Here is a 124,510-nt window from a genome sequence, read left to right as displayed (position 1 = left end):
CCATTGACTTTGTGTTGACTTCAGTTGGCTTTAGAGCAGGCCCATAGTGCATAAATAAGAGGGAAATGGATTAACCATCAGTATATGAAACTTACCCCTGGCTGATCTAGACAGGTGCTCTGCTTGTGGCACACAAATGCTGCCAACCACAAGACCAGGCCAAAAGTATCAAATTTTTCAGAATCAGCTTTTAAATTAAAGGGAAAGGCCCCATCCTAAGTGGTGAAGCCACTTGTTTCTTCACTTCTGGAAGATTTTAAATCAAGAAATCTTTCCCAAGTGAAAGAGTTTGGCAAAGCTGTACACATCACAAAATCACACACCCCTTAGGCATGGGAGACATGTAGGACAAGAATAGCAGAGATGTCCCAGATTAGGACTGATGCATTGACAGAGCAGTGGGCGGATGCTTGAATAGTATCTGCATACTCTATGCTATTTTAACCTTTACAGCAGCTATACTTGGCCATGCAGTCGGTCCCCACAGGCACCCCATTCCCATCTCCTGTCCAGCTGAATAATCCTCCTGCTCTTCACCAAGGGCTCTGAGCCCCTCTTTTCAATGGCTAAACCTGCCTACAAAAAGGTCTCTCTCTCACCAAATGTTGAGATAAGTTCCCAGTTCTGATCTCCGACCTGTCAAAGCCTAAAAGTTCAGTATTGAGTACCTGTTTTAAATAGTGAAATCACACTAACTGTCAAGGAGGGAGAGTAGCTTAACAGAGCTTTATTTCAAAGGGTCACATTCTGCCATCCTTTTGATATGAAGCAACTGTACCCCTCATGGAGGGGTGCTACTCACTGTGGGCAATTGGGATCAGATTCTGGCTCTGGTTACAATAAAAACACCTGAAGAAGAACTCTGTGCAAGCTTGAAAGCTTGTCTCTTTCACCAACAGAAGTTGGCCCAATAAAAGAGATTACCTCACCCACCTTGTGTCTACAGTAAAAGAAGTCCACTAGTACTTACACTTGACCCACTCGTGAAGGCTCTTCTCAGGCAAAACTGCCCTTGACTTTGGGAGTTTTGCCCATGTAAGGGCTTTAAAACTAGACTGCTCAGTTCTCTTACAAATACCTTTATACAACTGAGTAAGCGACTAAAACAAATTTCAGCAGGGAATCACTTGAGACTATGTGAAAACCCCTTAAAAATGGGGTAGATTTCATAATGGCCTTTAGAACAAATCTTTTTTTTACTTCTTGTGGGACAACTCCTAAGCATAAATACATCTGCTCATGATTATTTGAGACAGCAAAGATTTTTTACCCCGTTTAAGGGGGCCTGGTTCTGCTTTAATTGAAATCAGTGGGAAGTTTTGCTCCTTATTCTGATACTGTTATTATGTCCTTATGGTACTGAGGAATATACAAAATAATGGGCCTAACCATTCAAATACTGTTACCTGAGTCAATTTACTTGTATGAATAAAGTTACTCACATGCTTAAGCATCGGCTGGTTAACAGGAAGGAAGTAATAAAATTAGGAGGGGAATCAATAAAATAAAATATCGTTAAATGGATAAAAATACATAGATTGTACCCCTGTATGCAGGGGAAATGTTGGCAACACTTTATTTTTCCCCCAAAATCACCAATGAGATTTCCTTACAAAAGATAGGGCTTTGAGTTGCTTGGTTGCAATGGAGTAATTGTGGTATCTTGCCCATTTTGTCATTCTGCAGTAGAAAGGAGTGGGGGAGCCAGCCTTTAATTTTTGAAAGCACAAACAAACTGCTATTTGAATTCCTCATTTCTGGCATTTGTTATAAACTTCTTTAAGGCAAAGTTTTAAGAATTAATCGAGCATCAGACCTGTCCAGCTTTAAAGATGTAGATAAAATGGCACCAAATTCATCCAAACAAACTATCATCTACACTTTGCCACATCCAGTTTTACGTTGTGCCTCTTCATGCTTAATTCATTGTCACCATGATTCAAACAGTGCCCCGCACCAATACACATGATAAATGAAAAGGTATTGTGTGATTACAGGGAACAATATACTAATGCTGACAGGACGGGTACAGCCACTCAACAAACCTCCAAAAGTAGGATAAATGTTGAGATCTTGTAAACTTGGGCTCCAGTCTTGAGACTCTGAGAAAATACACACAGCCACAAAATACTTTGTTGATTATGACAGAACTGGATATAAACTGTAGCTTACAAGATAGGATTTTAACTTGAAATCTATACCCCAGTGTTTGCTGGACAGCCACATCATGAATGTATATGCTATATCTTTGTATCTGAAACACAATTCAAAAATCACACTGCCCGCTACTTTTTTGGTTTTGTTGAACATTGTATTCACCGTATTTTAAGTTGAGCAGTATATGTAGCATGCTGTGAACATGTTTGATCTTTATAGTTATTCTTTAATTCAACAGTATTAACACCTTTTCTTCTTTGTGTTCTTTGGTACTTTTTATCCGACGTAATCAGAAGCTGTGATATGCCTTTGCGGGCCTGTGCTTTATTACTGTAACATTTCTATTTTTGTGAAGCACATGACTGTGGGCTAATGTGAGGCAGGCAGTGTGATCATACAGGACTGCTACTTATCAATCTCTTGTATTATGTAAGGTTTTAAGTAGAATAAGCTTTTAACAGTTAATTGATGCAGTTTAGGATTCACACAAGTTACAATGTTCAGTATGTGAGAGGCTTTGTATTTATAGGTTTTAATTTGTCAACTAGCAAATTTGATAAACATAGCCACTTTAAACTGCTCTTGCGAAACAGACCCTGCTGTAGATAAAATATCGCTGTAAATGTGGGTAGTACAGGAGTGAACTAATGGCAATGTCATGAGGACTCTCTATAGATTGTGGATGGGTCAAAGTTCCTTTCTATGAATGAAAGTTCAGGCAGAGACTACTATCCATTTGGTCATAAATCTTTCCAATTAGCATGAAGAGCTGTGGTTTATAGCACATTGTAACCCCTCCATATCAGTGAAAATACTATTCATAAAGGTGAAATTTGTCCCTATGCAGAAGATCAATGGAAGCATCATTTATTAGGGCTGTCAAGCGACTTAAAAAAATGAATCGCAATTTATCATGTAATTAAAAAAATTAATTGCGCTGTTAATAGAATACCATTAATTTAAATATTTTTGGATGTTTTCTACATTTTCAAATATATTGATTTCAGTTACAACACAGAATACAAACTGTACTTTAGATTTTTTTTATTACAAATAATTGCACAGTAAAAAAAAAGATAGTATTTTTCAATTCCCCTATTACGAGTACTGTAGTGCAATCTCTATATCATGAAAGTTGAACTTACAAATACAGAATTATGCACAAAAAACTTACATTGCTTTCAAAAATAAAACTTTAGAGCCTACAAGTCTACTCAGTTCTGCTTCATGTTCAGCCAATTGCTCAAACAAACAAGTTTGTTTACATTTGCAGGAGATAATGCTAACAAACTTGTTTGTCTGAGCAATTGGTTGAACATGAAGTAGGACTGAGTGGACTTGTAGTCTCAAGTTTTACATTTATTTTTGAATGCAGGTTTTTGTGCATAATTCTACATTTGTAAGTTCAGCTTTCGTGATAGAGATTGCACTACAGTACTTGTAATGGGGGAATTGAAAAATATTTCTGAATTTTTACAGTGCAAATATTTGTAATAAATATAAAGTGAACACTGTATACTTTGTATTCTGTGTTGTAATTGAAGTCAATATATTAAATGCAGAAAAACATCTAAATTAATAAATTTCAATTGAGATTCTATTGTTTTAAGTGCAATTAATCACGATTAATATTGAGTTAATCACTTGAGTTAACAGTGATTAATCGACAGCCTTCTCATTTATATATTTCACATGTAACCCATGCACTCCTGGGTGTGGTGTTCTGTCCCCACTAGTAGCACTAAGTGGTCTTAGTGATTAATGAATCTGCTCTACAGCCTCAGCTAAGGGTCATATGGGTTTTAATTCATGCAGTAGAGGCTCTTGCATTTAGCTCCAGAGGTCCCAGGTTCAATCCCAGCTGCCGACCAGGGTCTGTCGGTGTTACGCACACACAACCACTCAAAACAGGGTTATGGGGGGATTTAAGTGTTGCCCTAGGCCTTGTGCTGACCTGCAAGTCAAGATTATCTTCTATTATCTTCTATAGTTAGTCCATTGAGATTCCTTTTTATGTTTTAGTAAACTGAAAATAATAATGTTACTTTTAATTTGAGGTACAAGAAGCCCTGCTCAACAGGAGAAAATAATGTTTCTTTCCAGTTGACATTAGGTCTCCAAAGGTTATGGGTCTAATTTAATTGGGACTAGATTGTGACTTAATCATCTGCCTGGAGTAAGGAGCAATAAGTAGTTGTGCTGCCCAGGAGGGTGATTGTGAGTTGGAGAGAAACAAATCCGCTTCCTGGGGCCTCATACTCCAGGGAGGAAGTAAACTCTGCAGGTTTATGCCACCTACTCTCCCCAGTGTACCAGTGCAGCTAGGCAGGCAAGCTGAAGGGATGGAGTCAAGGACCCAGCTCTGCCCATCCATCTGTAGAGTATGAGGGAAACAGCAGTCCTGCAGGGCCTTCTTGCTGTCCTGTGCTGCAACTTATACTATGGGTAGCCAGCAGGCTAGGGCTGCACTTGAAACTTCAAAGTGCTGCCGCAGCAGCGCCTTGAAGTGTGAGTGTGGTCACAGCGCCAGCGCTGAGAGAGAGCTCTCCCAGCGCTGCGCGTACTCCACATCCTCTACGGGTGTAGCTGGCAGCGCTGGGAGCCGCACTCCCAGTACTGCTGCACTGATTGCACTGAGGCTTTACAGCGCTGTATCTTGCAGTGCTCAGGGGGGATGGGGGGTGTTTTTCACACCCCTGAGCGCGAAAGTTGCAGTGCTGTAAAGCCCCAGTGTAGCCATGGCCTAAGTGTGCATCTTACCAGGGGCAGCGGGATGGTAATCACGCAAGCTGGGCCTCACTTTGATCCTGAATGCTCATGCACTTGTGCAAATGGCCTGCCTGTTAGATGAGTGAGTACTTAGGAGTTCATTGCAGGATTCAACAAGAGCTTTTAGCAAACTTTTTTCCTTCTGTGTTGCCGATTTTTGGATAAACTGACCTAGCTGGATCCATCTTCGTGTGACTTTTTTTTCTTTAGCTTTTAGTTATCTGACTTGAATTCATCTGAATAGATGCAGAAGGAACTTTTTAGTGAATTAAGAGACAAAACACCTTTTTAAATAAAGGAATCGTGTGTGTTAACGTGTTAACAGCAATTCATAAATCTGCACTTTTTATGAGGTTTTGAAAATTCTATTTATAGGTACGGAACAATGGGGTTTGTTAAACTATTGCATTTATACTTGCTGAAATTTCTTTCATTGTTATCAGTAGGAATTTTATTGGTTCAATAAAACTGGCAAAACTGTACTGTGCTCTGTTCTGTCTTTTATTTAATGTCTGTTGGGAAAACACTTTGTTGCATAGGTATGTTTCTGCCTGCCTTCAAAAATCTGCCTTCTGAAAGGCTGTGTCAGTTGTGTAGGTTTTCTTCTGCTGCCGTGCTGTTGGCATGGTTTATCACATTGATACGTGTACTAGTCCTTTGAACATAGGTCATAGAAAACGTGGTCGTTCCTTAAGTCACTATCATTAAATACTCATAATGAAACCACCATGATTGCCACTTCTGAGATGGCTGTCACTGTTCAGAGCAACCGCACCTGTATTCCACTCCGATCCAGCAAAGGCACCCACTGTAGGCATCCCACTCCCCCACCATTGCATCTCTTGGATGGAGAGGTGCATTGGTCCCTTCTGACCAGGATATTTCCAGGCTGCACAGTCCCCTGCCTATACTGGGAACTCTCTAGGAAAAGACAGCCTGCCTAAGCAGGCTGCTTTTGCATTCTCTTCAGATAGTACACAGTGTAACTGCCACAGGTATAACTTACACGCAGCTCTTTCTAAGCAAACACATTTTATTCTTAAGGTAAAAGCATTAGAGAAAACAGATGAAAAACAATCAAAGAGCGTACACGCATGCTATCGAGCTTACTAGAGGGGGGCTCACAAAAGGATTACAAATTTGTCTAATCACTTCCTGCTGTTCTTAATTCCTGGAGGGCTGGGTCCTCGTCCCCCATGGAATTACACAAATCCCTAGCCCACAAGGATAGATACACAATTCATTTAGTACCAAAGATATTCCACTTAATTCAATAAGATTTAACTTAATTCAATAAGGTTTGCAGGAAATTGCCATAATTGTCACAATGGCATTATCGTGTTCATGTCTGGTAAGCTATATAGACTTTATTTTAAAGGAATATAGTGGTTCCTAATTTAAAAAAAAAAAAAAAAGTTTGCCTATCTATGTTGCTGTTAACAAGCAACCTAGTATTCTTACATTCTGCATCAAAGATTCAAAGGTGCAAACAGTTAAAGATCAATGACTGTACAAAAGTAATGCTCTCTGAAGCAGGATTCCCCATCCCTAAGGATTAGGTTCCATAATTGCACTAATTGTTTGATTAAAAGCTGAAGTGTTACAGGCCCCTTAACAAAAATTTCCCCAGCTCAAATTCTGACAAATGACTTGGGTCAACAGTCTTCCACCATGAGATAGATTGATTTGATTTTTGTCAGTTGGCCTGCAGTCACCTCCCTGTGTGATTTAGCCTCTCTCAACCTATTGACACCATGTTAATTCTGCTGATGATCATGCCTAGCTAGTGAGCACACACTCCTGCAGCAGAATTCAGTGGAACTTTGTCTAGAGCTCGATTCTGCTACCCTTACACTGACCAGTTTGTGCTGCTGCTGTCAGTGGGCCTGACTTGAGTAAGAGACTACTCACTGTTAGGAAGGGTGACCGAGTAACCCTTTAAAAAGGACCTATTCCACCCTACTTTGGGGCCTGATGCAATGCCACTTGATGTCTGAGATTTAGATTGAGCCCTCAAGCAGCATGGAGGCATTACTTGTGCAGGGAGGCTGACGCTGCTGTCCTGCCCCACCGCCTACAGGCAGTCATGCACCTCCTTATTCTGTCGGGTGCTTGTTGCAATAATGGACCACAATGAAGCCAACATTATTAATTATCGCTACTAGTAACTTCAAGGAAAGAGCAGATATTACATTTCAATGTCCACTGGTAGTGTAACCCACACACCTGGGTGTGTTGTTCTTTCCCATCTAGAGAGCGGGAGAGAGATTAATGAGTTTGCTCTACTGCCTTAGCTAACAGCCAGCTGACGATCTGGGTCTGTTGGCATTACAAGTGGGGGCTCATCTGGGATTTCAACTGGGAAGTCTCTGAAGCTCAGGACATGCTTCCTCAGCTAGGGGAAGTCTGTAACCCACACACCTCCTGGGTGTAGTGTTCTGTCCCCTCTAGTGGCACAGAGAAGGCGGGGGGAGAGATGCTTAAGGGATGGTCACCTGGCAATGGAGAAGCAATGCTTCTGGGATGCAATCTCTGGCCCTGGTTGGGCCCCAGGTAAGTTTCATAATCCATTTCCCTTCCACTTCATTCCTGATAAAGCGATTGGGGGGTTACATATACATTTACACTGAGCCATGTTAAAATTCAGAATGTTTGCTTGGGCTTATCTTACCAAGTGGTCTAGCTGACAGTATCAATGATCTGCCCTCTTCATCATTTACCACACCCTCAACTTTTGTCATCTGCAAACTTCATCAGGGATGTCATGTTTTCTTTCAGGTCATTGATAAAAATTTAAATAGCATCAGGCCAAGAACCAGTCCCTCCAGGATTCCACCCACTCTGATGGTTCACCATTTACAATTACATTTTAAGACCTATCAGCCAGTTTTTAATCCATTTAATGTGTACCGTTCTAGTTTTGTAATAATAAAAATTTCATGCAGTATCAAGTCAAGCACCTTAAAGATGTCTAAGTATATTGTATGAACACTGCTTTTATCAACCAGTAATTGTAACGTCATCAAAAACAAATCATGATAGACTAACTTGAAATTATTTGCCATAAATCCATGTTGATTGATATTAATTATATAACCCTTTAATCCTTTATTAATCAGTCCTGTATCAGTCACTCCATTATCTTGCTCAAAATCATGTCAGACTGACAGGCTTATAATTAACCAGGTCCTCCTATTTACTCCTCTTAAATATTAGCACAACATTATCTTACTTCCAGTCTTCTTGAACTTCTCCAGTGTTCCAAGACTTACTGAAAATCAAGAAGAATGGTGAAGTGAGCTCCTCAGCCAGCTCTTTTAAAACTCTTAGAATCAAGTTATCTGGACCTGCTGATTTAAAAATGTCTAATTTTACTAACTGCTGTTTAACATCCTCCTGAGATACTAGTGGAATGGAAAGTGTGTTATATGTGCCTACATCATCACATTCTTTTCCTCAAATACAAAACAGAAATATTTATTGAGGAATGTATGAGGACATTGAGTACTATTGGAAATCTATTGAAATCTAGGTTCAAATCTACTGTGACAAATTAATTTCTCTGGTTAAATGATGAATAAGAGACTCACTACTATGCTTGCAAATACACATGCTGGCTAGATAGCTAGAACCATACAGATTATTGTGACTATGCAAACGGCTCAGTCTCCATAACAATGTGAAATATAGTGCCCATCACCATAATATTAAAATGCTTAGAACATTTTACTGATTTCAGCACAAATATTACATCTCCAAATTTCATCCTACAAGTGCTGTTGTTTGCCTGTCTCATTAGTCTTTTGTTCAAAAAATTTGTCATCCAACTGGGGAACAAGCTCAATACCATGTGACTTAAGTGACCAATCACATACCCAAATAGCTTGCAATAGGCTACAAAGTGTTTGAGATGGATCAAGAACAGGAGGACTGAGTTTGCCACACATATCAGCAATGAAAATTTTGATCTACTTCTTAGGTTGCCAGCATCACCAACCACCTCACAAATTTCAGTATCTTTCAGCATGGGGTTTGTAGACTTGGCCATCTTCTCCTGTGTTTGTACAGTGCCTAGCACAGACGAGACCTAACCCATGACCGGGACTGCTAGCTGTTATGGTAATATAAATAACTTCAAGGACTGGCATTAAATGGGGGCACTGGTGCACAATATTGAGATGCCTTAGCTAAATTATTTAGTGCCTGCCTGTTGTCTGATTACTGATGGTGGTGCTAGTCCCTTGTGTTTGTAGACACCAAATTCAAAGATGGGAAAACAAAAATCTGCTTTACATTGAGCATTGACTTTAAACTTACATAAACCTAACATTCAGAGTGAGAGCATTTCCCCTTACCTACGTGCCACTGTGCCAAATTTGCAGGGCTCTGGAGGACATTATTGTATCACATTTGGTACAACTATTGAGAAACAGATGAAGGGAATAGCTGTAGCCCTTGAGTTTCTTTAGCAGAGGAACTAGTTTTCTCCCTAGTTTGTCATTTTTCAGAGTTTCATTATCTTAACAAAACAGCAACATTTTACTTAATGCTCTTTCACCATGTGGAGATTGTTTTAGAATTCGCAGCCAGATGGGTTTCAAAGGAGGTTTAATGTGGTGTTTAAATGTCAGTAGAAAGTTCCTGGTAATGAACCTGCTGGCTCCGTACTGGCTGTATCTCTTGGACAAAAAAACTTCAAAGGGTTGGGCCACCAGACATCCTGGAAGGGGAAAGGCCCATATATCGTCATCTAGTCAGGAGAGGGCACTCTGTGATCCTGAACAATCAGGAAAAGGAAACGCCGACTTGACAGTGCTGAGCTGAAGAGCTAGAAATGTCAGGCAGAAGCCTGGTCTGAGCTGCCTATGTTGTGCCTTCCAAAAGTCTGAGGTCCAGTTTGCATAAATCTTAATGCTAATTTGCATACATGTGCAAAGCTCACAGCCTGCCTAAGAACAGCTGGTTTTATTTTCATGTCTTTAAGGGTATATGGCAGCCAACCCCCATGCAGAGCAGGGCTGTGTGTGTTGGATTACACCTATCTCCTCTCACAGCTGCTAGCACGGTGCTCTGTGCAGCATGAGGCTTCGCAGGTGCTAGCCCTGGGTGGATCCCCATTACCTCTCATGCATTTGAGTAATAGGATTGCTGGAGTAGGGTGGTCAGAAATAAAAGGCACAGTTGCTTTAAATTACAACCCAACAAGCCAGCAGTTCCTACCCTAGCCTCTAGGGACAGTTCAGTTGGATGGTATAAAGGTAAAAGTCTCTGTGTAACCTGTTCATGCTGTCTTTCTGCCTGCTGGCTGCTGTCTGTAGTTCTCTGCCGCAAGCGACTACTGGCCTCTGCTGGTGAATCTCTTCCCAGCTCTCAGAATTCAAGTGCCAGCTCCCATGTTGCTTGCTCCTCAGCCTTCCCTCCCAGCTGCTCCTGCCCTCATGCAGCCTCTGGCTCCTTCCTGAGCCACCTCCTCTCTGACCTCAGGCTATTACTTCCCGTTCTGTAGAGGAGGGACTATAGAGCCTTCTACTGGGTTACACAATGATGAGCCAGTAGGTGCATTCAGTATTCACCTCCCTGGGCATTTTAAGGAGCTGCTTCCCCTGGTCAGGGCAAGCTGGGCCACTCTCTTCCTCAAGTTCCCCATCTCTGTCCTCCTAAATTCCCCCGTATTTGTCTCTCCCCTTGTTTATCTCTTTCTCTGACCATGAGGCCTCATTTCTATATCCCCTCATGACAGCCCTCTGCTCCTCCAGTAGCTTTCGGTCCCCTCTGGCCTCTCACCCCTTCAGGGACAGCTTACAGATCTCCAACTATCCTTTTCTAGCTCGCTTCCTCCTCCCTGGGACCCACCTCCGGCTCACTGGCCCTCCTCCAGGTTTCTGCCTCCTTCTTAAAACCCAACCAGGCCCCAGTCTAGCTCACCACTCATCTTGTTGCTGGCACCTCCAGGCTTGGCATAGTTTGACTTCTGTATGTGGGAGGGCAGCTCCAGTCAGGCCAATGGGGCTGGGCATGGTGGGGAGAGAGCAAATTCCACAGCTGCCTGAGGCTTGCCATTTGGGAGCAGGGGGAAGGGGGGGTGAAACCATCCCCATCTACTCCCCCAAATTACATCCCGGGAGAGGTAGAATGGTCTAGTGCTATCTTGGAACTTGGGAGATCTGAGTTTGGTTCCCTGCTCTCCACAAACTTTCTTTTGCCTTGTACAAGTCCCACAAGCCAAGTTTTTTAAAGGTGTTTAGGTGCCTAGTGGTATTTTCAAAGCACCTAGTTGCCTAGCTCCCCCTGATTTCAACTAGCTCTGCTAGGAATAAGGGAGGAGACCAAGCAACTTATTTTCATTCATCTCAGTGGCTTTGAAGCCAGATTTCCAAGGACCTCCCTGACTCTAATTTCAATAGGAGCTAGGCATTTCTGAAAATCCTATGATGGATCTGCTAAGCCAGGGACTACAGTGCCCTTGGTTTTCCCCCGACCAGTTAAGGGGAAGGGTCCATACCAGGAAGTGTGTGGGCTCTGTTGGGAAGCAGCAGCTGCTTGGCTAGCCAGGAGCTGCAGATAATCTGGATGCGGCAGAGAACAACCCCCAGGAACTGTATACAGAGCCAGGTGTCTGTGATTACCAGATAGTACAACTGGGTGGTGGGTTGCCAACCCTCCAGGACTGTCCTGGAGTCTTCAAGAATTAAAGATTGTCATATGATGAAACCTCCATGCATATGTCCAACCAAAACTGGCAACCGTTCTGGGTGGGATTTACTGAGCAGCAACCACTGCTTGGCAGGGAGCCAGTGCAGAGGGGCCCAAATGAGATGCTGAGTCTGACCTGGAAAAACAAAAATTTCCTGTTTGTTTGATTAGAGACTGGACTGGAGACGGCACCACAGGGTGACAGAGGCCTACAGAGCCCTGACTTTTGACTGGACAGCCCCCTATGAGGGGATAGGGCTGACCTAGGAGAGAAGGCCCTAAAAGACAGAGGCTAAGTGACCAAGGGGAGCTAGTGAACAAGGGTTTGCAAACGGGAGTTTGAGAGGGAGTTTGAGGGAGAGAGATGTAATATAATTGCTATGGTTAGGAAGCACGTCATTGCCAGTGCCAAAGCTGCTCCTGGCTTCTCCACCTGCACCAGACAGACAACCTAACCCTGGATGCCTCTACCAAGATCCTGGTATGGACTTGCAGAGACAGTGGCCTGCATTTCCCACTCTCAGAAAGCCAGGCTGGGGGGGGACCATCCAGTGCGAAAGGTGCCTGCTGGTGCAATCTCTCAGGAAGCAGGTAGGAGAGCCACAGGAGGAGATGGCTAGGCTGATGAGCATCCGTGCCCATGAGGAATTCCTCGAGAGTATTCACATGGAAACGTCCAAGGCTGAGGAAGCTATCCAACTACAAAGGACTGTTGTCACACCACCAGGGGAGGAGGATACAGCTCTGTCACAGGGAGGATACTGGCTGCTGGTTACTTCTGGCAGCAGGCAGTGTTCCACCCCTACTCCCAGCCTACCCTCCATGGTGATGGAAAACAGTTATGTTGCCCTGGCAAAGAGCAATGAGGAATCACCCACAAAGGTGGAGAAGGAGAAGCCATGTACCCGCAAGGCTGGGAGGATTGCAGCCACCACTCCCAGGAGGAAATGTAGTGTAGTAGTGGTTGGTGACTCTCTTCTGAGGGGGACAGAGGCACCCATCTGTACTCTGACATGGCATCCCAGGAGCTATACTGCCTGCCAGGGGCCTGTATCCAAGACGTTACAGAGGGATTGGCAAGGATCATTTGGCCCTCTGACTATTACCCCATGCTACTCATCCATGTGGGCACTAATGATACTGCAAGGTATGACCCTCAGCAGATCAGAAGTGACTATAGGGCTCTGGGAGTAAGGATGAAGGAGTTTGGAGCACACGTGGTGTTCTCTTCAATCTTTCTGGTCAAGGGTAGGGGCCCAGGCAGAGACAGATGCATCCTGGAGATGAATGCCTGGCTGTGAGGATTGTGTCGCCAGAAGAGCTTCGGCTTCCTTGACCACAGAATGCTGTTCAAGGAAGAAGGACTGCTAAGCAGAAATTGGATCCACCTATCAAGGAAAGGGAAGAACATATTTGGATACAGACTGGCTAACCTGGTGAGAAGGGCTTTAAACTAGGTTTGAGGAGGGCAGGTGACCAAAGCCCATTAGTAAGTCAAAACCATGGAGACCTGGAAGAAGGGTCAGAATTTGGGGGGAGCATGGGCTGTGATAGCAGGGAAAAGGGAGAGACAAGACAGAATGGGGCGGGGGAGAGGAAAATCAAACCAGTATCTTAAATATCTGTATACTAATGTGAGAAGTATGGGAAACAAGCAGGAAGAACTCGAAATGCTAGTAAATAAACTCAGTTATGATATAGATGGCATCAGAGAGACTTGGTGGGATAATACGCATGACTGGAACATTGGTATAGAAGTGTACAGCTTGCTGAGGATGGACAGGCAGGGGAAAAAAGGAGAAGGTGTTGCCTTATATATTAAAAATGTATACATTTGGACTGAGGCTGAAATGGAAGTAGGAGACAAACTTGTTAAAAGTCTCTGGGTAAGGAGAAAAGAAGTAAAAAACAAAGGTGATATCATGGTAGAGGTCTACTACAGACCACTTAACCAGGAGGAAGAGGTGAATGAGGTTTTTTTTAACACAGCAGGGCACAGATTATCCAACAAGTTATTGGAATGTATTGGAGACAATATTTTATTTCAGAAGGTGAAGAAAGCTACTAGGGGAGAGGCTGTTTTGACAAATAGGGAGGAACTGGTTGAGAATTTGAAAGTGGAAGGCAGCTTGAGTGAAAGTGATCATGATTCTAAGGAATGGTAGGAGGAAGAACAGCAAAATGAATACAATGGATTTCAAGGAGGCAGACTTTAGCAAACTAAGGGAGCTGGTAGGTAAGATCCCATGGGAAGCAAGTATAAGGGGAAAAGCAATTGAAGACATTTGGCAGTTTTTTCAAAGAGCAGAGGTGAAAGTAAGCCGTACAAGCCGGTACAGCATGCTGGACTGCACCGGCTTTCGCTGCGGGGATTTAAAGGGCTCTGGGCTCCCCACCACAGCTGGCAGCCCAGAGCCCTTTAAACCCCCAACCCACAGCTCCAGTGGCTGGGCTGGGACTGGGTTTAAAGGGCTCTCGGCTGCCACTGCTGCAATCAGCCCAGAGCCCTTTAAACCCCTTGCCTGCAGCTCTGGCAGCCGGGCTGGGGCCGGATTTAAAGGGTTCTGGGCTGCCACGCCGGTAGTCAGCCCAGAGCCCTTTATACCCCCCGTCTGCGGCTCCGGCAACCGGGTGGGGGCTGGATTGAAAGGGCTCTGGGCTGCCGCCGCGGCAGTCAGCCCAGAGCCCTTTAAACCCCCCATCCGCGGCTGAGATTTAAAGGGCTCAGATCTCCCCACCGCTATGGGCAGCCCAGAGCCCTTTGAATCCCGGCCGCGGCTCCAGTGGCCAGGCTGGGGCCAGGATTTAAAGGGCTTGGAGCTCCCCTCAGCGGCAGGAGCTCTTGGCCCTTTAAATACCTGCCCCAGCCCCGCAAAGCTCAGGGTTCCCTGTGGCAGCCAGAGCCCCAGGCTCTTTAATTTGCCCCTGAGTTCTGAGGACCTCCCAGCTACCTCTGCAGCTGGGAGGCCCTGGTTGATTTAAAGGCCCTGGGTCTCCCAGCCACAGCTGGTGCCCCAGGGCCTTTAAATCTTGAGAGGCCACGCCCCTTCTGGATGAGGCCACACCTCTTCCAGATGAGGCCATGCCCTCCTCAGGACTCCGGCAGTATCATTAAATCCTGTAAGTTACTTTCACTCCTGTCAAAGAGACATACTTAAAGGCACAAGAGCAAACTATCCCACGCTTAGGAAAGATAGGAAGCATGGCAAGAGACCACGCTAGCTTAACCAGGAGATCTTCAATGGTCTAAAAATCAAAAAACAGTCCTACAAAAAGTGGAAACTAGGTCAAATTACAAAGAATGACTATAACCAAATAACCCAAATATGTAGGGACAAAATTAGAAAGGCCAAAGCACAAAATGAGATTAAACTAGTTAGAGACTAGTTGGATGGACCTTCAGTCTGACCCAATGGCTGTTCTTCTGAGACATAAAAGGTAACAAGAAAACATCCTGTAAATACATTAGAAGTAAGAGGAAGACCAAGGACAGTGTAGGCCTATTATTCAATGAGGGAGGAAAAACAATAACAGAAAATGTGGAAATGGCAGAGGTGCTTAATGACTTTATTTCAGTTTTCACCAAGAAGGTTGATGGTGAATGAACATCTAACATAGTGAATGCCAGTGAAAATGAGGTAAGATCAGAGGCTAAAATAGGGAAAGAACACATTAAAAATTACTTATACAAGTTAGACGTTTTCAAGACACCAGGGCCTGATGAAATGCCTCCTAGAATACTCAAAGAGGGGGCTGAGGAGATATCTGTGCCATTAGTGATTATCTTTAAAAAGTCATGGAAAATGGGAGAGATTCCAGAAGACTGGAAAAGGGCAAATGTAATGCCAATCTATAAAAAGGAAATAAGGACAACCTGGGGAATTACAGACAGGTCATCTTAACTTCTGCACCTGGAAAGATAATGGAGAAAATAATTAAGCAATCAAGTTGCAAACATATAGAAGATAATAAGGTGATAAGTAACAGTCACCATGGATTTGTCAAGAAAAATTGTGTCAAACCAACTTGTTAGCTTTCTTTGATAGGGTAACAAACCTTGTGCATAGGAGACAAGTGGTAGAGGTGATATATCTTGACTTTAGTAAGGCTTTTGATACTGTCTCACATGACCTTCTCATAAACAAGCTAGGGAAATACCTTTTAGTAGCTCCATCTAGGTGTAAGTGCATAACTGGTTGGAAAACCATTCCCAGAAAGTAGTTATCAGTGGTTCACAGTCATGCTGGAAGGGCATAATGAGTGGGGTCCTGAAAGGATCAATTCTGGGTCCAGTTCCATTCAATATCTTCATCAATGATTTAGATAAGGCATAGAAAGTACACTTATAAAGTCTGAGGACAATAGCAATCTGGGAGGGGTTTCCAGTGCCTTGGAGGATAGGATTAAAATTCAAAATGATCTGGACAAACTGGAGAAATTGTCTGAAGTAAATAGGATGAAATTTAATAAGGACAAATGCAAAGTGTTCCACTTAGGAAGGAACAATCAGTTGTACACATACAAAATGGGAAATGACTGCCTAGGAAGGATTACTACAGAAAGGGATCTGGGAGTCAATCACAAGTTAAATATGAGTCATCAGTGTAACACTGTTGCAAAAAAAAAGTGAATATCATTCTGGGATGTATTAGCAGGAGTGTTGTAAGCAAGACACAAGAAGTAATTCTTCCACTCTACTTTGCGCTGATTAGGCCTCAGCTGCAGTATTGTGTCCATTTCTGGGTGCCACATTTCAGGAAATATGTGGATAGATTGGAGAAAGTCCAGGGAATAAAAACAGAAATGATTAAAGGTCTAGAAAACATGACCTATGAGAGAAGATTGAAAAAAATTGGATTTGTTTAGTCTGAAGAAGAGAAGACAGAGAGGGGAAATGATAATAGTTTTCAAGTACATAAAAGATTGTTACAAGGAGGAAGGAGAAAAATTGTTCTTCTTAACCTCTGAGGCTAGGACAGGAAGCAATGGGCTTAAATTGCAGCAAGCGAGTGTGATGGGTTCCCCCTGGGGTACCACCTGGAACTGGGATACCACTGAGCCCACCTGAGTCACCAGCCTGGGCTCCCTCTTACACTGTATTGCTGTGATAGGCCCTCAAGCCCCCACCAGCACACATACAGGTAGGGACACACCCAGCTTCAGCTACACATGGATGCTGAGACCAGCTCTGTGGGAGAAGGCTCAGCTAAGGCACCTCACATTTGCTAAGGCACGCACACCCCTCTGAAGCATAAACCTCAAATTATACTGTCTTGCACTGCACAGGGAACTGTACAGCGTAAGCACATGAAATTCACTCCCTCCCTCAATGTGGAGAGAAAGAGACGCAACAGCTCTGAGAGGGACTGAGGGACCTGTCGCTGAATTGCTGCCGAAGACCCGGATGTGCTGTCCCCTTCCAAGGACCACCCCAAGCATCAGCTTGCTGCACTGGTGCCTGGAGCTGGCCCTGGTGGGAACCCTTTGTCTCCAACTTTAGTTCCATGCTTTTCAGTGGAAAAACACTGGTATTCTATGTATACCAGTATGCATGTATAACACTGGAGTCCAGTACAATACCTGTACAGAGCCACAGCAGCCATGAGTCAGAGGCTGTTTGTAGCATCCTCAGGAAGGCTTCTGGTGGGAGATAAGCATCTTCTAAGACCTTTTGTTCTCCCTAATGGCCTTTCCTAGCCAGCCATTTAGACTGAGTGCATTCTGCCTAGTGGGCGTTCCCCAGAGGTAAATGTATTTGTAATACAGATATATAGTCAATATTCCTAACTTCAGATACAAAAATGATACATGCATACAAACAGGATAATCATATGTAATAAATCATAATGTTTTCAATAATATCTTGATGGCCTATCTTGTATAAAGTACATCATAGTTATGCTGTAATCATATCACAATAATATCTCTATGAAGAATATGGGACGTAGTGTCACAGGGAGGTTTAGGTTGGACATTAGGAAAAACTTTCTAACTGTCAGGGTGGTTAAGCACTGGAATAAATTGCCTAGGGAGATTGTGGAATCTCCATCATTTGAGGTTTTTAAGAGCAGGTTGGACAAACACCTGTCAGGGGTGGTCTCAATAATACTTAGTCCTGCCTTGCATGCAGGGAACTGGAATAAATGACTATCAAGGTTCTGTCCAGTCCTATGATTCTATGACTGATTCTGCATTGAACTGTAACTGTTTAAGACTCTATACCCAAGGTATTTGCAACCTGTCCCTTCCCTGCCAGCCCTAGTAAAACACCCTTTCACTTAGCCATTGGTCTGAATGTTTATTGGGACCCTCCAGGGCTCGCATCTACAAGGCCTAGCTACTAAAGTGCCTATGCTAGTTTGCTTGCCTCTGAGTCACGGTACACCTGGCACCCTAGGGGTTTGGTGTATTCCAGCACCGAGCAGTCCCAATAATTATAATCCCACTAGGTGCCCAGCTGCACCTTTAGATGCCTAAATACTTTTAAAAATCTGGCATTCAGTCTCTCTCAGTTCCCCATCTGTAAAATGGGGATAATAGCACTGCCCTGCCTCACAGAGGTGGTGTGCAGGTAAATACATTAAAGAGTGTGAGGTGCTCTGATACTAATGTAATGGGGTCCTGAATGAGGCAGAAATTATGGTATGTGATCAGGTAACTAAAGACTGTATCATAATGCATACCCACAACGGGGGGCAAATTAAGGTGATAGAGGTTGCCTAGTTGTTGGCATTTCTTGGCTTGAGCTTTATTCTGTTCAGGCTTAACATTTGTTTTTTGGCATTGCTTCAATTCTACATCTCTCTGTATCACACAGTATCTTATACACATATTTCTGCTTTTTTCACTGCAAACAGCATCTACTCTGACTTAGGACAGCAGCCTAACGTTCAACCTCTATCAGTTGGGGATAGACATTTACAGTATGAGGTGGAGCTGAATGACAACTGTGTCAAAAACACCACTGTGGCAAAGCAGCTCTGCGTTATTCCTTGATGCTGAAGGTTCATGCCAGGTTCACGCTTCGCTCCCTGCTGCTCCGGGGGGTTGTTTGAAATTACATATAGTATAGTGGGGCCTGCAGGTTGCAGTGAGGGATCAGAGGCCCATGGAGCTATGTGCTGTACAAAAGGTCCTGAAATGTGAATGTAAAATGAAATCACGAATGGTCATGTGCAGGTGAAGGAATTGATAGGAACTTTCCACTCTGTGAGGAAATGAATACTGAAAGGGGTGAGTTGGAAAGGTGATAAACTTTCATCCCTCTGGGCATAAGAGAGCCTCTAATACAGGGGACTGGACAAAAACCTCCTCCACATAATTTATATCAGGCTATCTATTTTAGGGTTTTGTACTGTGACTCATTGCTACAGTGTCTGGGGCCTTCCATGTAAAATTTATAGCAGTAGCAAAGTCTCCAGTGGACTTCAGGGCATGTGTGGTTCTTCTCCCTTTTCAGGGTGACATGTAGAAAGATAATTGTCCACTTCTGGATTTTTTGCACCTTTCTCTGAAGCATCTGGTACTGGCCACTGTCAGAGCCAGCAGAGTAGGCTGGACAGCCCGCTGGGCTGATCTGTTACAGTGGGTTCCAATGTTCCCTGATCATTCATATGTCTTAGACTGAATCTGTGTATTCATGTGTCCAGTATTTAGCCAAGAGCAGATTACACCATAAAACTTGGCATAGTAATGTACACACTGGAAATGGGACCAGGCTTCAGGGTCATCTTACCCTCCCCTACAATTTGTGAGTATTTGGATAGCGAGGTCCAAATTCGTTCATAGAGCGAGTCCTATTCATGAACCTTGCATCTAAAATCAGAGCAAGACATTCTCATGTCGTCTCCTCCTTTCTCCTGTTTCCTTTCTTCTGGGTGTTGTAGGAAAGCCATTTGAAGGAAGCTGGGCTCGATGTTTGGCTTTTGAGAATGCTGAGATCTGTGGCCATTCCAGCTGCCTTCACAAGTCAGGTCCTTTGTCTTGGGCTAGCTGCTGGGGGAGAACTGAGTCCAGTGTCTCCTTGCATGCTTGTTTGCATTTATTTTAGATTGCCTGGACCCTGGCCATACTGGCTGCTGTGACTGTGCTAGCGACAAGTTCTGGCTTGGAAAATGACCTTCTGTACAGTTCTGTGAGACGCGTGCCTGACAGCTATTTCATTGCACAGCTGTAGTTAAGGCGGTTCTGCTCTGGGGTGGCCCCAGAAATTCTTCACACAGAACGCACAGCTGAACCACCCTCACTTAGTTTAGCAGGGCGGCTCCAGAGACACTCTTTTCTCTTACACTAGGCAGAACGCCCTTGTGTCCACCCCACCCCCACCTCTGGGCTCCCCGTTGCCCCTCTCCCAGTTGCGGGCCCTCACCTCAGCTTCCCATCCTTGTAGCAGGTCTTGGGGCTGTTGCTGAGTGAGTCCTGCAGGCAGAGCAGAGGGGGCTGCTGGAAGTGGTGCAAGGCAGAACACATCCCAGGGGAATCCCTGGTGCAGGAGGCCACCCTACAATAGCGGGGAGGAGGAACAGCGCTATCCGTCCCACTGCCCACTCAGGTTTGGCCTTGCAGCCTCTCCATCCTGATGGGGCATGGGGAGGCTGCAGCCTCACAAGTGACAGAGTGGCGTTGTGATATAGTGCATGGGGGTTGCAGTGTCAGGCGGGTTTGGCCCCTCCTCTTCCCCATGGCAGTGGCCCATGGAGCCAAACCCGAGTGTCACTGTGAACCCCATGCACCAGGATGCAGCACCTCTCACTAATTTTGGCCATGCTGCCCCACCCCATCATGACAGAGAGGACATTGGACCAAAATTGAGTGGGCAGTGGGCCAGCCAGCGCTGCTCCTCCCCACTGCTGCTACTGGGCCAGCTCCTGCAGCGGTACCTGAACCAGACCAGCTGGAGCTCAGGTTAAGCAACTGCTTAGGTCGTCCCTGCCTTTATCCAACCCTGCCAATGGCACATAACATGCGTGTAGCTGCAGGTGCCACTGGTTCTCTTCCTAATGCCGAGAGGAAGTTAAGCAGCAAGCATCTCCCTCTGCCACTGCTTTATTTTTCAATAATATTTCATCTTTCTCCTGCAACTGAAGCAGCTGACTAGCTTGTCTCTGCTGCCACCTAGCAGCATTACAGAACGAATGGTCTCTCTTTAAAACAAAGTATATTAAAAGGCCCTGTACCTTCAGCAAAATTAGAGCAGTGCTTGAAGCAGGCCTTTGGCAAGCAGTGAGAGAAGAGTTGCTGCTGGGTTAATGGAAGACTGCCAGATCTGTTAGTTTCCTCTTACAGTGAACAGATGTATCCAAGGTATTTGGTGTCTGCATTGCTGCTCCTTAACCCAGCGTCATGCCACAGATAGCGATAGCTGGCACGACTCTTAAAGAGACCTTTGTCAGGACCTTCGTCGGCAGGACAAAACACTGACAATTGTTCTGCACTGAATGAGCGCCTTTCAATTACCATAATGTATGTGAACCGCTGCCCTCTGCTTGGTAGAATCAGAGCTGTTCTGCCATGTCATAAATTGTACCGGGCTAAAAGAGATTCTCCTTTAGCTTAAGTGCAAAGGTCTCTGATTTTCAAGCAAGAGGTTCTGAAGTCCCCAGGTTTGCATGAAGTTTAGAGTGACCATTGTAGGCAGTAGAGAATGAACATTGAAGTCCTAGATGGGCATAGATTTCTTAATGTTCCCCCCTCCCTAACTAATTGTTCCTACTGTGGTGAAATTAAGTGAAGAAAACTTGAGTATGATACTCACAAAAGGGTTAACCAGCTCTCAGAAGTTGTCAGGTAAGTGCCCTGCCCTCGGAATGTGTCCAGCCAATGAATTTGCTCTGATGCTAGAAGCGTTGCATGAGGTAATTCTTCCACTCTGCTCCGCACGAATAAGGCCTCCACTGGAGTATTGTGTCCAGTTCCAGGCACCGCATTTCAGGACAGATGCGGACAAGCTGGAGAAAATCCAGAGAAAAGCAACAAAAATGATTAAAGGTCTGGAAAACATGACCTCTGGGGGGAGATTGAAAAAAGTGAGTTTGTTTAATCTGGAGAAGAGAAGACAGGGGTGGGAGGAGGGGCCATGATAATAGTTTCAAGTACATAAAACGTACAAGGAGGAGGGTGAAGAATTGTTCTCTTTAACCTCTGAGAATAGGACAAGGAGGAATGGTCTTAAATTGCAGCCAGGGAGGTTTGGGTTTGGACATTAGGAAAAAATTCTAAGGGTCAAGGTAGTTAAGCACTGGAACAAATTGCTTAGCGAAGTTGTGGACGCTCGGTCATTGGAGGTTTTTAGGAACAGGTTAGACCCTGTTGAGTTCTGGATGAGGCCAGCATTGTCAGCTCTCCTGCTTGAGCAGTTTGAATAGGTTACTCTCAATAAAGCCATTTTTTCTGAATCACTTCTGTGTTCTTAGCACTTGATGCAAAAGAGGAACTTCAACTTCAATGTCAGCAAACTCCCTACCTCAGCTTCCCCAAAGTTCTGGAAGATCAGTGATTTGGTTTGGGCCCCTCTCTGTCTCTCTCTCTCTCTCTCTCTCTGGCCAATCAACAGAATCCACAGACACAGGATTTCCTGTTAAACTGACAGTCAACAGTCATCTGGGGGGAGGCATAGCTCAGCAGTTTGAGTATTGGCTTGCTAAACCTAGGGTTGTAAGCTCAATCCTTAAGGGAGCTACTTAGGGATCTGGGGCAAAAGATCAGTACTTGGTCCTGCTAGTGAAGGCAGGGGGCTAGACTCAATGGTCTTTCAAGGTCACTTCCAGTTCTATGAAATATCTCCATTAAAAAAAAATCTGGGGAGGGGGATGTTTTATTATTCTAGGTGTGACAGATTGCCCCCAACTCCCAGGGTGCCACCTGATGTACTGGGGTACCACTGAGTCCACCTGTTCCACCAGCCTGGGCTCCCTTACACTGTTCTGCTGAGCCAGGCCGTCAAGCCTCCTCCACCACGCACACACACAGGTGGGGACAGACGCAGCTGTAGAAAGACACAGATACTGAGATCAGCTCTGCATGGGAAGACTCAGCTAGGGAATTGCCCAGCACTGAAGTGCACACCCCCTCTGGAGTGTAAATCCAAAATTGTATGGTCTTGCACTGCACAGAGCACTGTACAGCACAAGCTCATTGAAACTGGCCCCCTCCCTCAGCGGGGAGGAAGATCTGCATGGCTTTTTGCCTCCCCAGTTACGAATTCCACAAACTGGTTTTAGAGAAAACAAAAGGAAGTTTATTAACTACAAAAGAACAGATTTTAAGTGATTATAAGGGTTAGCAAATGGATCAAAGCAGATTGCCCAACAAATAAAAACACAATGTAAGCTTAAGATACTACAGAAACTGGTTACAAGTGATAATTTCTCACCCTAAATGTTGTTTTAGGCAAATTACTCTTGCTTAAAATTCTAGGTTTTTCTTTCACAGGCCAGACACCTTTTCCAGCCTGGGCTCAGACCTTCTCCCCAACTTTGTCTTTGTTTCTTAGATGTTCACAGCAGTCATCCTGTGCGGGGATTCAGTGAAGAACGAACACTGATTATGTCTCTCCCCTGCCTTAAATAGGTTTTACATATGACAGGAATCCTTTGTTTTCCACTGTAGTTCCCCTCCCCCACCAGTGGAAAAATACTGGTATTCTATCATGGAGTCCAGAACCAGGTTACTTAATCACATGACCACAGTGTCAAAGCAGCCATGAGTCAGAGGTTGGTTGTAGCATCCCAGGAAAGCTTCTCAGGAAGGTGGGGGATTAGCATCTTCAAAGACCTATTGTTCTCCCTAATGGTCCATTGACTGGTCCCCCACTAGCCAGGCAGACTTGATTGCATTCTGTCTGGTAGGCATTCCCCAGGTGCAAACACTTTTGCAGTACAGATGTAGAGTCAATATTCCTAACTTTAGATACAAAAATGAAACATTCATACAAATAGGATAATCATATTCAGCAAAGCATGATAATGATACCTCACATGCCTTATCTTGCACAAAACATATCATAGTTATTCTATAACCATATTCTAACAATATTTCTATGAAGAATATGGGGTGCAGTATCACACTAGGAACATAGTCATATTAGATCAGACCAACAATCCATATATTTTCCTGTCTCTGACACCTGTCAGGACTAACTGTTTCAGAGGACAATGCAAAAAACCCTGCAGAAAGAGCAACCTACCAACAGGGAACATTTCTTCCTAGTGCCCAGTAGGTAGTGCTAGGTTTATACCCTGGACTTCACAGGTTTATGCCCCTTTTAAATCTCTAGGGACCTGGTTATCATTTGCACTATGCCCTTGTGTATTGAATTGTTACTCTTATAATTCTGGATGGTCTTGCCAGCTAGGTAAAGGCCCGATCCTTTTTTGAATCCTAGAAATACTGAAGGACTAGAGGAAGATGCAAATCTGCCTGCTTTAAGGTGAGTCCTTCAGGTAAGTTAATTTCAGGCCGACCTAACCTTGATAGTATTCTTCCAAAAAAAAAGTCACATACAGAATCCACTTCAAAGCCGCAGCGCGCTATCATGGCAACCCAACTCTGCACTGAGCTGGCCGAGGATGACCTCTGAAAATAAACAGCCAGAACAGACACAGCAACAGTACATAGGCTAGCTGAACATTTGTCTGGGAGATAATGGATACTGTTTAATATGAATTGCCTCTATACTTGGATTAGTGCTGTAATCACTGTGTAAATCAAAGGACTATGGTCCTGTCAGATGTCTGCTCTTGTTTATACACCCATTTAAATACAAGACTGCGTGACCTCAAAATGTGTGTCATCCCCTCACCACTATTAGTTTTTCATTGCAGAGAAAGAATGGAATGTGTTGATTGCTCACTGAGTTAAGGATCTGAATTTAGAAGGTTCCCAGGCGAAGATGACCTGTGCCTGCTGACAGTGGGGTGAGGGGAAGCCAGCTTCAGCAGAGTTACTGAGCATGCTCAATAGAATAATAGGACTGGAAGGAACCTTGAGAGGTCATCTAATCCAGTCCCCTGCACTCACAGCAGGGCTAAGTATTATCTAGACCAGTATTTCTCAAACTGGGGTCCATGGACCTCACTTCCTCCCCCCCCCCCAGCACCTTCTGCATGCTGGGGAACAGCTGATACTTGGCGTGCAGGAGGCGCTGGGAGGGAGGGGAAGTAGCAGGGAGAGGGCACACTCGGGAGAGGGGTCAGAAAGAGGCAGAGAGGAGAAGGGGCAGAAAGAGGTAGGCTGGGGGAGGGGCCTGGGGGAAAGAGATGGAGGGGAGGGCAGGGCCTATGGCTAAGTGGGGGCCTTGGGGGGCCACAGAAAAAAATAAATCAAAATGGGAGTCCTTGGGTTCCTAAAGTTTGAGAGCCACTGATCTAAACTATCTAGTACAGGGGTCTCAAACTCAATTTAGCTTAGGGCCAATGCCAGTCCTCAAATCCTCCCAGTAGGCCAATAATGTCACCTATGCCGCTCAGAATCTGCCCCCAAAACCTCTGGGGAGAGGGTCTAGGGTGCAGGCTCTGGGATGGAGTTTCGGTGCTGGGTGCAGGCTCTGGGCTGGGGCAGGGGATGGGGGTACAGGAGGAGGGGGGGTTGTAGGCTCTGGGAGAGAGTTTGGGGGCGGGAGGGAGGGTGTGGAAGAGAGGGTGGGAGGAGGTGCTGGCTCTGGGAGGGAGTTTGGGGGAGGAAGGGGGTATGTGGGGAGGGGTTGGGGGTGCAAGCTCTGGGAGAGGGTCGGGGGTGCAGTGCTTACCTGAGGCTCCAAGATGGGCTGGTCCGGGGGGCCTCCAAGCACTGCTTCCCCCAGGCACCACCCCCGCAGCTTCCCATTGGCCACAGGGTCACTCAGGGTGGGGGCAGCGGGTGGACGCACAGCCCCGTCCTGCCCTGGGGCTGCAGGGATGGGCCGGCAGACGTGTGGAGCTAGTGCGCAGGAAGCCACTCAACTCCGCTGCACTGCTGGTGGTGGGCGGGGCCCTGCGCCATTTAAAATCACCTGGGGGATGTGGGGGCGTGTGTGTGGGGGGGGTGCCCAGGGGCGGCAGGCAGGGCCAAGGGAGATACACAGCCTCAAAATTGCTGGAGTCCTCGGTCCGCATTGGGGAGGTTCTCAGGCCGTAGATGGCCCGCGGGCCTGGACTTTGAGACCCCTGTTCTAGATAGATACAATGTTCTGAGCTTCTGTGTCCACCACCTGCCTGAAGTTATCTTTTCCAGTACTTTTGTCCATCTCTGTTGAGTTAACTCTCTGAGCTGTCCCCCATTTCTCCATCAGACAACACAGGAGCCAAGCAGGAGGAGAAATTAAAGCCTGCTGAAAGGTGAGTAGTTTAGAAGCTGCTGCATGGTTTCACCCATGCTGATCCAGCCAGTGAAACTGAGTGGAGACACCTCTGACTCTGTCTGATATGGCTGGTGATCACTCTTGTCTTTGCTGCTGTCCTCAGTTGAAATGGATCACCCTCTTATTGCCTCCCATTCTAATCTTTTAAGGCTGGAAGGTGGGAGTGGGTCCAGGATGTCTAGTGGAGGAACAAAGAAATAGAGGAGGAGAAAGAAGGTTGGAAGGCAAAAAAACCCATTCAGGCGGCATTTTCATGCGGCATAAAGACAGGCTTAGCAGCAGCTATGTGATCACTGTACTGCAGAATTAATCACATCGTACATGGGCCAAATCCTGTGGCTCTCACTGAAGTCAAGGGGAGCTGTACCATTGATGTCAATGGGGGTGGGATTTGGGCCCTAGCTATTCTTGGAACTGCTCTCCAGCTCTCTTCGTCTGCTGGACAGTAGATCTGTAGAGCATTAGCAGCTGATAAGAAACTGGTAACATTCTGCTTGCTTCATAATGCTGGAATGTGGGGGTCCAAGTTGGTAGTGTGGGAAAACCTGGAGGTTGTGTGAGTTCACTGAAGAGCTTGCATAGTTCCTTATTGTTTGGAAGAGAAGGAGCCATTTTAGCTAGGTACTGTATGGAGCTCTAGTTCTATGCACACTGCTTTTGAAACCATGCAGAAAGATTAGTGGTACCTGGGAGCACAAATGGTGCAGAGCATGACATGCTGGTAGCAACACTTAGATCCTAGCTAGACTAGTGCTAACACTGTTTCTGGAGACAAATATTTCTAGTATACAGGCACCCCATGAAGCATGAGATATGATTGCACCAATTTTGGCATTTAGTAAGGACTGCTTGGTGTCTAAACCATAGGACTGAGAGTGAGACGATCTGAGCTCTATTTCCACCTCTTCCTAATATTTCCCATGTGAGCTTGGATGATGATGATGATGGTATGGTTATAAGGAATAGCCAGTATGGGTTTGTCAAGAAAAAATCATGCCAAACCAGCCTAATTTCCTTCTTTGACAAGGTTACTGGTCTAGTGGATGGGGGGGAAGCAGTAGATATGATATATCTTAATTTCACTAAGATTTTTGACACAGATCCACTTGACATTCTCATAAGCAAACTAGGGAAATGTGGTCTAGATGAAATTACTACAAGGTGGGTGCACAACTGGTTGAAAGACTGCACTCAAAGAGTAGTTATCAATGGTTCATTGTTAAACTGGGAGAATGTATCTAATGGGGTCCTGCAGGAGTCAGTCCTGGGCCCAATACTATTTAATATTTTCATTATTGACTTGGATAATGGAGTGGAGAGTATGCTTATAAAATTTGCAGATGACACCAAGCTGGGAGGGGTTGCGAGCACTTTGGAGGACAGGAGTAGAATCCCAAATGACCTTGACAAATTGGAGAATTGGTCTGAAATCAATAAGATGAAATTAATTAAAGACAAGTGCAAAGTACTTCACTTAAGAAAAATCAAATGGACAATTACAAAATGAGGAATAACTGGTTAGGTGATAGTACTTCAAGGAGGTTACACGGATCACAAATTGAATAGGTGTAAACAGAGTGATGTAGTTGTGAAAAAAGCAATATTCTGGGATGTATGAACAGGAGTGGTATATGTAAAACACAGGAAATAATTGTTCCACTCTACTCAGTGCTAGTGAGGACTCAACTGGAGTACTGAGTCCACTTCTAAGCCCTCGTCCAGACTAACCCGCGGCATCGGCGGGTTAAAATCGATAGCTCGGGGATCGATATATCGCATCTAGTCTGGACGCGATGTATCGATCCCCGAGTGCGCTTACATCGATTCCGGAACTCCATCAATCCGAACGGAGTTCCGGAATCGACACGGAGAGCCGCGGACATCGATGCAGCGCCGTCCAGACTGGTGAGTACCTCGATTTTAGAAATTCGACTTCAGCTACGTTATTCTCGTAGCTGAAGTTGCGTATCTAAAATCGATTTTAATACCTAGTCTGGACGTGGCCTAAGTGTCACACTTTCAGAAATATGTGAATAAACTGGAGATAGTCCAGAGGAAAGCAACAAAAAAGATAAAAGGTTTAGAAAACCAAACCTGTGATGAGAAAAGAAGACTGAGGGGGGACTTGATAAGTCTTCAGATATATTAAGGGAAGTTGTAAAGAGGACTGTGATCCATAGTTCTCCATGTCCACTGAAGGTATGATAAGAAGTAATGGGCTTAATCTCCAACAAGGGACATTTAGGTTAGATATTAGGAAAAACTGTCCAACTGTAAATGTAATCAGCTCTGGAATGAGCTTCCAAGGGAGGTTGTAGAATGTCCATCATTGGAGGTTTTTAAGAACAGGTTGGACAAACACCTGCCAGGGATGATCTAGGTTTACTTGGTCCTGCCTCAGTGTAGAGGGCAGGACCTGAGGACTTCTTGAGGACCCTTCCAGCCCTATATTTAAATGATTCTCCATGCCTCAGTTTAATAGGGTTAGAAGACATGAACTCTGAGGAAAGAATGGGCATGCTTACTTGAGAGAGGAGAAGACAGAAAGGGAACATAACTGTTCACATATGTTAAAGGTTATTATAAAGAGGTTGGTGATCAATAACTCACAACGTCCACCAAGGATAGGACAAGAAATTATAAATTATTGGCTTTATCTGCAGCATGGGAGAGTGAGGTTAGATATTAGGAGAATCCTGATGACTATTAGAATAGATAAGTACTAGAACAGGTTACCTAGGAAAATTGTGGAATTCCCATCCTTTGAAGTTTTTAAAAACAAGTTAGACAAACACCTACCAGGGATGATCTAGATGTACTTGGTCAGGGGCGGCTCCAGGCCCCAGCATGCCAAGCGCGTGCTTGGGGCGGCAAGCCGCGAGAGGTACTCTGCCAGTGCTGCGAGGGCGGCAGGCAGGCTGCCCTCGGCGGCTTGCCTGCGGAGGGTCTGCTGGTCCCGCAGCTTCAGCGGACGCCTGCGGGAGGTCCGCTGAAGCCACAGGACGAGCGAACCCTCCACAAGCAAGCCACCAATGCCTGCCGTGCTTGGGGCAGCAAAATGCCTAGAGCCGCCCCTGTACTTGGTCCTTCCTCAGCACAGGGGGATGAATTAGATGACTTCTTGAGGTTTCTTCCATCACTACATTTCTATGATTCTGTAATAATACCCTCTGCCACACAGGAGGATATATTCATTAATATTGGTAAATACAGTGAGATCCTTGGTATTAAAATGCAAGATGATGTTATAACAACAAATGAGGTAGGTTATAAAATTAACCAGCCCTTTTTAATGCTGTGGTCTTTTTTTAGTTTTTGATATCCTACAGCTGCATATAAAAAAGAAAGGTTTCAGAGTGAGTCACCGTATTTGGATCAGATTATATTGCAGAAAAAGGTCCTATTCCACCTTGAAGGGGGGAAAAAAACCAAGAACCAAATATTAGTCTCCATGTTCTTTTTTTATTTGGCCTTTCATGAGGCTTTTTCTGTTCTATGTGTTTGTGAATGTGAGTCTGGAATTACTGCCAGCATTCTTCCCTCCAGGCCAACGCCTACATCTGAGTCCACAGCTTGCGTTAGTCTGCAAATACTATGGGAAATGTTCATAAAATGCTTCCCACCTCAGAGGAGAAAACAACTCATTGTAATTGCAAAGTTATGCCAACGCATAATTGCAACTGCAAAGTTACAGCTCTAGGGGCACGGAATGCAGGTCAGACCTACCGAAGGGGGACAGTACCCTAGAAAAGTTTCAGAGCAGTTCAATAATCTGAAATATTTTGAGTCAGGTCAAATCAACCTGAAATGAAATAATTTATTTCAATTTGCATGAGAGAAAAATCAATTTTTTTAAACAAAATCAAAATTTTCCCAGTTTAGTCAATCAGCAAGTCATTTTGATGGAAAATTGCCAAGCAGCGTTAATTACAATACCCAAAACACACCTTTCCCAATCCCAGAAGAGTTCCCGAAACTATAATCTCCCTGGAAGGCTCAGACTGTCCTGGAAAATCAATTCCAATGCACTTCACTTGGGCCCAGCTCCTCCGAGCTATTTAGGTGCCTAACTTCCATTGATATCCATGGAAACCAGCCAGGTGCCTAAATATGTTTAAGGACCTGGCCTTAGCACTCAGTGAGACTAGAGGTGGGCACATGCGGCAAAATTCAGATCTCCTCAGTGTTTGGGGTGATTGGATCTGAGGGTTTGGTTCAGCTAGTTATAGAAATAGAAGCCAGCTACAAAATTCAGATTCCCAAATACACTTTCCCTCCCCAAAGTTTTGGAGGGTTGGATCTGGGGGGTTGGTTTCCTGCATTATGGAGGTGGTTGACCAACTGAATTAAGATCCTGATCAGAATTCCAAGTCTCTTCTCAGCACTGAGCTTTGGAGGTGTTCAGGTCAATCTCAGTATAAGACCTGTTTTGTTTTTAACCTCATTCCCACTATTACTAAAATAGTCACCTATACCACTACCCTTCCTGCCCTCTCCCAATCCACTTCTGGAGATGCTGATGAGAAGAGACCATTAATATCTCACTGATGCCCTGCCACAATTTACCAGCAGATTTACTTCCTCTCCTACAAATAGCGAGAAACTATGACACCGTCTGTCAAATTCAAGGTGGGGCAGATAGCCCTGCCCTATGCATGGAGTATAGCTGGAGAGTAGAACATAATTAGGCATATTTGTTATATAAGAAATGTTTCATTGATCTTACTTAATGTCATTTTTTCTTTGAAGTGAAAGCCATTATGTAGCAATAATGCAAGGCGAGGCAACTAGTTATACCAGAGACCCACACGCTTCTGATGCCTTGGGAGGGAAGAGTGCCCTTAGCCACATGAGAAGTGTGGGGGCGGGGGTTGTCTATCAATGTGTAAAATGGTTGTAATGAAACCAAACCAGTTCGCTCAAAATATGGGCCAGGCTCTCTAAGGTTTATGCACACTTTGAGCAAGCCTGAGCTGGTTCATCATTAGGGAGCACTTAGTGGTTTCGGCATAAGACCAAAGTCAGCTCTATCTAACAAGTTGGATTCCTTCAAAGCAAAATTCTGGAGGCAAAAGTCCCTATGAATCAAACCTATTGATTGGCATTTCTATATAACGTGGCACCAGGTGGAAGCAAGAGCTTTCCAAGAGGCGTAGGGAAAGACAGTGTAGTTTGTATAAAATCTATGGTGATTCCCCTGAAAACTCTTGCTGGATAGGGGAAGGCATCCAGGGCCCGCTGGTGGGAATAAGTTTCAGAAGAAAACCTGAGCAACATGAACTAGGTGTACCCTGATATAGTGATGTTTTCTGAGTCTATACACAGCCTGAAACAATAGCTCTGTGATCTGCTCCATTCATCTCCATGGCTTGATAACTCTGAAACCAAAAGGTGAGCACTGAAATGTCAGTATTGTTAACTATTTCACTGCAGATCATTTTATCAGGAATATCCAGCTCATGTGTTCATCCCACTAGCTGCATCTACTCTTTGCTAGGCACTACACATCCCATTTGCGTGCTGTGACACTGACAGACCAGTGGGTCAGAGCCATAGATTAATTCACTGCTGTGCTAAATAGTATTGTCTTCACTTATCTGTAATCTGTTGACTGCTATCATATTGCATTATGTATATCCCTGTAATTAGATAACCTTAGATTAAAGTGTGTGCTAGTGTTAAAATGAGAATAAGTTTGACATGTAAACTTCATGAAAACTAATGAAAAACTGTTGTTTGCTGGTACATTACATTTATTCCTCAAAGAAACATTGTGAAGTGTTAGTGGAGGACTTAATGGCTGTAACCGCAAATGCTAACTTCAAAGCAAGGGCCATTGTGTTCAACAATGGAAATTCACAGATTCAACCTGCATTTCCTATGCATCAAAACCCATGTGGGTGAAGACACTGTTCAGCTTGGTTTCTGGAGAAGCTATCAAATGGATTTCAAGGAATGATCCTGTATCTCTGGACGGTTTGGATGCCAACAGGGTGGAAATACTGAGTGAGTGGACAGAGATCCCTAGAGTTATTCTAGGTGCCCTAACAGATTTTTGGAACTGGCAGATTACTACATCTCGGCTATAGTTTTGGATTTATAAACTTTGATTCACCTGTTCATTATTTTACCTGCTTTAACCTCTCAATAATTCTCATTTCTTTTTCTTAGCTAATCTTCAGTTTGTTTACAAGAGAATTAGCTACTAGCATTGCTTTTGGTGTAAGATCCAGAGTACCAGTTGACCTAGGGGTAAGTGACTGACCCTTTGGGGTTGGGAGTAACCTGAAGTGGTGTGTGATTTTTGGTTTATGTGACCATTATCACTAAATCCAGTTTGTCGAGTGACAAGATAGGCTGGACAGACCAATGGGACTGCTTGTAACTCCATGGTCAGACTAATATAGTGATCCAGGAGTTCACATTTGTTACTAGCTTGGTGAAATCTTTTTATAGAACATACCACAAGTTTGACGTCTGCCCTGTTTTCTGACAGTCTGACCTGAGACTGACACTCAGTTGTTAGCCATTCCAGACTGTGTGACACCTCCCTTGACATCTGTCAAAACTTCCAGGTTTGCCCTTTGACACCACCTATGATGCAGTTACGTGCAGTCAATATCAAACCCCTTGGCAAATAGGAAAATGAAAATGTGGGGACCACATAACACCATTAGAATTGACTATCAAAGTAAACAACACTGAGGCCACTGATGGTTCTTCTATCATTTCCATATTTAATTAGTTTAAACACGTACAGGTATTAATTAGAAGGAAGCTACTGCAGAATCCAGGAACCTTGCTGAAGAATTTAGAGCCAGCTTACCACGCTGTATAGAGGCCCTTGACTGCAGTATCAGCACAAATGTGGAAACTCCATAGGTCTGTCTGCTTAGAGATATTTGCTCAGCTGAAAATGACTGTTTCATTGAAATGAATGACAGATGGTATCCAGTGCTGGATAAAACCAAGACTATGCAGCTACAATATATCCTGTCATGTTGAACATACAGTACCAGTAACTGACATACCAGGCATACTACAGACACACCTTGGATGTTGTGCTGTCTGCTAACACTTTCTGGCCAAACTAGTTACACTTGTATTTATTTTTCAGTAAGTGATTTTTTTTTGTGGCTAGGCCCAGGTGATAACTTGTGAATAAAACTAGCCTGAATCTGAGCAGCTGGTCCTCCACGGAGGGCTTAGGTAATAGTTTGTAGCCTCATGGAGAGGTGTTTATATGTAAAAGGGGCTCTGTTAGGGGTAGCTTCAAGAGAGGTGTGACCTGGGGAGCTGAACACAGGACTAGGGGTTCATGGGGTCCAAAACAGACTCTGCAACTGACTGCCTCTGTGATTTAGGGCAGATGAATTATCTCTATGGGCCAAAATCAAAGGGAATGTAAATGTATCTGACAGTGGTTAAAGCTGGTCCTCCCCTACAGAAGCCCGGGAAGAACAAGCAGCTTCACTGCCCAGGCTGGCATAAGAGGGTATAATTCACCTTCCCCGGCACCAGAGCAAGTGAATCTGGCCAATATTCATATCGCCCTTGGAAGACATAAACCAGCACGTAAACACTGATGATTCATTCTTTTCTGGAGCTTTGTCCAGTCTTGGTGTAGGGCTGACAAACCAGCACCTTGCACAGGCACTAAAACTAAAAAGAACTGGATACTTTTATGGACCTGTAATGGGGCACACTCACCCCGCACTGGATGGGGAAGGGTTAACTCCTCATTGTGGGCTGAAGAAATCACGCCCCCACTTCCCTACTGGGCATGCTCCAAATGCAGTACTAGTATAAAAGGGAACAGCCTAGCTCAGTCTGGGCTGACCACCGAGGAGGAAGGCCGCACCTTGCAGGATGCAGCCCGGGAGCAGCGAGAACCCCTGACTGCGGAAGCCAGAGGTGCCGAGACTCAGTCAGACACCCAGATATACCTATGGATGCCCAAGAGAGATCAGGGTCACTGGGAACCACACGCACTAAGAAGCCTGGAGACCACAACAACACCTCGACTACTGCTTCAAGAGACCTTGTTAGTTAGGAACTAGCTATAGTCCTGAAGGAAGTTGGCATGTTTTGGCTGGAGTTTCACTGACTCAGTGGTGGAAAACTTCACCACTGTTAGGGCCCTGGGCCAGGACCCAGTGGAGCAGGGTGGGTCCAGGTCCCCCATCTCTGGTCACCACCTACCCATTGGCTCTGGCCACGAGGCCCATTGGTTCTGGCTGCTAGGCCTTACCGCCCTGCAGATAAGGGCAACACCATTGGCTCTGGTCACTGAGAGGCAGGGCCATCCTATTGACTCTGGCCATTGGGCCATTCAGCCTTAAGATGGGGCATCTGTATTACCCTTGCCATTAGGTCTTCTAGCCTGGAGGACAAGGACAGCCAAATTGGCTTTGACCACTAGGCCATACCCTCCCAGTGGCAAATTATATTGACTCTAACCATTATACCTCACCATCCTGAGGTAGAGGGCAGCTTAGAGCAGGGGGTGCACTCACCCTGTACTGGACTGGGTTCCGCCACCCCATCACAGGGCCATTAACTCCATCCAGATCAGGCATAATGGCACAAGTGGCAGGTAAGTGCCCAGCTCCCATGGAAGTGTGGGTGCTGGGTGCCCAACTGTCATTTGTGCCTGGGAAAAATCTCCCTCCCATCTCATGCTGTGAATGCTCTCAGATCTCACGAGCTAAGCAAAGTGGGTCAGGGTTTGGATAGCGCACTTTCCAAGAAAACATCAGTGCCACAGGAAGTGGAACAGATGCTGCAGGAAGCGGCACTCTTCCTTCTGTGTCAGAACTGGAGTCAGTGCCCCCGCATGTTTTTTTTTTCTTTAGTTGAGACACAAAACTAAAGTCCTGATCTCCATGGTCACTAAAGATAACATGGTTTGTTTGTTTGGTTTGGTTTGGTTTGGTTTGGTTTGGTTGGTGGAATGGAGGTACTAACTACATTGTTCTGGCCACTATCCAATTTAGGTATTTGGCTCCTGCCTCCCTACATTCTTTTACTGTATTTTTCATCCTGTCCTAAATTACTGTGCAATGTTATGGTGCTAAAAAAATAGTTGCCATGATTCACCCCAGAGATAGCTGCATTTCATGATGAATAAAATGATCTCTCTCTCTCGATCTCCCTCTCTAGATAATATATGGGGAAAGGGGAGCATATATACATCTATATAATCTTCATCCTTCACCTATTTCACAAGTGTGTGGCAAGGCTTAATTAAATTAACTAAACCGTATAAAGTGCTTTGAGATTTTCAGATGAAAGGTGCTACAGAAGCACAAAATATTGTTAACACCACCACCAAATCCTGGGTAGTGCAGCAACAAATTGAAACAACAACACTGTTCTTTTCCCCAGTTAGGTATGGCCCTTTGAGTTGTCTCAGCAGTCTTAATCGTAACGATTCCCAGCAATGTAATATGAAGTCTTTCTTTTTTCAAAGTCACTTTAATTTTGTTAATACCACATAGCTCGGAGGATAAGGTCAAGCTCCCACACCATAAGTCATGCCCAGATAAGGCTAATCTCAAACGACAGCTAGTTCACAGCTGTGCATAGCTGTTCTGCAATATGTGTTCTGTGTTTTAGGCAGTTTGTCTATAGACTGCTTGGACGTGTAGTATAGTAAAAAATGATCAACGAGATTAGGGACCAATATTGTGCATGTTGGATTGACAACCCTAGAGTCCTCTGTTTCTCAAGGGATCAGGTGCAGCATGGGGAGTAAAGTGTAAACTTCCCCATATGACTCTACCCATAAGCCTCTACCCTGACCTGGAGTGATCACCTCTAGGAATGACAGGTGGCATTGATCTCCAAGTCTGTTCACTCCATGGCCTCTCTGCTGCTAAGATATGTTGGGCTGTTTGCTGGGAACTGTTCTGGGACACATACATTTGTTCCACACAGATCCCAAAGCCAGGGTAATAACTTTTAGTCACAGTTAAGCTGGGCTGGATTTGAGCCAGCCGGAGTTTCTTTATTCCACTGCTAGAATCTGAGCCATCCACTCTCCCCAAGTCAGCCTGTCATTAAATAGAAGTGGTGGGAATGCTGGCACATATTGTAATAAAGTTTTCACAAACCCAGAACTGTTCCCAAGTAGCATGTAATAGAGCAGCCAGATTCCCCCAGCAGAGACTTTGCATAGTGTTATGCCCACCAATGTAAAAGCATAGATGAGCTACATGAAAATACAGCAGAATAGTCATGCATAAAAAATGCACGGTGCAGGGTGTGATGGAACTATGAGGAGGGTCAGTGCGTGTCTCTTCTACAACTTCTTACCGCATTTGTGTGCTTGCAGAGTGAATCAACAGCTGATGCAGTCAGCAAGGATCACTGTTAAGGGACAAAGCTTATAGAGTAAAAAGAAACCAAAACTCCTTTCCCTGATTCTCTTTCCAAGGGGAGGTATAAGCTGAGCTGAGGTTAGGCCCTTGTTTACTGGGGAGCAGACAGATCATGCCGCTGCACCATGTCCCCTTAGTATGCAGGACCACTGAGTTTGGAGGGGGGCTCGGTTGATCTAAACTGTGACCTCCTTTGTAAAGCCCTTTGCTTAGGATCTCATCTGCCTGCTGCTGTATTCCAGATTCAGTGAGTCACCACTCCCCCAGACTCCAATGGCGTGCCTGCTTGGGGCTGGGGGAACTCCACGGGGACAGAGGACAATAGGGGAGGTGTCCAGCACTGGGATGTGCACTTGTAGAGGGTCTGGGAGCTAGGGGCGAACGTGGATGGGTATGTCCTGTCAGCAGGAGGAGGGGGCACAAGTGCTGTTATGATAAAGTGACAGGAGACCAGGTTCCCCTCAAGCTCTATTAGCATCAAGCAGCTTGTGCTTCACACCGTATGTCACTGGGGCAATTACCATCATGCCAGCCCTTCAACCCGTCACTGATGGGCCGGGGCCTCCTCCACCCGGAGGCCTCCTGCCCCTGCCAGCTTTGCCTGTACCAGCCCTGATGAGCGAACTTAGTGTAAGTGGCTGACCCTCCTGCCCCAAACCTACTGCAGGATGCTGCAGATCACCCTTTCCCCAGCTCGATGGGCTTCTGCCTCATCCTGCTTTCCTAGTTCACCCTCACGGGCTTCCATAACCTTCCAGTCTGACTTCACTGGGAGTTTGGGGTGCATGAGGACCACAGGCTGGTTCCTCAGATCTGCTTCCCCTCTCACTGGATGTAGGTAGGCGAGAGACAGAAAACTGACAGGTATCAGCCTGCCGTCCTAAGGCCAAATTCTGCCACCCTTGCTCATGCCGATTCATCCCTCACCCTGCAGATAGCCTCCCTGTAAGTCAATGGGTATTTGTGTGGAGTGAGAGATTACTCAGCGTTAGAGTGGCAGAACCTTGCCCCTCATCATTAGCGTTCCTCCTCTGCCTTTTTTCATTGCATGCAAGGCCTTGCACTGACTGTGTTTGTTCAGACCAACCAGGATGATAAAGTAACGTTGCCTCAGCCTGAAACACGGGTGGAGGGTTCCTTCCAGCTGAGTCAGGCTCCCAGTGCACATAAAAGGAAAAAAAGGGCGAACGCAATTTGGTCCCAAATCTTGTTGAGCTCTTCAGATGAGCTGGCATGGAAGCATGTATTTGGGAGACTGTGGTCTCTAATCGGAGGCAATGGGGGAGGGCTTGTTTGGGGTATTAGGGTGTGATCCAAAGCCAGTAGAAAGACTATTTTGGACTTCACTGAGCTCTGCATCGGGCCCACATTGAATGAAGACCTTAGGTCTTGGATAATTGTTTGGTACCAATGGTCAGTTTAAAAAGTTATGGGGAGTTAAGGAAAACAGTAAATATCCCACAAACCCTACCAAGCAACTGGTAACTGATTTACTCTCACCAAGAGCCATTCCATCCATTTCAGCTGCTTTGAAAGGCCAAGGGATGAGAATTATCAGCTAAAACACACCAGCCCAAGTTCTGCCCTCAGTTCCTTCCACAAAACCCCACTGAAGTCAATAGTGCAACTAAAGGCAGAATTAAGCTCTATGTGGTTTCTTCCCATGCAATAATCCTAGCAGAGAGGAGGTCAGCATAAGCCCCTTATCTGCCCGCACCAATGGACACATGCTTCTGCTGTGCCTTTGTAGCACAGCCCATGAATAGGCATCAGCATTTTCCTATTTAGTAGTGAAGGAATAACTTTGTGCTACACTCAGTGTGTCTCAGAGCAGAAGCAGCTTGACATTGACCTTGAAATCCACAGACAGCTTGTCACTCCAGTTGAAACCCCGAACACTTTACAATAAGTGGAAGTCGATTTGTAATGGAATTCCCTCTTGAAGTGCCATAGGCCCTCCATGTGACCACCAGATTGATTTGGTGTTATTAATGTCACTGCAATGAATACCAACAAGAACTGTCAGCATTGGTCACATATCAGAACATATTGCCCCACTTTTCTTTCACCATGTGTCTGTGCAGTTCTGTTTGCCATCCCTATCAGTCATCGGAAGAGAGCTTAGGGACAAACTTTTTGCCTAGGTGAGTAGCTATGTAATAAAAGCCAGACATCATGGCAGCTGTGGCATCGACAATGAGTGAGCAAGTGCCAGCAACTCCAGCGGCCATGTCTTTGAGGACGATGGGAATGGCACAGAAAGTGTCCAAGGGGAAAACCATGATATGAAGGAAGAGTCCAATGGGGACGCTGAGAATCCTATAGATGAGGCTCAGGGTGTTCTGGAAGATTCGGACAAAGCCCATGACGATGTTTGCTGCAACCTTGGCCACATCTCTGGGGATGTTCACCAGCACTATGCTGATTTCTTTGCCATAGGACATCACTCCATTCCATAAGCTATAGAGTCCGCCCATTGCAGTGTTGCTGAGCTGCTTGATGACATACCACAGGAAATAACACGTGTATCTTACCACCTCCACCAACACATAGCCAACGAGTCTCAGCAGCTTGGTGAAAGGGGCTGCAACAATGCCAGCTACTCTTTTCAGCAGGCTGCCCTCTCCATGCTTCTCCTGGTAATTCATGTGCCGGTCGACTCTCCCGGCCGTGGTTTGTACTACGTGCTCTTCAGACTGGATCTGATTTATGGTTTGCAATATGGCTTCCATTTTCTCCTGGCTTTGGCTGCCTCCCCCACAATTGCTCTTAAACAAGTGAGCTCCTGAAGGAAGCTGCTTCTCCAGCTCTTCCACAGACAGGTCTTCTATACTGTTTTCACCATTCAGACGTTTCAGAAAGCCCACAGACCATACCTTCGGAGCATCACAGCAAGCTGCCAGCCAGAGAAACTCTGGTATGGACACCTTGTCTTTAACTTTGAGGCTGGATGGAACAGCACCTGCAACAAGATACAGGTGAGCCCCATTTTCACAATGTGGGGCCAAAGCTTGCTCTACTATATCCTCGACATCCTTGTGCCAGCTTTTACTAAGAGAGGGAGTCATAGGGACAGCATTAGTAAGGGTGTATGTGGCTAGCTGGAAATCATTTTCATTGAGGGAGCTGGGGTTTAGTTGCCCTCTCTCATAACCAGAGTCCACATAGTCTGTGGTCAGGGCTTGGTTTGCTCCAAGGTTGTTCACTGAGCCAACAGCAACAGCTTCATGCACCATTTCCTCCAAGTCATTTCCAGGATCATCTATCTGAGACACAAAAGAGAACAATTACTGGATGTGGCTTACCTAGCTGCACACTATGAAGCTGCATTCAAAATGTGCATGGAAATGCACTTGTAGCTCACCCATTGCAACATCCCAGTTAACAGATGATATGAATGCATCCATCATTTCTATTTTTCCTGTAGCTCTTCAGATTAATAGTGTGACAGACCCAAGCCAGTGGGGTACAGGAGTCTGGTAGAGGGCAAATATACTGGTCACTGGGTGAGTAGTTTTCTGTTCCCTGAGTGACCAGAGCAGGGGCTGCACTAGAGTAATCAGGAACCTGCTAGAACCAATTAAGGCAGACAGCCTGATTAGGTCACCAGCAGCCAATCAAGGCAGGCTAATCAGAGCATCTGGGTTTAAAAAGGAGCTCACTCCAGTCAGGGAGTGGGGAGCCAGAGGAGAAGAAGTGTGTGTGAGGAGCTGGGAGCAAGAGGTGTAAGGAACTGAGAGTGAGAGGGTGTGCTGCTGGAGGACTAAGGAGTACAAGCGTTATCAGATACCAGGAGGAAGGTCCTGTGGTGAGGATAAAGGAGGTGTTTGGAGGAGGCCATGGGGAAGTAGCCCAGGAAGTTGTAGTTGTCATGCAGCTGTTACAGGAGGCACTATAGACAGCTGTGATCCACAGGGCCCTGGACTGGAACCTGGAGTAGAGGGTGGGCCTGGGTTCCCCCTAAACTTCCCAACTCCTGATCAGACACAGGAGAAGTTGACCCAGACTGTGGGGAAGATCACTGAGGTGAGCAAATCTGCCAAATAAGCACAGGACCCACCAAGGTAGAGGAGGAACTTTGTCACAGTAGATATATGGCCAGAAGGGATTCTGATGATCTAGTCTGACCTCCTGCATAACACAGGCCATACCATTTCACCCAGTAATTCCTGTATCAAGCCTATTATTTGTGGTTTAGCTGGACTGCAGTATATATTTTAGAAAGCATCCTGTCTTAATTTAAAGACTTCAGATGATGGAGAATGGAGCACATCACTTGGGGGCAGCAGACAGCATACAGAGCCTGTATGTCCCCAGCTATTCTATGGGATCAGTGCTATAGGTGTGGTAAACTCATTTTTGTAATTCCTGTACTAGGAAATCTTAGCTAGTAATTCCTGAGTCAGACATTCTTGCATGGAGTCTTACTTGGAGTGACAATGGAGTCATGCAAGCAAATTAATAAGCCACTGAGCATAGTCAAAGCAATGTCTGCCCTGTTCTTTCCCAGGATACTACAGCTCTATCTGTTTGCCAGTCATTCTTGCTTGACAGGTCCGGTGCTACCATTAAGGCGAACTAGGCGGTTGCCTAGGGTGCCAAGATTTGGGGGTGCCAAAAAGTGGTGCCCCTAATTTTTTTTTTACAGTGGTTCCTCCCCGAGCCCGCAGTGGCTGCTCCACTTCTCTTGCCTCCCAGGCTTGCAGCACCAATCAGCTGTTTGGTGCCACAAGCCTAGGAGGAGAATTAGAGCAAGGCTGTGTACTCTGGGAGGACGCGGAGCAGAGGTGAACTGGGGTGGGGAGGTGCTGCACGGCTTGAGGGGGGGAGCCTCAGGGCAGGGGGGGAGCTGCCGCAGGGGGTGGGGGTGGAAGAGGGCATGGAGAGCTGCCACAGGGCTGGAGGAGGGAGGGCACAAGGTGGAAGTTTCGCCTAGGGTGCAAAACTTCCTTGCACCGGCCCTGTTTCTTGACACGTCCTACATCCTTCTTTTGGAAATTTAAACTGTATAGTCAAAGTCTTTCCCAAATCACATCCTAGGCAGCCGGAATGGCCAGGTGTCTCTTGTATTTAGACAGGCTTAGTTGGGCAGGATGGTTCCAACAGTTTGTGATCTTAGCAGCTTATACACGTTGCATCATCTGTCTCTATTTCATTTCTTAATTGACTTATTTAAGCTATAAGTATAGTACGTAAAACATAGGGATTGCCATAGGGATCAGATCTCTGGTCCGTTTAGACCAGTATCCAAAAGTGCCCAGCACCAGATGCTAGAAAGTGCAAGAAACTCCATGGAAGGCTGATATGGGGTAATTTGCCCCCATCCCTCCCCGAGTGTCTCACCGTTACTCTTAATAGTCAGAGATTGGCTTAAACTCAGAAGCATAAAGTTTTATATTCTTTCCAAAATTTGTATTAGCATTAGCTATTACAGGTAGGTGTTCCTGTTATCCATATAAATGTCCAATCCCTCTTTCAATCTTGCTAAATTCTTGCCCCTCAGTGACATCCTGTGGCAATGAGTTCCACTGTCTAATTGCAGGTTGTGTGAAAGTTCCTTTTATCATTTTTGAATGTGCCATCTTTCAACATAATTGAATGTCCCCTTGTTCTTGTATTATGAGGCAGGCAGAAGAGAAGTTCCTGCTGTTCTTTCTCTAGGCTATTCATTATTTTATATACTTTTATCATGTGCCCACTTATTCATCGCCTCTCTAAGGTAAACCACCCTAATCTTTTCAATCTCTCTTCATATGAACATATTTCCAGGCCCTTGATTGTTCTTGCTGCCATTGTCTGACACCTAGTAGTTCTGCAATATCCTTTTTGGAGACCAATACACACTGTTTCAGATTAGGCCATATGACTCATTTTGATGCATTATAATATTTTCTGTATTATTCTCATCCTCTTCTTCATGCAACCTAACATCTTGTTTGCTTTTCTGATTGCAGCCTTGCTCATGGGCAGAAGTCTTCACTAAGCTGTCCCTAGTATACCCAAGCCTCTTTCCTGTGCTGAATTTTGTATGTGAATGGAATGGTAGAGACAACACATAGACTCCATCATGTGTCATTACCAAACAGTGAAGGGTACTGTATACAGAACATGTGGCATGAACTTAATTTTCCAAGCACACCAGTTTGTGAATGCAAAACTTCATAGTTACGAATCAGGTAGCAGCTGAGTATGTAGATGGCCAGTTGTCTGCTGTGAGCAGTGCAAGATGGTATATTTCTGAGGTACAAGGTTTGGAGTTGAGGGGATTTGGCTGGTGCCTTTCTCTGTGTGATTCATGAGTGGCTCTGGGAACATTCATGCAATCTAGCTGGCTGTGGGGCTCCACATGAGGTTGTGCTGAGTGATAACAGTGCCTGGAGGGGTTTGCTGCTTGTCACCAGCAAAGGACTGTGAGAGACAGCCCAGGATGGAGAGTTAAGGTAGCACAGCAGTCCCACTGTCCCAGGCTGCACCCTGGGATCCCGTCACACACTTCTAAAGTGAAGTAAGGCTACTTTAATGCTGAATAACAGCATCCACACAGGGGATTTAATACAGTTTAACAAATCCACTTCAAAGTCACATGTTTAGTTAATTTAGATTAACTTTCCTGGATGTACCTGTGTATATAAGCCCTTAGTGACTTTCCCAGGGTCACATAGGAAGTCTGTGGCAGAGCAAGGAATTGAACCAGGGCCTGCTAGCACCCAAACCACTGGACCATCCTTCTTCTCTATAAATATATTCCATTAAAAATCCTGACTGCTGGGTCATTGCCCATTGCATGGCTAGCCAACTGTGATAAATGAAAGGGAGGGGTCGGTCCCTTTTACGGACATCCATCCAGCCAGTAGCTATAAAATCCCCCTGAGTAGCGGTTCTCTAATTGTTCTATCTGTAAAGGGTTAAAAAGTTTCACTGCTATGCATAGGTAAAAGGAAGTGAGTGGGCACCTAACCAAAGAGCCAAATCTAGCAATAGCCTGAGTTCCCAGAGGTATTTTATTCCTTTTTTTTTTTTTAAATAAAATTTACCTTTTTTAAGAACAGAACTGGATTTTTGTGTGCTAAGAGGTTTGTGCATATGTTGTTTAATTAGCTGATGGCAACAGCTGATTTCTTTTGTTTTCTTTCTCAGCTCTTCTCCGGAGGAGTGGGGGTGAAAGGACCTGAGGGTACCCCACAGGAAGGAATTCCCAAGTGTGTCTTCCTGGGCTCTCAAAGGGGTTCTGCATTTGGGTGGTGGCAGCATCTACCAAGCCAAGGTCAGAGAAAAGCTGTAACCTTGGGAGTTTAATGCAAGCCTGGAATGGCCAGTATTAGTTTTTAGAATCCTCGCGGATCTGCACTCGAAGTGCCAGAGTGGGGAATTAGCCTTGACTTGGTTTGTTTGTTTGTTTGTTTTTGTTTTTTGTTTTTTTTTCAGTGAGACTTTTTAATGCTTTACAGATAGAGCAATTAGAGAACAGCTACTCAGAGGGATTTTATAGTTACTGGCTGGCTGTCCATAAAATACACCCCACCTCCCCCCACCCACCCTGCTTCATTTATAACACCAACAGTGAAGGCTATTGACATTCCTTTTATGTCACATCAAATTATTACCTCTGTGCTACTTTTGGCAAATATTTTTCATACATCCCTGAAGAAGCAGACATGGTACACTGGAAGAGACAAGTGACGTGACAAGTTACATCATGATCTATTACAAAATATCATGGGATAGCTCTTAGTCGCTCCAGAGTAAAAAAGAAGTTGCTGTGTGATACTTCACTATATCTGTGTGCGTACCTATGCACATAACTGTGTTCATGCATGTATAGCGGTCATATCTGGGTGCAGATGGCTGTGTATATGTCACTCATGAAATGACTTAGATGATGACTGCTGTCACCACTTTTCTAGATGTGCTAGAAGGCCGTGTGCTGTGCAGATTCCCTTAGGCGCCCCAGTCTGACTCAGCATCACACAGAACAATCTCTAATATCATCACTATTCGTCTTCACTTTCTACCCACATGACTCATTGGCAGAGCCAGTGCAAGGCATAAGCAGACAAAGCAATTGCTTAGGGCCTGAGCAACTCAATGGGGCCCCTTATCTGCTTTTTACTATGTGTTTTGTGTGTGTGGAGGCCCCTAATGGGCTAGCACCACCTCTGCTCACTGCTGCACCTTTGTTTGCTTATTTCTGGAGAGACAGAGGTCTGATCTGCAGTGCACTGCAGCCCTATACTGGTAAAATCACATCACTCAAGGGTGTGAAAAATCCACCAAACTTCTCCTGCCAGCATAGCTACAGCCTCTTGGGGAGGTGGATTAACTACACTGGTGGGAAATCTCTCTCCCACAGGCATAGAGTATCTTCATTAAAGCGCTACGTGGCACAGCTGCAGCATTTTAAATGTAGACTTGCCCAGACAGGGTGTAGAAAAATCCACTCACATGCTCCTCAGTGTTTTGATTCTTCGCACTGATTTTCCAATTACTGGTCTATTTGCCAATTTGTGGAAGGTATTTTTCTTCACTTCCTGTCCTAAACAACTGTGTAATGTTGCTACAGAGTAGTAATCCGTTGCTTTCTTCCACCATGGAGGTGGGTGCATTTCAGTGATTGTTGAATGGGATGCCTGTATATATGATAGTTGTAAAGTGAAAAACCTGGTATGTGATTATATAACTAAAGACTGTATCATGATGCACATGTACAAAGCAGGGGGTGTGTGTATTAAGGTTGTATGGGCAACTTAAATTCTGGCATTTCCTAATTTTTGAGTATTTGACTTTGTACCTTTAACTAACGTGACCAGATGTCTCAATTTTGTAGGGACAGTCCCAATATATGGGCCTTTTTCTTATATAGGCTCCTATTACCCCCCCACTCCCTGTCCCGATTTTTCACACTTGCCATCTGGTCAGCCTACCTTTAACACTTCCTTAGTACATTATATAATGTATGGTAGTACCACCTAGGGACTCAACCAAGACAGGGTCCTATTGTGCTAGACACTGTATAAACATATAATTAATGACATCCTCGGCCCCAGAAAACGTATAGTCCAAAACCCAAGACATAATAGGAGGCTGAAACAAGTGAGCAAGGAGGCGAGGACAAAGGAACAAAAATAAAAGGGTGCTTTTGCATTGCCTAACTATGTGTAGTGCTTTAATGGAAAGTACCATGAGAATTGCTTCTATACTACACTGCAATTCCTTCTCAGGCACAGCTCTCAGCAGTGTTAAAGATCAGATCCTTGGGTTTGTGTTAAAGCATTGCTTTTCAAGGATTTCCACAGATACGGCTTTTTGTCTGGCAGTCTCTGCTCCTTGATTAAGCTGCTGTTGGTGTTAGGGAAGCTGCTTTGTCTATACTGACCTAGATCCATATTTGTGTTTAAATGGTCCAGTCTTTTAAATAGGAAGAACAGTTTTGTTTTAGGGAACATTTGGAGGTTGAAAACTAAAAGCAAAACAAAACAACAAGCAAAAGCGACGGGAATAAGCCTTTTAAATGCAGGCAAATGGATCTGGTTAGACAGAGGATGCAAACTGGATTTCTCTGGTCTAGCACATTTCACAGGAGCTCAGTACAGAGAATGAAAATCTTAAGCTCCTCCTTTATGTCACATCATCATTGATCAAAATCAAGCAGAGCTCACTGGTTGCCAGTTTCTGATCTCCAGACACTGACGCAAAGCTGGAATAACTCCATAGGAGTCAATGGTGTTACACTGTGTGAAGTCAGAGCAGCTAAGAGTATCAGAGGAGTAGCTGTGTTAGTCCGTATCCACAAAAACAATGAGGAGTCCACTGGCACCTTATAGACTAACAGATTTATTTGGGCATAAGCTTTCATGAGTAAAAAACCACTTTATTTCAAGCCCTGATTTTTGGATATACAGTAGAACCTTGGAGTTACGAACACCAGGGATACGAACTGACCAGTCAGCCACCACGTCATTTGGAACCCGAAATATGCAATGAGGCAGCAAAGACAAAACATTTTAAAAAATAGTATAGTATAGAGCAGTACTGTGTTAAACCTAAACCACTGCAAAAATAAAAGGAAAGATTTGCCAAGGTAAAGAAACTGTTTCTGTGTTTGTTTAATTTAAATGAAGCTGGTTAAAAGCAGCATTTTTCTTCTGCATAGTAAAGTTTCAAAATTGTGTTAAGTCTATGTTCAACTGTAAACTTTTGAAACACCAACCATAACAATTTGTTCAGAGTTGCAAACAACCTCCATTCCCGAGGTGTTCATAACTCTGAGGTTCTACTAATTATAAAATAGTGACTGGCCAAGGTAATTCAGTGTACAATGCACAGGGATGCAGTGGTGACTCAAATTGCTGCACTTGCTTCAGGAATGACTGGTCTATAATCCAGGCTGATGAGAAGAGTGGACAAAGGGGAAGACCCCTGTGAAAGTGACTAGATTTTTTTAAACAAGAAACCTAAATATTGTGGCAAGGAAGTTTTGGTAGCTGAGAGTGAGGCCAGTCACTGCGTAACAGGGAGGTTTGGCTGCTGAATGGATGCATGTTTGGGGCGAGGGTGGGTGGCGGGGATAAGAGGGCTTGACAGTTGGGTGCAGGAACAAATTCAAGGTGCTTAGCGTGAGGTATGTAGGAGGCCTGGGTGCTTGGAAGAGGGGACACAGGGAGATATGGCAGCTGGAAGTAAAAGTTAGGCTGGGGACGCTTGTGCCTGGCTGGGGCAGGGGGGCTGGGCAGCTGGGAAGGGCACCTTCCTTGTTGCTGTGTTCTGCTGCCTATGTGACACAGCTGGCAGACGTTGTTCTCTTGTCTAGGTCCTTTTAGGCCCACAACTATTAAAGATTCCTATGCATTATTCAGCCTGATAATTACATGGCTTTAAAGAGGCTTTTTCTCTTTTTCAGGTGGCAGGTGGCCACCTTTGATAGGCGACTGCGTAAAATGGAACAAACGCTAGATGAACGGCCAACAATGAACACCCGCTACAGTGACAGAGAGGAAGGATGAACTTGTGGGTAAGACAGGGACTCAAGGCAGCTGGGGCAATGGAACAGTTTTTATAGTGGGGGTGCTGAGCACCATTTAACCAAACTGCAAACCCTGTATATGATGGAAACCACTTCAAGCCAGAGGGTGTGGCAGTACCCCCAGCATCTCTAGTTCCAGCACCTATAAGGAGAGCTGGGTTCAATTCTAGTACTTTTAGTGTGACTTTGGGCAAGTCACTCAGTCTCTGTGGGCCTCAGTTACCCATATGGAAAATGAGGCAAATAGCAAGTCCCTTTGTATTTGGATTGTAAGCTCTTCGGGGGTGGGGACTGTCTCTTATTGTATGTTTGTACAGTGCCTAGCACAAAGGAGACATGATTTTAGATGGGGCCTCTAGGTTCTACTCTAGTCCAAATAATTGTCAGTGCTGTGTGGTCACCCTTAATATGCGCCAGTTTTGCTTTAGCTGAATAGATCAGGTTATGTGCAGTATTATCCTACACTTACTGGTGAAATACCTTGAATATTGCAAATACCAAAGTAAAGTTCTTTAGCTCTCTTAGGCCACTGGTAAGATTTAAGGGTGAGCACTAAAACATAACAAAGAGTCAGCTAACCATGCAAAGTGTCAGTATAGACAAAAGCAGCGGACACTCAGGTAACATTTTTTTAACTGAATTCTCCTGCCTTGACTGAAAACTTTCATATTGCAGGGCACTATGCTACACCTCTCTTTCCAGCTACAGTATCCACAACAGAGGGACACAAAGAACTGCCATAGTGTCAACTGTGTGAATCACAAATGTGTGTTTTATGCCAGTGCAATGAAGTTAGTGAGCACTTATCAGCTACTGGATCGGTGCTGGCAGCAGAACAAACATCAACTTGTCACTGAAACTTTTAACCCTATTAGCCACAGCCCGTGCATTCCTCTGTGTTGTGTAATAGCTACTAGGGAGCTAGCTGAGTAGTTGGCAGTGTTATGGTTGTGCTGGTCCCAGGATATGAGAGAGACAAGGTAGGTGAAGTAATATCTTTTATTGGACCAACTTCTGTTGAAAGAGACAAGCTTCTGAGCTTCACAGAGCTCTGACAAATCTGAAGAAGACCTCTGTGAAGCTTGAAAGCTTGTCTCTTCCACTAACAGCAGCTGGGCCAACAAAAGATATTACCTCATCCACCTTATTTCTCTCAGATAGACACATAGATCTGGTGGTTTAAAGGGTGAAATCTTTTCTTTCTTTCTTTCTTATTCCATTTTGGATGCAATGCCTTTCAGTTTTCATTGTAAGCACTTTGGGACAAGAGACCATGGATTTGTCCAGGGCTGAATCCAAGAATAAATTCTATTTCTAATACATTAGTGTCTAGAAGGATTTCATAACTCCCTGACTTCTTTGCAAAATTCGATCCCCAACAGCCCAGGATAACTACATGCCTTAACTCTTGAGAAGATTTGCTTGACAGCTATTGGGGAGATTGACTTACCTGCGGTTCAACCAGCCAGCTCTCCTCCCCTCTCCGAGCTGCTTTTGTGTATTTAAAAGCAGAATAAAGAGGGGTCTTGTCCTCCGTGCTGTAGAGCGTTGCGAAGCGTGGCTCTTTGTTGTACTGCTGACAGATTTTCACATGGAAAGACTCCGTAAATCCTTCTGGTGGGGTTTCTCCATAAAAGAACTCATTGCATTCGGCAAAGCCAGCTTCATCCACTCCAACAACCCTGCCCTGGGAAAAGCCAGGGAAAGCAAAGATGCAAAGTGAAAATAAAATTGACATCTTCATGGTCCACTGCCTGGAACTGAGAGAAGCCCTGTCTGTCTCTGCTGGATATGATGCAGGACCTGTGCTCTGCGTAATACACTGCAGTGAAGCCAGAAAGTGACTGGAATCTGGGTGTAGTGTACAAGGGAGATGAAATATGAAACCGCAGCCTTTCCCTGCAGGGAGTGAGAGCTTACTGCATAGAGCACATTATGAAACTGAACACGTGCAGGGCTCTGCTGACACACGCCACACAAACAAATGACATGGGCACCAGGAGATAGCTCCCAATGCCCAGAGCTCAGGGCTAATTCAGTGCAGGACGGAGCTCAATAACTGTTCTGGTTTCTTTGTTTCCCATCATCAGCTGACCAGGCCGGATCGCTGCTCAGAGCCACAGGGTATGTGAAAGGGAATATTTTCCAGGGCTCCAAAGGGGCAGGAGCAGTTCACTTAATGCCAACCCCAGCACTCCTGAGTGTGGGTAGGTAGCATGCCCTCTCCAACTACATGCTGGCTAATGTGTAGAGAGTTAGCAGAGTCTTGGCACTACCTGGAGCTGACTCCTCTTTGTCACTTTCGGGGTGGCTATCCCACAAAAGCTACTGTTCTCTCAGGATTGACTTCTCCTGAGTAAGGAGGGAAATAGACTTCTAGCCTGGAAGATGGCACAACTGATTAACAGAGCTTTAAACTAGGAATTAGGGGGAGATGGTTGAGAGATATCCTGGTAATCTCCATGCCAGATTTTAACATTGAGAGGGAAAAAAATGAAGCAAGAAAGGATACTGTTGTGGGTAGGAGATGGACATACGGAGGAAGGGTACTGTAGATACAATTCTAATAGGTGATATTGGCAGTAGAACGTCTGGGCCTAATCAGGTAAAGAATGTGAGCAAAGCCAAACAGCAAGAATTAAGATGTTTGTACACCAATGTGAGGAGCCTAGGTAACAAAATGGAGGAACTAGAGCTACTGGTGCAGGAAGTGAAACAGAATATTATAGGATAACAGAAACATGGTGGAATAGTAGTGATGACTGAGTACAAGTATTGAATGGTATGTGCTGTTTAGGAAAGACAGAAATAAAGGCAAAGATGGTGGAGTAGCATTGTATATGAGTGATGAGGTAGACTGTAAAGAAATAAAAAGAAGGGATGGAATGGATAAGAGTCTGTCTGGGCAAAAATCACATTGGGGAAGAAAGCTACTAGAGCCTGCCCTGAGATAGTGCTTGGGGTGTGCTACAGACCATCGGGATCTGATTTGGACACGGATAGAGACCTTTTTAATGTTTTTAATAAAGTAAATACTAATGGGAATTATGTGATCATGGGAGACTTTAACTTCCCAGATATAGATTGGAGGACAAGTGCTAGTAATAGTAATAGGGCTCAGATTTTCCTAGATGCGATAGCTGCTGGATTCCTTCACCAAGTAGTTGCTGAACCAACAAGAGGGGATGCCATTTTAGATTTGGTTTTGGTGAGAGGTGAGGACCTCATAGAAGAAATGGTTGTAGGGGACAACCTTGGTTTGAGTGATCATGAGCTAATTCAGTTTAAACTAAATGGAAGGATAAACAAAAATAGATCTGTGACTAGGGTTTTTGATTTTAAAAGGGCTAACTTTAAAGAATGAGGGAAATTAGTTAGGGAAGTGGATTGGACTGAAGAACTTGGGGATTTAAAGGTGGAGGAAGCCTGGAATTACTTCAAGTCAAAGTTGCAGAAACTGTCAGAAGCCTGCATCCCAAGAAAGGGAAAAAAATCATAGGCAGGAGTTGTAGACCAAGCTGGATGAGCAAGCATCTCAGAGAGGTGATTAAGAAAAAGCTTACAAGGAATGGAAGATGGGAGTGATCAGCAAGGAAAGCTACCGTATTGAGGTCAGAACATGTAGGGATAAAGTGAGAAAGGCCAAAAGCCATGTAGAGTTGGACCTTGCAAAGGGAATTAAAACCAATAGTAAAAGGTTCTATAGCTATATAAATAAGAAGAAAACAAAGAAAGAAAAAGTGAGACCACTAACTACTGAGGATGGAATGGAGGTTAAGGATAATCTAGGCGTGGCCCAATATCTAAACAAATACTTTCCCTCAGTCTTTAATGAGGAGCTTAGGAATAATAGTAGGATGACAAATGGGAATGAGGATACGGAGGTGGATATTACCACATCCGAGGTAGAAGCCAAACTTGAACAGCTTCACGGGACAATATCAGGAGGCCCAGATAATTTTCATCCAAGAATATTAAAGGAACTGGCACATGAAATTGCAAGCCCATTAGCACGAATGTTTAATGAATCTGTAAACTCAGGGGTTGTACCGTATGACTGGAGAATTGCTAACATAGTTCCTATCTTTAAGAAAGCGTGAAAAAAGGTGATCTGGGCAACTACAAGCCTGTCAGTTTGACATCTGTAGTATGCAAGGTCTTGGAAAAATTTTTGAAGAAAAAAGTAGTCAAGGACATTGAGGTCAATGGCAATTGGGACAAAATACAACATGGTTTTACAAAAGGTAGATCGTGCCAAACCAACCTGATCTCCTTCTTTGAGATGGTAACAGATTTTTTAGACAAAGGAAATGCAGTGGATCTAATTTACCTCGATTTCAATAAGGCATTTGGTATGGTTCCATGTGAGAAATTATTAGCTAAATTGGAAAAGATGGGGATTAATATGAAAATTGAAAGGTGGATAAGGAACTGGTTAAAGGGGAGACTACAATGCGCCGTACTGAAAGGTAAATTGTCAGGCTGGAGGGAGGTTACTAGTGGAGTTCCTCAGGGATCGGTTTTGGGACCAATCTTATTTAATCTTTTTATTACTGACCTTGGCACAAAAAAGTGGGAATGTGCTAATAAAGTTTGCGGATGACACAAAGTTGGGAGGTATTGCTAACACAGAGAAGGACCGGGATATCATACAGGAAGATCTGGATGACCTTGTAAACTGGAGTAATAGTAATAGGATGAAATTTAATAGTGAAAAGTGCAAGGTCATGCATTTAGGGATTAATAACAAGAACTATTGTTATAAGCTGGGAAGGCATCAGGTGGAAGTAACAGAGGAGAAGGACCTCGGAGTATTGGTTGATCACAGAATGACTATGAGCTGCCAATCTGATATGGCCATGAAAAAAGCTAATGTGGTCTTGGGATGCATCAGGTGAGGTATTTCCAGTAGAGATAAGGAGGTGTTAGTACCATTATACAAGGCACTAGTGAGACCTCATCTGGAATACTGTGTGCAGTTCTGCTCTCCCATGTTTAAGAAGGATGAATTCAAACTGGAACAGGTTCAGAGAAGGGCTAGTAGGATGATCCAAGGAATGGAAAACCTGTCATATGAAAGGAGACTCAAAGAGCTTAGCTTGTTTAGCCTAACCAAAAGAAGGTAGAGGGGAGATATGATTGCTCTGTATAAATATAACAGAGGAATAAATACCAGGGAGAGAGAAGAATTATTTAAGCTCAGTACCAATGTGGACACAAGAACAAACGGATATAAACTGGCTATCAAGAAGTTGAGACTTGAAATTAGACGAAGGTTTCTAACCATCAGAGGAGTGAAGTTCTGGAACAGCCTTCCAAGGGGAGTAGTGTGGGCAAAAGACATATCTGGCTTCAGGACTAAGCTTAATAAGTTTATGGAGGGGATGGTATAATGAGATAGCCTCATTTTGGCAATTAATTCGTCTTTGGCTACTAGCGGTAAATATGCCTAATGGCTTGTGATGGGATGTTAGATGGGGTGGGATCTGAGTTACTACTGATAATTCTTTCCTGGGTGTCTGGCTGGTGAGTCTTGCCCACATGCTCAGGGATTAGCTGATTGTCATATTTGGGGTCAGGAAGGAATTTTCCTCCAGGGCAGATTGGCAGAGGCCCTGGGGGTTTTTCACCTTCCTCTGCAGCATGGAGCATAGGTCACTTGCTGGAAAATTCTCTGCACCTTGAAGTCTTTAAACCATGATTTGAGGACTTCAGTGGCTCAGACACAGGTTTGATAAAGCAGTGGGTGAGTGAGATTCTGTGGCCTGTATTGTGAGGAGGTCAGATTAGATGATCATAATGGTCCCTTCTGACCTTAAAGTCTATGAGTCTACTAGTGACCTGTGAGTATTATGCTCCCCAGACATGTCATGCATGGCTCTGATGTTGAGGTGCAGGAAGAGGTGACCTCCCTCTCCCCTTTTGCATCTGTGCAAGGTGAACCACAGTCACTGGCCCTTAATGCTGAAAAGCCTCAGGCCCAAAGGTCTCACTTGATCTTTGCAGACCAGGACTGACTAACCAAAGGCAGAAATGCAAAAGAGTAGGAGTTGTGGGTGCTCAGCACCTCTGAAATCAGGCCCGTTTAAGGGTCTCAGGTTGGACACACCAGAATTAAGGGACCCATAATCAATGGCTACTTTTGAATATTTTGGCCAAACCTGTAGAACCAGAGAAAATGGTATTTAATGGGAAAATAAACTGGAATGAAAGCCATTCATCACTGTCTGTCGTGATTTCACCTGTCCAAGGGATGTCTGTATATGGCATCTTGGTCAGTCCCATTTTTGCCCTGTGCAGTCAACTGGGTGAAGGGGGAGACTGTCCTCACAATTCTTCCACTGGAATCTTCCTGTCATTGCTCAGGAACTGAAGGGTTTACAACAAGATAGTGATGCAAGTAACTGTGGCCCCACAGCATCCATTCTGTAAGGCTGAGAGGAAGCAGGTCAAATCCATCAGCAGCTGAAGAAGTGGCTTTTGATGAGATGGGCAATGGCTGAAAGGTAGGAAAAGGAAGGGTTTGGGAGCATGGCAAGAGATGCAGAGAACAGAAAGTGAAGGCTAGGTGTGGCATGTTGACACAAAGTGTGACCACCTGGCTAGGGTGGATGGTGGAAATGGAGAGAAAAGTGGAAGAAGGTGAAACAGGACTGCCTGTAGGCAGATGCAGCCACAGACTGGTAATTTTCAGAACAATGGGCATAGAGAGCATCAGGTGAGAGCCAAGACAATGCATGCTTTCCTGCTGGGGGAGATGGATGGACATGGATGAGTCTATTCATAAGTCCCTCACCAAAACATCAATAACATACAGATCAGGTCCCACTTAAATAATATTTTATGCTGTTATATCAACCTCTCAAAGTGCCTAACCCTCACAATCTCCTTTGAAGAAGAGAATGATTAGCCCATTTTTCAGAGGGGGAAACTGAGACATAGAGGGGCTAAAGTGGCTTGCTCAAGGTCCCACAGGAAATCTGTGGAAGAGCTGAGAATAGACCAGCTTTAATGACAAGCTTCACCTACAAGTCTTCCCTTACACAGGGAGATGAGGTCTAGGAGCAGTACCAAAGCAGGAAAATCTATTGGCACCTTTACTGTGATATTGTCCAATGGGGGAGCCAGAGGTAGGCTGAGAAAACAGTCTACAGAGCAACAGGAAATGTAGTAAATGGGTTTGTTTTGTTTTCAGACATATGTCTGGTTACCCATCGCTGACAGAAAGTGTTAGTCACACTCAGGAAAGATCATGGAAAAGCGATGCAGATACCGCTAGCCTGAGCCCAGAAAAGCAGAGAATCAGCTTCAGTTCAAAACCTGGATAGAAAATCTGTGAAAAAGCACCTGGGAAATGAAAAACTGAAACCAGACATGAAGTGTTAAGAGTTTAATTACATTTCAGGCTTACACATATACAGGTGGCACAGGGTAACGTTTTCACAAGCACCTAAGGAGCTTAACTCCCATTTTCACTGGGCATCCAAGTGCCTAAGTCACTTTTGAAAATGGAATTTGGGCTCCTAAGTCACTTGGGTGCTTCTGAAATGTTACCCCCATCAAGGATGAATTATATAGGCTTCATATAGGAAGTTCCCCAGGGAGGTGATGGGATGGGATGACAAAAAGGACTAGCTGACATGGACAGGCCTCTCAGTTGTTCTCCAGAGTCTCAGCTTTCATTTAAAAAGTCTTTAGCCGAACTGGTTGTGAAGAAAATGGTGAACATGTGACCTGAGTGTAACTGACGCAGCGACGACTTCTGCATGAGTTTGCAGAGAGTGTGAACTGCCCCATTAATTTCACTGAGTGCTAACTATATGCCAGTGATGATGTCAATGTTGTTAAGCAATTCACTACTCCACAAAGCACGGAAGGAAGGCAAGGAAGTATCATACAAGGAAGAGCAAAACAATCTACTTTGAGGTCTGGTCTACACTACAGAGTTAGATTGACAGAAGGTAGCTTATGTCAATCTAACTACAGAAGTGTCTGCACTTATATTTCACACCAACCGACAAAACAGCCCCTCTGTGCTGACTTAATAACCCCACTCCACGAGCAGTATAGAGTGAAGGTTGATGTAGTTAGCTTGACGCAGTGTCAGTGTAAACACTGCATTGGTTACCTCAACTGTTACTGGCTTTCAGGAGCCGTCCCACAGTACCCGACACTGGCAGTACAATCAACACAAACACTCCTGGTGAGGACGCACACTGGTGACACAAGGAGCAAAGTATAGACATGCACAAGCAATGTAATTATTGTGGCAGCTGTATGCCAACATAAGTTAGGTTGACTTAACTTTGTAGCATAGACATGGCCTAAGTAACTGCTCATTTTGAGGAGGCCCCACAGAGAGGACATAACTAGATTACTTATCATAGAATCATAGAATATTAGGTTGGAAAAGAACTCAGGAGGCCATCTAGTCCAATCCCCTGCTCAAAGCAGGACCAATCCCCAACTAAATCATCCCAAAGGAGAGGCTCGGCTTTCTAAAGTTTGGGGAATGCTGATGTGCAATTTCTTTCAGTAGCAGGATATCTGTTGTGTTCCCTGATTGTGGAGCCATATGTTTGTTTCCTGCATGTAAGACAAATAAATTCAATTAAATAACCCACAAGGCAAGAGGATATTCCTTTTCACAGCGAATCTGATTGGCTCTATAGTACCAGCCTGATCCTGCATTCTCAGGCCCCACACATACCTCATTAGGGCTTCAGGCTTTCAGTTTTAACTGATAAGCACAGATAACACACCCCCAAGCCAAAAATGAAATTGGTGGTTATCCAGTAAACACTTGAAAAACATGAGACATGGTTATTTGTATCTAAGAGCTTGTCTACAAAGACCAGTAATTCATACTATGGGAGTGTGATTTTTAAACAGCACAAGCATGCTGCGCATTAATTGGTCTGTGTGGACCCTGCTATTGTATATTAAAGGTTCCCATAGTGCTCTTACAACTCATTGCAGTACATACGAGAAAACCCCAAGCCCTCCAATTTGGTGATATTAACATAAAACTCAAAAATTGCTTAAAAATACACCCCCCATGAAATTAATAACCCCTGTAAAATAAAGTACTATACCCAAACTAATGTTTCTAAGAAAAAGGACATCTCTCAAAGTTTGTACAAAATGAAAGGGACGGGCTTAAAAAATCCAAATCCCTTGGCAACAGTAAAGCTGCCTGGCTTGCTTTCCTCCATTCCCAAAATGAGCTTCTCATCCATCCATCTCTCTCTCTCTCTCTCTCTCTCTCTCTCTCCCTCTCCCCCTCTAGACTGGTCATGAATTTGTCTCAGATAGTTTATTTTTTATTACCTGATTTTAAACCCATCTAATCCATTTGTTTACTGGAGCCCACTCAACCCCAACTGCTTTTCAGACCTGCCACGCCCTCTCCCCTTGTTGTTACTGCATGGAGCCCAGCCTTTTATATTTTTTGTTCTAACTGAGCAGAGGAAAATTGGGGGAGGAGAAGAGAACAAGGGCCAAATGTCCAGTTGGTGCATTCCATTTACTTGATATATAGTAGCTGCAAATTTGGCCCTGCTTGTGGCTCTCCCAATGCACATGCCCCCAGGGTACCAGAGGGCACCTGTAACTGCATGTTCATTATCTCTTGGCGTGGGGGAAAGAAGCCTTTTTTACAAATTAGGCTTGTAACAGAGACTGGGGAAAAATTGTTTTTGTAAAATAACATCAGCCCCCCTGCTGAGCCAGTGAGCAAAGCAGGAATGTAGCAGGGTGCATTCTGCTCCCACTTTCATGCATCACAGAAATCTGCTCAGACCCCACTGGTTAGATAGTGCCATTTATTTATGTTCCCTCCACCAACACCTATAAAGTTTTGGGTGGAAGTATTATTTACTGCAGTCGTTGTATCATCAGCCCGCCCTTCCTTGAGATCTGACTGAAATGAATCTGGATTCAGCTAGGTGTGCGCGCACGCGCCCGCAGCTTGCCTGCCCCAGCACTTCTTTCCTGTACCTTTTTATCTATCCTCAATTTATGAGCTAATTAATCCTCTAGCACCCATCCCCTCAGCCTGATTGGAGATTGGGATGCAATTAGCTAATCTGATTGCTCTGTCTTATTGGCTAGCTTCCAGCACTCATAAAGAGTAAAAGGACTTTGGGTGGTGATAGCGCTAAAGGGATCTGGGAGGTGGAAGTAGCAGAGATTATAAACTCTTTGGGGGTAGAGCAGTGGTTTTTCAAACTGAGGTATGCGTATCTCTAGCAGTACACAAGCTGTCGTCAGGGGGTATGCGAGACAATGAATTGTATTCAGTAAGACTTGGCAATCTAATCATAGGTAAATTATGATCCTATTTCAGATGGAGGTACGTGGTAGACTACAATATTTCGAAAGGGGTATGCAGCCTAAAAAGCTTTAAAACCACTGGGGTAGAGGCTATTTACTCTGTATTTGTAGCATAGTGAGGTCCTGACTGGTTGAGACCTCTAGGTATTGCCACAATATAAATAACAATGAAAATAAAATGGGAAGGAGTAGAAATGAAATAAGCATTTCTCTGCAGGTGGGAAGAGAGCACACTTAGAGCCAGGAGCAGTGCCAGGGTTTTTGGTGCCCTAGGCTTGCCGGTCCCACGGCTCTGGTGGACCTCCCGCAGGCTTTCCTGCAGATGGTCCGCTGGTCCCACGGCTCCGGTGGACCTGCCGCAGGCATGCCTGCGGATACTCCACTAGAGCTGCTGGACCAGCGGACCGTCCACATGCACACCTGCAGGAGGTCCACCGCAGCAGTCTGCCGCCCTCCCAACTCCTGGTGCCCTAGGCGACCACCTAGGTCACTTAAATGGAAGCGCCGGCCCTGCTTAGAGCTGGTCTACACTATGGGGGGAGATCAGTCTAAGTTATGCAACTCCAGCTATGTGAATAACGTAGCTAAAGTTGACGTACTTAGATCTATTTACCGCGCTGTCTTCCCTGTGGTGACGGAGACGCTCTCCCATCGATTCCCCTTGTGCTTCTCATTGAGGTGGAGTACCAGAGTCGACACTAGAGTGATTGGCAGTCATGATACTAGACACGATAAATCGACCCCTGCTGGATCGATTGCTGCCCGTTGATCCAGCCGGTAGTGTAGACATGTCCTTAGAAGTAGTGGGGCATGTTGGCTGAGGCACCTGAGCAGAGGGGTAGGGCTGGGCTAGGATGTGACTTGGGGATATAAACATCTTTTATTTTTAAGTGGAATTCAGATGTATGTATCCTGGGGCATTTTGCTTGTATGTTGTCTATCTCCTATTGTAGGTCTGTTTTCTTCTCTGGTTAGATACTAATTAGCCTTTTGGGGCAGAGACAGCGTTTTCTTATGTGTTTGTACAATGACTAGCACAACTGGGCCTGATTTTGTTTGGACCTTTGCTCACTATCACAATCTAAATATGTAACATAAATCTTGACTAATTAATAAAACTATAGGCTAGCATTATTCATAACTTGATCACAGTCTGTAAGTGCCTACCTGGCTATGTAGATTTCAGGTAGAAGAAAAATCTCCAGTCTAGCAGACATAGACATTACAAGAGCCAGTAGCTGGGAGTTGAAGCTAGACAAAGTCAGACTGGAAGTAAGCTGCAGGCCAGTAACAGTGAGGGTGTCATAAACAGATAGTCAAGGGTTAATAGAATAGAAGTACTTCATGTCTCTTTTGCCTGTAAAGGGTTAAGTTCAGTGAGCCTGGCTGTCACCTGACCAGAGGACCAATTAGGGGACAGGATACTTTCAAATCTTGAAGGAGGGAAGTATTTGTGTGTGCTGTTAGTTTTTGTTTGTTGTTCTCTCTGGGTTCTGAGAGTGACCAGATGTGCAACCAGGTTTCTCTCCAATCTCTCTGATACAGGTTCTTATAGATTCAAAATAGTAAGTACTAGGTGATAAGGCGAGTTAGGCTTATGTTTGTTTTCTTTATTTGCAAATGTGTATTTGGCTGGGAGGAGTTCAAATGTGTATTTGGCTGAAAGGATTTTAATTTGTACTTGTATACTTAGGTTGGGAGGGTATTCCCAGTGTCTATAGCTGAAAGACCCTGCACCTATTCCATTTTAAATTTACAAAGATAATTTCTACTGTTTTTCTCTTTTTAATTAAAAGTTTCTTGTTTAAGAACCTGATTGTTTTTTTATTCTGGTGTGAGACCCCAGGGGACTGGGTCTGGATTCACCAGGGAATTGGTGGGGAGAAAGGAGGGAAGGGGGAGAGAGAGGTTAATTTCTCTCTGTGTTAGGATTACTTTCTCTCTCAGGGAGAGTCTGGGAGGGGGAGAGAGAAGGAGGGGGGAAGGTCAATTTTCCTTTCTGTTTTAAGATTCAAGGAGTTTGAATCACAGTAATCTTCCAGGGTAACCCAGGGAGGGGAAGCCTGGGAGAGGCAACGGTGAGGGAAAGGGTTTACTTTCCTTGTGTTAATATCCAGAGGGATTGGGTCTTGGGGGTCCCTGGGCAAGGTTTTGGGGGGACCAGATTGTACCAGGCACTGGAATTCCTGGTTGGTGGCAGCGCTACAAGTACTAAGCTGGTAATTGAGCTTAGAGGAATTCATGCTGGTACCCCATCTTTTGGACGCTAAGGTTCAGAGTGGGGAATTATACCATGACAGAGGGCAATTAGCCATTGGAACAATTGAGCTAGAGACATAGTGGATTCCCCATCACTTAGGGCTAAGTAACTTTCTAAAAAAATTGGCTGTAGCTCAACTAGAAGTTATGGGCTTACCATAGGAATCACTAGCTGAAATTCTGGGGCTTATATTACCTGGGAGACAAGACTAGATGATGTGATGGTCCATATTGACCTTAAAATCTATTTAAGAGATTTAGACTCATAGAATGTCAGAGTTGGAAGGGACCTCAGGAGATCATCTAGTCCAATCCTTGGCTCAAAGCAGGACCAATCCCCAGACAGATTTTTGCCCCAGATCCCTAAATGGCCCCTCAAAGACTGAGCTCACATCCTTAGGTTTTGCAGGCCAATACTCAAACCACTGAGCTATTCCTCCAGATACTCTACTTCACTATGTTGCTATTATGTATTATTTGTTTGTGGTTTTATTTTATTAGTGCCAACCAAGACTAAGGCCCCACATAAACACATAGGAAGAGCTAGTCATTTACAATGTAAATAGACAAGTGAGAAATGGTAGGAGGGGAAATAGAGGCACAGACGTGGTATGATTATCTCATCTCAGAAGAGAAGGTATAAGATTAGTAAAACCTGAGAAAACAAACCAGTCTGCCACTCTGCAGATGCTTTAATCAGCAGGCATAACATTAACCACACCCTGGGACTGCAGGTCTATTTGGTAATGTACCTATATTTTGCGGTAAGGATTGGGGGGAGGGGCAAAGTGTCTGTCAAGTATTTTGGACCAGAAGATGAGGCTTGTGGGTCAGCATGTTGAGGAGCATTGCTAGATGGATTTAGTGACTTTCAAAAGACTTCAACAGTTCTCCAACTCTTTCACAGTACAGCCCATTTTGTAAGGGCAAAATTCTCACCAAGGACCCCTTTCTCTCCCGCTCCCCTGATGTATACTTCTCACAACGGTTCATGTCATGGCCTGGCAAGAAAGAAGCTGCAGGCCACTAGTAGTGATGGTACAATAGTGTGAGCACTGCTGGATTAGAGCATTCTTTTAAACCTGTGAATTTAGTACTGGAACAAGTGTGCTATGGATGAGAGGATGGGTCAGTAGCCACAGTCCAGTCAGTCCTTGGCCTTGTTGCTGAGACAGACAAGGAGGATGCTGGTGCAGGTGTGTATAGTGCAGTGCTTTTCAAATAGGCTACCAAACTGATATTGATTGGCCACTACTGACCTGGGCTAGATTTAAATGTATAATCTACAGTAGAGGTGAAGGTTCTAGTAGCCCTCTACCAAGTCCCCGATCCCCATCACTTACATATTAAGCTGTCTTACATTATGAAAAACATTGCTTCTTACAAACAAATAAGTGACTTTAACATCAGTAGCTGAGAGGAAGGTGGGAAATAATATTGACTGAAAATACGGTGTTAAAATATGGTGGGCACATGGTTTTTATAGGTTAATTCACAAAATTTAGGGCTCAGTAAAGTGGACTTGGGGAAGGGTCCTCTGATTTAGAAAATGATGTAAAAGATCTGAAGGAGGAACGGGCATGATCTCAAACCCTGTATGCAAAAGCATCCCACTTTAGAACCATTGTGTTACTGTCCTGTATTATTTGAGCGACCTGGTTCACTAGCCTTGTGAAGTGACAGCAACCAAGGTACTGCTCTGCAACAGGTGGTGTAAGTTGGGTTGAGGGGGCATCCCGTGAAAGACCCTAAGCCAGATCATGTCATCTTTCCCACAATTCCTTTCAAAGAAGAGATTGGCACTCTGGGAGTATGTTCTCTGCCTTTTGTTTCTTTCAAAATGGGCTTTTGCTTTACAAAGGTGTGTAAGGTGCAAGAGACACTTTTGATATTTTGAGTGACACTGTGTGAGCATGAGGCAATAGCTTAGTGCTCTAAACCTCCTGTATGCATAACTAAATACCCTAACACCACAGGTTCAAATCCTCACCATTCTAGTTTACCCTTTCTCTGTTACAGTAGAAACAGCAAGTATCTTGCAAACTTACTGTATAGAAGTCATTTGAAGAGACCTGAATTCTGCTACATGGGAACATGGCACACCCAGCAAAGGATTGCACTAGAGTCCGTAATCAGAACCTGCCCCCTCACCCGTAAGTGTGGTATAGTGCGCTGTGCGTTCTCTGGTTGCCTGCCTCAGCACTAAGTGCATTTTGCTGGTGCAGTACATCTATACCTTCTGGGAAGAGCTTTGTGCTTTGCTGCCTGTATGTCATTGTTGAATACTATTGCTGTAAAGACTAGAGCAGCATGTTTTGTACAGAGCAGGCAGGATCATGCGGACAATGAATCACAGTGAAGACAGGGAGAAGGAGGAAGTGTGAATAATTAAAGAAGAATGTGCATTCAAGGCATTCAAAAAATTCCTACAACAACCCCACCCCCAACTATTTCCCAGAGTTCCCAGTACAAGCTCAGATAGTGATGCTTCCATCCTCTGGTCTTGTCTCTGCATTGTGTAAGATGCGCTGCTAACACAGTTGTGTATTGTTCTTCTCTGGCGCTGGCATGCAGCAGTAGGTCAGGGGCTAGAGACTTATTCTTACCCAAAGATCTGTATGGGGAGCTGGGGAAGTAAAATTGAACACAACACAGTGGCTGGCAGGAGAGACAAAGTCAGGCTTTCTCCTTTGTGCTTTTGCATGTGAGCAGTTCATATTAGGGGGAAGAAATTGAAATCAAGCTGATTGTGTTGTGATCATCACAAATTACAGGCCAGAGAGAACAAGAAAGGGATGGAGGGGGGTAGAGCACAAAATTAATTTGCAATTACTAATGTGGAGTAACACCAGTAGAGGGACATGCAGAGGCTTGCCAAGGCAAGTAAAGTTTACAGAAGCCTTTGTATGATACACCTTTTGCATTTACAGCAGTGAGCCAATTTATTGAGACACCCAAAAACCTGCACCTTGCACAATTAAGCTCTGTGCATATGCCTGAGCTCTGACATTAGGCATGCATCTAAAAGAGAAGTGAGCCGCATGGCAAAGCCTAAATCCCTAACTAAATGAAGGCATAACCAGGTAAAACCATTATATGTCTCAACTTCTAGCCCAGCAAAAACTGCTTGCACCTCAACTGAAGAAATGAGGGGAAGATGGAAGGAAATTACCTTTGCAAATCTTGGTTCGCCCATGGAGGCACCCTACTCAGTGCTCTGGAGAAAGATGATGCTCCACTGTGACCCAGGAACCTCTTGGTGTCAACTGGCAGAGGGCACAGGAGATGCTTCGAGTTTTACAGGGATCCCCTGGATCAGATATATGAATAATTCACTAAAGGGTGGCATGTGAGGTCACTACAGTAGCCCACTGATCATCATAATCACTGTGAAATGTATGTCTGGATGATATTTGTTTTTACTGAAAATTATGTTCTTAAAGGCAGGTAACCAGAGGGCAACATGTCTCAGAAAGGTTCCTTTCAAGCAGGAAGTAACAGACACTTATCCCTCTGTCTGATCTTGTGTGCACTGGGCATTGACTGTCCTATTATGGATGGTTGTGGGCATACTGAGCCAAAAGCTAATCAAGAGATTGCAAAATCGCCAAGAGAAGAAATTTACAGGAAGAAATAAACAGCAGGATGGGATCCTGGTAGGACTAAAGTCAGTGGACTGTTGGGGTATAGCTCGGGCTGGAGAGGCACCCCCTGGATCCTTCACTGAGGAGGCAAGCTAGCCATGTATTTATCTTATGAACGGAGACCCACAGCCAAGCCTAGCTATACAATGCTGGAAGGACTTTGGATGAGCATTGCTCTATAGGACATGACAATATCTACTTAAGTCTAGGTTCTGGAATGTGTGTTTATGATTTTATTTAATATGTAACCATTTGTTCTGATACTGTCACTTGCTATTACTTGAATCGCCATACGGATACTTGTTTTCACTATAAACATATCTAAGTGCTGTGCATTAAGCAGAGTGGTGATGTGAGGTGGACTGGCTAAGCTGGCGTGCACTGATTCTTTTGAAATAGTCCGTGAATACTGTGAGTGTCCAGTGGACCAGGGGCTAGAAATTCCACAGAGATGCTTAGAGGATTTGGAGCATGCCAATCCCTGACAAGACAAAGCAGGGCCTGTGTAGGGGTGCTTGTGTTGCCCATGAGAAGTGGAGTTGGGGAGTTAACCCACCGAAGGCACAGACAAGGCTTCCACACGCTAAGGGCGGGTGGTAGCAAGGTGCCCCACACCTTGGGTCCCCCCTGGGAAACATCACATACAGACCCCAGTGTGCTGTGAGGGACAATTTCTTCTCAACCTGAAAAGTGATAATCAAGAACCAATCAATCAAAAATCAACCCAATTAAGTATCTAATCCCAGTTACATGCCAAGATACCATTGTTTTCCAAGTAACAGTCCATTTTTAAAATTTGAATTGTAATAAACTGGATACTTCCCATTTGTCTGTGTGCAGACAATGCCTGGTGTTTAAGACTATTACAAATATGTAATTGCACCCACTTTTAGATAAATGCTTTGGACTGTGTGTTAATTCAGTAACTAAAGAGTTAATTATTCTCAAACCAAGAGGGAACACATGGTTTGGTCCTATTGGTTAGAAACCCTGGAATACGCAAACTGTGATACATTCTAAGGCTGATCCTATTCCCATGGGAGTTGGTGGCAAATCTCTTAATAACTTCAGTAGAAGCAGGACTGAACCTGTCGCTTAACTTGTTTTTAATGAGTTCAGAGATGGCTGCACCCAGATACTGCTAAAAAGGGAAGGGCACAGGCTTCATTGCTGATTAGATTGGTATTTAAATCTCTTTCCCTCCTTGGAAACCCTTCTATGTGCTACAAAGTAGGGACCCAGGAGAAATGTTTTCTCAGTAATTACCCCAATAGCCAAAAGCCCATTTATCTGGAGGATTTGAATGTCACTTAGATCTCTGGAGTTCATCGATTTTAAGGACAGAAAGGAACACTATAATCATTGTCTGAGTTCCTGCATAATACAGGGCATAGAATTGTGCTCAGTAATTGCTGCAGGAAGCCCATTATTTCTGTCTGAGCTACAGAATTGCTCTTAGAAAGCCATCAAATCTAGATTTAAACTCCCCAAGTGATGGAGAATTTACTCATGGACAGGTAAAGAGGTTTGTACTATAATACACTTAGGAAAGAACCGCATGTAGCTCAGAGTAAGATAAGATAACTAGAAAGCAGCGATTAAAAAAAGAAATGTGTGTAATTATTAGGAACAACATGGATATGAGTTTCCAGTGCAATACCATTGCTTGCTAAAATGGATAATTCCATTCTGATACATGGGAATCCTTTACAGAAAGAAAGACCATCCATTGCCCCTTCACATTGCTTTGGTAGGACCATCAGTGAAATGCTGTGCTGGTCTCCTTTACTTCAAGTATATACAGAAAAGCTAGAAAGACAAAGTAGGAAGTGGTGTGTTGGTGATTTGCTTTTCTTTCTGATCAGGCAGTATAAAGCCAATTCCCCAGTGTGGTACTGGGGGCACTGTGCTACTTGAACTTCTCTATGTCAGATGGGGAGCCACAGATGAGTCATTTCTGGCTAACATTTACAAAGGGATAAATTTAGCTTAGCTCTTAGTAGAAACATTTGGCTGGACAGTGGAATAGTTTCCCTAAAGCTGGATGCAAGTGTAGACACAGCTCAGGTACAATCACTAGACTGTGTGTAAATGTGTAACTGCAATTACCTGCTTTGGTCTAAGCACAGAAAAACATTTGATCCTGTACAAACAAGAGAACCTGTATTGGGATCAGATTGTCTCCTAAATGATCAAGCAAGGAAGTGAGCCCACTGTGTTTCAAAATGTCAGCTTGCTTTTCCGGAATCCTCCCAGCCCGCACAGCTACATTCCTTTTGGCTGACATTGTGTCTTGTATGTGAGCTCCACTGAGCTCTTGACAGCAAGCTGCATGTGTAGTTGAATTAAGCAGCCTGAGGAAAATCGGGAAATAAACAAAATGCAAGTTTAAATCCTGTGTCTACCTGGAAATGCCAATATGACATGGGATACCATGTGCTATTGTACCAAATTAGAACATTGCTCCAGCACATTTAGCAAGCGGCCAATACAGAAAGGTAACCATGCACCCAGGCAAGGGGGCCAGATCATGTAAATCCTCCTTGCAGAGGACTCCTATTGAGTTAAATGATTTGCCTGTATTGTTTTCAAACCTTGCGATGGGATTTATGTGCAGGTGAATTATAGGATTAGGCCCTAATTGTGATGCAGAAGAGAAATCCTTCCTGACCCTGCAGTTTACATGCTGATGTATAAGAATGTTTAACTAGAAATGTTTCTGTTGGGGGCGACAAGGTTGGTGAGGTGATATATTTTATTGGACCAATTTCTGTTGTCTCGCTCATATCCTGGGACTCACACAGCTACAATAACACTTCAAACAATGTTTGGATTGGCAAATTGACAGCTGTTTTAATCTTTCCCACTTCAGTACCCAATGCTCCAGCAGTCAAGTACTGAAAGATTTGCTGTCTTTATCTCATGCTTCAGAGATAGAGCACAAGATTTCTCCTATGTGCTTTTTTTGGGAGAGTTTTCCAGTCAATTTCCAGTCCCCCATCCCAGCACTCTGGAATAACTGAATCTTTGTTTTGGTTTCCATGGATCATTAATTACTAGAGTGCTGAGTAACACTCTTGGCATTTGCAAGAGTGAACGGATTAATGGACAGCGGCAGCGCAGTGGACCCCAGCAATGAAAAGGTTAATAGTGTCAGTCTTGTGCAGCACCAAAAGGCTAACTGCACAATGGAGACACAGTGGGTGTGGCTGAGAACCAGCAATGAAAGATGTCAGAGTACTTAATACAGACAAACAGTATAAAGCTGAGTCAGTGCCTTACTAGTCATCCGTTCTTTTTTTAAATCAAGGAAACTGTAACTTTCCGCCAACTTCTTCTAAAGTTACATTTTTGATTCTGAGCTTTCTGAACCTATGCACCAAGCCACCATTCTCTAAAATCTAGAGCTGGGCAAATAATAGATTTTTCAGTGCGCTGGCAATTCCAAATAATAAATAAAATAATAATAATAATTAATAATAACAAAAAGACCATACATTATCATTATGAATGGCTATGAATTGCCACTGTGAATTGTTACTGGGACAGGGAATGAGTGAGAATGACTCTGAAGTCCAGGGGTATTAGAGCAGTGGTTCTCAACCAGCAGTACATGTACCCCTGGGGGTACACATAGATCTTCCCGAGGGTACATCAACCCATCTAGATATTTGCTTAGTTTTACAACATGAAAAGCCCTAGTGAAGTCAGTGCAAACTAAAATTTCATACGACTTGTTTATACTGCTCTATAGGCTATATAAGTGTTTCTCAACCGGGGGGTGCTGTGGGGGGGGGGTGTCACAATTTATTTTATAATTATACAGTAAACATGAGAAAGGAAGCAATTTGTCAGTACTAGTGTGCTGTGGCATTTTGTATTTTTATGTCTGACTTTGTAAGCAAGTATTTTTAAGTGAGGTGAAACTGGGGGTACACAAGATAAATCAGCCTCCTGAAAGGGGTGCAGAAGTCTGGCAAGGCTGAGAACCCCTGGATTAGGGCACTCATCTGAGATGTGGGAGCCCCCAAATACAATCCCCGCTTCAATGACTATTTAATTTATTTATAAAAAGTGGAACAACTTCAAGAGCAGAGACTGAAACTCATACGAGACTGTCTCGGTGACGAGGGGTGCTCTCCTGCAATGTGGGAGATCCAAGTTTAAATCCCTTCTCCCTACCAGCCATGGGGGGAACTGAACCTAAGGGTTCCCCAAGGTGCCAGGGCAGATCCATACAGGTGTGAGATTCAGTAAGGTAGAAAGTCCATTAATCTGCTATGGAGAATGTATTCTGATCTCACTAAAGTGAAGGCTGTGAAAGTGCCACTAAGGCCTGCCAGTTACCTAACCTCTTACTCAATAACCCGTTTGTCTCACCTCCCCAACCCAAAAATCAGTCTCCAAACCACACAATGGTTGAACCGCAACCCACTGAACATTGGTTAGTAACTTTGAACCCAAAACATTTCAGCAGCTACACACACACCCACCCCACTATTGAAATGCAGACACAGTTGGGGTGAAGGACACCAGTCACCTACCACACAGCATCCTCATGTTGTGAGGGATAATTTTGACCAAAGACATCAGGTAAACCCTTATTTTATACTAAACTCTTTAATTGCCATTCAGAGCTGGGGCAACATCCATTTTTAAGATCTCACCTAATAGTCACCCTTTACAGGGGACTGCATGGCATTTAATTCCAACCTCTAGAACAAGCTACAAAGAGAAGTGATGGCTTCTCCAGCTCTTGATGTCTTCAGATCAAAACTGGATGCACTAATACTTTGATCTATCAGCATAATCCTGCTCATATTGAAATCAATGGCAAAACCCTTATTGATTTCACAGGGAGTAGAATTGGGCTGACTGCAAAAATATGAATATTTATTTACAGGTGTAACTCTTGGAAATGTACTTAATAGTTGTTATTTAATTTACTGGATGCCTGTAGCAACTAGATATTTATAACAATTTGTTTAAAATATATTATGTAAAACTCTGGAAAAGCTTCCACTAGGGAGCATTAAAGACCCTCTTCTGATGTCTTCACAAATGACAGGAAGTGGGCTGTCATTTTCCCAGGAATTAAAAGACACACACATAAAGCCATTACAACTCACATGAAGTAAATGTATCTTACACCAGATCCTGGGTATCACTAGCCTTTGGTTTGGGAAGAGCATCAAAAGAAGCAAATTCCACCGATAGGGTGCTTGGGTGACAATGCCCTGCCACTGCCCCTGAACAGTTCAGCCCTGAGTGATGACAATGAGAATCTCCCAGGCATTATGCACCAGGGTGGGATGCTCAGAAATACTTCAGACAGACACGGCCAGAGGCAGCAATCTCGTCCATCATTGGGCCCTAGGCCAACATCATACAAACGTTGCTACCTGGCCACAATGATCCTGTTACTGTGGCTCAGTCTGGCACAGTAGCTCTGGGGACCTCCTGGTGGATGATGCCATTAACTGCAGGCTGTTGGGATGGGGGCCTTGGGAATGATTTTTGTCGCAGTAACTATCGCAGGGCCAATCGGGGGAGTAGGAGGGCCTGGGCCTCAATTTTTTGGTATTTGATAAGTTTTGGAACTTGTTCGTATGTGCCTCCTTACTGGACCCAAACATAACCCACTCTCGGCTGAGAGCTGCAAATAAGAATCATAGAATAAATATCAGGGTGGGAAGGGACCTCAGGAGGTCATCTAGTCCAACCCCCTGCTCAAAACAGGGCTAATCCCCAGACCCCTATGTGGCCCCCCTCAAGGGTTGAACTCACAATACTGGGTTTAGCAGGCCAAAGTTCAAACCACTGAGCTAGCCCCTCCTCCCAAGGTGTGAAAAGTATTTGTTAAATAAATATTCAAATTATGGCTCCCCCTTTTTTTGGTGCCTTATTTTGTTTTCACGTGTCATTTTTTTATTTGTATTAGGCTGGGGTGGCCTGGGCAGCTCTGGATCGCTAAGACTCAAGGCATGCAGTGAACGGTGCCTCCCCAAGCAAAACAACCCCCCGTGAAAAGCACTGGCCGCAGGGGAGAGACGGGGCTCGATCTCGGGCTTCTTCAGAGGTGGGGACACATTTCACCCGCGCCTGGCTCCCTGTGCCCAGTGACGGACTCGGAGCCCCTCTCAGGCTCCGGACCCTGCCCCCTCTTGGGCTGGGGCCTCAGACTCTCTGCGGCACAAGCCGCCGCCGCCGCCATAGTTAGCTAGGTACAGGGCTGCGGGCGACAACGGAACCACAGCACCCAGTCCCGGCGCGGAGCGAGGGAACTTCCGCCTCGGTAACCATCATGGCGGAACAGCGCTCGCGCAGACACGTAACGTGACTCCCTTGCAGAGACGAAGTAAGCCCCGCCTCTTCTGCTCTCCCTATGGTTCTTCCCCGGGCCGGTCCGTGCGTTGCGGCGTATCTATGGTGTGCGCGCGGTGGCCTGTGGGAAGGCGGAGGAGTTATGGCGGAGGCGCTGGACGCGCGCGCGTAGCTGGCCCGGGAGTGGAGCGGAGCGGGGCGGGGCGGGGCGGGGCAGTGGCGGGCTGGGACCCGCTGTGTCTGAGGTAAGTCCTGGTGTCTGGGTGCTCCTGAGGGCAAAGGGGGTGGGGGCCGGGAGAGGGGGCATGTCACGGATGGGGGGAGCCATGTGGAGGGCGGCTCTGAGGAGGGGGAGGGGTCTTTGCAGGAGGGGTCCGAGTGTGTGGGTGTGGGTGGGGGGCTCTGAGGTAGGGGAGCCGGGTAGGGGCTCTGCTGACGGCGACTGTATGTGTGGGGGGTGTCATTAACTGAAGAGGGGGAGGGGTGCTCGAGAGGAAGCGGCGGGGGCTGATTTGGGGGGAGAGGGGGAGGGGCAGGGAAGGGTTATGCCGCTAGTGGAGACTTTCGCTTCAATGATGACATTTCACAGAGTTATTTTCATGCAGACTGTGTCATAAGTGGAGGTTAAACACCATTCCACAGTTAAAATAAAATGCAATCGAAGGGTGTGAGGTTACTGCTAGTATCTAGCTCTGCTATAACATTTTCTATCAAAGCCCTTTACCAAGGCAGTCAGTATCGTTATCCACATATTAGTGATTGGAAAGTTGAGGCACAGAAAAAAGGCAGTGGCTTGCTTGACTCAATAGACCAGCTGGGCCTCCCTAGTCCCAGTGCTCTAGCTACAGGGCTATATTGCCTTCCAGGGAGAAAGAAGATGCAGTGCTTAAAAATTAATATTTACATTCACCAGGACATGAGGCACAAATCAAGATAGGTCTGTGATGCATAAAAAGTGTTAGACACTTCATGAAAACACTTAAATGTAATGCTCCTGCTTGTACAACTGTATAGAGAGAGATTATAAATTCTCTTTTAATGTTTGAATAGGAGTTGAAATGAGATGAGAAGGGCTAGAAAGGCAGATCTACAAAATAGGAAATGTAGACTAGAGAGCCATTGATGATAGCGTTGTATTGAGGGAAATGACAGAAAGCTAGTAACAAAGATTTTCATATGTTATCAGTGTGTCTCATTTGAGATAAACAATAACTCGACTAATTTCATTTATAGACGTTATAGATTAATTTGCTTGTGTGATTTGACTTGAGTGATATTGACTCATTTTTTAGAAGGAAAAAATGGAAATGTATTGACTTTTTATAATACTCTGTCCTTCTTGAAAGGAGCTTTCTATGTATGTAATAATCTCATGTCCTGTTTTTCTTTTCCTCCCTTCCCTTCCTGACAGATTAATGAAAATCTGAATAGGTTATTCAGTTAAATAAAATGCTTCTGGGATGCAGCACTCTTTTCCAAGTTGTAGTTTACACTCTTTAACTGTAGCAAGAGCTGTGGTTGCTGCTATAATTCCATGAGTAATGTACTACTTCAGTTAATGTCTTTCACTATGACTAGTGGTAATTACCATATTTTGCATTTGATTGTGAAGTGATTAAGATGACAACAGCAGCTAGGCCAACATTTGAACCTGCAAGAGGAGGAAGAGGAAAAGGAGAAGGAGATTTAAGTCAGCTCTCCAAACAATATTCCAGCAGAGATCTTCCTTCTCATACTAAAATTAAATACAGGTAAAGGCCAGTTTCTTTTCTTGCACAACATGGTGTACAGTGAATTATTCTCAGACTTGCACTGCTACTGAAAGAGAAATATCATAGATAATATTTACATGTTAAACACTGATAATGTATTTAGCATCATACAGGCCCAAAATAAGGGCATTGCCCCTGCCACAGTGAGGGTGCAGTGATGGAAGGATAGAAGAGTTTCCAGTCTGAAGAGCAGACACTGAAAATAGGATGTATTGGAAGTAATTATAGTATTTATTGTATTTGCTTGTTTCTTGTGGGCACCACAACATAAATTCTTCCTTAGAAGGGGCCTGAATAAGAAAAGGGTGAACTGTATTGACCAGAGCATTCTGTGCATAAGGGAAAAGATACAGGGTGATGTGAAGGAGGGCGGAAGAAGAGGAGGAGGAGATGTCTCATTCATCATTATCATAATTATCACCAAAGCTGATATTACACTTGTCTAAGTTCCCCTGACTGCAATTTTTTGTTATTTTACAATCTCACTTCATTAGATTTTGAAATGCTATGTCCATCTCTCTTGCTGTGTGCAAGACTCATATAGGTGAGAAATGAACCATGCTGGAAATATAACAAAACTGTACACAAAATGCTATTGAAGGCACAATGTAAAATGGAGGTGTTTCTCTACTTTTTAGTTTAAAATTTTAGGTGTTTGTAAGAATATTATGGAAGACATTTTCAGACAAATGTTTTTTTTAAAGTTAATCTTGTCCCTTGAAATGGAAGACAAGTAGAATGTGTCATACTGGTTTTCCACTTTCTCAGAAGTAGCAATGGGGAAAATACATGCATAAGCACACACGCTGAATATTTTAACAAATCTTCCGGATGCTTTTTAATAATGTCTTCATTTTGTCCTTGTTCTTCTACAGCTGATCTGAAGGATGGCTTTGTTAAATAGTACTGCATCATTGACCCTTGTTGCAAGTTTTAGTCTTCCTTGTTCTGTTTTGAATTACATGTTGTATTTGGGGTTCTTGTGGCTGTATCAGCCACAAGCCACTCAGTTATGGGATCTGCAATTCCCGATTGTTGTTTATACAGTAAGAAAATGAGCAAATTACTTCACCATAAAAACAGACTTGTGCACACAGTATATTAATAGCTGCTTGAATCTGGATTTCATCCAGGCACTGTGTACACTTATTTCCAGAACAGAGGAGTGAAAAGAATTATTGCTCACTACATTCATTTTAGTTCTTTTTAAGTTTTCCACAGCAAATTCAACATTGCCTGGAAAAGGCTTGCATTAATGTGTGTCAAATATGAATGAGTTGTTGCCTTTGGCTGAGACCTCTTAAATATGCATGGTGTGTCTGTAATATTTTATTGAAGCTATTATTTCCATTTGCTCCCTCTTCCCACTTGCTTGTTCTTCTAGAACACAAGTTAGTGAATCATCTAATTTGCAGGTGGATGAACCATCTCTCTGCAAGGATAAACTATAGTCATCTGATACATCTATCTGGGATTAACTGAAAACACATTTTAGTCTTGATCTTGGGATGTTATAACTGTCAGGGAGAGAATGTCGGCCAGAATGTCAGGTCCTGCGGAATGTTGGCTGGGATGTGATGCTTGTATAATACAGTACTAGGTGTCTTAGAAGTACCTAAGAGAAATGGATAGGGTCATTCCCTGTTTTTACAGAAATTCTGTGATGTCTTTAAAATCCATTTGGAAGCCACTGGAAACTGGATGAAGTTTTAATGGTACTGAAGGATGAGGGGGAATGCACCTGAAGTGGTGTTTTATCCTTCTTGTATAGCTCTGCAGAATCATTCTGAGTTCTGGTAACAAGCTCGTCATTCTAGAACTTTCAGGCCCACGGGCAAATGCTACAAATTGGGAACTGTCTACTTCACCTTCCCTTTCTTAACTTTTTTTTCTGATTGCCTGTTCTAGACAGACCACTCAGGATGCCCCTGAGGAGGTGCGTAATCGTGACTTCAGAAGAGAACTGGAGGAGAGAGAACGAGTTGCTGTAAGAGAAAAGAACAGAGACAGACCAGCAAGAGGTGAAATGAAACTTCTGTTAAACAGAAAATTACATCCTGTAATGAATCCATGCACTTCTGTCAGGATATCATGGGAATAGAATCCACGACCTACTTGAGCTGAAGGAGAACCTTCGTCACTAATAATAAAACATGTTCCATCTATGGGCCAGCCACTAAAGCATGGCTGTTACATATATGTTACCAGTTCATGACAGTATTAAAGGAGCTTTTATTCTTGAACTGCTGGGGGAAACACATTTTGTCGATTAAAAAAAAAAAATTTTTTTTTAAAGCCTTGGCAAGACAAATAATGCATTACAAAATATGTGAGATTGTTAGTGGATAATGGAGATTTTCTCTGAAATTAATATTTCAGATAACTCTTTGTGTTCAGTAGTGTTGATGTTTGTGAAAATGTAGGCACTACTGATTGTGTGGATCATCTAAAATGTATCTAGATACTTAAACAACACTTGTGGTAAGATAATGGGGACATTCAAACTCTATGGGCTGTAGAAGCTGTGCTGATAAGGTCCAGACTGCCAGTGTTTAGAAGCAGCCCATATGCAAGACTGAAGGTTCCTGTCTCCTTAGGATCTGTGGAGTTGGGAGGGTGCAGTGCAACCACCTCTAGTGGCCCCTTTTCCTCTTCAAATAATGACATGAAGAAACGCTACAAAATGAACCTCTTGAGTTTTTGAGGTGCCAGTTCCACTGCCATGGGATATGTCTGCAGGGGAGGGCAGTTCAGACATGAAGTCATTTGATTCCAGGAGTTAGATGTTGCAGAGTGAAGTTCGGTGATTCTGCTTTACTGTCGATCTTATTAACCTGTACAAATGTTCATAAATTTTCCTTTTTTAACTTCTCAGAGCACACCACATCCTCTTCAGTGTCTAAGAAACCTCGATTAGATCAGATTCCTGCAGCAAACCTTGATGCAGATGATCCACTCACAGATGTATGTATTTTCAGTTCCTTAGGGTACTCAGTATGGTACATATTGCATTCAAAGATCTATTAAGGACCAGACCGCCAGATAATGGTTCCAGCACATCTGGTCTCTTTCTTTAACAAGTTACTGTAACTGAAGTTTGGTGGAATGTAGAATTGTTCAAAGGACCCTGCTTTCACATTCTAACAGCAGTTTGAAGAAATCACTTTTCACACACCCCGGCAGTAGCTAGGAAGCTAAGGGAGGGGTAGTAGAATAGAAGGCTCTGGGTGGTAGATAATGAGGATCTTCCTTCCAAAAGTTATTGAGGAAAGAAGGTTCTTTAAATTTAATCAAAACCTAGATAGCTAGAGTTTCTGAAGCTGATGTACCCCACTCTTACTCTCCTTATTTTGTAACGTTATTAAAATTTCGTGCTGCTCTAGATGCATGTGGCACATTCGATAGCACAATATTAATTTTGCTTCTAAGTAGTACTTGGAAGTTTCATTCAAGGCCACCTTGTGCTAGTCACTATACACTCTTTTAGCAAAAAGACAGTTCCTGCTCCAGACAGTTTATAGTTTTAGCATACAGCTAGAGACAACTGATGGATTAAAATCAATCAAAGAATGAGGGAGGTTGAGGTACACGTGAAATGATTGTTTGCAGTCAGTAATTGTATCAGAATGCGAACTGCCTAGCTGGTGGATGCAAGTAATGAATTACATAGGATAAGGACAAATGCATCCATTTGTGCCTTGCTTTTAATGTTCAAGGACAAAAGAATAATTTGTATTACACTTGCTGTCGTTGCAACCTCCAAAATACTTCAGAAATCCACTTCTGGCAAATTCTAGCCTGTCTTAGGCAGTCCTGGTTTTACAATGTTTGGGCAAAATATTTGGTTCTGTGTAATTTCTTTTTCTAGAATAAATGTGTACTTTTCATAATAGACAGCTGGTTTTATGAAATGGAATGAAGTAACCAACCCACCTTTTCCTCCTGTTAGGAAGATGATGAAGATGAGGATTTTGATGAAGAGAGCGATGATGATACTGCAGCTCTTCTGGCTGAACTAGAAAAAATAAAAAAAGAGAGAGCTGAGGAGCAGGCCCGAAAGGTAAAATCTCACTAGTTAAATAGGCTCTTTGCTTGAAAATTATTTTTTTTAAAATGCAGTTTCACAATATACTAGAAACCTCACTGAAAGTGATAGTGTAGAACTTTTAAAAACAAGTAAGAAGCACATTTTAATAGTGCAGTAGCCCTTTAAAAGGACATTTACCGGGAATAAATTTCTTATTAAATTCTTTTTATGGGGTGAATTTAGTACTCCATTAAAGGGAAGTGCCAATGGCAGCAGTTAGAGCCAGGCATCGGCTCGGTACTGTGCAAACCAATGCACTTAATCCCTTAACAACCTTTCAGTTCCTATGCCAAGTGGTTCTTAACTAAAGGCTGCCAGTTTGCCAAACTATGTTATGGTTTTGTTAAGTACTTCTGGAGATTTGACTAAGGCCACTCAAGGTGGATGAGGTTATATCTTTTATTAAACCAATAAATAGGTCAGATATAGAGTGATCGTTTTGTGAAAAGTGTTCACCCACAGGCAATGTGGTGGTTTTGTCTTACTATTTTCCTGAGTGAGTTCATTTGATAGCATAGTGATTGTCTGGTTTCACCCACATAGTTGCTATTGGAGCATTTAGTGCACTGGATGAGGCATATCACACGTTGTGATAAGCATGTGTAGGACCCATGGATCTTGAAAGGTGTGCTGTTGGGGATGTTGATCATTGTAGCAGGTTTTGTATCTGTTCTGGCAGGATCTGGTGCCACTTTGAGTTGGTGCAGGGGCAGCCAACCTGAGCCTGAGAAGGAGCCAGAATTTACCAATGTACATTGCCAAAGAACCACAGTAATATGTCAGCAGCGCCCCATCACCTCCCACCCACCGACAACCTTTCTGATCTGTTCCGTGGCGTGCAGGAGGCTCTGGGGGCAAAGGGGGAGGAGCGAGGGCATGGCAGGCTCAGGGGAGAGGACGGGAAGGGGCGGAGTGGGGGCAGGGGTTGAGCAGTGAGCACCTCCCAGCACTTTGGAAAGTTGGAGCCGCAGGTTGGCCACCCCATGGTTGGTACATTCTGGTCTGTGGGGAGTTGCTTCTGATGAGGAGCTTGGAGAGATTGCTCAACTGAAGGCCCAAAGAGGGAGTTCAGGAAAGATTTATTTCAGGAGGGAGTCCCCCTCAAGTATGGAGGTGGTTGTTTGATGATACCCCAGTGTGGAGTGGTAGGTGACAAGGGGTGTGTTTCTGTATTGAAGCAGGTTCTCTCAGCATGTTTGGGTGGCCCATTCCATTATGTGATCTACTTCTCTGGTGGAGTGTCTTTGTTTAGTGAAGGCAGTTTTGAGTGTATGAAGGTCTAGAGCATATTCTATGGTATCTGAGTGCCTGGCCGTAAATAACAGATTTCAGGTAACAGAACTTGGTCCAATAAAAGATATTATCTCATCCACCTTCTCTCTCTAGTACTCTGGGACCAACACAGTTGCAATACAACTCTATAAGGCCACTCAATGCAGTTTCATTTGAACTTAGAGCTTGCACAGCTGGCTTCTATGCCACCCTCATCAGCAGCCCCTGGTATAAGGGATGGGGAAAAGGTCTGACTGGAATGCAATGTGTTCTAGTAATCTCAGGCTGCCAAACATCTCTCTGGGGAGTCATTGTCCACTGAGGTACTCTAGAACAGCCTATTATGCCACGGCCAATTTAGAATCAGACAGAATTGGGGACCTGTCACAGTCTTTTGTGGCCTTTCTTCTCACTGGATACAGCTGAGAATCTAGCCTCTATTGTTGATAGCACAGGAAACTATTTTCAAGCTTATGTAGGGTATTATAAACAGGGAAATAAGAAATGCAAATCTGTTAGTTTATGGTGCCTCTCATCCCAAGAAAACCCAAATACGTTATCTATGCTCTTGCAATGCCACCTTTCAGTTGTGTACCATTGGTCACGGTTGTCCAGAAGTTTGGAATGGTGTCCCAAATCCTCTACTTAACAGAATTTTAAGATGTGGTGTTAAAATGTTCTCCGTTTTGAAGGTCTGGTATAAACAAGGCATTGTAAACTTTAGTTTGACCAGTTTTGCACATGCTAAAGCCTAGGCTGTCCCCCAAGCTTTAGCTCAACTAGCTTTGCGTGTCACAGTAAGGGTGCTCAACCCACAGCCCATGGGCTGTATGTGGCCCACCAGAGCATTTTATAAGGTCCAGAGCACTATAAACAATATACTAATGGCCAATTTCTTTTATCATGGGAAGTTGAAGGGGTGAATCAGCCCTGGTTGGATTTGGAGCTGTGGTTCTACTGTTGATATTCCAAATCCTACCAAACTAGTCCATTTTTAACATTAAAAACGTACTTGAAAGTGTCTTTCTCTTACCTCTGTGCCTAGGATTTGCAGCATGTACCATATGTAATAGCCAGTAATCTGAAACTATGCTCTGCAATAGTAACTTGGCCTAGCAGGATTTATTTAACAGCCTGGCAGCCTTACCTCAGAATTGGCCTGCTTTAAAGTTTATTTAAACACAATGAGTTCAGTGTATCTGTTTTCGCAGTAGTATGAAGAGGCTTCTATTTCTGTGATCCTAGAAAAAGCTCTTCTTACAAGGAAAATTTATAACTTCAGTTTGACTGAAAGTTGGAATTATAATTCTGTATCTATTAAATAGTTTAGTTTGTTACATTCACACTCATATACAGCTGGCTTTGCATTGGGAATTTAATGGTTTGGAATTGCTGTGCATAGAAGTGTATTTCTAGATTTATATTAACTATACAAAAGTGGGGGTGTGGGAATAAAATTTCTGAAGGTACACTTTGTGCCACTAGAGGGCACTTGAAGCTGAGAAGTATATAGCACAAAATTCATCTAGCTTTGGCTGCCCTTTTTTTAAACTATTCATTATCCTCACTGTAATCTTCTTTTTGAGAATAAGTTTGTGTGTAACAATTTATGCATACACAGTGACCTAAAATAAATCAGTGTTTCCTCCTAAGAAGAAATGCTCAGTAAGTATTATTGGAGCTGGTGGTACATGTTGTGTCAAACTTGCTATATATTTTAGAGGGAAAGACATGTCTGTTCTTCGCTACTGTCTCTCAGCCAGTGGCTGAAAATTATCATATATGTAGGCATAAAAGCATTTTAAAGTAAATATTGATGACTTCAAAGTACTTTGAAATTTTTTGTAGCGCTGACCTGAAAATTAAGTTTATACGAATCAAAATGATATATAAAAGACATGATTTGTAGAATATTATGAAATAATATAAATTGAGATGATTAAGTATGGCTCCCTCTTACTGTTATGGGAGGCACAGAAAGCCTGTTAATGAGATCAAGTTAAGGAGCTTCATTATGATGGCAACAGTAAAGATAAACATCTCTGTAGATTGCTAAATTTAAAAAGAAAAAAGCATGTTCCCCATCCAAGTGTTTTCCTATCCTTCGGCACTTAGGATGGATTAAATGGAAAGCTTGCAAAAAGTCAGGAAAAGATAAAGTAGTCATTTTAATATAAGAGGAAGCAGAAGTAAGGGATTTGGAGTCCAGAAATCTCTAGGATGGATTATCTTGTTTTGCTAAAAGAAGTGGACCAAGGTGGGTGAAAACTCATTGGTCCATGGAGTGGGTCCACTTTCCTCTCCCACCCCGAATTAGCTGCATGCCCTCTTCACTGGCTTAGCTCCCATTGTCTTATTCCCTCATCCCTCACTTCCTGGCAGCATTTGGAGTCATTGATGCCCTCTAGGCCACCCACTGAAACAGTGCGTTTCCTGCTATGGAAGTGAGCTTCATGAGGAGAAATTCAGCCCCAGGCTGTAATGTACTCTTCTGTGGAAACTGAGGGGCCCATGAGTGGACAACTGTCTCCATGCATCCAGCCCTGGCCCCACACATGGAGAGACTGCCCACTCCCCATCCATAATCCGCCAAGTCTCCCCTGCTTCCCAGGTTGATCCCAAGCTCAGAGATTGCTTCCAAAGGGTCTTGAGAAGAGGATGATGACACTTCTATGGAAGTGACTGACCTGCCCACCACTTCTGCACAGGAGTAATATTATTTTTTTGAGCTTTGATCTCGAGGGCACAGTGTAGCTGCTGCATCAATTTCCCACCTGTAAAAGGATATTTCCTTACCTCAGGGGAGCTGACATTTTATGATTATAGTTGTGAAGGACTTTGCATGTCAGTAGTACCAGACATCTTCCAAGCTATCAAAATGTTTTACAAACCATAGTTCAATGCTGCAAACTTTATGGATGTGAGTCATTCCACTGTCTTCATTGTGATGACACATATGAGTCGTTAGTTACTTGCATGCATGATTTACTCCTGGAGGAATTCTGCGCCAAAAAATAAAAAATTCTCTGCACAATATTTTGAAATTCTGCAAAGTTCTGCATATTTTATTTGTCAAAATAACAATATAATCATACCAGTTTCAATTATTTTTGATAATTTATTTCAAAATACCTGTCAGCAAGTATGTCTAGAAGATAAGGTGATAAATAACAGTCAGCATGGATTTGTCAAGAACAAATCGTGTCAAACCAACCTGATAGCTTCGTTTGACAGGCTAACAAGCGTTGTCAATGGGGGGAAGTGGTAGAGATGGTATATCTTGACTTTAGTAGAACTTTTGATACTGTCTCACGTGACCTTCACGTAAACAAACTAGGGAAATGCAATCTATATGGAGCTTCTATAAGGTGGGTGCAAAACTGGTTGGAAAACCGTTCCCAGAGAGTAGTTATCAGTGGTTCACAGTCAAGCTGGAAGAGTGTAATGAGTGGGGTCTTGCAGGGATCAGTTCTGGATCCGGATCTGTTCAATATCATCATCGGTGATTTTAGATAATGGTATAGAGAATACATTTTAAAAGTTTGCAGACGATACCAAGCTGCAAGGGGTTGCAAGTGCTTTGGAGGATATGCTTAAAATTCAAAATGACCTGGACAAACTGGAGAAATGGTCTGAAGTAAATAGAATGAAATTCAGTAAGGACAAATGCAAAGGACTCCACTTAGGAAGGAACAATCAGTTGCACACATACAAAATGGGAAATGACTGCTGTGGCAAATTGCCAGCACTACTATGATGGGTCTCGTGCTTTCTCTTCTTGTGGGGGTGTTCAGGTTGCCATTTCTCGCTCCTGATCTGGGGTATTAACTGTCCCACTAGTATCCCAGAGAAGGGGAGTGGAGAGAGAGGGACCTGGGCCCACCCCCTACTCTGGGTCCCAGCCCAGGGGCCATAGGTATAGTGGCAAACCACTTGAACTAGTGATTCCCTCCCCTGGGCTACTTCCCTCTCCGGCCCTTCAGCTTGTGGGGCTTCCTACCCTCTTTCTGCTTTGGCAACGTTTCTTCCAACCCTTTGGGAGAAACCTTTGTGTCTGTGGAGTCCCTCTGCTCTGTACAAGTCAGATTTCCCTTTACCTAGGGTCTTGGTCTTCTGGCCCACCACAGCACTTTTCCAAACTCTCCTCTGCTTCCCTCCAAACTGCTCTCTGCTCCAACACCGAACCACTCTGCTTCAACTCCTCCAACTGTCTGATTGAAGCAGGGTTTTTTTATCAGGTGACTGGCTTCAGGTGCTTTAATTGGCTTCAGGTGCTCTAATTAAACTGTAGCAGCCTCTCTTCCCTCTACAGGGAATAGGCTGTCATCTTGGGGCTCACATATCTCCCATCTATCACTCTCCTGCTGCCCTCTGACCATACTGTATCAAACTGCCTAGGAAGGAGGACTGCGGAAAGGGATCTGGGGGTCATAGTGGACCACAAGCTAAACATGAATCAACAGTGTAACACTGTTGCATTCTGGGATGTATTAGCAGGAGTATTGTAAGCAAGACACGAGAAGTAATTCCTCTACTCTGCTCTGTGCTGATTAGGCCTTAACTGGAGTATTGTGCCCAGTTCTGGGTGCCATATTTCAGGAAGGATGTGGAGAAATTGGAGAAAGTCCAGAGAAGAGCAACAAAAATGATTAAAGGTCTAGAAAACATGTCCTATGAGAGAAGATTGAAAACGTTGGGTTTGTTTAATCTGGAAAAGAGAAGACTGAGAGGCGACATGATAACAGTTTTCAAGTACATAAAAGGAGGAGTGAGAAAAATTGTTGTTCTTAACCTCTGAGGATAAATTGCAGCAAGGGCTCTTTAGGTTGGACATTAGGAAAAACTCCCTAACTGTCAGGGTGGTTAAGCACCGGAATAAATTGCCCAGGGCGGCGATGGAATCTCCATCATTGAGGATTTTTAAGAGCAGGTTGGACAAACACCTGTCAGGGATGGTCTAGATAATATTTAGTCCTGCCTTGAGTGCAGGGGACTGGACTAGATGACCTCTTGAGGTCCCTTCCAGTTCTGTGGTTCTATGATTCTAATACAGACAAAAGAAAAGATTCAGGAAATGTTTTTTGACAAATAGATGTCTTACTAGACATATTAATACAGAACTCTGAGTAATAATTCATTTAAACTACAATACAGAACTGTATTTCCTGCACGCCTCAGAAGCAGTGCAAAGGCTTGGGGGAATCAAGAGCAATGGAGGAGTTGAGGGAGAGACAAGTAAATTGCTGGGAAGGAGCCTGGGTGTGAACTTGTAAGGTTGTTGGGTATGGGTGGGAGACGTATGGAACAGGTTTTTTGGGGTGTTTGGGAGGGATTCTTAGGGAGCTTCCCACATGCAGAGCCTGGCTGACCCCTAGCCTCTCACATTCAGTCGGGCACATCTACCCCCTTCCCCATGTGTTCCTGCTCCCCTATGTGTCCTTGCACCCCCTGTCCACGTGTCCCTCCACCCCCACTCAGACACCCCCTCCTCCTGTCCCTATGTGGTCCTGCACCCCTTTCCCCCATCACCATGTGGCTCTGCACTTCCTTCCCCTCTGTGGCCCTGTGCCTCCACTCCCATTCAGCTCCTGTCCCAATCTGTCCTCCCGCACTAGCCCTTATGAGTCCGTCTGACTTCCCAGCATCCCATGCTGTCTGTCTCCCCATGGCCTCTGTCTCCTGATCTGGTCCACTGTGAAGAAGGCAGGCTCTTTCTGTTCCCTCGCTGGCTGGGAGTTGCTGCTTTGTTCTATCGCCACAGTTCCCTTGGGTGGGCAAAAGGCAGAACTGCTTTTTCCTGCGCAAAAAATGAAAAATATGCAGGGCTCGTTAATTCTGTGCGTGCTTAGTAGTGCAGAATCCCCCAATGAGTGATGTTTGCAGGATCAGACCTTACATACACAACTACATAGCTTCACTGCTGAAATGGAGAACTTCTGGAGTGGAGGGCATCAGACAAGCAAATGGCAAAAATCACGTTGCACACTGGTGAGGAAAAGGAATTAAATGAGTAAATGCCTGCTCACTCTTATTGTCCCCACAGAGCAAACAGCCTCAGTTTTTAAGATATAATCCGAAAGACCAGCACAGTGGGAGAACTCAAGTTATGCATTAAACAAGGGTGTAAGCCTTTAGTCTTGTGATTTGAACCCAACCCCTGTGCATCTGGACCCCCCGTACTGAGACCCCCCCATGCCAAGCTGAACCTCCTCTTCCCCCCACCCTGAGCTCCCTGCATCTGAACCCCTACTCTGCTGAGCCTTACCCTCTGCATCCAGACCTCTCCCCTGCCAAGCACTACCCCCAGCAGGTCAGGGTTGGGTGCAGCCTCACTGCCGAGTCTGTGTCCCAGGGTGGGGGTTTGTAGGCTGATCTCCCACCTCCATGGTGCCACTGGCCTGTGCTCCCCACTGCCGTGTTGGAGCCTCTGCATTTATTTTTGACAAATAAAATTTGCAGAATTTTAAATTTTTTGGCTCAGAATTCCCTCCGGAGTATTAGTATGAACATGGTCTACTACAAAGAGCATACTTCTGTTTAAATGTTCTGTACAGTATGTAAATGGAAAACATAGTGTAAGGAGAACAAATCCCAAGAAAACTTATTACTCACGCCGGCTGTTGTTGAGTAGCAGGACACAGGGGCACAGGAACATAAGTCTGAAGGTCAATTTTTTGTTGGCAGTATTCCTCTCTACTAGGAACTTGCAGGGCCAACAACCTTAAAGTTCTCTCTAGTTAAAGTACAGTTCTATTGTCCATCCTGGATTTAATATACATAAATATTGCCACAGATGTGTAACCTTTCATAAAGCTTTGCATTTTAGGGTAAAAAGCAGTATAGTCCTAGTGGAGTTATTTTGAGGCCTCTTTAGGATAAACTGCATGTTTTTATAATTTTCATCTTTTATTATAATGTCACTAGTTAGATCCAAGTCTAGTATTTAGCTTACTATAAAATGAGAACAATTCCTTTAATGTGCATCTGCAGTAAATGTTGTTAAATACTGAAGACAGTTACTTTCTTGACAAATGGCAGGGAAAAAGCATGTAAATGTCAGTTGGACCCACCATAAGTGGCTTGTTTAGATTTATAGTTTTAGCAGCACAAAATAAAAATAAACCCGTTTTTTGTAAACTGCTTTGTTACTACCTGACCTTGTTATTTAATGGGATGGAAGAGGTCCTGCCATAGTGTCTTCTGTCCTTGCATTTGTAAATGCACCAATTCGTGACTGCAGTTGATGACTGGAAGATGTGATCCAAAAATACCAGCCATACCCTTCATTGTTTTGTCCAAATCCTGTGTAGAGTAATGTATTTGGTTCCATTTGAGGAGGCAGGAAAATCTGGCTCTTTTTATTCTCTATACATTTTCTGACAGGTTCTATTTTAGGCGCATACCTGACTGTGTTCCTTTTTGTGGTTGTGCCAACTGCAGTATGAAAGCCTTCAAATCTGTTTTTGGCTTATGATTCCAGAATTTGACCAGTGTTCATACTGAAACATATTGTCACTCAGATGAACATCTAATAAGAACTATGAACGCTTTCAGTAACTGAATCAGAATAGAAGTCCTCCCCTCCTTTCCGTCCTTTCAAACACAAGTTTAAGAGTTTTGGTTCTTCAGGTCTTAGCTTCTTATCAAGATCTGAAGTGACCAATCAAATTTATATCCATGAATGTTAAACGTATGTATCTTATTTTTGCAATCTATTCCATTTGATAGTCTTCTCAATGTATTCAAAACCATACAAGCATTAATTAAATGTGCCTCATATACTTAGTATAATGGCAATGTATAATTAGCAGATTTCATGTGAATTTTGAAACTTAACATTGATTTGGGGTCCATGAATCAAAGATCCAGTATCTGTCAAGCGTCAGCCACTTCCTTAAAAGGTCAATTTAAAATGATTAAAAAGCATTGTTGAACACTTTCAAATTGTCAGCTGGATATAAAACTGTTTTAAAATTAGATCATCTTGCACTTCTCTGAGGCCAGAGTTCAGGCTTTTATGTTTGTTTTCCCCAAGCTTTATTTCACTAAATGTTTATCCTGTACCCAAATATGTCTTTACTAGTGCCTAAAGTGGAATCACTGTAGCTCTTTGCTCTGCTCTGAGTTTTAGTGATGGCCTCAGCTTTTGCAGGAAAAGAACACAAAACTCAAGTTTTCGAGTCTGCTCAGTCACGTTAGATGACAGATGTAAAAATGGCCGAGCTCTGTTTATGCTACAGTTACCACCAGCAAAGCTGCACCCATGTGAATTACACCTGTGCAGTTTGCTAATATAGACACAACACTGTTCAGAGGCCCTTGCTTAGGGGGATTAGGGTGGGGTGAGTAAATCTATACTGTTCCCTCCCAAAGCTTATTTTTGTTGTCAGTTCATTGTATGTTGTATCTGTTGCTTAATAAGTCTTTGTACTGACACATGAGCAATGTGGATTTTGGAGCAATCTCTGAGCTGCTTATTCCTGGGCCTGATCATATCCCAGAGGTGTGAAGCTGAGACAGCTAAGATTCTGTTTGGGTCTGTTTGATTTGAAACAATCCACACTCAAATGCCTGGAAAGTTGTAACCTTCAGACAGGGAGTGGGTAGGGGAAGATTAATATGGAAAATTCTAAAACTCAGTGAAAACCTTTTTTGGCTGTAGGCAGAGGGGACCCTCTGCAGCTTGGGCTGAAATGTATAACTAAGGGTAGAGAAGGCATAATTCATTGTAGTACTTAAAATGTCAATTTTTTTAACATGGTTTCAGAACATTAAATGCAGTAGGTGATTTTTACAAAATGTGCCTATGTGGGAGGACATAGCTAAGTAAAACAATATAAAATCTACAAGCCCCATCTTTAAAACTAGCCTGCATCTTAAAGCTGTTCAAATATATTTAAATGTCATCCAACCTAGAACAACTTCTGAGCTGTTGAATGCCATAAATTGATTACCTCCAACTTAGTACTACTAGTTCTGCTCTGCAAACTGTCTAAAACTGGCATTGCCTTTCAACAGATCTGCTCCCTGTTTGTATTCAGAGTTTTGACTGTTGATTTTTAGGCACACACAATAAGCTTGAAAAGTTTGTTATTCCTGTTAGCTTTGCTGTCCGTGCAGGGCAAAAAATAAGCAAACTGTTGCGCATCAGCAGCATTGCTAAACTGCAAACACTAGCATTGGCAGGGCCCAGTTTGTCCTGCAGAAAGAAGAACCCAGATTGACTTTTAGGCCTTAGATATTTGTAGGGATAGCAGTTAAGAAAAACATCTGTTTATTTGTATATTAAGCACACTTGATTCTGAAAATAATTAGACAGTAAGCATGCACCCCACAATGCTGTCATCTTGCGCCTCTCTTCTAAGAGCATATGCATTTTAAAGGGACATTGTCAACTTGAAAAAAAAGTGTAGGCCTTCCTATAATGTATCAGGTGAGTGGTCTGTCTAGTCCAATATCCTATGACCATGACTAATACCAGCTGATTCAGAGGAAGAAACCATGCAGTCAGCAGTTATGGGATAACCTGCTGTACGTGGGAGAACTTCTCATAACTTCACTAATTGTAGATAAGCTTGAGTCCCAAAGGTCTTGGGCTATCTAAGACACATGTAAATATCAATTAAACTCTTGTCTTGTGGCAGTGAGTTCCACCTGCCAATTGTGCACCGTGTGAAAAATTTCCTTTAATCAATTCTGAATTTGCAGTCTTTTATTGTAATTGAATGTCCCCTTTATCTATTAGATGAGAGAGGGGGAACAAAAGTTCTCAATTGTCTTAATACTATTCATTATTTTACATACTTCCACTCACTATATTCATCTCCACAGAAGAACAGGGTACCAGTTTCCCTTGTCTTAGGTGAAAGATCTTTGTCAAAGCAGGTGTCCCACCTATGTTCAATTCCCAGAGACTTCAACCGCCTTGGCTGAAGGAAGCATCTTTCTCAGCTTTCATGAGCTCTGGCCGCTTCTCTGTACACTGATGTATGCCAGGATTGCGTCTTTTCTCACATATCTTCCCAAACTCTCTCATTTGTCCCTAAACTCCAGATGACTTCATGCTATAGTCCCCCTGCTGATTTGTATGTAAATGGGATTTCCATTGTTTTTGGTCACACCTTCTTAATTTCCTCCTCTCTAGGGGAGAACCCATTTCTCTCCCTTTGTTTGGTTGCAGATTTTAAAGCATAATATCAGTGAGTATTCATAATTCCTTGTGTAGTGTTAATACTACATTTTACAATAATATTAATCACCATTGTCATTAGCTTTTATAAAAGACCTTACTTACTTGATACTTTTATAATACGGTAATATTGTATACAATTGGTTGATTCAGTTACTTATCATTTGAGGTTTAGACCCTCTGTTTTTATAGTCCAGAGTCCATCTCCCCAACTTGCTCAGTTGATGGCATTATTTAATTATGTACATGTGCCTTCATTGTCTCTGCCTGACATCTGGGCTGGTCAGACAAACTCATTGGCTAAGGCAGACTGTACTTAAGCTTTCTTGCCTACTACATTATAAGAAATAAGTCTAGCTCATATTCATAATTGTGTACACCCGCCGTTCCATACATCATGCTAGAATATTAATAATCAGTGAGTTACTGATAGTTTTCCAGTGAAATTTTACATGATACCATTCAGACACCGATTATGACAACGGGTTAAGTACAGTGAGCATGTCAGGCCTGATGAATTGTTCACAATGACTAGTGAACCATCAGTGAGCCTCTGCATCACACACATAACATAGGCCATAAAACTTCCCCAAAATAATTCCTAGAGCATAGTTTTTAGAAAAATATCCAAATCTTGATTTTTAAAATTCAGTGATTGATTCCACAATGTTTGGTAAATTGTGCCTATGGGTAATTATCCCCTCTGTCAAATTTACCCCCTTTCTAGTCTGAATTTGTCTCGCTTCAACTTCCAGCCATGGGATTGTATTCTACCTTTCTCTGCTCGATTGAAAAGCCCATTATTATATTTTGTTCCCCAGGCAGAAACTTGAGTCAACTCATCCTTTTGTTAAGCTAAAATGCATTGAGCTCTTTGAGTCTGTTGCTCTAAGGTATATATATTTTCTAATCCTTTAGTCATTCTTATGAGTCTTCTCTGGACCCTCTCCAGTTTCTTGAATTGTGGGCACCACAACTGAATGCAGTATTCTAGCAGTGATTGCACCAGTGTCAAATACAGAGGTAAAACAATGTCTCTGCTCTTACTCAAGATTCCCATTTATGCACCTGTCTTGGGGTTCCATTCCCTGCTGGGTGCACCCCTCTTGTGGCTGCATCTGGGGACTAAATCTGCCCAGTCTAATGCTTTTTTTCCCTCGCTCACTTATGCTTCAGCCCCTCTTGTTCTCTAAAAATTGCAGTGCTTCCTCTTCATGGGTTGGCCCACTGTACAGCTTTTCCCCTTCTGGGTAACTCAGTCCTTCTGGACCAGCTGTCTAGTTGGTGTCTCCAACAATCCTCTGCCACTTCTCAGTAGGTGGTAGGGGAACCTAGATCCACCCTTTACACTTGGTTCCAGCCCAGGGACCCTTGTTGCCTGATTCTTTTTAATGGCTAATAATAATAATCGTATTGATGGCAACTTGCTCCTGGTTAATGAGGTGGGAGTAATGGGATTCTTGTCCCAGAATCAGGTCCACAGACCTTATACCGATGAGTTCAGTGTCTTGTAGGGAACCTCGCAGTGTATGGCAAGGAGACTCACACTGAGGGGAAAGCAGAGCCATGGTGATTTTTATTAGAACAAGTAATAAAGACAAAAAAGCTCCAAATCACGTAAACAGATAGGAATATAGCTTTGGGGATATCTGTGGTATCATTTCTGGCTCATGCTGTTAGACTTGTATACTCACACCTTTCCTTGAGGACCTGGTGGTGAGAGACAAAGGACTAGCCCTGCCTCTGGCATGCTGAATGAGCCTGGTAGTCTAGGTTCCCCAATGCCCAGAGATTGGTGGTAAATAACAATAGAGCTTAAGGGTCAAATGATAGAAAGGCAACCCTTCTATTTCATGGTTAGCCCTATTATAGGACCTGAGCACTATCATGAGTATTCATTCTGATGCCTAGCCTTCCATGTCCAAATCTAACTTTCTCATAATATTGGGGTCCACTTATCCTATAGGTCAATGACTCAACTTTTTCAGATGACTGTACCCCTTTCAGGAGTCTCTGTCTTGCGTACCCCCAAGTTTCACCTCACTTAAAAACTACTTGATTGCAAAATCAGACATAAAAATACAAAGAAAGTGTCACAGCACACTATTGCTGAAAAAATGGTTACTTTTTCATTTTTACTATACAATTATAAAATAAATCAATTGGAATATAAATATTGTTTAAATATGTAACCTGTTGTAAAACTAGACAAATATCTAGATAAGTTGGTGTACCCTCTGGAAGACCTCTGCATACCTCCCAGGGGTACACGTACCCCTGATTGAGAACCACTGCTATAGGTTAACATATTAATGCCATTTAACTAATTTGCATGTGTCAGCTATTGCTCAAACAAGTTTGTGGTTAGATAACTGCCAATAACTGTATCATAAAATATCCAAAGCTAGTATCAATTCAGTGTTCCTCCAATTGTTGGTACTGTTACATACCAACTCCTTCTATTTAGCAGGCTCTTCTTGGTTCCCCAAAATCTACAGGTAACTGTTGTGCTATTTATCTATGCTGAGGGACACAGGCCTACTATGCTTAGCTATACTTATGCTAACTTGCATAAGCTAATGTCTTACAGGATGCTGGCCTTTAGGTTCCTTGTGTTACTGCTGAACAGAATAAAAAGCTAAACTAGGTCTGTGGGCTGCACCCTGTAACGCGCAGCCATGGTCTGCTCAGTCCTACTCTTAGCCACTCTTTCCCTGGGCTTCTTCTTACTCAGCCCTCTCAGGTTCTTTCCTCACAATTCATCTAGGGTTGACGCTTATTCCAGGGCTGAGATACCAGCACTCATCCTCCCTCTTGGGTTTTCTCCTCCCCACTTCTCTGCTTCCAGTAGCTGCAGACTGTCTGCCTTCAACCTCTTCTTGCTGTCCACTTCCTCATTATATAACAGCCCAACCTGCCCCTGCCCAGCTTGGCTTCATCATCAGTTAGAGTTTATCAGCCCTCACTCTCCTCCAGTTGCAGCCAGATACCATAACTGGCCTCTCAGGCCCACATTAAACTCTTTGGGGCGTGTGTGGGAGTGCAAACCTATCACAGCATCCCAGGATCACATTAGCAGCAAAGAGTCCCGTGGCACTTTATAGACTTAACAGAAGTTTTGGAGCATGAGCTTTCATGGGCGAATACCCACTTTGTCGGATGCATGTCACATTAGCTCCTGTGGCCACAGCGTCACATTGGGAACTCATGTTCAACTGATTATTCACCACAAGCGCCAGATCTTTTTCAGAGTTACTGCTTCCAAGGATAAAGTCCCACATCCTGTAAGGATGGCCTGCGTTCTTTGTTCCTAGATGTATATATTTACATTTAATTAAAATGTATGTTTGCACCCATTTTACCAAGCAGTCCAATTCACTCTGAATCAGTGACCTAGCCTCTTGTCTATTTACAACTCTCCTAATTTTTGTCTCATTTGTAAACTTCATCAGTGTTGATTTAATTTTCTTCCAGGTCATTAATAAAGATGTTAAATAGAGTAGGGCCAAGAACCCTACAAAACCCCACTGGAAACCCTCTCAATGACAGTTCCCCATTTATAGTTATACCCATCAGTTAACCAGTTTTTGATACATGTAATGTGTGCCATGTTATCATTCTATATCGATAATTTTGTATAGTTCTACGCTTTTAGTCAAAATGTCATGCGGTACAGAAGTCTTAAGTATATTGTCTGTGTCATTATGTTTATCCATCAAATTTGTAATTTCATCAAAAAAAGATTGTTTGACAGGATCTATTGTCCATAAACCCATGTTGATTTACATTAATTTATATTATCCTTCATTAATTCTTTATTAAGCGAGTCCTGTATCAACTGTTCCATTATCTTGCCCAGGATTGATGTCATGCTGACAAGCTTATAATTACCATCCCTTTTGCCCTTTTTAAAAATTGACACAAGATTAGCTTTCTCCCTGACCTTTCCCAGTGCTCCAAGACTTTATTAAAAATTGACAATAATAGTCCAACGAGCTCCTCAGCCTGCTCTTTTAAAACTCTTGGATGTAAGTTATCTGGACCTGCTTATTTAAAAATGTCTAACTTTATCGTCTATTTGACATTTTCCAGAGATCCAAGTGGAATGGAAAGAGTGTTATCACCATATGATGAGACTATATCCTTTATTCCCTCCCCCCAAAAAAACAGAACAGAAATATGTATTGTACACTTCTTCTGTTTCTCCATTATTGATAACATTACCATTTCCATTTAGCAGTCTACCATTGTCAGGATTCTTTTTGTTCCTAATATATTTTAAAAAGCTCGTTATTGTTCTTAGCCCTGCTGGCTATGGACTTCCCTTTGTGTCCTTTTGCTTCCCTTAGCAATTTTCTACAGTTCCTAACTTCTGATTTATATTTATTACTGTTAGGTTAACCTTTCTTCTATTTGTTATACACTATTTTGTTTTTTATAGCTGCCTTCGCTTCCTTCTAAACCTGCACAGCTTTCTTCAACTCTGGGCTTGTGGGTTTTTTGACATCTAGTAAGATGTTCTTAAATGATTCCCAATTATCATTTGCATTTTTCTAATTAATTTTTTCCTTCCGACAATTAACACCACTCTATATCGAAAACCCACCGACCGCTATGCCTACCTTCATGCCTCCAGCTTCCATCCCGGGCACATCACACGATCCATTGTCTACAGCCAAGCATTGAGGTACAACCGCATCTGCTCTAACCCCTCAGACAGAGACCAACACCTACAAAATCTCCACCAAGCATTCTCAAAACTACAATACCCGCACGAGGAAATAAAGAAACAGATCAACAGAGCCAGACATGTACCCAGAAGCCTCCTACTGCAAGACAAACCCAAGAGAGAAACCAACAGGACTCCACTGGCCATCACATACAGCCCCCAGCTAAAACCCCTCCAACGCATCATCAAGGATCTACAACCCATCCTGGACAATGATCCCACACTTTCACAGGCCTTGGGTGGCAGGCCAATCCTTGCCCACAGACAACCTGCCAACCTGAAACATATTCTCACCAGTAACTGCACACCACACCATAATAACTCTTGCTCAGGAACCAATCCATGCAACAAACCTCGATGCCAACTCTGCCCACATATCTACACCAGCGACACCATCACAGGACCTAACCAGATCAGCCACACCATCACTGGTTAATTCACCTGCACATCCACCAATGTAATATACGCCATCATATGCCAGCAATGCCCCTCTGCTATGTACATCGGCCAAACTGGACAGTCTCTATGGAAAAGGATAAATGGACACAAATCAGACATTAGGAATGGCAATATACAAAAACCTGTAGGAGAGCACTTCAACCTCCCTGGCCACACTATAGCAGACCTTAAGGTGGCCATCCTGCAGCAAAAAAACTTCAGGACCAGACTTCAAAGAGAAACTGCTGAGCTTCAGTTCATCTGCAAATTTGACACCATCAGCTCAGGATTGAACAAAGACTGTGAATGGCTTGCCAATTACAGAACCAGTTTCTCCTCTCTTGGTTTTCACACCTCAACTGCTAGAACAGGGCCTCATCCTCCCTGATTGAACTGACCTCGTTATCTCTAGCTTGCTTGCTAGCACACATATATATACCTGCCCCTGGATATTTCCATTACATGCATCTGAGGAAGTGGGTATTCACCCACGAAAGCTCATGCTCCAAAACGTCTGTTAGTCTATAAGGTGCCACAGGATTCTTTGCTGCTTTTACGTGAATGGGAAAGGAGTCCAGGAGATCTGGCTGTATTTTAAAGAATCTTTATTGAGGTTGCAGGAACAAATCATCTTGATGTGTAGAAAGAATACTAAATATGGCAGACGACCGGCTTGCCTTAACAGTGAAATCCTTGCTGATCTTGAACGCAAAAAAGAAGTTTACAAGAAGTGGAAGATTGGACAAATGACCAGGGAGGAGTATAAAAATATTGCTCAGGTATGCAGGAATGAAATCAGGAAGGCCAAATCACACTTGGAGTTGCAACTAGCAAGAGATGTTAAGAGTAACAAGAAGGGTTTCTTCAGGTATGTTAACAACAAGAAGAAAGTAAAGGAAAGGGTGGGCCCCTTACTGAATGAGGGAAGCAATCTAGTGACAGAAGATGTGGAAAAAGCTAATGTGCACAATGGTTTTTTTGCCTCTGTCTTCACAAACAAGGACAGCTCCTAGACTACTGCAATGGGTATCACAGTATGGGAAGGAGTTGACCAGCCCTCTGTGGAGAAAGAAATGGTTCAGGACTATTTAGAAAAGCTGGATGAGCCCCAAGTCTACGGGGCTGGATGTGCTGCTTCCAAGGTGCAAAAGGAGTTGGCAGATGTGACTGCGGAGCCATTGGCCATTATCTTTGAAAACTCATGGCAATGGGGGGAGATCCCGGATGATTGGGAAAAGGCTAATGTAGTGCCCATCTTCTAAAAAGGAAAGGAGGAAGATCCGGGGAACTACAGGCCAGTCAGCCTCACCTCAGTCCTTGGAAAAATCATGGAGCAGGTCCTCAAGGAATCAATTCTGAAGCACTTAGAGGAGAGGAAAGTGATCAGAAACAGTCAGCATGGATTCACCAAGGGCATGTCATCCTGACTAACCTAATTGCCTTCTATGATGAGATAACTGGCTCTGTGAATGAGGGGGAAGCAGTGGATGTGTTACTACTGGACTCCAGCAAAGCTTTTTGTCAAGGTTCCTTCCCCACTCTGAACTTTAGGGTACAGATATGGGGACCTGCATGGATGCTTCTAAGCTTAATTACTAGCTTAGATCTGGTACACTGCACCATCCAGAATTCCAGTGTCTGGAGCACTCTCTGTCCCCCCCAAAACTTTCCCCTCCCTGGGTTGCCTTGAGGGACTTCACTAATTCCCTGGTGAACACAGATCCAAATCCCTTGGACCTTAAAACAAGGAGAAATTAACCATCCCCTCTTCTTTCCCCCCACCAATCCCTGGTGAGTCGAGATCCAATCCCCTTGGATCTTAAAACAAGGAAAAATCAATCAGGTTCTTAAAAAGAAAGCTTTTAATTAAAGAAAGAAAAGTAAAAATCATCTCTGTAAAATCAAGATGGAAAATACTTTACAGGGTAATCAGATTCATATAGCCCAGAGGAACCACCTCTAGCCTTAGGTTCAAAGTTACAGCAAACAGAGGTAAAATCCTCTCAGCAAAAAAGGAACATTTACAAGTTGAGAAAACAAAAATAAGATTAATCTGCCTTGCCTGGCTGTTACTTACAAGTTTGAAACATGAGAGACTGATTCAGAAAGATTTGGAGAGCCTGGATTGATGTCTGGTCCCTCTTAGTCCCAAGAGCGAACAACCCCCAAAACAAAAAGCACAAACAAAAGACTTCCCCCCGCCAAGATTTGAAAGTATCTTGTTCCCCTATTGGACCTCTGGTCAGGTGTCAGCCAGGTTTACTGAGTTTCTTAACCCTTTACAGGTAAAAGAGATATTAACCCTTAACTATCTGTTTGACACTTTTGATACAGTCTCCCACAGTATTCTTGCCAGCAAGTTCAAGAAGTATGGGCTGCATGAATGGACTATAAGGTAGATAGAAAGCTGGCTACGTCGTCGGTCTCAGTGGGTGGTGATCAATGGCTCCATGTCTAGTTGGCAGCCTCTGTCAAGTGGAGTGCCCCAAGGGTCGGTCCTGGGGCCGGTTTTGTTCAATATCTTCATTAAGGATCTGGAGGATGGTGTGGACTGCACTCCCAGCAAGTTGGCAGAGGACACTAAACTGGGAGGAGTAATAGATACGCTGTAAGGTAGGGATAGGATACAGAGGCACCTAGACAAATTAGAGGATTGGGCCAAGAGAAATCTGATGAGGTTCAACAAGGACAAGTGCAGAGTCCTGCACTTAGGACGGAAGAATCCCATGCACTGCTACAGACTAGGGACCGAATGGCTAGGCAGCAGTTCTGCAGAAAAGGGCCTAGGAGTCACAGTGGACGAGAACCTGGATATGAGATGACAGTATGCCCTTGTTGCCCAGAAGGCTAATGGCATTTTGAGCTATATCAGTAGGGGCATTGCCAGCAGATCAAGGGACTTGATCATTCCCCTCTATTCGACATTGGTGAGGCCTCATCTGGAGTACTGTGTCCAGTTTTGGGACTCGCAGTACAAGAAGAATGTGGAAAAATTGGAAAGAGTCCAGCAGAGGGCAACAAAAATTATTAGGGGGTTGGAGCACATGACTTATGAGGAGAGGCTGAGGGAACTGGGATTGTTTAGTCTGCAGAAGAGAAGAATGAGGGGGGATTTGATAGCTGCTTTCAGTTACCTGAAAGAGAATTCCAAAGAGGATGAATCTAAACTGTTCTCAGTGGTAGCAGATGACAGAACAAGGAGTAATGGTCTCAATTTGCAGTGAGGGAGGTTTAGGTAGGATATTAGGAAAACCTTTTTCACTAGGAGAGTGGTGAAACACTGGAATGGGTTACCTAGAGAGGTAGTGGAATCTCCTTCCTTAGAGGTTTTTAAGATCAGGCTTGACAAAGCCCTGACTGGGATGATTTAGTTGGGGAATGGTCCTGCTTTGAGCAGGGGGTTGGACTAGATGACCTCCTGAGGTCCCTTCCAACCCTGATATTCTATGATTCTATGATTCTGGGTAATGTGAATGACATTATGGCTGGCTTTGTGCAAATGGATTTCCCTAACTGCGGAGGGGCTATAGATGGGATGCCTATTCTAATTCTGGCACCAGCCCACCTAGCCTCTGAATACGTAAATCGGAAGGAGTATTTCTCTATGGTTCTCCAGGTGCTTGTGGATCACCATGGGCGTTTCATTGACATTAATGAGGGTGGTCAAGAAGGGCGCATCTATCGGAACACAGGCCTGTTCAGGAAGCTGCAAGCTGGGACTTTCTTCCCAGACCAGAAGATCACTGTAGGGGAAGTCAAAATTCCCATTGTGATCCTTGGAGACCCCGCTTACCCTTTAATGCCATGGGTTATGAAACCCTACACAGGGAGCCTTCACAGCAGGAAGGAGCTGTTCAATAACAGGCTGAGTCAGTGCAGAATGACTGTGGAGTGTGCTTTTGACCATTTTAAGGGCCGCTGGTGCTGTCTGTATGGGAAGCTGGACCTGGCTGATGACAGCATCCCCACGGTTATAGCCGCGTGTTGTACCCTCCATAACATTTGTGAAGGGAAGGGTGAAAGATTCACTCAGGCATGGAGCTCAGAGGTTCAACACTTGGAGGCTGAATTTGAACAGCCAAAGAGCAGGACTATTAGAGGGGCCCTGTGTGGGGCTGCAAGGATTAGGGATGCGTTGAGGGAGCAATTTGAGGCTGAAAGCCGCCAGTAATGTTTGGTGCCCTGCATGGGAGTGAAATACAGTGGTTCCAGTGTTAGTAGGAATCTGTGTTTGTGACATATGATGCACTGACTTGCAGTGTCTTGCTTTCCTGGGCTACACTATCTTTTACTTAATGCAATAATAAAGAATGTTTTCAAAGCCAAAAAATTCATTTATTGAAAAGAAGCACAACTGGTTGGGAAACAGAAAGGTCATGACACATCTGTGCTGTGTGGGCTGAGGGAAGCGGGTGGGGTGAAGTGGGGAACGGGACAATCACAGATTTGCGTATGGCCTGTTATCATACTCAGCCTTCCTGTCTGGAGTGCCGTGCAATGAATACTGCACTTCAGGATGGCTATACTGCATGGTGGTGGGGGTTGAGTGAAGTGAATAAGGATCGTAGTTTGCAGGGCTGGGTGGTGAAGCTACAGCTGTTGGAGGCAGCTGGTGGCGATAAGAACCCAGATGTTGGGGAAAAGGGGTTGGCGGTGACATGGGGACACAAGGGAAAGAGTTTTGGGGGGGGGCACGGAAGTGCTCCACCTGCATTGCTACAAGCGCCTGTATCGAGTCCATTTGGCACTCCATGATGCTTAGCAGCTGCTCCATGCTTTGGTGCCGGCGATCCGCATTCTGCTGACGGACCCTCCTTTCACTCTCCCGCCACTCCTGCACTTTTTGATTTTCATTAAGGGACTGGTGCATGAATTCATGCAGCATGTCCTCTTTGCTTCTTTGCGGATGCTTCCTGATTCTTTGGAGTCTTTCAGCCATTGATAACAAGGACGGCTGGGATCTTAAGGTTGCATCTGTAAAGCCAAAATGCAACTCTTAACAGAGGCAGCATTGTTCATACCAGACAGAGCAATGATTTGGCTGTACTTAAAGACAAGCAGTGTAAACAATGGCAGAAATTGCCCATCCCAAAGCGAGCGCACATAACCCACAGGAACCACAAAATGGTGAGTAGGCACAGGTGCAAGGGGAACTGATTGTTTCATGGCCATACTGCCCTCTGAGGTTCTGTGCCCTGGGGAGAGCCAACAGCTGCAGGGGCCCCCTATACTCAACACCGTCCCCACATTTTCCACAGGATGAGTTCGTCCTGGAAGATACCTCACTGCTGAGGGTAACCTGGGATGCAAGGGAGGATCTTCTACTACAATGCGGTTTCCGCCCTGGCCCATATGCAGCTTGCTGGTGTGCAGCAATGGTCCCCCTCCCAGCATGGCACAGTGGTGCGGACATGTTAGCCTTAACTGGGACAAGGAGCAGAGTAGCTCTGCCAAGGAACCTCCACAAATACATTGGCCAGCTTCTGCATGAGACTTTTGAAGAGATCACTGAGGCTGATTACCGCGATGTGAGAGAGCACATCCACATCCTATTCTGCATGTAGGCATGCATGCAGCCCTAACTCTCCTCGCTCCAAGAGCCCGCACCGAACACCTTCCTTCCCAAAATAAAAGCTGCTTACCAGGCACCTCCTCTGGTGTTTATTCTCCCCCAAGCACCGTCCACTGTGACTGGCTGCCTTCCTCCTACATGCATCTAGGGATGCCGGGCTGTCCCCCTCCTCCTCAGCACCCTTGCTTGCGCTTTTCCTCCTTCTGCCTTGTTGAACTGGGCTCTGAAGTGTCCATGGTGGTCTTTGGAGTGGAGTTTTGTAGAAACGGCAGGTTGCAGGGGCAGCACCGGAGTGGCAGTTTGCCTCTTGCGCTTTGCGGTACACATTCCACAGCTCCTTCGCTTTAATCCTGCACTGCAGTGCGTCCCAGTCATGGCCCCTTTCCATCATGTCCTTTTATATCTGCCCGAAAGTATCCTAATTTCTACAGCTGGGACTGGACAGCTTCCTCTCCCCAAACACTGATGAGATCCAGCACCTTGCGTTTGCTCCATGTTGGGGATCACCTGGTGCATAGAGGCATGGTCTCCTGGAAAGATGTGCTGAGAGCACTCCACACCTTGCTGGGCAAACAGGAAGGGGATTTTCAAAATTCCCAGAGAATTTAAACGGCGGGTCTGACAGTTGGTCACCTGAGGGAAGGGCAGTAGAGTTCAAAGGGATGACCAGAGTGGCTAGAACAGGCCTTGTGAGACACTTCTGGAGGCCAATCAGAGCGCATTAATAGAAGACCAGGGTGTCCACACTGGTGCCGCGGCGCTGCAGCCGGGGTGCAGCAAGCATTTATGCTTCTCAAAGAGGTGGAGCGCTCCAGCCGCAGAGTCTGGGGCTATGTCTTCACTACCCGCTGTATCGGCGGGTAGCAATCGATTGCTCGGGGATCGATATATCGCGGCTCATCTAGATGTGATATATTGATCCCCGAACGCGCTTATATCGATTCTGGAACTCCACCAACCCGAACGGAGTCCACATGGGGAGCCGCAGACATCGATCCTGTGCTGTGAGGACGGTGAGTAATTTGATCTTAGATACTTTGACTTCAGTTAGGTTATTCACGTAGCTGAAGTTGCGTATCTGAGATCGATTTTTCCCCCGTAGTGTAGACCAGCCCTGGGAGCTCTACATGCCTTGCCAGTGTGGATACATTAAATCAACCCGGGCACCCTAACTCATAATGCACTCTAACTAGCCCTAAGAAAAATCATTTTTTTGTATATTCTGAACTAAAGAGGTAAAGTTTTGACCAGTGAGCTAGTCTATAAATTGTATTTGCTGATAACTTCACAGTGTCCCAAAAGCACTCCCCCACCCCCACACACACACTATTTTCTGCATGAAACAGGCTGGTGTACCTTAAGTGCATAGTAAAATTTATAGAAATCTTGCATATTCTGCATTAGGTCTGCCTAATGTTTATAAGAATGATTTACTGTTGTACTTATTAACGCCTCTTGGGCCTCTTTTATAGAAATATTCCACTTATCTGTTCAATCCACAAACGTGAAAAAGTAAAGTAGGTAGGACTTATTAATGTACTCTTTCACGGTGATTGAGTGCTTAAAGCTTGCAAACACTGGTTAGCATCAGTATAGTTTATAGTGCTGAAAATCTTAAATTCTACTATCAAGAAAAGCATTTCCTGTTCTGGGTCTCCATAATGCCCTGGTTCATGAATTTTTTTGCAGTTTCAAAAGAAACACCAGTTATGATCCATATATCATAGTAGCCCTGATTTTAGTCCATGTAGTAGTTCTGTAGCATTGAATGCAATATATATTTTTTTTAAACTGGACTGATTCCAGACCATACTTTAGCATGTAGAAGGATATGCTTATATTCAGTCATCTAAGTAAGAAAGCAGTCTCTCTTCCCCCCTCCCTTCCCCCATGTTTACATCAAAGAGTGAACCTGGTAACATGTTTGAAAGCTTCTGGAAAAAATTGTTGATACAGACAGAATGTCACACATAACTTGAAGTCTGGAATAGATTAATTGACTGGATATTAAGATAGCTCCTAAAAATGGTTAGTGAAACCGGTTTTAAGCTAGATACGGTTTCTCGCTGTTTTAATCAGAAGTTTACAGTGTGCTGTTGGGGAGCAGGGTGAGGGGAGACCCTGGACAGTGAAACTTCTAAAATTTGGGTATCATGAGATTATTCAGTGTTGTACAGTATCGTAGAAGGAAATAGTAAGACGCAGTGATGGTAAAATGCTGAGAGATCACTCAAGGTAGAAGACAATAGCTTGTTTTCAACAACATATAACACCTTCCACTTTAGTGAATATTGTGGAATGTTTTCTCATGTGAGGTTAAATAGAGTTTAGAATGAAGAAAATCAGGTAGTTTGCTTATTAATACAAAAATACATTACCTGTAACATGTGCCAGTATTTACGATGTGCTAATTGCAAACTTTAGAACATCAAAGACTAGTAATGCAGGGTTCAGCTTTGCTAGATGACAGCAGATTAACAATGTTAAGCTTTTCAGAGTTTCTGCCTCACCCTTTCCTCTGTTTTTCCACACAGACAACTGTTTGGAAAGGATGACTGAGCTGGGAGTTGAAGCTGTCTGTGTGGGAGTTATCAGGAAAATGATCAGTCTTCCTTTGTAAATGAGCTTGAAAAGATGGCCAAAAACTAATAAATACGTGCATCTATTTCTCATTGTCAGGAGCAAGAGCAAAAGGCTGAAGAAGAGAGGATTCGAATGGAAAACATCCTGAGTGGCAACCCTTTACTAAATCTTACAGGCCCAGTGCAGCCTCAGGCAAACTTCAAAGTGAAGAGAAGGTACTACGCTCAATATACATTTATCCCTTCTTGAAGCTCCAGCAGTCTGTAAAGCAGCTAAACTGGTATCACTGCCATTGATTTTATTTCTCCACTCAAGCCTCAAGTCAACAGTATGACGTGAAGTTAAGGCATTGTAACATGAGGATGGTAGTTTTGTCTTTTTTCCAAGTAGACCACTCTGGTTCTTTTTGGGCAAAGAGAATTGCTTTGACAATTTAATTGCCTTGCGTTACTATCCATAGCACAATATGATTGCAAGAGGCAATGTGGCGAGAGTTCATAGGCAGACTCATTGTTACACTTTTCTGAACACATCTATCTTCTTTGGATTGTTAGTGTGAGTGACTAGTGAAATTTTTTGTGCTGGCACTTTTTTTATGGTTCGTCTTCTATTGTTTATAGTATGGTTTCTATTAGGAAATATTCCAGGTAGTATTCCATTTAACTAAAATAGGGAGTAGATGAGGGGTTTATGAGCTTCACTCAAAAGTAGGGACCTCTGAATATTCAGAGAACTTTCTACAGTTTTGACTGGACTTTCTCTTTCCTGTGCTGATTGGCTGTTTGCTCCAGCCCTCGCCTTCCCTTGGTCTCTTCTCTTCAGTTTCACTCCACATCTTACTTACCCTCTTCTTCTATGTCTTGTCTCCTGTCCCTTCAGGTTTCTTTCATTTAGCTGATCCCCTCCTCATTAAACACGTCTTTTTTTTTTAAAAATTATAGAACTAACGTGCTGTTTGCCATCACATTGTTCACTCTGCTTGTGTATTAGTCTCATCTTGCGTCCATCCTATGACTGGCTTGTCTATTTCATTTGTAAGCTTTCTGAGGCAGGGATTGACTGCTGCTCTTTGTACAATGCCTAGAACAGTGGAGCACTGTGATAATGAAGGGGGGTGTAGCTCCCTTTGATAGACACCCAGCCAGCCAGTTAACTGTAAAATCCTTCTTGGTAGCTGTTCTCTGCTTGCTTACATGTAAAGGGTTAACAAGCGCACAGGTAAAAGAAAAGGAGTGGACACCTAGCCTTACCATTGGTTCTTTTGGTCAGAATTTTTTAAAATGGGACAGAAACTTTCCCCTTGTCTGTTGTTCTCCAGTGAAGCAGGGGTAGAGCGGCAATGCTATAAGCGGGAATGCTGTGTAAGGTTTGAACCAGATATGAACATTTATTTCCCATACCTAGGAGATAGAGAATGTTTAGATAAATGTGATCAGGTTTATTCTTTATTTTGGCTTGTGGATCTCCTCTGTGCTAACCACAGACGCTTTCCTTTGCTTGTAACTTTTAATCTGAACCCACAAGAAGCTAGTTTGGGTGCTTAATTTTTGGAATTGCTCTTTTAAAATCCAGCAAATGCCTACGTTCCAGATGTTTTTTTTTTTTTTGTTGTTTTAATAACATTTACCTTTTTTAAGAACACGATTGGATTTTTGGTGTCCTAAGAGGGTTGTGCATGTTGTTTGATTAGCTGATAGCCACAGCTAATCTCCTTTGTTTTCTTTCTCAGCTCTTCCCTGGAGGAGGGGTGAAAGGGCTTGAGGATACCCCACAGGGAGGAATTCCCAACTGCTCTTTCCTGGGATCAAAGGGTTTTTTTTTTTTGCATTTGGATGAGGGCAGCGTTTACCAAGCCAAAGTCAGAGAGAAGCTGTAACCTTGGGAGTGTAATACAAGCCTGGAGTGGCAAGTATTAATTCTTAAAATCCTTGCGGGCCTCCCACCTTCTGCACTCAAAGTGAGAGTGGAGATTCAGCCTTGACGCACCCAATTTTTTTTAGTCATTAAGCATTCTCTAATAAATAGGATTTAATAATAATATTTTCATTTTTTACTGTTACTTAACACAATAAAGACTTTAGGGTATAAGAGAGAGAATGTGGGTGAGGTCGGGGCACCATGGATGTTAAAGGAGGGGGCAACTTTAACCATGATTCCAGGGTCCACGTAGGCACCTGAAGATTCTAAGTGGGTTTTTTTGTTTTTGTTTGTTTTTTTGCAGATAACTTAGAAATTGGCTGGCAGGAACACTACATCTAATTCCTTTATAAAGAACAAAAACTCATTGGTGGCAGTCTTCCCCCTCTCCCAGGCCTTTAGAAGCTTGGGGCCTACTGTTGTTGCTCAGTCCTGCCTGAGAGCCTGAGCTCTGACTCTGCATTGCCCCGCCCTGACCTAGAGCCTGGGCTTACTATGAATTGTACTGCTACTGCTTAGCCCTGACTGAGGGCCAGAGCCCCTGATTCAGCATTTGGTGCCCTGCCCTGACCCAGGGTCTGGGCTTAATGCTACTGTTCATAGTGCCAATGCTCAGCTCTAACCCAAGGGCCTGAGCACCTGACCCTGTTACAGCAAGGGCTGCTGAGGGAGACCCCGTGGCCAGACTAATTCCCCAACATCAACTGTATGTAGTGAGCTGGTGTGGCTCCCAACGCCCCGGAGAGGGTCGAGCCCCGGTGAACCCTTGTACAATACACATTTGAGTTTTTTAATTGTTTTTCTAAAGAAAAGTTGATTTTCATAGACTGGTGACCATTGCAGCTAAATAGAGCCTTTAAATGAAATTTGGTACTGCTTTTTGCTAACAAGGAGAAGGCACTGTGTGTGCTCATATTAGCAGTCATATAGCTTAAAATACATTTATTCCGATTCTTAATTCTTACATTTTTATTTTGTTAGAAAATGTGAATGACGCATTCCTTGTTTACTAGATGATGATTAATCTTTTACTTGTGATTTGTGTCTAACGGCATTTGGATAGAAATTGGAATTCAATTAAAAAGGCACCGAAGCAGCTTTTTGAAAAAAAGTTATTAGCTAAATAAAACTGCTGTAAATATGGTGGATGCATAAGAAAAAAAGATGTAACTTTATCAAAACAAGTTTTGGGTTTGTTTAGTTTGGAAAAGAGAAGACTGAAAGGGGACATGATAGCAGTTTCAGGTATTTAAAAGGGTGTCATCAGGAGGAGGGAGAAAACTTGTTCACCTTAGCCTCTAATGATAGAACAAGAAGCAATGGGCTTAAACTGCAGCAAGGGAGATTTAGGTTGGACATTAGGAAAAAGTTCTTAACTCTAAGGGTACGTCTACACTACAGGATAAATTCGAATTAGCTAAAACCGATTTTATAAAACAGATATTATAAAGTCGATTGTGCGTGTCCACACTAGGCACATTAATTCGGTGGTGTGCGTCCGTGGTCCGAGGCTAGCGTCGATTTCTGGAGCGGTGCATTGTGGGTAGCTACTGAAAAAGAATGAGGCCAATAACGTCGATTTGCATCCACACTAATCCTAAATCGATATAGTGATATCGATTTTAGCGTTACTCCTCTCGTTTTGTAGGAGTACAGAAATCTATTTAAAGAGCCCTTTAAATCGATATAAAGAGCAGTGTAGTGTAGACGGGTGCAGCGTTAAATTGATTTAATGCTGTTAAAATCGGTTTAACAGCGTAGTGTGGACCAGGCCTTAGAGTTGTTAAACACTGGAATAAATTGCCTAGGGAGGTTTGGAATCTCCATCTCCGGAGATATTTAAGAGTAGGTTAGATAAATGTCTATCAGGGATGGTCTAGACAGTATTTGGTCCTGCCATGAGGGCAGGGGACTGGACTCGATGACCTCTCAAGGTCCCTTCCAGTCCTAGAATTTATGAATCCATAAATACTAGAATCACTCAGCTCTAATATTAACATGTTCTGACATCTTCTGTTAAGTCACTTGTCTTAAGGGACACTGAATTTTAGTGTATATTCTTTGTTACTAACTCATAGACTCTAGGACTGGAAGGGACCTCAAGAGGTCATCGAGTCCAGTCCCCTGCCCTCCTGGCAGGACCAAATACTGTCTAGACCATCCCTAATAGACATTTATCTAACCTACTCTTAAATACCTCCAGAGATGGAGATTCCACAACTTCCCACAACTTCCCTAGGCAATCTATTCCAATGTTTAACTACCCTGACAGTTAGGAACATTTTCCTAATGTCCATCCTAAATCTCCCTTGCTGCAGTTTAAGCCCATTGCTTCTTGTTCTATCACTGGAGGCTAAGGTGAACAAGTTTTCTCCCTCCTCCTGATGACACCCTTTTAGATACCTGAAAACTGCTATCATGTCCCCTCTCAGTCTTCTCTTTTCCAAACTAAACAAACCCAATTCCTTCAGCCTTCCTTCATAGGTCATGTTCTCAAGACCGTTAATCATTCTTGTTGCTCTTCTCTGGACCCTCTTCAATTTCTCCACATCTTTCTTGAAATGGACACAATACTCCAGTTGAGGCCTAACCAGCGCAGAGTAGAGCGGAAGAATGACTTCTCGTGTCTTGTTTACAACACACCTGTTAATGCATCCCAGAATCACGTTTGCTTTTTTTTGCAACAGTATCACACTGTTGACTCATATTAAGCTTGTGGTCTACTATGACCCCTAGATCTTTCTGCCATACTCCTTCCTAGACAGTCTCTTCCCATTCTGTATGTGTGAAACTGATTGTTCCTTCCTAAGTGGAGCACTTTGCATTTATCTTTATTGAACTTCATCCTGTTTACCTCAGACAATTTCTCCAAACTCTTGAATACAACAATTAAAACAATTTGTAGAAAAATCTGTGTTACTTTCTATCACTTTTTTGCAGTTCACCAAGCTTGGAATAGATCATTTAACTTTTGGAAACATCCTACTAGGGCAAGGCCCTGTGAGTTTATACTGCACTTGCTTGGGGATCTAGGGGTGTTACCCCTCTACAAATAATAGACTAAAAACTGACTTTAAATAGGAGTGAAACTGACACTTTCAGGTCACTTTCACAGTATTGCCAACCCCAAATGTTCAATAATCATGACTCATGCTCACCAAAAATCATGAGACTATGTAAAAATAATAGATTTGGTGTTCTTTTTATTTGTCTTCTGCTTTTTGAGCCTTTAAGGTGCACTGGGGTCACATTTTTGAAGGTTTCTCCACAGCCATGAAGGCTAGAAACTTCATTTCTGTTTAAGAACGAAGGCTGAAATCATCACACATCCCCTTGACTCCAGGGCCTCAAGCTTTAAGGAAAACTAATTATCATGAGACTCAAGACAAAATCATGATTGTTGGCAGCACTGCTTTCACTTCTGTTTGAAGGCAGACTAGTTACTTTCCACAAGGCTGTTAAACACAACACTACAATGATTGAGTTGCAGTTCTCGCAGGAGAATATTTAAAATCAAACACCAAGAAAATTCCATTTTAAAGTTGAGAAAAAAATTGATACTTCTGAGCATAGGCACCAACTTTTCCCCATGCTGGTGGGAGCTCGAGACCCCCCAACACCCCAACTCCACCCCTACCCCACACACATTCCAGCCCCTTCCCCAAAGTATCTCCCCCCCGCCCCGTTGTACCCCTTCCCCAAATCCCCGCCTCTTCCCTGCCTCCTTCCCTAAGCGTGCCGCGTTCCCGTTCCTCCCCCCTCCCTCCCAGCGCTTGCCGCGTGAAACAGCTGTTTTGCGGTGGCAAGTGCTGGGAGCGAGGGGGGAAAGCGGGCACGCAGCGTGCTCAGGGGAGGAAGCAGAGCAGAGGCGGCGGTGAGCTGGGGCAGGAAGCTGCCAGTGGTGCAGAGCAGCCACCAATTTTTCCCTGTGGGTGCTCCAGCCCTGGAGCACCCACGGAGTCGACACCTATGCTTCCGAGGTATATCAAGGCCACTGCAAGCAAGAAAGGAAAATAAACAGGCATAGGAGATCTGAGCACTCCTCCTCTTGAAAGGAAGTTGAAGGATTAAATCGTCTGATCCTTAATCAAGTAAAACTTCTGTTGCGATCAGCACCTCCACTCATAAATATTATGTGCTCAATGACTATACACTTAATACTTAAATATCTGAGCCATGTTATCCAGGACTGCACATCTTATATGCATTAGCTTAGGGACTACATTTTCTGGCATATTCTAACCAGTGCTGAGCACACAGATTGTGTCCAATGAATGATACAAATCATGATTATAATTGTCGAATTTATGGGCTCTGGATGTAATTTCTGTTCTTGTGGAATTGGCCCGGATACATCTGAAACCCTAAGAATTTGAGGCATAAACACATCTGATACTTGTGTGACACTTTCTCATTCCTTCCTTTTCTCAAACTCAAAAACCAGAAATGACAAAACAAAATGATTTTCAGTTAAAATGTAAAATTGCACAGCAGTCATTGCTTACCAACCCAGCCTGGGGCAGAACCTGCCACCCCTTGGAGGTTGTGATCTCCTTTCATCTGACGTTCATTCTCTCTTTCTCCATTGTTCCTGACCCCTCTGCTGCTTTTCCTGCTGTCATAGAATCACAGACTTTAAGGTCAGAAGGGACCATTATGATCATCTAGTCTGACCTCCTGCCCAATGTAGGCCACAGAATCTCATCCACCCACTCCTGTATCACACCTGTGTCTGAGCCATTGAAGTCCTCAAATCATGATTTAAAGACTTCAAGGTGCAGAGAATCTTCTAGCAATAAGATAGACTCAAGGAGCTCAATCACTATAACGGAAAATTTCTTACCAATAATTTCCTTTATGTTAAAGGCATCTCCCACAAGTCCAGACTTCTGGGCTGATATCCCACCCCCCTGCAGCTTCACAGAGACAAATCATTGTTTTGGCTCCACATACCCTGACCACGCCCCCTCTGCTCCTACTTGCCACTAGATGAGTTATTCACAAGCTATAACACTTGCATGACATCATTAACAGACAGACAGAATAATTATGTACATTAGACCACAGACAAATGGCCCTATGGTAATGGCTCCATTTAAAGTCATCAGATGCAGGGAGGGATATGAAAACAGGAGTTCAGTAGATGAGAAGTAGCCCCCATTTTAATGAGCTTGCTCAAAGGTCTATATTCTTTCTGGGTTACCACCTTCAGCACCTTCCTGTCAAAGGAAGCCTCTGCAAAAAATAAGCAAGTCCTCTTTGTAAGCTTAACAAAGGTGTTAGCTGTAGACCAAGTGGCTGCTTTGCAAATTTCCAAAATGGATGCACTTGTTCATTTCACCTATGCTGCTAAGGATCTCATGGAGTGCATCTTGACCCCTTCCAGGACAGGAACCTCTGATGATTTGTCGGCTTCCAAAATACATAAGTCTAAACCACATAGTGATGGAGGATTTGGTAGCTCTCAGTCCCTGGCACTTTGGGTGGAAGGATACAAGTAAGGAACCTAGTCTTCAACCATGACATCCTTCCCAAAGGACCTTTTGCTGGAGTCTCATAGAACTGGCCTTGATTTTGCTCTATATATCAGAGTCTCCTCTTTTTTCAGCATGCCGCAGAGAGAGAGGGTGGTCCAGTGGATAAGGAGCTACTCCTGAGAGACCTGGGTTCTACTTCCCCCTTGGGCTTTCTGTATGACCTCAGACCCTGCCTTAGGGACAGAGTTCCAAAGGTTTTTAGGCACCCAAAGATGGAGCTATACATCTAGTGGTATTTACAAAGCACCTAATCATCTAGGTGCTTTTGAAAATCTCACTAAGGGTCTAAACACCTTTGAAAATCTGGCATTTAGTCTGTGAGTGCCTGTGCGGCCCATCTGTACAATGGGGCGAACAGCACTGCTCTACCTCTCCAAGGGGCAGTGAGGAGAAATAGGTTAGGCATTGTGAGGCGCTCAAATACTATGGTGATGGGGCCACATAAGTACCACAGTAAGGTGGGAATTTCTCTATACCACTGCTATCCCTTCCTTTGTTTTTGGCCCCTTCTTTTCACCTACGCCCCTCACATCACTCTCTTTTCTGAATGTTATCTTGGGCTCAGAGGGCTTGGCAGTATTTCGAGTCCCCTGCCTTCTCTTTTCAATACCCTCCATTCCCTGCAGAGGGATTCCTGTTTTACAGACTCATTAATGACTTCCAGATCCTTAATTTAGTTATCAGGCCTTTCTTATCTTAATCACGCTGCCTCTGTAAACAAAATACATACCACCCAGAGGCAGCGGCTTTAAGCTGCACCTTTCCTCTGCAGAACTCATGCTGTGCTGCAGTTAAGAGCTCCACCTGACAGTACATCACCTGTAGGAAACTAGGGGGGGAGGCCCTCCTCTCCACCAAATGGTATCTGTGGGTGAAGTAATATATTTTATTAGACCAACTGCTGTTGGTGAAAGAGACAAGCTTTTGAGCTTCACAGAGCTCTTCAGGAGCTCAAAAGCTTGTTTGTTTCATGAACAAAAGTTGGTTCAATAAAAAATACTACCTCATCCAACCTTGTCTCTCTAATATCCTGGGACCCGTATGGCTACAACACTGCAAACAACTTTAGGATATAGTTTGTATGAAAAACACACACAATAGTTGTATTTTGGTTTTTTTTAAATAAGTTCAGATGTGTGTGTTAAGAACAGTTTTTTCTGAAAAGAAAGTGATCTTCTGAAATCTACAAAGAACTATTTAAACAAGTATTTAAGTTGCTCTGCCTTGATTTCATGTAGTAAATTTTAACCGTACGCTGAATATTTTGTTTTTCTTTCAGATGGGATGACGATGTTGTTTTCAAGAATTGTGCCAAGGGAATAGATGAAATAAAAAAGGACAAAAGATTTGTAAATGATACTCTGCGATCTGAATTTCACAAAAAGTTCATGGAAAAATACATCAAGTAGTACAGTTTTATGTGCTCCATTGCTGAAAGACTCAAAGGGTCAAGGTGACTTCCCCTCTGTGGTGTACCTCCCCCCCCCCCCCCAAAAAAAAATAATGGCTGAAAATTGTCTCCTGCCATGAATTTCCAAATGCTTTTCCAAGGTCACTGACAGCTTTTTAATTGTCACCTTGTATCTGGAGTGTTTTATCCTTTTCAGCATCCTTTTTTTGTTTTAACTAAACCTGTTTCTGTTTAATTCAGTGGATATGCATTTACTTTTAATGGCCTTCTGTAAATGTTGGAAGAGAGGCTGATTTACAATAAATACTTTAATTGTCTAAATACTGTTTCTTGGGAAACAATCTGTATGTAATATGGAGATTTGTAATTTATGCAGCTTATGTAAATTTTCATATTCTTAAAGGTAAGTGAAATTCTACATGCTAGAAGAGAGTACTGAAGTTGCCTTTTTATGCGTGACATTTAATTATCTTCCTTCCTCTGATTGGCTAATTGAAATCCAATATGAACTCCCTATCTGATGTCTTAAATATTGAGTGTTTCCCTGATGTAGCAGTTGAGGATGTGGTCTGACTGGATAGCTCCTGGCTGTTTAAAAATTCTGTTTTCATCTATATCATGAGTTCAGCCTGATTCACTACCTTGCCACAAGGAGCGTCCAGCAGGTGTGCGATGAAGTGGTGTTCTCCCTCTAGCCAGGGAATTCCATTCTCTGTAATCTTGTGTTCCTAAACTCCAATCTTGTAGTCATAGCTACATGGATGCAAGGTTGGAAGAGCTCAATCCTGCAATATTTAAATCTAGTTTCAAAGGTGGCACCCAACCTAGTCATCACACTAAACTTTTTTTTTTTTTTTAAGTCAGTTTGAACAAAACTCAGAATATATGTGAGAGAACTTTTCTGTTAATTCAGAGGATATCACAGTCTGTACAATGTTCTTCAGCTATCAGAAGGATTTTATTCTCTTTTGTGATCACTGTCACATTTGAGATGCATATACAAAAGGAGGCCGAGTCACACACTGGATTGAAATACCGTCCTTTTATCTCTGGATACCTGAGTTCAAATCCTGATTTAGGTCACTAGTGAAAGTGTTCAATGGTTTCCTACTCACTACTAGTATTCATTTCAAACCTCCATATACGATAACATGATTTGAAATCTCTACTTGAGAGATCTTAGAATGGAGTAGAAGTTATTACAGGTCAGGAAGGATTTAAGGTGCCATTATATAGAGTTTTGCCTGGTTGCCTGCCCATGCTATATCTCCCCATTTAGCCCTGTTGTTTCTATAGCGCTAATGTTGCTCACAATCTCTTCCTTAAAAATTAATTGCATGTTTTCAAAGTAATGGTCAGGGGTTTTGAAATTTCAGGACAGATATTTGTCTTTTTGTTATACATGGTTTTTAAATGGTATCCTGTTAAACTACTGTATTTGAAGCATATTTGTATTCCCTAGGCAATTACATTAGTTTTTGTATTTTTTCCCTTTTTTTTATGGTAAGACAAGATGAACCAGTCAGGGCTAAACTATCTAAACAGGTAATGTCAGTACATACATAGAACAAGGAATTTTATATGCACTTTTAAAAGCCATATTGAGACAAATTTATTTTACTTGGAATTAAGGAAAGAATACTTGCTGATTTTGCTCATGTTACCTGTCTTTTGGTGATGATGATGGTTTTGGAAGCAGGAGATCGGCCATAGTTCCTAATGAGCACACATTAAAAAGTTAATGTTTGAGTTAAGAGCAGTGAGTTAGCAAAATGAGGCAGTGAGGAAGCCAGCTGTTGCTTAGATCTGACCTAACAAAATGATGATGTCATCGCAACAACAAAAATACTTAACTCTAGGCAATATTACAAGATATACAATACAGTTAAGCCAAAAGTGAGTAAGTAAATATGTTAGGGAAAGAAAATCCTTAAGATGTGGTTTTATATCTAGTTCAGTGTCTTTGTAGAAGTGTATATGTTTATATTCTTCCCTTTATGGATCTTTGAAACACTGTAGCCCTTTTTGTGTATAGAAGAGTGATCTCTTGTACTGACTTACTACTTTTAAGCTGCCAAAGGACCCTTGTTCCGTGAGCTTTGTAGCTACATGAGATTATCCTATACAAATAGAAATAAAAATCAGATTAATCTCTGAAATTTTATAATTATGTATGTGTACTTATTTAGTATCTACCTTCTCAGTGACTCTCCCCATACTTCTAGAGGAACAGTTATAGAAATGGAGATGAGAATCTGCCCCTGGATGCATGTTAGTTCTTCAGCATTACTTTAAAAATAGGCTTTATTGTTTTGTTTGTGTCTCAACTAAACCACAGAAGCCAGGATTTGTAGATTTTTAGGCTGAAATTCCATCTCTAACTAACTCTGTTTTTTGGCGCCTTGTTCTGTGTAACATGACCCACTGTTTGGAAATCCTAAAACAGCCAGACACAATAAAAAGTTAAGGAGTTTGAGGCCATATTTCTAAATGGTCTTCAGTTGTTGAATATTCAGCACCTTTAACAATGCGTAGATATCCAGTTTGTAAAGCACTTTATGTTCCTGCAGGATGAAAAGCACTGTATAAATGTAAAATATTACGTCACCACTGATTCAGTGGCTTAAGTTTCTGTTATTCTTTCTAGTATTAAAATGCAGGAAGCAAAGTTGATCCAATCCATGTATTAAAAAGCTCCATTGTGGCCACGATTAAAAAAAAAATACAAAAATGAAAATGGCACCTTTTTACTGTATACATCTGCTCCCTGGATATTTTTCCTAGGAACATCTGCTTAGTTTGAAAAATAACTTTACACAGAACCAGCATAGATGGCAGCTCTGTTGCAGCTGGAGGTAGAATGGAATACAGCTTATGTTCTGCAGTTAAATGGACATTGTCAGTTTAAAAAATAGCACTTCTATCTGAAGTGTGTTACCTGGTTTTTCTTATAAGCAACACCTAGGATGGCTGTAACTGGAAGAAGTGAATCTTTTCAGTTGGTTTACCTTGTGTATTTGTCAACATTTTGTGCACAGTCAGCATCACCGTTTCTCTGTTTGAGTCTTTTCACAGGGCAATGGTGCAGGGAACCAGCACCTAGTACAATGGGACTATTGTGTTTATAAATAGACTTTCAAGTCATTTGTTAAAAATGGACTAGATTTCATGTTGGCTGTATCTCTTTCAAGCTCTGATTTAGAAAATACATTTTTGGTTGTTTGGTGATATACAAAGCAGAAATAGCTTAATGAAGTCTGTTATGATCTGAATATATACATTTACCGCTGAAATGTTTAATCAGCCATTTCTTTCCCTCAGAGAAAATGAGGAGGTGTCAGTGGTTGAGTGTTTCTCCTAATAAATAAGTGCTGGTTGTTTTAAGAGAATTAATTACACATTAAAAGTCTGATGCATACACTCCAAACTGGGAGCCTGGGTGAAGGTAGTTTTTCTTTAAAAATATGTATCACTGTTTCTGTTGACATCGCTATTTTCAGCTGTGCTTTGGGAAAAATGTTGGAGTTGAGGCAGTCTGATATTAACCTCAAATGTCTCATGGGGAACCCTCCTGGTCCATGTGCACTGGCTGCCTTTTCTCTGACTATCCTTGTACAGAAAGATCTTGGGAGTCATCAGCCAAACTGCTGTACTCTTTACTCTCTGCTTTTTCTTCTCCTCTCACACCAACATACCTTAAAAATCTTACTTGTCAGTACTGTAAACTGGTTCTGAGGGCAGGGTCAGGCCGTTGTGGAACATTCCCTTGAAGCACTTAACTTCAAAGAGCTGCTGTCTGATTCAAACTTGAAGGGATGTGTTGAAGCGTAGGGTATGTCTGCACTACAAAATTAGGTTGATTTTATAGAAGTCGATCTTTAGAAAGCAATTTTATACAGCGCATTATAGAAGTCGATATTTAGAAAGCGATTTTATACAGTGTATTAAGTTGGCGGCGTGTGTCCTCAATACCGTGGCTAGCATCAACTCACAGAGCGATGCATTGTGGGTAGCTATCCCACAATCCCCACACTCTCCACTGCCCACTGGAATTCTAGGTTAAGCACCCAGTGCCTGATGGGGCAAAAACATGGTCACGGGTGGTTTTGGGTACATTTCATCAGTCTCCCCTCCCTCCCTCCATGAAAGCAATGGGATACAATTGTTTCGTTTCTTTTTCCTGGGTTACCTGTGCAGACACAAGTGCACAGCAAGCATGGAGCCCACTCAGCTCATCGCTGCTGTTGCAAGCATTGTAAACATCTCGCACGTTATCGTGCAGTATGTGCAGAACCTGGCTAGGAGCCGCCAGTATGAGGACGATTGTGAGCGGGACATGGACACAGACATTCCTGAAAGCACAGGATGTGGTAATTGGGATATTATGGCAACAGTGGAGCAGGTTGATACAGTGGAATGCTGATTCTGGGCCCGGCAAACAAGCACAGACTGGTGGGACCCCATAGTGTTGCAGGTAGGGGATGATTCCCAGTGGCTGCGAAACTTTCGCATGCGTAAGGCCACTTTCCTGGAATTTTGTGAGGTGGTTTACCCCGCCCTGAAGTGCAGGAATACCAAGATGAGAGCTGCCCTGACAGTTGAGAAGCAAGTGGCGATAGCCCTGTGGAAGCTTGCAACGCCTGACTGCTACTGGTCAGTCGGGAATCAACTTGGAGTGGGCAAATCTACTGTGGGGGCTGCTGTGATCCAAGTAGCCAATGCAATCACTGACCTTCTGCTAACAAGGGTAGTGACTCAGGGAAATGTGCAGGTCATAGTGGATGACTGCTGCAATGGGGTTCCATAACTGTGGTGGGACGATAGACGGAACGCATATCCCTATCTTGGCACCAGACCAGCTTGCCAATCAGTACATAAACCGCAAGGGGTACTTCTCAACAGTGTTGCAAGCACTGGTGGATCACAAAGGACATTTCACCGACATCAACATGGGATGGCCGGGAAAGGTGCATGACACTCACATCTTTAGGAATTCCAGGCTGTTCAAGCAGCTTCAAGAAGGGACTTACTTCCCAGACCAGAAAATTATCATTGGATATGTTGAAATGCCAATAGTTTTCCTTGGGAACCCAGCCTACCCCTTGCTCCCATGGCTCATGAAGTCATACACAGGCAGCCTGGACAGTGGTAAGAAGCTGTTCAACTATAGGCTGAGCAAGTGCAGAATGGTGGTAGAATGTGCCTTTAGACATTTAAAAGCTTGCTGATGCTGTTTGCTGACTAAGTTAGACCTCAGCGCAACCAATATTGCCATTGTTATTGCTGCTTGCTGTGTGCTCCATAATATCTGAGAGTAAGGGGGAGATGTAAGTAAGGCAGGATGGGAGGTTGAGGCAAATCGCCTGGCGGCCGATTTTGAGCAGCCAGACACCAGGGCAATTAGAAGAGCACAGCTAGGTGTGCTGCGCATCAGAGAGGCTTTGAAAACCAGTTTCATGACTGGCCAGGCTACAGTCTGACAGTTGTGTGTGTTTCTCCTTGATGCAAATCCACCCCCTTTCTTGATTTTAATTCCTTGTAAGACAACCTTCCTTCCCCCTTTGATCACAGCTAGCAAAGGAAATAAGTCACTATTGTTTTGAAACCATGCATTCTTTCATTATTAATTTAAAAAAAAAAAAAGAGAACTGTCAAGGTAGCTGGTGGGAGGGGGAGAGGACAAGGCCACATTGCTTATTGTAGCCACACTATAAATCAAAACTGTTTAAAGGACAGCCTTCTGTTGCTTGGGCCTTCCTCCGGAGTGGAGTGGCTGGGTGCATTGCCTCCTGCCTCTTCTCATCGCACTCACTTAATGCTTTCCTGGCCTCTGTCACTGAACGCCTCCATGCATTCAGCTGTACCCTATCAGTGCGGGAGGACTGCATGAGCTCGGAAAACATGTTATCACGACTGCGTTTTTTTCACCTTCTGATCTGTGATAATCTCAGACGGAGATGAGAGGGGGAGCATAGAAACATTTGCACCTGTGAGGGGATAAAAAGGGAGAGTAGAATTTAAGAAGACACATTTCTGAGAACAAAAAGGAGACTCTTGCACAGTGAATCCCTGTAGAAGTAAACTCTGATTTCAAATTCACCTCTTTCCCCCTCTTGGCTTTGGTTAGCCTGTGAAACCCTGAGCTACTGAACACCTTTTTTTACCTAGATGGCAAATATAGCCTTAAATAATTCTTTACACTATAAAGAATGATAGAGCAAGAATCAGAAGATTTTGAAGAAAATGTATTTTCACAAGGAAAGTGTTTATTATGTACCTGGGGTTTTTTGAGGGGGAGGGGTGGGTAGATGAGTCATTTTTGAAAGCATCGGAGTCACTCTTTTACAAAAAATGAATGTCTGGGGCTCCTAAATACCTGCATTACTTTAGAAACTGATTACGGAGCTTTTGAAAATTGTACCCAATGACTTTTTGTTCTTGTATAACTAGGTCAAATAGGTTAGTTTTTAAACTTCAAACTTTTCATTGTCTTTGTCCTTGATGAGGATGAGTGCTTTGCATGTGCTTGAGGAAATCTAACCTGAAATAACTGTATAGTTGAAAATGAAGTAGTGGCAATGTATAGTTCTTATTTCATTGTTTCAGTTCATAGTAGTGCATGGAATATGTTTAAAAGATATGTGAGAGCAATATATATCTGTGTAAGGAGTTGGATTTTTTCTTCATGGCTTCTGCCCAGTGGTTCAAAAAATTGGGCTGGGAATTCCGAAATGTGCAGCACAGCTATATCCAAAAAGATAATTTATCTGAATCACCCACCGTGCAAATACTGCGCTCCCACCAAATCTAAGACAGTCTCTAAATCAGAAGAGTGATAAGCATTACGTCAATGTGGGGAAAACAAAATAGAGAACCACAGACTGTCTAATGCATCGGTGGGGTATTTCCATTGGCTTCAAAACACATGAGCTGCATAGTGAGGATGCGATCGATTATTTATTTGTATTATTGTCCTACAGGCCCCAGTGAACATCAGGGGTCTGTTGGGGTGGATACAAGACAAATACAGAGTAAAAGTCAAGCTATATCCTGAAGAGTCAAATTAGGCAGGACAGAGTATGGGCAGGTGGGGAGCTGAAGCACAGAATGTTTTAAAGACTTGCCCAAGGACACTCAGAAAGTGTGTTATAGAGTTGGGTACAGAACCCACATTTCCACAGTCACACTCCAGGGCCTTACTCACAAGACCATCTTTCCTCCTAGTTCTTAATTAGCAATTATTTTCCCCTTGAAAGTCAGGCTCTTGTTTATGATCTGGGTGTCCTCTATGAGTGAGATCACTGAAACGTCCTCTTCTACTGAAATTTATTTTACTGTACTACTCAGAAACAGGTGTCTGAATGAGTGACTGTCAATTCAGCACTTCTCAGAGTAGGAAAGGGAAATAGAGGAAGTATCGGTGAGTGTCAGCGTGCTCATTTTTTGCTGGTGTTGAAATTGAGGTGTCAAATTCCAGCTTATGTAGTGGCCCTATTGAACTCAATGGTGTGTAAGTCATGAGTGGTATTGGTTCAATGTGTGTGGTATGCACTAATCAAGCGGTATACGCTGTGCTGTTGCTTACTTAGTTGCCTTTTAGATCACTCCCTGGAGCTAAGCTATTGGGCATTCTCTCTTCATTTGAGCTGAAATTGGCTCTCCTGAAAGTGAGGGTATAAGAATCTGATTCCCACTGAAGTCAATATGAATTTTCCATTGATGGTAATGGGCTTTGGATGTGGCCCTAGGAGAGCACTCTGGTAGTTGGACACAGGCATGGCACAGGTAACATCTTACCTGTCCCTTACCTGTCCCTTGAGGCTCTTCCAGTGCACGTGAATTCTGAGCTGATTCAACACTGCCATCTCAGGGCTCAACCTCTCCTACAAAGACTAATTGCGCTAAAATATGTCAGTCTTTGTCATGTGGACTAAGGCCTAGGATGAGACAAACCTGTGACAGTTTGGGGATCACACAGACCAGTAAGGGGTTCTGTAACCTTGGGTGCCTTTATGCTGTGCAGCTTTGGTTCAGACCCCTGACAGCAGTAGCCTGCCCACAAGTACAAGATCTTGCCCTATCTTCCACCACGCTACTTACTCCTTGCATAGTGACAGCACCAGCCCTTCTGGTCCTGAGTCTCCCTGAATCCATCTTCCCCAAGTTCAAGTACCAGAAACTTGGACCGTTCTCCTCTGGTGTATCGGCCCAGACTTGTTGCTCTCCCAAGCAGCGGGGAACCACACCACCTCACTACACTCTGTTTATGTATTGGGGAATTAGCTGGGCCACAGGAGTCCTCCCTAGGCAGCCCTGGTGGGGGCAGAAATAAATACAGTTAGGCTGGGGCCCTAGGTCAGGGCAGGTCAATAATGAGTCTGGAGCTCAGGTCCTCAGGCAGGGCGGAGCAGTAACAGTACAAACAGTAGTGACCCAGGCCCTAGGACAAGGTGGGGCTCAGGCCCTCAGGCAGGGCTGAGCAACAACAGTAGGCCTAAGCCTACAAAAGGCTTGGGAGGAGGGGAGACTGACACCCATGAGTTGTGTGGCAGGGGGACGTAGGCCCTCCCACTCCACTGCATCCCAGCCTGGGGCCCTAGCAGCTGCAGAAGACCCGCTGCTGAGTCGGTGGGGATCCTGGCTGCTACACGCTGACATCAGCTTTGGCAGTGCTGCAGCCAGACTAGGGTCGGCTGCTCCCGGGCTACTTCGTGACTCCCCCTCTTGTGGTACCTGAGTCACGGTGGTATCCTGGAGGTCCAGCACCATGGGCTCCTTAGGGTAGCTGGCAAGAGAGAGGCTCAGCAACTCCTCCGGGTAGTGGGTGCAGGGCAGGTCAGGTCCGTTCTTGCATGGACCGCAGATCACTGGTGCTTCTTAGTCGTGGCATAGGCCAGAGGCATCTGGCCTCTGGCAGCTGTTCTCCCAGTGAGCTGGGGGGTTGTGCCTTTATACTTCCAGGGCACCGTCTGACCCTCTGGGGGACGCGCTCAGAGCTCACGAGCTCTGCCCACTCAGGCTCGTCTCTCGGGTGGCGGGGAACCATACCGCCTCACTACAGTCACTTACTTTGGTCTCCACACAGTTTGCACAACAGAGACCTGCTTAGGATAAAAATAAAAGGTTTATTTAATAGAAAAGCCACAGATTAAAAAGTGTAATAGTAAGGGAAAGCCAACACATACCAGTTACATAAAAATAAATATGAGACGCAACCTCAGGCTTTACACTTCCATATTAGACAAAATCGCTTTTCTAATACAAGTTACCTATTATCTTTGAACAGTCTTCCAGCTCCCCTAGCCATAGGGAGGACCCACCAAGTGACTGTCGCTCAGTTTTGGGATGCCAAACCTCAGACACAAACCTGCTTTTAAAAAACTTTTTCTCTTTTCCCCTCACCTCTTAATCCATGCTGACTTATGTTTGTTCAGAGTGTGGAAATCTTCTGAGTTCAGAGCTGGGGTGTTCAGGTCTTTCCATTAACTTTAATGGTCCACTAGTGTCCTTTCCTGGGCTGGACACTGGATGGGTACTTGAAGTTGGTTTCGTGTAAACAGCTGGCTTGAGAGGTGCCTTTCCCTGTCTCATCTCTTACTGTCCTGATGTGAAGTGGGGCCAAAACTTTATGAGCACAGTTCTCTATATTCACAGATACATAAATATTGTGATGATAGGCTGTGTTCCTTTATCATGATAATGATTAAATTTAGAACATTACAAGCTTTCATAAGAGACCTTACTTGACATTTTAATACCACAATAACAGTGTATACAATCAGTTGATTAACTGCTTATTCTTTGGGGTTCAAACCTCCTGTTCTCCCCTTGGAGTGTCTGGACCCTTGTTGTCACACAACTACACACAGCTTCACTTGTGACCTAATTTACCAAATGGGCCTGAGATTAAATTCTTGTGCACTAAACCCAAAGGCCCAGATCCTCCAAGGTATTTAAGTGCCTACCTCCAGGGGACTTAGGTGCTGAAATACATGGGAGGATCTGGGCCCAGCTCCTCAAGCTAAGGCATTTTGTAGTAATTTTTGTTTCTTAAAAAAGTTACCACCCCTGTAAGAACTCCATTGGACTTCTGCAGAACCAGAATCTGACCTGAAATTAATGGTGATCAAGAGTGCTCATCACCTTTACAGAATCAATTAGGTTGATTTACATTTCCTTTTTTCCAAGATGAGAGAAAAAAATCATTGGGTCCAATTAAAGGACTATTCTAAATTAACTTTCTGCAGCAAAGTTTCTCCACAATAATACACAGAACTGTCAGTTTGTTAGACTGTTCCAGTCAGTACCATGAGAGAGATTAGCGTTCTGATTTATGGGATGGTGATGTTCCATGGAAAACATCTTTCCTAATCTAAAGCATGTTCAAATGAACTCATTTCAGCAAAATGTGCTAGAGTGGAGACATGTTTGAGATGTTAATGATGAATCATGTTCCGTAAGAAATAATTCATTTGCCTTGAGATCTTTTTGTACTTTTACCAACTCCAACTTTAAATCACATTGGCTTTTCTAGACTTTGGCTTTACTATAAATGTATTGTCTTTTTAATAGGGAAAAGGAACTTTTTAGAGAATTCCAGAGCTTTGAGCTAAAGAACTCTGAATGTACAATGGGGTCCGTTTATGTATCACTTATTAATACATATTTCATGCCAATTTGTGCAAGTCATGAATAAAAGAGAAGCATTTTTACCTAGTGGTTAGAGCTGGAGATTATAAGTCAGGACTCTTGGGTTCTATTTCCAGCTCTACCCCTCATTGCGGGATAATGGACAAATCACTTAGAGCCAGGTTCTGATCCCTCCCCTTTTACTAATTGCTCACTGAAGGGCCTTCTCAATATGGGTAAGGTGGGGAGCAGAATCTGTCCTTTCTTGGTGCCTCAGTTTATCCACCTGTAAAATAAGAACACTGTATCCCATACTACAGACAACCTTAATTTAAATCTTGTAAAGTGAAGGATTTAGAAAGCCTAGGTTCAATTCTCTGCTCTTCTCCTGAAATCAGTGCAATTAGAAGCTTAAATACCTTTTGAGGATCTGGGCCTTAGCTCTCTGTCCTTCACTTCCCCATCTGTAAATGAGAATAATAGCATTGCTCTACCTCATGAGGTGTTGAGGATAAATACATTAAAGATTATGAAACATTGGGATATTATGGTAATACAGGCCAGAGAAGTACATTAAGATGCTTGGATAAAAGTTGCTGTGTACGTATAGGGAAGGAAAAAACACCCACAGTTTCAATTGGGGGAGAAAAAGACCAAACCACAGCTGACAGATGTCACATCTCACTCGAAGCACTGCTGGAAGGTGCTACAATAATTAATATTTTGAGGGTAATATAAGAACCTGAGCAGAACAAGTGCAAGGAATTATTTCAAATATCTTTGTTTCCTATTATGTTCTAAACATATTTGTATTTCTTTGCTGAATTGCTTTATAGCTCATTTGTAACCACAAGGCACAAAAGCGTTTAATGGCTCTAGCATGAAAATTGTGTTTCCTTTGGCATTAATATTAGTTACCAAAATTATATGTTGTCCAACGCACACTTTTTAGTCCCTTAAGTAGGCTCTATCCAAAAAACACTTTTTTTTAATATTTTCCTTTTTGTAAAAGACTGTTAAAATAATAGTGCATTTGTGTTTAATTCATTTCCTTTTATCCAGCTGTAGGCTGAGTGCAGGTTTCATCTGCTGCCTTTGCTGGTTTGCAGTTGTATCATCAGCTGGCAGTTTCCTCCTGTGCTTTTTTTAACAACAACAAAAACAACCACCAGGGCCTGCTCCAGGCACCAGCGAAGGAAGCAGGTGCTTGGGGTGGCCAATAGGAAGGGGGGCGGCACATCATGGTCTTCACAGGTCCCTCTCTTCCTCTTTGAGCTGCCACTGAAGTGCGCTGAAGAGGAAGAGAGGGAGTGAAGGACCCGCTGCTGAATTGCCACCGGAGAATGAAGCAGCACAATTGAGCTCCCGCCGTAGTGCCGCCGACTAGCTTTATCTTTTTTTTTTTTTCCCATTTCGCCGCTTGGGGTGGCAAAAATGCTGGAGCTGGCCCTGACAACAACAACATCCATCTTGCCAGGAAAATCAATCTGAGAACTTGGCTGGGTGTTTTGCAAGAACATCTGAAGATGCCATCAGGCTTCATAAAAGAAGAGGGTTTGAGGAGGGATTTGGAAGAGGCGAGGGAGAGAATTGAATCCTATTAAATGGGAGGCTTTTCAAGCATAAGAGGCAGAGTGGATGCAGGTGCCAAGTCACGACTGGTAGAAAGAGACTTAGGGTAAAGTCTGGAGAAAAGATTGGGAAGTATATAACAAATGGAAAAAAAGAGAGAAGGAATGTAGGCAGGGAAAAGTGCTTCCTGTTATTGTGTAGCACCTAGAGGCTGTATCTGAGAAAAGGAACAATTTGTGCCAAACACTGTACATAGTAAGACACAGACCCTGTCCTGGAAAATTTTCCATAAACAGGACATACAGAGGGTGAGAAGAGATACAAAGGTAAAATGACTGGCTCAAGGTGACAGGAGGCCAATGGCAGAGCTGGGACTGGAAACCAGCTCTGGGGACAACCTGCCCTAGACGATGGGCCTTAGTGCTATACAGTCATGTGGGACTGTGCTCAGCACCCAAAACTGGAGCTGGATTTTCAGCACCCAGCAGCTCCCAATGTGACACTTGCAGTCAGGCTTTCTTAAGAGCTCCACCCTAGCAATCTGAGCACTCTAGAAAATCTTGTCTCTTATTTAGGAAAGATTTGTCTCTTGCTGCAGGTGCTGAACCTCTTGAAAATCTGACCCTACAAGAGATTCTCCCCCTCCTATTGAGGTCAACGGTCCTCATTTTGGTTTCATTTACACTGTTGCAATTCCATTGACTAGAGTGGGGTTACTATTGATTCACATTGCTGTAAGTGAAGGGAAAATCAGGCTGTTTCTAAGGCACTTTGGGATCATTCTTTAAAAGCTGCTCTCTAAGGCCTGGTCTATACTACAAAGTTAGGTCGACATAAGCCGCCTTGTGTATACCTAGTGCATGTCTCCCACTGATGTAAGCGCCCCATTTGCGAGATGTAGTAACACTTCCCCGAATGGTTTGAGCTGTTGTCAACTTACTGAGGTCAACACAATGTGAGTGTAGACACTCACCTAACAGTCCTCCAGGAGCTTTTCCATAATGATCAACACTGACAGCTCTGGTCACAACTGTGAACTCCATTGCCTGGAGTCATGGAGGCTGGAAACCTCCCCCTGCCACCCCATTTAATTCCTGCATTCTTTTAAAAAAACCCATAAATTTTTCCAATGCTTTTTCCTGATTGTTCAGCTTGGCGAGCACACATAGCAGCTTTCCATTGTTGTGTGCAACTGACCATGCCAACTACGCGCTCCAGACACACTCCTGCCTGGACCAGAATGGGAGCTATTGGATCTCCTGGGCCTGTGGGGAGAAGGGGCTGGACACAACAGACAGCTATAACCATTGGGATGTTTTTCTCACAGAGATCCAATCTTGTAAGTAAACACCACCAGTGTTCCTTCAATTTACCAAAGGCACATTCAACTGTAATTCTGCACCTGCAGTGCCTGTAGTTGAATCTTTCCTTGGTGCTGTTAAGGTGGCCGGTGTATGGCTTCATGAGCAAGGAGCAAGCTGTTTCAACATGACCAATAATCATCTACTGGTTAGAAAAGAATGTCCCTCATAGACTTTAAGGTCTGAAGGGACCATTATGATAATCTAGTCTGACCTCCTGCACAACGCAGGCCACAGAATCTCACCCATCCACTCCTGTAACAAAGCCCTAATCTATGTCTGAGTTATTGAAGTCCTCAAATTGTGGTTTGAAGACCTCGAGCTGCAGAAAATCCTCCAGCAAGTGACCCATGCCCCATGCTGCAGAGGAAGGTGAAAAACCTCCAGGGCCTCTGCCAATCTTCTGTGGAGGAAAATTCCTTCCCGACCCCAAATATGGTGATCAGTTAAACCCTGAGCATGTGGGGGAGGTTTAGGTTGGATATTAGGAACAACTTTTTCACTAGGAGGGTGGTAAAGCACTGGAATGGGTTACCTAGGGAGGTGGTGGAATCTCCTTCCTTAGAGGTTTTTATGGTCAGGCTTGACAAAGCCCTGGCTGGGATGATTTAGTTGGGAATTGATCCTGCTTTGAACAGGGGGTTGCACTAGATGACCTCCTGAGGTCCTTTCCAACCCTGATATTCTATGATTCCATGTGGGCAAGACTCACCAGCCAGCACCCAGGAAAGAATTCTCTGTAGTAACTCAGATCCCACCCCATCTAACATCCCATCACAGACCACTGGGCATACTTACCTGCTGATAATCAAAGATCAATTGGCAAATTAATTGCCAAAATTAGGCTATCCCATCATACCATCCCTTCCATAAACTTATCAAGCTTAGTCTTAAAGCCAGATATGTCTTTTGCCCCCACTACTCCCCTTGGAAGGCTGTTCCAGAACTTCACTCCTCTAATAGTTAGAAACCTTCATCTAATTTCAGGTCTAAACTTCCTAGTGTCCAGTTTATATCCATTTGTTCTTGTGTCCACATGGGTACTAAGCTTAAATAATTCCTCTCCCTCCCTGATATTTATCCCTCTGATATATTTATAAAGAGCAATCATATACCCCCTCAACCTTCTTTTGGTTAGGCTAAACAAGCCAAGCTCTTTGAGTCGCCTTTCATAAGATAAGTTTTCCATTCCTCAGATCATCCTAGTAGCCCTTCTCTGTACCTGTTCCAGTTTGAATTCATCCTTCTTAAACATGGGAGACCAGAACTGCATGCAGTATTCCAGATGAGGTCTCACCAGTGCCTTATATAACGGTACTAACACCTCCTTATCTTTGCTGGAAATACCTCGCCTGATGTATCCTAAAACCTCATTAGCCTTTTTAACGGCCATATCACTTTGGTGGCTCATAGTCATCTTGTGATCAACCAATACTCCGAGGTCCTTCTCCTCCTCTGTTACTTCCAACTGATGTGTCCCCAATTTATAACTAAAATTCTTGTTGTTAATCCCTAAATGCATG

The 124,510-nt window shown here is 43.7% G+C and overlaps 2 protein-coding genes across 3 annotated transcripts; one reads left to right on the top strand and one right to left on the bottom strand.

Annotated features, from left to right (window-relative positions):
- Positions 1–32,665: 32,665 nt before the first annotated feature.
- ENDOD1 (endonuclease domain containing 1) lies at positions 32,666–49,282 on the bottom strand. The gene is made up of 2 exons (XM_030559847.1): positions 48,807–49,282; positions 32,666–39,602 (listed from the first exon to the last, which is right to left on the bottom strand). The coding sequence occupies exons 1-2, from the start codon at positions 49,098–49,100 to the stop codon at positions 38,439–38,441; spliced, it is 1,458 nt and encodes a 485-aa protein (XP_030415707.1). The 5' UTR covers positions 49,101–49,282; the 3' UTR covers positions 32,666–38,438.
- Positions 49,283–49,412: 130 nt separating this feature from the next.
- On the top strand, positions 49,413–110,266 carry CWC15 (CWC15 spliceosome associated protein homolog). Of its 2 annotated transcripts, none has more exons than XM_030559874.1 (7): positions 49,413–49,480; positions 71,531–71,669; positions 73,599–73,711; positions 74,566–74,654; positions 75,640–75,750; positions 100,657–100,775; positions 109,294–110,266. In XM_030559874.1, the coding sequence occupies exons 2-7, from the start codon at positions 71,539–71,541 to the stop codon at positions 109,421–109,423; spliced, it is 693 nt and encodes a 230-aa protein (XP_030415734.1). In that variant the 5' UTR covers positions 49,413–49,480; positions 71,531–71,538; the 3' UTR covers positions 109,424–110,266. The 2 variants fall into 2 exon arrangements, with proteins under 2 accessions (XP_030415734.1, XP_030415723.1); XM_030559863.1 differs by lacking the exon at positions 49,413–49,480 and adding an exon at positions 69,991–70,163.
- The last annotated feature ends 14,244 nt before the right edge of the window (positions 110,267–124,510 follow it).

This window comes from Gopherus evgoodei, chromosome 1, assembly GCF_007399415.2.
Source record: "Gopherus evgoodei ecotype Sinaloan lineage chromosome 1, rGopEvg1_v1.p, whole genome shotgun sequence".
Lineage (NCBI taxonomy): Eukaryota > Metazoa > Chordata > Testudines > Testudinidae > Gopherus > Gopherus evgoodei.
Note: the sequence above shows the minus strand (reverse complement) of the source record. Positions and strands in the feature narration are given on the sequence as shown.

Excerpts from the sequence above, each read along its gene's own strand:
- ENDOD1 (XM_030559847.1), bottom strand. The coding sequence starts at position 49,100 with ATGAAGATGTCAATTTTATTTTCACTTTGCATCTTTGCTTTCCCTGGC. Across the intron at positions 39,603-48,806 it reads GCTGGCTGGTTGAACCGCAG|ATAGATGATCCTGGAAATGA; the intron begins GTAAGTCAATCT and ends TTTGTGTCTCAG.
- CWC15 (XM_030559874.1), top strand. The coding sequence starts at position 71,539 with ATGACAACAGCAGCTAGGCCAACATTTGAACCTGCAAGAGGAGGAAGA. Across the intron at positions 73,712-74,565 it reads CAGAGACAGACCAGCAAGAG|AGCACACCACATCCTCTTCA; the intron begins GTGAAATGAAAC and ends TTAACTTCTCAG. Across the intron at positions 75,751-100,656 it reads CTGAGGAGCAGGCCCGAAAG|GAGCAAGAGCAAAAGGCTGA; the intron begins GTAAAATCTCAC and ends TCTCATTGTCAG.